Source organism: Wyeomyia smithii, chromosome 3, assembly GCF_029784165.1.
Source record: "Wyeomyia smithii strain HCP4-BCI-WySm-NY-G18 chromosome 3, ASM2978416v1, whole genome shotgun sequence".
Classification (NCBI taxonomy): domain Eukaryota; kingdom Metazoa; phylum Arthropoda; class Insecta; order Diptera; family Culicidae; genus Wyeomyia; species Wyeomyia smithii.
The window spans coordinates 205,380,664-205,524,021 of record NC_073696.1 but is presented as its reverse complement, the minus strand read 5'-3'; the positions used below and the strand labels follow the sequence as shown (position 1 = coordinate 205,524,021).

General features: G+C 38.2%; 10 protein-coding genes across 19 annotated transcripts in view; 3 read left to right on the top strand and 7 right to left on the bottom strand.

Annotated features, from left to right (window-relative positions):
- The window catches only part of LOC129732679 (cytochrome P450 4d1-like), a 3,801-nt gene extending 2,787 nt beyond the window's left edge, over positions 1 to 1,014 (bottom strand). For both annotated transcript variants that reach the window (XM_055693765.1, XM_055693766.1), the window contains exons 1-2: positions 578 to 1,014; positions 406 to 512 (exon numbers count right to left, since the gene is read on the bottom strand). In XM_055693765.1, coding sequence (XP_055549740.1) covers positions 406 to 512; positions 578 to 740 — 270 coding nt within the window. In that variant the 5' untranslated portion in view covers positions 741 to 1,014. The remainder of the gene's footprint in view (positions 1 to 405; positions 513 to 577) is intronic.
- Positions 1,015 to 10,339: 9,325 nt separating this feature from the next.
- On the bottom strand, positions 10,340 to 12,781 carry LOC129732680 (cytochrome P450 4d1-like). 3 transcript variants are annotated; one of them, XM_055693769.1, is made up of 7 exons: positions 12,440 to 12,781; positions 12,268 to 12,374; positions 11,772 to 12,051; positions 11,643 to 11,712; positions 11,043 to 11,590; positions 10,645 to 10,982; positions 10,340 to 10,588 (listed from the first exon to the last, which is right to left on the bottom strand). In XM_055693769.1, exons 1-7 carry the CDS (start codon positions 12,600 to 12,602, stop codon positions 10,583 to 10,585), a joined length of 1,512 nt encoding a protein of 503 aa, XP_055549744.1. In that variant the 5' UTR covers positions 12,603 to 12,781; the 3' UTR covers positions 10,340 to 10,582. The 3 variants fall into 3 exon arrangements, with proteins under 3 accessions (XP_055549744.1, XP_055549745.1, XP_055549743.1); XM_055693770.1 differs by having other exon boundaries at positions 10,548 to 10,565; XM_055693768.1 differs by lacking the exon at positions 10,340 to 10,588 and having other exon boundaries at positions 10,595 to 10,982.
- An 11,321-nt stretch (positions 12,782 to 24,102) lies between these two features.
- Positions 24,103 to 32,941, top strand: LOC129732676 (cytochrome P450 4d1-like). Of its 3 annotated transcripts, XM_055693760.1 has the most exons (7): positions 24,103 to 24,431; positions 26,102 to 26,208; positions 26,590 to 26,869; positions 26,927 to 26,996; positions 27,082 to 27,256; positions 27,329 to 27,638; positions 27,700 to 32,941. In XM_055693760.1, exons 1-7 carry the CDS (start codon positions 24,272 to 24,274, stop codon positions 28,047 to 28,049), a joined length of 1,452 nt encoding a protein of 483 aa, XP_055549735.1. In that variant the 5' UTR covers positions 24,103 to 24,271; the 3' UTR covers positions 28,050 to 32,941. The 3 variants fall into 3 exon arrangements, with proteins under 3 accessions (XP_055549735.1, XP_055549734.1, XP_055549736.1); XM_055693759.1 differs by having other exon boundaries at positions 27,082 to 27,638; XM_055693761.1 differs by lacking the exons at positions 24,103 to 24,431; positions 26,102 to 26,208 and adding an exon at positions 26,232 to 26,507 and having other exon boundaries at positions 27,082 to 27,638.
- A 7,669-nt stretch (positions 32,942 to 40,610) lies between these two features.
- LOC129732677 (cytochrome P450 4d1-like) lies at positions 40,611 to 49,727 on the bottom strand. Of its 3 annotated transcripts, none has more exons than XM_055693763.1 (6): positions 49,251 to 49,727; positions 44,286 to 44,392; positions 43,949 to 44,228; positions 43,090 to 43,893; positions 42,456 to 42,638; positions 40,611 to 42,340 (listed from the first exon to the last, which is right to left on the bottom strand). In XM_055693763.1, exons 1-5 carry the CDS (start codon positions 49,405 to 49,407, stop codon positions 42,466 to 42,468), a joined length of 1,521 nt encoding a protein of 506 aa, XP_055549738.1. In that variant the 5' UTR covers positions 49,408 to 49,727; the 3' UTR covers positions 40,611 to 42,340; positions 42,456 to 42,465. The 3 variants fall into 3 exon arrangements, with proteins under 3 accessions (XP_055549738.1, XP_055549739.1, XP_055549737.1); XM_055693764.1 differs by lacking the exon at positions 40,611 to 42,340 and adding an exon at positions 42,379 to 42,396; XM_055693762.1 differs by lacking the exon at positions 40,611 to 42,340 and having other exon boundaries at positions 42,405 to 42,638.
- Positions 49,728 to 50,507: 780 nt separating this feature from the next.
- On the top strand, positions 50,508 to 65,808 carry LOC129732683 (cytochrome P450 4d2-like). 2 transcript variants are annotated; one of them, XM_055693780.1, is made up of 5 exons: positions 50,508 to 50,687; positions 64,180 to 64,563; positions 64,623 to 65,240; positions 65,299 to 65,481; positions 65,546 to 65,808. In XM_055693780.1, the coding sequence occupies exons 1-5, from the start codon at positions 50,534 to 50,536 to the stop codon at positions 65,698 to 65,700; spliced, it is 1,494 nt and encodes a 497-aa protein (XP_055549755.1). In that variant the 5' UTR covers positions 50,508 to 50,533; the 3' UTR covers positions 65,701 to 65,808. The 2 variants fall into 2 exon arrangements, with proteins under 2 accessions (XP_055549755.1, XP_055549754.1); XM_055693779.1 differs by lacking the exon at positions 50,508 to 50,687 and adding an exon at positions 62,327 to 62,649.
- LOC129732685 (putative Dol-P-Glc:Glc(2)Man(9)GlcNAc(2)-PP-Dol alpha-1,2-glucosyltransferase) lies at positions 65,761 to 69,106 on the bottom strand. Its single transcript, XM_055693782.1, has 4 exons — positions 68,783 to 69,106; positions 68,271 to 68,720; positions 68,029 to 68,217; positions 65,761 to 67,968 (listed from the first exon to the last, which is right to left on the bottom strand). Exons 1-4 carry the CDS (start codon positions 68,936 to 68,938, stop codon positions 67,408 to 67,410), a joined length of 1,356 nt encoding a protein of 451 aa, XP_055549757.1. The 5' UTR covers positions 68,939 to 69,106; the 3' UTR covers positions 65,761 to 67,407.
- A 13,765-nt stretch (positions 69,107 to 82,871) lies between these two features.
- On the bottom strand, positions 82,872 to 95,937 carry LOC129731150 (inactive ubiquitin carboxyl-terminal hydrolase MINDY-4B). Of its 2 annotated transcripts, XM_055690933.1 has the most exons (5): positions 95,294 to 95,936; positions 84,309 to 84,398; positions 83,889 to 84,248; positions 83,608 to 83,829; positions 82,872 to 83,548 (listed from the first exon to the last, which is right to left on the bottom strand). In XM_055690933.1, the coding sequence occupies exons 1-5, from the start codon at positions 95,345 to 95,347 to the stop codon at positions 83,123 to 83,125; spliced, it is 1,152 nt and encodes a 383-aa protein (XP_055546908.1). In that variant the 5' UTR covers positions 95,348 to 95,936; the 3' UTR covers positions 82,872 to 83,122. The 2 variants fall into 2 exon arrangements, with proteins under 2 accessions (XP_055546908.1, XP_055546907.1); XM_055690932.1 differs by having other exon boundaries at positions 83,889 to 84,398; positions 95,294 to 95,937.
- A 2,482-nt stretch (positions 95,938 to 98,419) lies between these two features.
- LOC129731149 (probable cytochrome P450 4d14) lies at positions 98,420 to 100,237 on the top strand. Its single transcript, XM_055690930.1, has one exon. The coding sequence runs from the start codon at positions 98,457 to 98,459 to the stop codon at positions 99,975 to 99,977; it is 1,521 nt and encodes a 506-aa protein (XP_055546905.1). The 5' UTR covers positions 98,420 to 98,456; the 3' UTR covers positions 99,978 to 100,237.
- Positions 100,238 to 116,718: 16,481 nt separating this feature from the next.
- Positions 116,719 to 117,640, bottom strand: LOC129729016 (kinesin light chain-like). The gene is made up of 2 exons (XM_055687494.1): positions 117,605 to 117,640; positions 116,719 to 117,525 (listed from the first exon to the last, which is right to left on the bottom strand). The coding sequence occupies exons 1-2, from the start codon at positions 117,638 to 117,640 to the stop codon at positions 116,719 to 116,721; spliced, it is 843 nt and encodes a 280-aa protein (XP_055543469.1).
- A 6,955-nt stretch (positions 117,641 to 124,595) lies between these two features.
- On the bottom strand, positions 124,596 to 126,637 carry LOC129727926 (proclotting enzyme-like). The gene is made up of 4 exons (XM_055686210.1): positions 126,086 to 126,637; positions 125,861 to 126,030; positions 125,662 to 125,798; positions 124,596 to 125,605 (listed from the first exon to the last, which is right to left on the bottom strand). The coding sequence occupies exons 1-4, from the start codon at positions 126,186 to 126,188 to the stop codon at positions 124,699 to 124,701; spliced, it is 1,317 nt and encodes a 438-aa protein (XP_055542185.1). The 5' UTR covers positions 126,189 to 126,637; the 3' UTR covers positions 124,596 to 124,698.
- Between the last annotated feature and the right edge of the window lie 16,721 nt (positions 126,638 to 143,358).

Below are 143,358 nucleotides of genomic sequence, written 5' to 3'. Positions count from 1 at the left end.
CAAGTTGATAGCGGAGGGATCACTCTAACCTTCTGAACGAAAAACACGCTTGGGAGAGTTACTAAAGCTGAACCACTACCAAAATGAAATGACGCTTCGGAAAAACGATGAAAGCAGATAGGACCTTTTGAAATGTTTACCTAGAAATATCATGTATCGATATATTTTTAGGACCCAACTGGGAATTTTCTAGAGAATAAGTTTTGAAAAAGTGAATTTTCCCATATAAAATCGTATGGGAACTTTAAAAATCGGGCGCAAATCGGGCGTTTCACCGATCGATCTGAAAAGTTACACAGTTGTTATAGGATCCATAAGGAACACGAGAAGTGTATGGGAGCGAAAAAATAACACCATCGCTTTTCTCCCATATAACCGTGTCCCAGTCTAATGCTCATTACCAACCTCTACTTTTTTAGCATCCGTTAAAACGATCAGCAAATCGGTACCAATCCACAGACGAAAACATTTTCCAAACTCGGCTATAATTCTTTGTAACTCGAGCAAAAATTCTGCAAAAGTTAAGAGAGAACGGAAGTAGCAACATACAAGATGAATGATTGTGTCTTCATTCCACCTGTTGGAGTTTTTCCGCTAAATCTAGCTGCATTTCCGATTAATGGGTATGCTTTGGGGCCATTCAATTTCGCAGCGTGATGAATTGCACTGGCAAATCCCAGGTAGAAATAGGCTGCATATGCAAACGAGAGCACTAACACTAATATCACTAGAAGCAACATGTTATTGCGCGTGTGGCCGTAAAATCTTATCAACGGCTATGATAAGAGTCAAAAAATTCCGCTAGCAGATTGATCACACCGTCAGTACGAGTTAAATATATTTCCTCAACCAAGTCTCAAAAAATACTAAACCACTGTGGCTCGTGAGCCTGCACATATATGGCTGTGATAGTGAACTGGTAACTTCTTATCGCAATCTGCACAACCTCAGCGGGATTATATTTCCAAAACCCTATCCCGAATTAATTCACGACCATCTCAAACTTTATTTTGAGTGCACTCTTTACTACTGTACGTGTGAGACTAACGTAGAACGATCACTTTAAGATTTCAGAACATTAAACCAAAACCTTTTAAATCAATGACATAAAAACAGTGGTAAAGTAATGGGTTGTAATTTGGTTATAGGTATTGTTTTCGGGTGCTTTAGAACTTAAGAATAGTGAATATTGAACCATTGTAGAAATTATTCATTCTGTTAGAAAACTTGCATTTACAGAAAACTGTTAAAAAATGTTTTTACTCATAACATAAAATAGAAAGACAAACTAACAACACCTACTGTTAAAGCATCGGAATATGCGCGAGTTGAGATTAGCTGAATAACACTTTGTGCTTACGCTGGATGACTTGTTGATTCGTTTGGCTCTTAATGAAGATACAATGTTGTTTTGTTTTGTTGCTTTTTATACATTGCCTTGTTTTGGATTTGCAATGCTGCTAGTAGACACCTGTGAAACGTTATCATATGTTATCAATTTTGTCTGAATTGGCATTACCGCCTAAACTACAAAGCGTTGATAGTGGTATTGGAATGATTGATGAACTGATAGTTGGCTAAGCCCCAGGTAGGTAAGCGCTTCACGACAATTATTGTTTTTATTGATTTGTAAAAAATTTAATTAATTATTTCACAAAATAAGTGTATTTTTTCACTATGTTAAATTTCAATGCCGCCTGCTCTATAGAGACATACAGGTCCCTTTAAAGGCTTACACTGCTGAGCAATTCTCGCTGAGACCCTCCCACTGGTGACACGAGGTCTTTCAAAAATGAATTCTAACGGTAATACTGATGTAACCACATGATGGATCACAATAGTCAATATGTCGTTGGATTGATAAAATGATGGAAAATTTTTCGATATTCGAGTTATTATTTTCGCTTTATTGCTAAACAGTGAAAATTAAATACAAAAAATACATGTGCGGCAAAAACATTGAAAGCCTGATATCTTTTGAACAAAAATAAACAACTCGAAATTGTCAGGACAGTTTCGAAATTCGGTCAAAAATACTTTTGACTTTTTCAGATTTTTTAATGCCCCAGAACATACTTTCTCAACATATTGTTTCAAATAACTACTAGTTACTATTGAAAAACATTTTTTTTTCACCAAAAAAATATTTTCATAAAATACAACTTAGGATGCATCTGCTGTGAAAATTTAATCAAATTCGATGCAATATTATCATTTAATAATATCTATTTAAAAAGAATATTGACCTAAATTTCAAATGACAATAACAACTTGAACACTTACTCAAATTCAATAGAAATTGGAAAATCAACTTCCCGAGTACAACTCTTAAAGTTTTCAATATTTATTTGAAAAAATTAGACATCGCGATTTTCAGTGATCTGTCCATGAATTCTAACCCAATAGAAACCCAAAATGCTCCTTACGGATCTTTGAACAGGTAGTTTAACGAGCTGTACTGATGATTATATTTTTCTAGCTAAATGAATGTTTTATACATGCTTACCCTAAAGAGCAATGATAGAGGCAGCTATCAGTCGAAGTAGAGAGAATTTACCGCCATCTTGGATCTCGCTGTGTGTAGGATTTAATCACTAAAATGTGTTTTTGAGTAAGTACGCAACAACCGATTTTAAATTTTACACTCCACTATTGAAAAGTTGAGAAAAAACGCTTCGAGATACATTCATAAAATCAGGTGAGCAACGACGGTTGTTAGACAGAGCCGGAGCTACTCAGTTTTGCAGATCTAATTGCATTACTTTTTTCATGCTTATTTCTGAATCTCCTGTAAAAAAAGACAAACTGTTGAGTGATAGCTATACTGCCCCTGTTTACATAGTTGACGTAAGAGCCAAAATGACCAAATTGCACTTTTTCGTTGATTCAGCTTCTTTTCCCTAAGATACATACACTACAAACAAAAAGAAAACCATTTTGTTCTGAAACTTTTGAGAAATATTGGAAAAAGGTTTTGGCTTAACTGCCAATTGGTTGCAAAAACCGACGTCACTCCATACAAGGTGCAATTGTTTATGTTAAGTCGTTTTATTCGACTGTCTAACTACTGTCTGTTTGTCTAAGTTAAGTCGTTCAATTTGACAAATATTCCATGGAAAGGGGTAAGGGACCATAATTAAATGACGTAGCATTTATGGGGGGAGGGGGGATATCACCATTTTGTGACAAGCTGTGACAAGGGGGGAGGGGGGGTTTTTAGTAAAATCGACGTAGCATTTTTTTTTACAGACTGCTTTTTCTGGAGGGAAAATGTATTCTGAAAATACACTAAAACATTGCACAAAGTATTGCAGCGAGATCTGTCGAAATGTTTTTAACTGTGGCATTCTCAATCAATCACTCGGATTTCCAAACACACAATCTGTTTTGAATACAAAAATCGTTTCTTTTTTGTGGCTTTTAATAGTGAAAATTACAAGATACTTGTTTCATTTCCGGAATAGTTTCTGTGTTTTCTGCAGGCATGGATCATACAAAGTTGTTTAAACACCTTTACTCCTTGTACCAAAACACAATGCCCTTCGAAGCAGAAGATGCAGTCACGAGTCTATAAGTTGTAAATAAATTGAGTTAGATACGGTTTTTTTTCAAGTATTTTTTGTATGTATGTTACTACAGTCAGGTTTTTATTACGTACCTCGTAGAAAAACCGCGTTAATTCGAAAATCCACGTAAGAAAACGCGCCAATTCAAAAATCCGCGTTATTCAAAAATCCGCGTAAAGTGAACCAGCAAGAAGGGCTTAGAAACAACCCGAGACGCTCTAGAACCAGTATTTAAAATTGTCCTCTTTGACGGCCATTCCGGATCTTACGGAGGGCGGTGGGTATTTTAACACTTCAACGTTTCTAGTTCCAAACCCACGTTAATTCGAAAATTCGCGAAAAAGTTTTTGAAATAGCGCGGTATCGCGTAAAAAACCGCGTTAATTCAAAAATCCGCGTAAAAAACATCGTTAATTAAAAAATCCGCGTAAAAAAAACCTCGTAAAAAATTCCGCGTTAAAACCTGACTGCACGTATTTCTGTACGTTTTTTCAGAAGCGGAGAGGGGGGGAGGTCCGAATGCTACGTTTTTTTCAGGGGGGGTTTAGGTTTTGTGACCAAATTCTACGAGGGGGGAGGGGGGGCTTAAAAATCATGGAAAAAATGCTACGTCATTTAAGTATGTTCCCTAAAAGAAAAAGTGGGATTGAATAATTTTTTTCATTTGATAATAATTCATTTATTTGGAACAGGGAAAAGCCTTTGGGAGTAAAGTTCATTTAAACCTCTTCTCCCAAAGGCATAAAAAACCTACTCTTCTTTTTCATATATAACACAATTCAAATACACCTCCAGTGAGACATTGTCTTTTCGAAGGAGGCGCATTGTATCTAATCTAATTACAAATACTTATTATCGACTTCAACAAATTGCACTATTTGTGAATCGATTCAGCGGTATCACATTGAGCTGTACGGATGTCACTATGAAGTTTGCATCTGTCCGGGGTGGCTTAACATATGCCGTATGGTAAATGACGCAGCATTGACTGAAACAGTAGCAGCTTGGTAGTCTCCAATGATGAAACTTGGAATGAGCGATAGAATAGAGAAAAGAACCCATTATGAGCGTAGAATCGCTGGCTTTGGCCAGACATATACCAGTCAATTTACCTCACTAAATATCTGGTGCGGCTCCTGGCCGAGCATTTCAACCCGTAGTGGTAGTGACCTCAACGGCGACACATAGGACAAGGTTTGGATGTACATTGAGTTGGTATTCCAGGAAGGTGGCGATGATTCTGTCAGTGGCGCGATCGACCGATGAACAGTGAACAGCTGAACACAGGAAGACTGGTCCAGCTTCTGACCAAGAGTTCGTAACTTCAACTGCGAGATCATCAGACAAGGTGCTGAGCCGGGCTGCTATTCCGTAGCTTTCTGCTACAATATGACTTAGATAAGATATTGACGTAACTTGCCTCTAATATACAGTTGTGCCGCTTTTATGAACTTGGGTATATTGCGTTTTAATTTCAAAGCTTCTGGTAATGCATTGTATCGGCCGTTGCCATAATACGTGAAAGTCTTTTTTCCAGTCTCCGTATTCTGTCGTAATACTAAGAGGTTAGCTCGATTTCTTGTTACATGAGTAAGGTCGGCTCGTCTTAGAACGTAATTATGGTGGATCCGTGAATTATGGAGAAGATTTTGCATGGTCACCACAGTTTGTAATTCGCGTAAAGCTGCTATAGGAATAATCGAGTTGGGTGCATTAGAATATAGCTCCAGAGTTTCGTACAGCCGTGGTTTGCCATATACGATTTTGAGATATCGATTCTGTGTTGTTTGAAGCGGCCTCAATACAGTTTTCGACGCAGCTCCCCAAATAGCGACCAGATACTGCAGCTTAGATTGTACAAATGCTTGGTACATAGTAAAAAGCTGTTTTCGAGGTAGCAGATTTGATATTCTCCAGAACAAACCACAATATGAGCTAACACTGTTTCTTAAAATATCAACATAAGTGTGCCAGCTAAGTGCAGTATCGAATGTCAAGCCGAGATATTTGAAACTGTCTACTTTTCCTATTGTTGTTTTACCAACTTTCAGCTCAGTCTGGTTTGCCACTTGCCGGCCCGTAGACGAAATATCATATACTTTGTCTTTTCAAGGTTTAGAGACAACAGATTTTCACCGAAAAACATCTGGAGATTTTGCATATCTTCAGACATTTGATGAACTAAACAAGCGGGGTTTGTAACTGCGTATGCCATAGATGTATCATCCGCAATAATCTAGGTTTTCCATACAAATGAAGTCTGGCAAGATCATTAATATAGAGAAAAAACAGTAGAGGCCCTAAGTTGCTCCCTTGTGGAACTCCAACCGTAATTGCTTTTCTGGAGCTTTCGGTACCGTTAAATGAGACATACTGAGATCTTCCCGACAGATAGCTCTTGAACAGAGCATTAGCTATGCCCCGGATACCATAGTATTCCAATTTTCTCAGTAATAGGTCATGATCAATGGTATCAAAAGCCTTCTTTAAATCTAAGAAGATTACGCCTGCAATTTTTTGTGTATCCATTGCCTGATAGATATCGTCAACGAGTTCACTAGCAGCTGTCCATGTATTTGAACCGGAACGAAACCCGAATTGGTGTTGGTAAATGATATTTTGATCCTCCAGGTATTTGATAACTCTCTCAGTGAGAAGTTTCTCGAACAGCTTACTCAGAACTGATAGGACGGATATCGGGCGGTAGTTGTTCAGTTCCATTTTACTCCCTGATTTATGAATTGGGACTACAGGTGCAACTTTTAGATAATCTGGATAATTGTATTGTATATTAATATTTTAACAAAACACTCAGCCTCAGGAAGGTGTAAAGTCACCGTGTCCTTTCCCCCTACTAGTGGATATTTTGCATCAGATGAAATATTTAAAACGTGTGTGTATAATACGGTGGGTAAACTTAATCGATTTGTCAGAACGTTTTTAAGGTTCTATTTGGGGCCCCAAACAATCCTGACACTACCGGAAGTGAATTGATCGATAGCTTTCTAGAAAGAAACATACGCAAAAGTTTTCCTATACTAATTTTCATACAAATTTATGTACATGCATATGTAATGTACCAATCAAAGGCACAAGTAATCCCTATCCGGCAGGTTTAGCATTGTCTGGGGGCCTAAATTGAACCAAAGAAAAACTTTGTCCTGGCTCTGTGCTGTCAAGTTTGCATTTTTCCATGTAACGATTACCCACCTTAGCGTAAATGTAAGTCTTTATGCATGTGTTTGTGTGTGTGTTTGTATGTGTGTTTGTGCGTGTTTGTCTAATTAAAACTGCCGATGGACAATAGCTGACGTTTGACCAAAACACGATTGATAAAACTGAATCAACTGCGAGGCAGAGTAGAAAGTAGTCAAGTTTTTACGCCAAGCTATGCGAACAATCTGCGAGAAGAATAAATGTTTATTCACAAAAACTGCGTAGCGGTTTTTCTGGATCAATTACCACGGGCCGTCTCGTATAATCCATGGGGCCTCTTTTCAAACATCAATCTTCATAAAATTGACAGACTATTTTGTTGAAATTGTATCTCAATATAATGATTTGGGTTAAAATAACAAAAACGCGCTTTTCTCGCAATGATGGTGTTGGTTGTTACGTCAACTCTGTAAACAGGGGCAGTATAGAGAAGTGCTGTATTTTCGAATGTGTGTATCGTTAAAAGAAAATGGCGTATAAACTTTATATACTACCCAATGTTACGCCAACGCACTCGGTCCATGGCACCTTGTATCCAGTTTGTTTCTTGAGCGCCCTAAATTTCCGAGATCTTGCTCCACTTGGTCCAACCACCTAACTCGTTACGCGCCTCTACGTCTTGTACCGACCAGATTCGAGACGAATACCATTTTTGCATTCTTATAACATGTGCCGTCCAATGCACCCTTCCAGCTTTAGCGACTTTCTGGATACTGGGCTTACTGCAGAGTTGTGCCAGCTCGTGGTTCATTCTTCGCCTCCATACGACATTCTCACATAGTTCGCCAAAGATAATCTTAAGGACACGTCGTTCGAAAACAGCTAGTGCTTGCAATTCCTCCTTGAGAATTGTCCATATCTCGTGCCCGTAGAGGACTACCTTATGAGCGTCTTGTACATGGTGCACTTGGTACGGAGGCGATGTTTGCCAGACCTAAACGTCTTGTGGAGTTCGTAGTAGGCACGTCTTCCAGCTACAATACGTCTAACTCATCTTCGTCGATCACTACGCTACTGCCTATGCGAACCCTATCGCGCTCGGTTTCCCCTGCTAGCAGACACTTTGTCCTTGACGTATTCCACTTCAATCCAACCTTTTCTTTTCACCTTTAAGCTAGGTGTACTGTTCAGCAACCGCCTGGAACATCCTTCGGACAAGTTCCACGGCGCCAGCAAAGCAGATGAACATGTTGGATTTGTTGAAGATTGTGTCCCGCATGTTAAAGGTCGTACGTTTCATAAAAACCTTCAAGTGCCATGTTGAACAGGAGGCAGCAAAGACCGTCGCCTTGTCGAAGTCCCTTGCGTTTTTCAAACGGGCTTTGGCAATTTGGATTGAAACCATGATTTACGGGTCATGAAATTTGACTCATTTGACTCATGAAATCGGGCGTTCAATTTTTGAAATCTTCTTTGACTCATGGAACCATGATTGTGATTTATGAAATCATGAAATGCGAGTCATAAAATATAGCATTTGGCTCCGGGAATCGAGTGTTTGATTTATGAATTTTTGCTTTGGCTTATTCTAACCCATGAAATTATTAGCTGAACTCGTGAAATCATGAGTCACGAGTCATGCAATTTAGCATTTGACTCCAGGAATCGGGTGTTCGATTAATGAATTCTTGCTTTGGCTACAGTCGTAATTTAAAAAAATATATAATAAAACAAATGACATCTTTAGCTCATAGTAACTGTGCCAAGTTTCAACCAGATCGAAAATGACCGATTTGAATGGTTGCCTTATTTTGTAAAATTGCTCGATTTATCTACTTTTGAATGTTATCTACAACATGATTGCTAAATGATACGTAATTGGAAGTTTTGTCTGTTGTTTAAACGAGCTGCATCCGAAGGGAATGCCTGTTTTAGACCGCTTCACATAAAAAAAGAGCAACACATACAAGAGGCAACCCTATCCATTTTTCCATAGACGGAACCGTTCTTCTCTGTAGAATAATAATAGGGGAACTGTTCCATTATTCTGCGGCTACGTTCATTCATGATTGCGGCTACGTTCATTCATGACATTCATGATCAATTCATGTTCATCCATTCATGATTAACAGTGTGATGAATATGGGGCGTGAGATGAATAATTGAACAGTAATTTGATTTTGAGATAGATATGGAAGCGTTGTGAGAAATGATTTGTTTTACAAAATTCAGGATAAACTAAGTTGACTAAATTTCCAATGCTATAAAAGCTATAAAGCTATAATAAAGCTATATGCTATAAAAGCACGCAAGCGTATTTTGTTAATTTGTTCAATGATTCCGTGAAAATTTGGTGTTTAATCCGTGCATTTCACCGTGAATATCGGTTCCATGAGATGAATAATGGAACAAATACCCTACCTTTGATAATGACGGATGACTTTCTCCATTACATGTTAAAAAATAACTGTATCCCGCAGTTTTGGTTTTTGCAATCTCATACATTCAACGCATTTTGTGGCATGACTTTTTTGAATCTATATTAGGGTGGGGAAAAATGATCGATTTTTCAGAACCAAGTTTTTTTGGTTCCTTTTGGGGCCTCACACAACCCTAAACTTACCGGAAGTCGATTGGTTTTGTCTCCGCTTGGCGCATTGCATTTCAAATTTGTATGAGAATTTATATGGGAAAACCCACTTTTTTGCATTTACCTTTCTAGAGAGTTCAATAATGCTCTAATAATGCACTACATTATGTTAAAGTATAGTATTTTGGATGCCTAACAACTTTGCAGAAAACACTGAAGAGCTAGGATGTCCCTAAAAAGAGCTATAGCTGTTCAAAGTTGAGTATGTCGATTTAAATGCAGAAAATCTTGTTTTCTGCCAACATTACCAATGTACCGGTTTCAGTAGGATTCCCATCAGAAGCAACCTGTCGTAACGAGTTTATACACTCAGCTGAATCAAGCAAACAAATTTAGGTCAATATTCTAGACGTAGGTAGAATCTGCAACGTATTTCAGAGGTTACTTCTGATGGAAATCTGATTGACGCCGGTACACTGGCAGTGTTGGCTGAAAAATGATCTGCAACATAAATTTCGACATAATCAACTTTGAACAGCTCTAGTATTTTTTTGGGACACCCTAGCTCTTTGGTGTCTTCGGCCAAGTTGTTAGGCATCGAAAAACCTACCATTTGAAGTCATAAAACCTATGGTTTGAGCCATTTTGAGCTCTTAAGAATGTAAAATGCAAAAAAGTTGGGTTTTCCATACAAATCTCCATATAAATTTGTAATGCAATGCGCCAAGCGAAGACAAAACCAATCGACTTCCGTTAAATTTAGGATTGTTTGAGGCCCCAAATATAACAAAAGGAACTTGGTTCTGGCTTTCTGCTATCAAGTTTTGCTTTTTCCATATAACGATTCCCCACCCTAATCTATATCCAATTAACTTGGCGGACTATGTGTGATGCTCGATAGAGAAAGAACAATACTTCAAATACGTTATTGTGCGAAGTTGAGGACGACGTTGAGATTACTTAATAACTATACAATCAATGTCTGAAATATGTATCAATTTACTGTTCGACGTAGTACATATATTTAATAAAGAGTGAGAAGCCCACTATGACAGTCCTTAAAAAACAAATATGGAATAAACCATTTATAGCGTATAGCGTTTAAATGTACTAGTGCCATAACGTAAATAGGATATCAATTTCGTTCGCAGTCACGATTTTAACAGAAAGTGTGTCAAAACGTGCTTGCAATTGTGAATATGTTTCACTTTGAATAGGGAGACAGTGATTATTTTTCTGCTGGTATGGTTTCACTATTATAATCGTTGATTTAAATCTGGAATTAATTATTTTGCGATCTTTTATTACAAAAACTGATCAACTTCAAATTACCCTTCGCTGAATCCGTAGCGGGATTCCGCCTTCAGGTCGTAGAATCAGCTCGGAAATAAACCTCTCGGGTGGATTTCTACTAGCAGGCAACAGTTGGTAGTGTCTCAGCACTTTGCTAATTAAACTCTTGATCTCTGCTATCGCAAACTTTTGTCCAATGCAATTTCGTGGCCCAGCACTGAAAGGTACGTAACGATAGGGATTTGCCTTCTCTGCCGACGTTTCCTCAGAAAACCGTTCGGGTCGAAACTCCATCGGATCATCGAAGTATTCCGGATCGCGACCCATGAAGAAGGGCATGACCAAAACGTTTGCCCCTGCAGGAAATACTTGTCCATCTGTGATATAAAACTTATCAGTTCTGTATGTGCACTGCTATAAAAAAAAACGATAGTTACCGATTTCGTGGTCTTCCATCATCTTTCGGCCATACATTGGAACCGAAGGGTAAAGGCGTAGTGTTTCCTTGATTACCAAGTCCAAATAGTTCAATTCATTTAGCATAGATAGTGTTACCTGCTGCGTTAAATTGTCACCGAATACAGAGCGAATTTCATCGTACACTTTTTGCTGGATATCGGGACGTTTAGCCAGTGTCCCCATAACAAAGCTGATGGCCGATGTGGTGGTGTCATGACCTTCAAACATAAAAGTGTCTACTTCTTCTCTGATCTCCAAATCGGAAAGCGGTTGACCGTCTGCGGTAACAGTCTGCAAAAGCATATCTAAGAAAGCGGTTTTCTTTCGGATTCCAATGTCATCCTCATTGTTATTCCTTTGATTTACGCTCCCCAATTCTGCACGCCGAGTGCGAATTACACTGTCCGTGTAGCCATGTAGGACTTTCAAAGCTTCTTCCTGCATTTTGGCATACTTGGTGAATTGGAAAGTGAAGCTGTACCGAGACCAAATGTTATATGTACGCTGCATTGCAATGGTCGACATACTGCAAATAATATTTTCAAATTTTGAAAAAATCGAAAAGAAATGTATCTTACTCTTTCACTGCTTTCACGTATACGGAGTCAGAATTGACCTGAGCATTGACCTTAGTTCCCATAGCAGATTCTGTTAATGATTTTATTACCAGTGACGATATTTTTTAACAGAGTAAAGGCAACACTCACCACATATCACATCTAGCGCACATAGTGTTACTTTGGGAAACACGTCGAAATCTTCACCACTAGTGGCCATTGGTTTGAGTTGATCGACAAATACGTTGCTTTGTTGATCGAATATCTCCACGAATTGTTCCAAAATTTTGAAATGAAACGTCGGCGTGATTATCTTGCGTCGAGAGTGCCATTTTTTACCGGTACTGGTTAGAAGCCCATCCCCGAGCCAGGGACGAACGAAATCATACTGGCTTGCTTTATCCAAGTACTTCTGACTGCTAAGGACAGCCTGCAGGAGGATTAAACATGCATTTTCTACGTTTCTAAAGGTTTTTATTTAAACGAAACGGGGCTAGAAAATCCTCAGTTCAATTTAAATATAATCATCAGTCGATTATCAAATAGATCAACCGGCCGATTAGGAAGAAAAGATTCATAAATACGTCCAATATTATAGCAAACCCGATAGACTGAATGTGCAATGGCAGTATGCCTCAATACCAACCTCTACTTTTTTAGCATCCGTCAAAACGATCAGCAAATCGGTACCAATCCACAGACGAAAACATTTTCCAAACTCGGCTATAGTTCTTTGTAACTCCAACAAAAAATCTGCAAAAGTTGAGAGAGAACGGAAGTAGCAACATACAAGATGAATGTTTGTGTCTTCATTCCACCTGTTGGAGTTTTTCCGCTAAATCTAGCTGCATTTCCGATTAACGGGTATGCCTTAGGGCCACCCAATTTCGCAGCGTGATGAATTGCACTGGCAAATCCCAGGTAGAAATAGGCTGCATATGCAAACGAGAGCACTAACACTAATATCACTAGAAGCAACATGTTATTGCGCGCATGGCCGTAAAATCTTATCAACGGCTATGATAAGATCCAGAAAATTTTGCTGGCAAATTCACACCACACCGTAAATATATTTCTGCAACCAAGTCTCAAAATATACTAAACCACTGTGGCTCGTGAGCCTGCAAATATATGGCTGTGATACTGAACCGGTGACTTCTTATCGCAATCTGCACAACCTCAGCGGGATTATATTTCCAAAACCCTATCCCGAATTAATTCACGACCATCTCAAACTTTATTTTGAGTGCACTCTTTACTACTGTACGTGTGAGACCAACGTAGAACGATCACTTTAAGATTTCAGAACATTAAACCAAAACCTTTTAAATCAATGACATAAAAACAGTGATAAAGTAATGGGTTGTAAATTGGTTATAGGTATTGTTTTCGGGTGCTTTAGAACTTAAGAATAGTGAATATTGAACCATTGTAGAAATTATTCATTCTGTTAGAAAACTTGCATTTACGGAAAACTGTTAAAAAATGTTTCTATCCATAAACATAAAATAGAAAGACAAACTAACAACACCTACTGTAAAAGCTTCGGATTATGCGCGAGTTGAGACTAGCTGAATAACACTTTGTGCTTACGCTAGTTGACTTGTTGATTTGTTTGGCTCTTAATGAAGATACAACGTTGTTTTGATTTGTTGCTTTTTATACATTACCTTGTTTTGGATTTGCAATGTTGCATGTAGACACCTGTGAGACGTTATCGTATGTTATCAATTTTGTCTGAATTAGCATTACCGCCAAAACTACAAAGCGTTGATAGTGGTATTGGAATGATTGATGAACTGATAGTTGGCTAAGCGCCGAAAGGTAAGCGCTCCACGACAACTATTGTTTTTATTGACTTGTAAAAAATGTTATCATTAATTAATTCACAAAATAAGTTTATTTTTTCACTATGTTAAATTTCAATGCCGCCAGCTATATAGAGACATACAGGTCACTTTAAAGGCTTACACTGCTGAGCAATTCTCGCTGAGACCCTCCCACTGGTGACACGAAGTCTTTTAAAAATGAATTCTAACGGTAATACTGATGTAACCACATGATGGATCACAATAGACAATTTTTCGATATTCGAGTTATCATTATCGCTTTATTGCTAAACAGTGAAAATGAAATTAAAAGAATACACGTGCGGCAAAAACATTGAAGGCCGATATCTTTTGAACAAAAAAAAACACCAACTCGAAATTTTCAGGACAGTTTCGAAATTCGATCAAAAATATTTACTTCAGATTTTTCAATGCCCCAGAACATACTTTTTCAACATATTGTTTAAATAACTACTAATTACTATCAAAAAAAAATATTTTTCTCACCAAAAAAATATTTTCATAAAATACAACTTAGGATGCATCGCTGTGAAAATTTCATCAAATTCGATGCAATATTTTCAAAGGTATGTTGACCTGAATTTCAAATGACAATAACAACTTGAACACATACTCAAATTCAATAGAAATTGGAAAATCAACTTCCCGAGTACAACTCTTGAAGTTTTCAATATTTATTTGAAAAAAATTAGTCATCACGATTTTTAGTGATCCGTTCCATGAATTCTAACCCAATAGAAACCCAAAATGCTTCTTACTTATCTTTGAACAGGTAGTTTAACGAGCTGTACTGATGATTATATTTTTCTAGCTAAATGAATGTCTTATACATGCTCACCCTAAAGAGCAATGATAGAGGCTATAAGCTATCAGTCGAAGTAGAAAGAATTGACCGCCATCTTGGATTTCGCTGCGTGTAGGATTTTATCACAAAAACGTGTTTTTGAGTAAGTTCGCAACAACCGATTTTAAATTTTACACTCCACTATTAAAAAGTTGAGAAAAAATGCTTCGAGATACATTCATAAAACCAGGTGAGCAACGACGGTAGTCAGACAGAGCCGGAGCTACTCCGTTTTGCAGATATAATTGCATTACTTTTTTCATGCTTATTTTTGGATCTCCTGTTAAAAAAAGACAAACTGTTGAATGATAGCTATAGAGAAGTGCTGAATTTTCGAATGTGTGTATCGTTAAAAGAAAATGGCGTATAAACTCTATATACTACCCAATGTTACGCCAACGCACTCGGTCCATGGCACCTTGTATCCAATTTGTTTCTTGAGCGCCCTACATTTCCGAGATCTTGCTCCACTTGGTCCAACCACCTAGCTCGTTAAGCGCCTCCACCGACCAGATTCGAGACGAATACCATTTTTGCATTCTTATAACATGTGCCGTCCAATGCACCCTTCCAGCTTTAGCGACTTTCTGGATACTGGGCTTACTGCAGAGTTGTGACAGCTCGTGGTTCATTCTTCGCCTCCATACGACATTCTCACATAGTTCGCAAAAGATTATCTTAAGGACACGTCGTTCGAAAACAGCTAGTGCTTGCAATTCCTCCTTGAGAATTGTCCATATCTCGTGCCCATAGAGGACTACCTTATAAGCGTCTTGTACATGGTGCACTTGGTACGGAGGCGATGTTTGCCAGACCTCAACGTCTTGTGGAGTTCGTAGTAGGCACGTCTTCCAGCTACAATACGTCTAACTCATCTTCGTCAATCACTACGCTACTGCCGATGCGAACCCTGTCGCGCTCGGTTTCCCCTGCTAGCAGACACTTTGTCCTAGACGTATTCCACTTCAATCCAACCTTTTCTGCTTCACGTTTAAGCTTGGTGTACTGTTCAGTAACCGCCTGGAACATCCTTCGGACAAGTTCCACGGCGCCAGCAAAGCAGATGAACTTGTTGGATTTGTTGAAGATTGTGTCCCGCATGTTAAAGGCCGGACATTTCATAACACCTTCAAGCGCAATGTTGAACAGGAGGCAGCAAACACCATCGCCTTGTTGAAGTCCCTTGCGTTTCTCAAACGGGCTTGATAAAGCAAAGCCTTGGTGCTACATTCCGTATCGGAATTCGACCTTCTGTTTACTATACACAGACTTCGCAGCCAACCGTTAAGTGTACAGGGCAATTGCGGGGCTAGCGCTACGATCCTACTGACACTAACAGTCTCTCCCGAGTCAATACTCGAACCTACGACGACTGGCTTGTTAGGCCAGCATCGTACCTCGAAACCAGCTGGGGAGACTTAACGGGCTTGATACCCCACCTAAAATCATCATACAGCACTGTACACCATTCATCGTGGCCTTAACAAGTCTTGTCTAGTTTCGCGAGGAAGCCAATTTTGTCCATAACTTTCCATAGCTCTACACAGTCGATAGTGTCGTAAGCGGCCCTAAAAGCGATGAATAGGTGATGTGTGGGGACTTGGTATTCGCGACACTTTCGGAGGATCTTCCCACAAACCTTCGTACTAGCGGCGAGAGATAACGAAAGATGATCTGGAAGTGCACTGCGTTGAGAATCGTGATCGCTCAGTAGTTCTCACATTCCAACTTATTTATGTTTATTTTTATTGTCTTGTCGCCCTTTTTGTATATTGGGCATATCACTCCCTCCTTCCACTCCTTTGGTAGCTTTTCTGTATCCCAGATCCTGACTATCAGCTGATGCAGACAGAAAGCCAACCTATCCGGGCACAGTTTGATAAGCTCATTGTAGCGGAATGACATCCTTTCCAGCCGATTTGTTGTTCTTGAGCTCCTTGATAGCATCCTTAAAATCACTCATCGTTGGGGTGATATGTCATCAGCTGTGCTAATGGAGTCTTTACTCCTACCGGCTTGGCTCTCAGCCTCTGCACAGCCCGACACATTTCAGCTCACGGCACAAAGTCTAATCAGGATGCGTTTAGTTTTTTTTGAAGAATCTACGTGTTTCTCGAGAACGATGCTCCATTTCCTCACACACCAGGTGGCGCTTTTTGTCCCGAAAAAGATGGGTCTGCTGTCTTCGTTTCTGGTTGTATCGATTCACTTTATGACGGGTCCTTTGTTGCAGCGCCAATGTCCGCGCTGCATTCTTCTCGTCTAGAACCTTTTGACACTCCTCGTCGAACTAGCCGTTACGTCGATTCCTCTCGTCGTATCCGGCAGCACCTTCCGCTGCGTTGTTAATGGCGAGGGCCGCTTTCACAGTACTCCTGCAGTCCTCCAGAAGGGCGTCGGTAAGCTCTCTGTACCATCTTTGTACGTATGTACCAATACTCGTTTCCAGCATATCTCCTGCAGCGCTACAACGTCTAACTTGCGGACCCTCAATAAGTCTAAAAGAATGCGGGTACTTCCTAAATAATTAAGAGTTCTTTAGACCCATTATCCGAGTTTCTATGCCGTTTGTTCTGGTCTGTATAAACGTTTTGTGCTTACTGTAGTAATTGTTTTTACGGTTAGTATGTAAGTCCTGCACCAACCCCCAGTCTCGTCGGGGGCCATTGTGACAGCATTGTTTAGAGTCCCACGCTGGCACCAGGACGTTGATCAGCTGCACCATCTTGGTGAACAGACGCTTGGAATGGTGAAGCATTTCCTCTATCACCGAGATATGGGTAAAGCGCCAATGACCGCGTCGCACCTTCTCTTCTAGCTATTGTCTGATGACAACATTGCTGGGGATATACCAACTAGTCGTGTCCATGTTTCAGCTGCCAGTCGTTTGTGACCGCATGACTCGTGAGGTAGGAACTTTTGAGAACCGGAGCTAAGTTTGACTCCTTCCAGGTTACCAACTCACAATGTGAATTCCAAATTTTAGAATATGTACTATATTATTTATAGTTTTTGGATCCCAATCGAAGTATTTAATGTATGGAAATATTTATTTAAACAGAGGACCAACAATTTGCTGTCTATTTGTAAACCAGTACATATGTTTCGTAAATCCTTATAAAATCCATGTTTTCCCGTTTACATCCACGCTTGTGTCTGTCGTTGGATTGTAACAAAGTGACTACGAAACGATCAACCGATAACTGAGCCGTTGCGGAACAGAGCGGTCTATGTGCCATCGAGCAAATTGTTCAACAGAAGCAATTTTCGAAAAATCTCTGAATAAAATTCTGTTCAACGGATTTTTTCAAACAAAATGTTCCAATATAAAGGTTATAAAGTGGTTTAACATTGGGATACATAAAATTAACAGTTTCTTTGCGAAATCGGTGATTTTATCTCACCAATGTACGTAGACCACTCTGACATCATATATATTTTACTGGAATCCTCGTATTGTTTCGGAACAGAGTGGTCTATGTACATAAACATAAATAAAAATGACGTTAACTCGTATAAAATGGCTAGTGTCACATGTAACATGTGACATGTTACATTTTTCGTGTTACATTACGTGCAACATGTTACAAATCACGTGTAACATGTTACAGGACAAATGACAAGTTACATATCACATGTAACATGTTACATGTCACATATTACATGACGTTATAACCTCGATTTGTGTATATAGATTACTCTGTTCCCAAACAGAATGGCCATTCTGTTTCGGACGAAATTTCAACATGGTATAAATCAGCTTTAAAGTCCGATTTTTTGAATTTTTTCTAGTCTCCTAAATTCAGCTTCTTGAATAGATGCGGTTTATGTAAAAAACTCATTTTTGAAAATAATGGTCTTTAGACCACTCTGTTCCGCAACGGCTCAGCTGTAAAACTCTTACTTGTTCATTGGCTCCTGCTTTGAGTGCCCTTTTCTTAGATATCCGCTGAAAATTTTATAACAATTTTATTTATTATTATTATTCTGCCTATAATCGCATACCAGTCCCATTTGGGTTTTCCTGAGTATGGCCATATTTTTTTTATTCAATCCACATAACAAATATTTGGTGCTGTTTTTGAAATTTTTTACTGTTGAAAAAATAATAAATAAATAATTAATAAATGCCAGGTCGTTTCGAATAAATTCCACACAAACGTTAGTTTAAAGTAACTGCAACTTTTTCTGAAAGTACGTTCCCGAAAGGTTATTGGTTTCGTCAATCAGAGGGATAATAGATTTGAGCAATGCTGCCTTCTGTAAGGGGTTAATTTCCTGTGGATGATCACTTCAAATGATCATTCAAGTTGAAATTGTCAGAACTCAGAAGAAATCTTTTTTAGTTACTTAGCTAAAAACAGCTTGTACCTCTTTTTATGGCCATCGTCTTCCGTCAAGTCACAGTTGTGATGAAATTGGAAACTTCCTTTTGTCAAAACTACTTTTTCAATACGCTAAATGCATATGCGGAATAATTTTATTCAGCACGTATTGCGAAACACTGAAGACATAAGAAAGAAAATTGTTCAGTAGCACAGCGGTTTTTTTGTCCGCGTACCCCTTGGCAATATTCTTCATATCGAATGTACTCCCTGGCTCGAAATGTTCTCGCAGAGTGAGAGAGAGTAGAGGTAGATCATGTTGTGGTAGTCTAGTTCAGGTTTAAAATTCAACTATCGTCGTTTGCAGGATTGCTACAGTCAGGTTCTAAGAGCAAGATTGAACAACAAATAGAGTATTATAAAAAATTGCTTTATCCGCCATTACTGATTTTTCTTTCGCGTACCCCCTGAAGGCTTACGAGAACCCCCAGGGGAACGCGTACCCCAGGTTGAGAACCGCTGCAGTAGCATATCCAAGACTTCAATTTATAAAGATAAGTAATGGGTGGACGTTTCCGCCATTCTCAATGCAGCATAGAAGCTGACTGCGGCCATAAACATCTTTCGTTCTTTTAATGAAAAAGTTATGATTAGGGTCTATTTTATTACATTATGCTGAAAAAATAAGAATAACCCACCCCAACCAACTGAAATACCCAAAACAAGAAAAATATCTTCAATCGCTGTTTTCTCAACTCGATGATTTTCCAGATGGGACTGATATGCGATTATAGGCAGTATAGATACAGTGCAGTCGCAGACAGACGTCCAAGCTAAGTTCCAAACTTGTGTAAAGATTTTTGTAGTAGCAATTCGTAACCAGATAGCGCTACTAGTGACGCCAGCCTCATACACCAGCGAAAAAAAATGTATTGTAGCGATACGGTCACCAGGCGGCGCTAGTATACAAGTGATTTATAACGCAATTCTCTTTGAAAATTTACACGGATTTTTTGATCAATTTTATTCTTGCTTGGACGTCTGTCTGTGGTACAGTTGTGCGAAAATGTCTGATTTTGTGCCATTTGCGGGGATTTTTCTCATTCCATTCAAAGAAACCGGGTTAAAATGAAGGTTCACGGAAATGCTGTCCTAAGTGAAACAACGTGCCGTGATTGGTTTCGTTGCTTTTAAAGACGATAATTTCGATGTTGACAAAAAACACGAGCATAGGCACGAAAAAGTGATTCTAAAGCTGTGTCCATTTGGAATCCGGAATAATAAAATCACCTGTATCCCGATAACGGATTGACGTTCAAATAAGGTTAATACATCAAAGCAAAGTAGATTCACTGTACTTCAGGGAAAAAATATCAATAAAAATCATTTCTCTTCGTTTGTAATGAAAATTCACACTTTTTTTTAATTCCTTCCTATCTATCTTCCGTCCCAAGCCGTTTTCCACTTTTCGTAAGCTTCTACTTCATTATTGCCCAAAATCTTTCGATGGGCCGGAACAGCGTGCTGTTGGGTGGATTTATGTTTCTATTGATGAAATCTACGTTATTATTGCGGTACCACTGGATGACTTCCCGGTTGTGAAGGCAACTCGCCAAATCCGACCAAAACTTCACGGGACCCTCATGAGCTTTAATGAAAGGTAGTACGCGATTTTCGAGGCATTCTTCCTTGTATAGCTTCGAGTCCATCGTCTTATTCGTCACGAACATTTTGGTCTTGACTCCGCAGTTGCAAATCCCGTTTGCAAATTTGTCCATAAAATCCAACTTAAACTTCGCAGGAACATCTCCTCGTGCCATGTAGGATTTTTGGAGCGGTCAATTTACGTGCCGCTGCAACACAATGAGTAATTCCAGAGTTCTAATTGGACAGAACTTTAACGCATGGCAACGCTCGGCCTCATACTGCCTAAGTAGTTACAACTTACATAGAAACGCTCAAAAGTCCTACCTTACCCACCATTTTCCCCAGATATTGCGCTGTCCGATTATTACTTGTTCCGTTCGAAGGAACACAGTCTGGCTGATGAGCAGTTCAGCTCATTTGAAGACATTGAAAATTAATTTAAAATAATTGTTTCGTGGACAGCCTCAAATGTTAACAACTTTTTCATCGTGACGGGATTCGATCTCTGCCAGAGAGATGGAACAAAGTTGGAGCTAGTGATGTGCAATACAAATTTCTCTAACTATTGTAATTCCCATTGGTTTGTGCGTCTCAGATTGTATGGTTTGCGAAATCTTTTGTTGATATGATATTCAATTGGTCGGCGTGCGACCAGACCGAACCAGGCGCCCAAAACATTTTTTCGAGTAATCGGCGATCAAAGTTTAACCATCCCGTATGCTTCCTGCAAGCTGCTGCAGAGAAATTTTGTTATAATACCATTAAAAATTATATATTATATTGTTTATACTATATATTATCAGTTTTAACATCCACTAGTGTTAAAAACTCAATTTTCAAACAAATGGCGCTTGGTTCGGTCTGGTCGCACGCCGACCAATTGTGCTACATCGTCCCCTTATTGCTAGAACTAGATAACTTGAAATTTGTCGATTTTGAGTTAAGTATGCCATGATACTTATCGCGTTGAGCTCTATATCATATCCAAAACTCGTTGAAACACGATAAAATAGAGAAACGTTATTCATCAATTACAAAACTAGATATCTCATCGTATAACAAGTGTGTTTTGTGCTACAACTAGATAACTCGGCTCTAGATTGACATTTTCGTTGCTATAACTCAACAAATAGCTCGGAGAGCACGATGACAGGATGACAAACCTTACCTAGCTTACGTTTGTGTTGTTTTTTTTTTTTTAATTTTCGGAAAAACTTTAAATTTAAATTCAGGTTCGTTATGCACATATTTTAAGCACGCCGTATAAGTTTAACCCTATTTTTACTATTTTCATAGCGATATTTCGATTTGAACAGCAAAGGCATTTCTACTCATAACTCTAAGTTTTTGTGAACTTTGAAACGGGATTTTGCGGAATGAAACTTAACCCTTAAATGCGCAATGTTGTTTTAAAACAACACTACTAAAAACGTTTTAAAATATACGTATTTTAGTATTTTTTTAGAAATATAATTCATTAGAACAGTTCTCTAGACTCTAACGAAGAGAACTTATCAGCTGGAAGTACTGTATTTGAATGTTTTGTTTCTATTTTTGCTGTCAAAATCTCGGAAACGAAAAAAAAACATGGCGAGATTCCCGACTGGTGCTGACTGTATTTGAAAACAAATTTTAAAATAAGGTTAGTGGTTAGTGAAAATGTCTGAATTATCAGTAATTATACTAACAAAAGGTCAATTTTAAAGTTACTGTTAACAAAAGTAATTTTTTCGACTTTATTTTGCGATAGAGTCACAGTGTTGTTTAAAAACAATATCGTAATATTTGCACACTTCCAATTTTTTTATGCATATTGGTTAGTTTTAGAGCAGTAAACCTGATAAACAAAGATTTTATGTTTTTAGATGATTTTTTAACGTCGTGCGCATTTAAGGGTTAACAATATTTAGCATCGTTTGCCTTCAGAAAGAAAAATGCAAAATGTCGAGTTGGTCCAGTGTGGCATGGAACCGATGATTTGTCAAACAAAATATGACTACACGAAAAAGGGACACCTGCAGAAATGACATGTTGTAGCCTGAATGATATGGATGCATTCCATGAAATCTGAGTCATTCAAAATGACATATATAACATCGAAGAAATCTGTTACGTGATTTCAAAAAGCGGAGCAGAAGAATACAGTCAATACCGATCTTAACAGAAAAATATAATGATATCAAGTCTCTCTTTGATTTAAAACCACCGGCTCTTAAAGATTTTTCTAAGTCATTTCATTTCAATTAACCACATAATGATAAAGCCATCGACACAGATATCATCTGTGAAGAGGATGAAGATTTTTAGAACAAAAACCGAATATACAGTATAGTTTTTATTGTTAAAACGTGATATTTTATACAAAAATAGGAGGAATAGATAAATAAAACGTTAAAAAATGCTTTAATTTTGAATGACTAAGCTTTTTTCTTGCTGATGCTAGAACTAGATAACTCGAAAATTCCTAGTAATAAAACATATGGTCGACGAGTGCTCGGAGTTTTGAGCGTAAAGTTCTGCGATCGATACTTGGCGGTAAACTAGAAACTGGAGTGTGGCGCAGACGCATGAATCACGAGTTGTACCAGGTATACAAACATGCTGATGTAGTGAAGGTAATACAGCGGGACAGGCTTCAGTGGGCTGGACATGTAGCCAGAATGCCTGATGAGAGAGCTGCTAAAACTAGCTTCAGTAGAGAACCAGAAAAAGGCCGTCGACTCCGTGGTAGGCCTCGCACGCGGTAGATGCCCCGCGGTGGAAGAAGATGCACTATCTGCTGGTGTACCAGGAGACTGGAGAACGGCTTCCCAAGACAGAAGAAGCTGGACATCTCTAATTCGTTCGGCCCTAGTCCGGTGAACGGTCCGTTAGCCAACAAAGTAAAGTAAGTAAAACATATGGTTTTGCGTGCTATAACTAGATAACTCGAGATTTTTTTCAATTTTTTCAATTTTCTGTCCCGTGAACCACCCACTGACCTAAACATAAATATATGGTCAGAAATTAAAATGATTCAAGACATTGATGAAATTTTATTACTTTTGCGGATTTTAGGATCGTCATTACTAAAATTGGTCAAATTTTCAAACCGGTTTTTCTCAAAACGTCAATTTTCGAGTTATCAAGTTCTAGCATTAAGGGGATGATATGGGATAACAGCATTTTCATTCGAGTCTACATATGATCGCTAAAATCAACTAAAGGGCTTGAAAAAAGCTTAATTCCAGTTATATTGTACGGCAATTGTTATGCCTTTTTAAGGGAAGTTTGAGAAGTCTCAAATTTCTTTCGAGATTTTATCAGACAGGTTCGTCGTTTGAGGGTAGTTGACATCGTTTATCTATCTAGTATTTGTGATATTAAAAATTAAACCTAGAGTCGATTTGAAAACCGAAATAATATGACTATATTTAAATCAATTAAATATATTTCAATTAAACGTTTGTGCTCAGTAACAGCATTAACCAACAGCATCTAACATCAAAGTGGTCATTTTTTAAAGCATCCATAATACTTCAGTTGTTGTTACCACACACTATCGATGTAATCAAGTTCATGCGATAAATTATTCGTATCAAGTTCAATGGCAGAAGTGTCACCTATTGCTAGGGCCAGTTCACTAATTCTCAAGCATCTCAAACTATAGCAAGATCAACCAGCTCGAGCTTTACGTATGTATTAAACTCTACACGTGACGATTGCATCTAGAACCAATCAGCCTGAAAACGCGTATGCAACGTTGGATCAAGGTTTTCTAATACGTATTTAGCACGTAGTCAGTCACTATTTCAGTGTCAGGCGGTTTATAAAACAGTGCAACAGCAAACGATCATCCTGCTAATCAGTCGTATTAGTCGGGGCAATGCGTTCAGTCGCGTTTACACAATTGCACGTTGATCACGTTTTAGCGCGCGAATTCAAAGCGAATTTCTATGTACCACTGAGTGAAGTCTGGCAAAATTTAGGGTCAGTGACATCGGAATGATTTTGGGTGTGTGCGTAGCTCTTGGGGCCATTGCCCTCACTGTTTACCTGTATCGGAAATTCTTCGGGGCACTTTACTACGCTGCCAAAATCGGCGGTCCCCCAGGCTATCCGCTGCTCGGTAATGCGCTTCTATTCATCAACAAACCGCCACCCGGTAAGAATGGGTTATGCCAACACTTTTACGAAGAGGACACCTGGTTAGATGTCTTATATGTTCAAGGGTTAATTTCCAGTCTGTTAAATTACAATATGCATCATGTGCTCAGAACAAACAATTTTTTTATGTCAAGTACGGCACGTAATAGAGTCAGTAATAGTATTGCTGGAAATCTGGTTCTTATAGAATATACGAGAACTTCACTGCCAAGGTTTTCCATTGAAACTCTCCGTGCGCCTAGCAGCTGTATGTTTCACCTACAGGTTTTAAGTACGTGTTTGAGTAAAACTTGTGATTTAAAAATTTGAGATTTCAATACATTTTAAAAGTGTAATTCCTATTAAAATATGGATTATTAACACCGCTGCGCAATAATGTTGATATATTGCTGTTGCTGCTGTATACGGATTCAAATTTTTCAAATTTTTCAAATCAAATAACAATGAGAATAGTGAATATATAAAACAACAGAGCGGGTTTATTTACATTGTCGTTAACCATATTCAGATTGGTTTTTGTTTGTTTGTTTGATGACACTCGAACGACCATGTGAGACATACTTCTCGTTTATAAACCAGCAAAGTCTTTTGCGAAACATATTTCTATCTTGTACGTAATAGTAAAAAATACTCAACTTATTTATTGATTTACCATAATAATTTGTCGGATGTCATCATCAATCTGCATTTTTGTGATTTAGACAACCATTACAAATTACGAATCCTGGCAGATTAAATACGGCTTGAACCGATTTGGTTGAAACGATACATGAATAAAAAGAGACACACATGAGCACTTTTTTATTGAGAATATTATGAAGAAAATTAAAAGGTAATTTAACTATAATGATTTTCAAAAACACCGAGTTTAAGTTTAAAAGTCAAACATTCCTTTGCTTATATCGGATAATTTTGGGTCGCAGCAACAACGGATCGAACCGAATAAGGTACAAGTTTTACAAAGGTCGTTTTATATGTTAAATGAGCAAATATTTAATTTTGCTGAATGAGGACAGCAAGCTGCTATATGCAAAATAAACCCAGAACAAAGAAAAGTCGCGGTAAGTTTGTATGCTAACGTAGCAAATTGTGTGGTGTGAATTTTCGTATAAATAATCTTCATATAAACCGTGGCTTTAGAAAAACGTGCTACTTTTGAAAGGTGCAATACAGCGGTATAGCTTCGTTATTTGTGGAAAAAATGCCATTAAGAGTCAAATGATTATAAAGTTTCTCTAAATCATTGTGAAGCATAATAATATGCCGAAATAATATTATCAGGCTATGTGGCCTTTGAGGTGCTAGTAGATTACACTGGTTAACACAGGTTTTTCCCTAGAGCTCAAAATTAATAAGAAATGAAAGATTATAGCACTTTACCCATTCCTGTGAATTTCGGTGCCGCTAGCAAAGATAACTTTAATTAATTTAAGACTATATTGAGTTTTTCCGTAATCCAATGCAGTAGCGACGAACCCGGCGAGCAATTACTGTGCGGCATTTTGCGCACTTCTGCATACACTAGAATTTACCGTTTCTTCTAAATTTTTCAAAATATAACTTATCCGTTATTTGTGTAGAAAATTAAAATAATTTCAATGCATTTGTTTTTAAATGTTTAGTCTACTTTTAGGTAGTATATGTTGTTGTTTACATATCTACTTGCAGAATTCTTTCTCACGCTCCAGAACACAATTCAAGAGTCGGGAAAATGTTTTCGTCTCTGGCTGGGACCGGAACTGTTGATCGTCGTCACCGATGCCAAGGTCGCTGAGGTAATCATTATCCACATGAATGCTTACAACCGAATGTTCATCAACCGTAGATCCCTAGACGTGTTTCACGATCGTGTTGTGATTTACCATGTGCTCAGACCTGTGTCACACCTAACCGAATGTACTGCAAACTTGTTAGTGTATTGTAATAATTCTTACCCGTTGGTTAGGTTAGGATTAAACAAGTAGCGAAAGCGAGAGGGGTTTATTTTGATACATTGTTTACTGGAGGCTGTGTCAGACATGTAGTAGTCTAACCGTAAAACGGGGTAGAGTTAATCATTTAGCTGCGTTATATGGTAATTTTTGTGTGTGTTCAGGCCCAAATCAAGTAGAAGAAAGGAAAAACAAATAATTTACACATAATGCTATTATTTATAGGCAATTCTGAGCAGTCCAAAATATATCGAAAAATCGGGCGAATATGACTTTCTTCGCCCCTGGTTGGGCGATGGCCTACTGACCAGCAGCAATCGGAAATGGTTTGCCAATCGGAAAATCATTACACCGACTTTTCACTTCAAAATTTTGGAACAGTTTGTGGAAATTTTCGACCAGCAGAGTAACATTTTTGTCGATCAGCTGCTACCGAAGGCAGAAACTGGCGAGTGCTTTGACGTTTTCCCGCTGGTCACTTTGTGCGCGTTGGATGTCATCTGTGGTAAGCTGGGAACAAGTTATTTGAAATTATTCAAGATTTATTTTTATGAAATTTTAGAATCAGCTATGGGAACTACGGTGAACGCTCAGATACTGTCTGATTCGGAATACGTCAGGGCAGTTAAGGAGTAAGTTCGTCTTGAACAATTCATTCCATTGATTATAGTGAATTTTCCAAACGGTTTGTTTTCAAGCTGTGTCGTGTTTTCACAGAATAACCTACATCATACATCTACGAACGTACGATGTGATGAACCGTTACAACGTGCTGTTCAGCTTATCCTCTTATCGGCGTAGACAGGATAAAGCACTGAAGATCCTGCACGGATACACCAACAGTGTGATCCAGTCACGACGACAAGCTCTTGCCCAACGGAACTCCGGTAAAGCAATGTTGGAGCGTCAAGAAAGTGATATTGGACTGCGTAAAAAGGTAGCATTTCTCGATATGCTTCTGCAGGCTACCGTCGATGGACGACCACTGACGGACGAGGAAATCCGTGAGGAAGTCGATACTTTCATGTTCGAAGGTCACGATACGACTACGTCTGCTATCAGTTTCCTACTGTATCGATTGGCAAAACATCCCGATATTCAACGCAAGGTGTATGATGAAATTATATCCGTGGTTGGAGAAGATCGTACACTTCCAGTGAATCTGTCACAATTGAACGAATTCCACTATCTGGATTTAGTGATTAAAGAAACACTTCGCATGTATCCTTCCGTACCTTTCTTTGGAAGGAAGATTACAGAAAACAGTGAAATAGGTGTGTTTGTATTAAAAAGTCTCAAAACATCAAACTTCAATGAAGTTTCTCTAATTTTTAGCGAACATAACTTTCCCAGCTGGAGCAAATATAATCATTATGCCTTTCTTCATGGGTCGTGACCCGGATTATTTCGATGATCCACTGCACTTTCGACCGGAACGGTTTGCCTCGGAAATGTCAGCGGAGAAAAGTAATCCGTATCGGTATGTCCCGTTCAGCGCCGGACCACGGAATTGTATTGGACAAAAGTTCGCTCTGGCAGAGATAAAAAGCTTAACAAGCAAAATCTTGAGACACTATGAAATTCTACCACCGCAGCAGGACCAACATCAGGAGGAATCATTTATTGCAGAAGTGATACTGCGGCCTACGCACGGTATTCCGATTCGATTGCAGAAGCGACAGTGACATTAGTCTTACGTTACTTATGTTTGGTTATGTTTAAAAATGTGAAAATCATAAAACATCAATATCTCAGAAACTACACAACCGATTTGAACAAAATTGGTCTCAAAAAACGGGCTACCTAGAAAACCCTTAAGTTTTGAATTTCATAAAAATTGAACATGTGGTTCAAAAGTTATGAAAAGAAACGTGTTCTGAAGACTGTTTAATCTCACTCATGTTTCTCAGAGATGGCTGTACCGATTTTCATAAAATCAGTGTTAAACGGAAGGTCTAATTGCCCCATAAGAACCTATTGATTTGTTTTGCAATCGGACTATTACTTTGCCTGTTATGTTTAAAAATGTGAAATCCAGCTATGCAAAGGAACATATTCCGAAGACTACTTGGACTCACTCACTTTTCTCAGAGATGGCTGACCCGATTTTTACAAAAGTAGTGTCAAATGAATGGTCTAGCTGCCTCAGAAGACCCTATTGAATTTTACTGTAATCGAACTGTAACTTCATTTATAATGTGCCGACTTGTGCAAATCACGAAACTTCATTATCTCAGAAACTACACAACCGAATTGAACAATATTGATATCAGATGAACGGGCTAGTTAAGGGTTAACTGATGAATTATGATTGAACACGTGGTTTCAAAGTTTGGCTACCCTACACGTTCCCATTTCATTTGATTATAATCGAACTTAAGCAACCGTTATGTATTAAATTGTTAATAAAACAACGAAAGTCTATTATCTCAAAGATTACATGACTTATTTGAACATAACTAGTGTCATACGAACGAGTCATCTCTCAAACTTACAAATAACAAACTTCATAACAATTTGATATGTGGCTCAAAAGTTATGGAAAGAGGAGAAACTCAAAGACTATTTAAAACTATACCTGCTTTGATCGATTTACACTACCCGTCATAAGTTTGGAATCGCTTTACTGAGTATTGCAACACCCAGTTTGAATATTGCAACACCTCCTGAAAATATTAGCATCACCTGGAATAGGCTGATATCTCGTGTTTTTGACAACCTAGAAAATTGCGGTTTTCAGCAAACTTGTTCAGAAGGTCAAAGGCTACTGTATGGTGGCCAATTCAGTTTGAAATTTTACCGCTATGTGGTGCTAGTGGGCACACAATTTGTCGTATTTTGAACTTAACTAATCTCACGATTCCGACCTGCTAGAAAGTTGCGGTGTTCAGCAAACTTGTTCAGGATGCTAAAGGCTTCTACATGGTAGACAATTCAGTACTAAATTACCGAACTATGCGGCGCTAGGGTACGTGTGGTTCTTCGTATTCAAACTTCAACTTATCGCACGAATTTCACTACCCAGAAAGTTGCGATCTTCGGCTAGTGCCATTAATTGTGGTCAAGCACGTCGATACACAGTATAACGCCGCATGTGTGTTCCGAACTGAGGCTATTTTCATTAAAATTCAGTGTCAACGCAAACCAAAAACCCCAGTGTCCTAATTGAAATACGACTTCGACAACTTCGACATTGCGTGTTCGGTCTTCAGCTTGCAGTGAAAAAGAATACGAAATGCCCTCCATGGTGTTCAAATCCTTCAACATCGGATTAGAGGCAAATCTACTGTAACTGTTTGCAGCCGAAGTAATCAATTTAGTCGCGATATCGTCAATTTTCCCCATTGTAAAACAGGTTGTGCATGTTGCTGATCAAACAGTCAACATACCAACACAGTCGCATGCTATACGTTATAATCTCCTCAAATGAAAGCACTTCTTTAGAATAAACACACATGAGCACGTATTGTATGTGTTGATTAAATTGTCAACATTCAAATTGGTTTCACTTCGTCATGTGTATACAATCAGTGTAAATGATGAGATTGTTGAGCTAAACTAAGCTCGAAACGCTCAAAACTACATGCACACTAGCGCTGCGTTGTGGCTGAATTTCAAACCATACTCTCCTCCAATCACAAGCCCTTGACCTCCTGAGCAACTTTGCTGAAGACCACAACTCTCTAGGTTTCCAGAATCAAGAGATAGAGTTACATTAATCTGCCCATATCAAGTGATGCTAAACTTTTCGAGGTATTGCAATATTCAAACTGGGTGTTGCAATACTCAGTAAAGCGATTCCAAACTTATGACGGGCAGTGTATGTGGCTCCAACATAATTTAAATGTGGTGTCGTACTATTTGAACGTTCCAAGTTCATTGATTCCTTGCGGTTTGTTTGAAGTCTGCAAATGCACGACGAATCGGCCATAGGATATGATCAAAGTCAAATAACAAATCGTTTGAAATGATTGGTTTTATCGAAATGACGACATCCTCGTCTTTTGGCTTCTGTACATCGCCTTAATTCTGAATATATTCATATTGGGTGGTATTCTGTCATTATCAGCAGACTTTCTGGCATCAATCTGACACCGGAAATACCCATATTGGGAGATATTTTTGGTTGCTTTCCAGAATTTAAAATTGGTCGTCTTCAAATTCAAAATAGTGTCCAGGGTCAATATTTGGTTTCTATGCACCATCACGTTTACGGAAATATCCATATTGAGTATTATTCGGTCATTTCCGGCTGTTACCTATAAGTTGCTATTTAGCAATTCAAAATGGTGCCTGAGGTCAATTGTTAGCTCCTTGCATCATTCTGGTTCCAGAGATACTCATATTGGATAGTATTTGTTCATTTTAGGCTGTTTTTCACAAACCGGTAGTCGCCATCTTGGATTTCAATATGGTATTTAGGATACTGGTTAAAGAAAAACTCATATTGGGTGATATTTGGTCACTTTGGACTGTTTTTCAGAAGCCGAAAGTCGTCATTTTGGACTTTAAAAATGCCTGTGAAATCAATTTCTGTCATCTGGGCGTAATTCTGGTTCCAAAAACATTCATATTGAATGGTATTTGGTCATTTCCGGCTGTTTGCCAGACACCGGAAGTCACCATCTTAAAATTCAAGATTGTGTATGTGATCAATTTTTAGCTTCTGTGCATCTTTCTGGTTCCAGAAATATTAATATTTAATGGGAATCGTCCATTTCAGGCTGTTTTCCAGAAACCGGAAGTGGCCATCTTACAATTCAAAATGTTGTCTGAAGTCGATTTGTGGCTCCAGTGCATAATTACGGTTCCGGAAATACCCATATTGGGTGGTATTTGTTCATTTGCCGCTATTTTTCCGACACCGGAAGTCGCCATTTTGGATTCCATAATGGCATTTGAAGACTATTTCTGGATTTTGAACGGCAAACTGGTTAAAGAAAAACTCATATTAGGAGGTATTTGGTCATTTTCGGCTGTTTTCCAGACACCGGAAGTCGCCATCTTACAATTCAAAATGTTGTCTGAGGTCGATTTGTGGCTCCAGTGCATCATAACAATTCCGGAAATACCCATATTGGGTGGTATTTGGTCATTGGCCGCTGTTTTTCAGACACCGGAAGTCGCCATCTTAGATTTCGAGATGGTATTTTGAGATATGCTAGAAGAAGGAAGGGTGTCGAAACATTATGGACATGTTTCACATTCACTTGTCAAATTTGGTTATATTTGTTTGATTGGTTCTCGAGCTGTGCAAAATTTGAGTTTCATTTGTATGGGACCCCTCCCTCATAGATGAGGGAGGGGTGTCAAACCATTATGGATATATTTGTTACCCCTAAAAACATTCACCTGCCAAATTTGGTTCCATTTAGTTGGTTAGTTCTCGAGATAGGCAGAAATTTGTGTTTCATTTATATGGAACCCTTCCCTCACAGAAGAGGGAGGGGAGTCAAACCATTATGGACATATTTGTTACCTCCTAAAAACATCCACATACCAAATTTGGTTATATTTGGTTGATTGGTTCTCGAGCTGGGCGAAATTCGTGTTTCATTTGTATAGGACCCCTCCCTTGTAGAAGAGGGAGGGGTGTCAAATCATTATGGATATATTTGTTACCCCTAAAAACATCCACCTACCAAATTTGGTTCTATTTGCTTGGTTAGTTCTCGAGATGTGGAGGAAATTGTGTTTCATTTGTGTGGAACCCCTCCCTTCCAGAAGAGGGAGGGGTATCGAACCAATATGGACATATTTGTTACTTCTAAAAGAATCCACCTGCCAAATTTGGTTCCATTTGCTTGGTTAGTTTTTGAGATGTGCAGAAATTTGTATTTCGTTTGTATGGGACCCCTCCCTTCCGGAAGAGGGAGGGGTCTCAAACCATCATAGGAATCTTTCTTGGATCCTAAAACCCCTACATACAAATTTTCACGTCGATCGGTTAGGTAGTTTCCGAGCCTATATGGATCAGACAGACAGACAGACAGACAGACAGACCGACAGACAGACTGGACTGCATTTTTATAGATATAGTTTACAACATCAATATTTTAGAACCTAAAGAGTGAATATACATTTATTGGATTGAAGCGTTCATGTAAATCTATTTTTACATTTTAATTTAAGGAGTAAATGTAGTAATGAAGATAGAATATTAAACTAACTGAAAATACGATTGTAGAAACTACGAAAAATATAGTTCAGCAGGTGGGACTCGAACCCACAACTTCCAATATCCGGTCAGATGTGTTCCCGTTACACCACCGTCGTGGTGGGTTCGAGTCCCACCTGCTGAACTATATTTTTCGTAGTTTCTACAATCATATTTTCAGTTAGTTTAATATTCTATCTTCATTACTACATTTACTCCTTAAATTAAAATTAAAAGTAGCATGACTTTGCTTAGAGTCGAAAAAAGAAAAGTAAAAATCTATTTTTACAAATAAAAAATTGAATGAGACGGACCGCTAGGTGGATTAACTTAGGTTTTGGTAATTATATTTGGAAGTACAGAAAACATTACAAACTAAATTAAGCTTCTTTGGTAATTCTGATTCATTACATGTTTTTTTTTAAATTTTCGCTGCGTTATCGAGGTATCACGATGTCATGTCTTTACCGAAGTTTTTCAAAGGTAAGGTCTTAGATTTGTAAAAAATCATGATTTGCGTTCATACAATTGGTAAGATATCGAGATGTCATAAACTTTGGAAAAGGCGCTAGTTTGTTTGAAACTATGAAGGTATATAAGTTTTTAGTTATAATTTTGTGTAGCTTGGAAGACTGTTGGAAACTTAGATACTTAACTTTGGTTTGAATTGCATGTGACTATCTGTTATTTCACACATTTTCATATTAACGTCCTCGCAATTCTAGTTAGGTGCTTCTTTGAATATCTCAACTGCTCCTCTTCTTCCATCTACGTTCCCGGATTTCTGTTTCTATCTCTCTCGATCTGTTCTCGAATAATGGTTTTTAGTTTGTACAGTGATCTGGTCTGGACGTCAAATATTTCGTAAACATGCAAGGGCTTTCTGATTCGTGTGGCTTTATTCATCTTTGACCCACTACTGTAAAGTTGGGGGGATTGTCAGTGTTTATTACCAATGACTGCCTCTTCACAGTATTCACCAGGCTGCTCTGAAGCAATCGGTGAGGTCATCAAGTTTGCTCTGCATGTCTGTTCGACGTTGCGCCAACTTAATTGAAGGATTTCACAGTATTCCTTGGTTTGATCTGCTGTCAATACCTCCAACAAAGATTTCATCCATAAAAATGAGAAACAACAAGAGAGGCGAATGATCCTATGGGTTAAAACCACTATAAAAAAGAGACAACAGCGGAGATAATATGCAGTTTTGCGGCAGAACTTCTGCCTCACATTATTAGTAACCTTCATAGCTCCTTCAAGCCCCTATTGTGCAACACTTCGCACAAGAACTTCTCATGCTGAACTTCGATCAGATGAACTAGCTTATGAATAAGTTTTCGTCGCTCGCTCAAGGCTGGCTTTTGCCACGATTATCTTCCAGGTTTTATCTGAGATCCATTCTCTCCGTTCGCTGCGCGCTTTACCGAGGGTTTCATGACAAGACGGTGGCTCCTTCTTTATTTATGGCTGATGTATATGTGGAGAATTAGATTCTCTGTTCGGCCATCGCGAGAAACCCACGTTCGCGTTGTTTGATCCTATCTTCGCTAGTTGAATCAACTTGCCCGCGTGGCAAGAGTCAGTATATTCCATGTTACGTTTCGTGTTCATATATGTTCATAATATAAGGTACAGTAGGTCGTTGGCCTAAGAAGGTAACGGAGGAAGCCGCGTTTCGATTTCCGCCCCTCTTTCTGAGTCAGAAGCTGTTCTGAGCCGCGCCTAACAAGGAAAACAGACGCCATGTTCGGCAGTTACCTAGCGTTATCTAAGGTACATCAGGTGCGTAAAAAAATACTTACAACTTTTGAAATGCAAACCATTTTACAAACGAAGAATATACACTCTATGTATAATTAGGCACAAAAAACGTACACTTAACTTTTTTTTGTTGTTGCTATACAGAGAATTTCGAGTCTTAATCAGCCGATTTGTCTTCTCATTGTGGTATACGACCTTCTGAAAAACTATTGTGCGTAACCCTAAGTAACGCTCGATAGATATGAACAATAAAACGACGATAGAGCCGTCATTGTTAATTAGACCATTGACACGAACAGGTCATTTTACTTTTCATATACATAAAAAGAAATGCCTTGCCAGTCCTTCTGTGATCTTAGACTATGGATAGAAATCCTTTGTGATATCGGTGTTTAGTTCGTCATTGGGTGTAATTCATATACTAATATAAAGCACATTAGATATTATAATAAATAATTATATTGAAGCATCTATTGGTTTAGTTAATCAATTGTAAATAGGAAAAGAAAACTTGTGAAACTATCCTAGTTTCACACTTGCTATGAATAGCAAGTTAAAGTAGGTACTCCATTACTGCGCTGGCCAAAATATAAGTTGAATTAATAAAAGAAGTGATGTCATTTCTGTAGATGTGTTAGATGTATTCAGGATTATCGAGGGTCTTATGAACGTTATTGTTTACTGTGTGATAACAAAAGGGATCAAAATATTTGCGCAGTGCATAAAGTGTTCCATTTTTATCGTAAAATATATTCGAACCTAAAATCTGATTACATAATTACGGGTGACAACTAGAATTTTGGAATTTTCTTACTGCTGTCAAAAAAAGTTAATCAAATGATAAGGTGAAAAGAAAAACTCATGTAGGGAAACTGCGCCATTATTCATCTCAGCCCATATATTCATCTCATAAAACATGAAAACACAATTGAAAGTAGTAAAAGCACACATTTTCTTTTTAAACCAATCTGCTAATCCACGGAATGGATTCTTCTTAGATCACTTCAGATTGCTCATAAAGTATAATCCTCAAAAACTCACTTAAAAGCACTAAATTTGATATTATAGTCGGGCATCTGCACTCGAAAACTCATTTAATTCAATCACCTACCTCAGAAAACAAAATCCGCGCAGTGTTCTATACGGCTACAACGGGACTCGTTCAGCAGCCAACCAAAGTTTTATCCATCACTAGCGGACCACTTTTTATTTTAATCACTAAACAAAACCACTCACTACACTAAGCATACTTTAATCTCTAAAATGTTCACCTCAAATTTCCTAAAACAAGCTTGAATTAGCGGAAATATATGAGATGAATTTCTACAATTCCATAATTTCAACTGTATGTATTCTCATCTGTGTTTCCTAGGATATCAATTTTGCACGTAAACAACTGCAGCGGATATCTAGGTAACCTACTACGACGGGCTGCGGCTACGTTCATTCATGATAATGTGATTCGTTCATGATTAACAGTGTGATGAATATGGGGGCGTCGTGAGAGGAATAATTAAGCAGTGATTCGAGTTTTGAGATGGATATGGAAGCGTTGTGAAAAATGGTTTGTTTTACAAAATTCAGGATAAATCTAGCTAATTTTACTAAATATACGCTGAACGCTAAATATATGCTAAACGATTCCATAAGAGCCAACAGCTTTTCTTCCTCATGTGATGGAAGGCGTGATCCCAGAGATTTTTCGCCTCAGAAAATCTCCCGGTGTCGGCTAGAATAAGTGGATCACACCACCCCACAACCATCGACACCTATGTCGGCGTTGGGACTCGAACCCAGGTGTCGAGCGTGGTTGGCGGAGACGTTACCAACTACGCCTGGCCCCCGCCTGTTGTATTGTGTTTTGGAAGAAATGGAACTGAAATTTTGTTCAAACATTCGTTCTGGTATACATCTTGATTGATATATCCAAACCACTAGGCTTGAACCATGATTTAGATAAAAAGGAGAAAGTCTTTTCCTATCCACTACTCTGGCCACTCTTCTACTACCTTCCTGGCGGATTATTGTTGAGGTTTACAGAAAATTATACACAGTCAAAACCGGAAATTTTTGCCAAAATTACTGTGCAATTCAAAGCGAACTGTACAATGCGCTCACGGAGTGCTCTTTGTTTCGACACCCTTTTTAAACAGAACTGGGTATGCATAAACAAAACAAAACTGTTATAAAGAGGAGAGAGAGAGCTTAGTATTTTCGAGTATTTGACTCTTATTTCTCTCTGAGCCTGTTTCCGCGGAGCAAAGAAGCCTCAAAAAAATTCCAAATTATTAGTTGTCATCTGTTTGGTATATCTTTCTGATTTATACCGTGATCTCTTTGTGTAGGAGTAGGAAATAGTAATATTAGATTTGGCAATTCAATAAACATCAAAAACTGGTTTTACGTGTCATGAATTCTTATAAATAAAATATACCGCGCGTTTTGCTGCAAAAAAGTTCCCTTTCGTTCTGGCAACCGAAATATGCTGTGATGAAAAGAATATTCATCCCGTAGGTCTGATTAATTGTGTGTGTTTTGAGTGCATGAGTTATTTGTTACCTCTACTGCGACGGAACTGAGGTTATTCTAAGGTGAACAACTAATGGTAACCAAATATTTCTAGCGTCCAAGATGTGCTCCGTCAATGTTTTCTTCTGTACTGCCGAAGAAATATGAATATTTATGAGTTGAGATGCTTTGTGGTTGAAAAACAATAAACATGTTGAGTTGATTCATTCATGCGAAGATTACACTTTAAGGTTGAAGCTAACACCACAAAAGATCGAAATAAAGGTCGCAGTGGTCTAAATCTTACAAAAAAAAAAGGTTGAAGCTAAGATAACATACATTGAGTTCCTTAGTGGAATAAAGGCAGTAGAGCTAGGCAAACTGAACCCGGCCCCCTAAACATACCACCTGAGGAAACATCACACATTTGTTAGCCAGGTTACAAACTTAATCAAAAACTGAGCTAATTTCGCACAATATTGATGTGGTTTAGCACCATGCAACTTTGGTGTGTAAGGGTCTTTGTTTTTACCTACGAATCAGGCATACATAAGATCCCATTTTTTTACTGCCAAAGAGTGAGTTGTGTAGTATTTATAACAAATATCTATGAATCTTTAGTTATTGCTGAAAAATCACAAATAACTTGAAAAATGGCGTATTGTCGATAATAATTACAATCTTTTAAACTATAATTTGAATTTTTGAGCTTCTTGATTCGAAATTACCATAAAAATTATCCAACATGATTGGAATACGACAGGAAAAAATGTTCCATGGAATGCCATATCAAGCGTCAAATAGAACCCAACGATGGCTGATGGCAAACACGAACTTTTTACCGAAAGATATGTGACTCTCTAGCACTCCGGACTTTAATCCGTTGGATGAAGCATAAGCCTGCAATACACCTTACCCTTGATTGAAGACTTTGTAGTTTGCCCATGTAGGGTAACGGGGGTATTTTGGCCAGCTTTGTGAAGTGTTCGCACAGTTCATAAAAAAACAAACACATTTCTTCAACATAAATACCTACTATATTATTCCATTGTTAAAAGCTAAGTTTCTATTTTAATATACTCCGTTCAACAATGCAATATATTGAAAAATATCCTAGAAATATCAAAATTTCTACGAAGTACTAAAAACATATTTTGGTCCACCAAATTTTTACTTTGGCCCACCTTTATATTTTCAGACGTGTATGGAAATAGTTCGGACTCATTATATTTAAGATCATCATCGGTATTTTTAGAGCAAAAATAGTGGGTTTGAGGAGAACATCCTTCCGCTGTAAATTTTTGTAAATTTTAGGCATCTGAAAATGAAATGATTTGGCTTATAGCGGTTCGACAGGCATTCTCAGATAATTTCATATAGTAAAATGTGATAAATTAAGAAGTAATTACCTGTAAATTGTCACAAGCTGCTTCTTTGTTCACGTGCAACGGCCGAACGGTAATCAAAGAGATGTCAAAACTTGGCAAAGCCAAAATATGTTTGCTTCAGTAAGAGGCAAACATATTTCGGCCATGCGTTTAACCACTTTTTCAACTTTTTCCATCATGTTAGAGTATACAAACTGTTTCTATGACAATTTATTGATTTCACTACAACAACGTATTGTTACAATAGCTTCCGGACGTTGACTTTTACCACTTCCTCTTGACTTTGGGTTGACTCAGCCATGACTTTGAATATGTATAAACTTATCCAAAATAACACTACCTAGAGCCAATCTTTCGCCGAAAATTATAGTGTAGTATGATTCTTAGGTGTGTTATTCAATGTTGCATGCATAGTTTTCTAATATTCATTGAATTTATCAGATAAAATGCGTAAAATGTTACCGGGTGGGCCAAATAGGCATGTGGGTCAAAATACCCCCGTTACCCTAGTTGTCGATACCAAAGGACTACGTTTGAAAAGCATGTTCTAGCTTTCTCTGTTGTCTTGGGGATGTCATTGATAAAAATGGAGAACACATCGGGTAAATTTGTATGAAAGAACTTAATAAAGATAACTAAACTCGAAAGTTTTGATATTAAGGCTTAAAGTATTTAAACTGGGGTTTTAAGAGATACTATAAATTTTCGCATCTTTTTCCTGCCGCATGTATTTGAAAATATTGCTGGAATTTAAATATTTCTGTTCTCGGTGTACATTTGTCATGAAGCATTAATAATTCCCTACACACTTAATTAATCTCGGCAAACTTCCCAACAGCTAATCGAACTGAATTCGTGAAGCAATAAATTTCAGAATTCAGTAAACTAAAATACGGGTCATTCCATACGAAGTGACCACGGAAAAAAATAAACTTGGACACGACCATCACGGATTTGGCTCAAAGCTGGGGGAATCATTCATCTAGGTTTACTATGAAAAAATCCCAATTTTGGTGTCGATTGGAATACCCCCCGCTCTGTGGGACCCCTCTCTTTGTGACAAAGTCAGGCAATTTTTGTTCAAAATTCCGTTTTTCTTTTTCTTACAATTCATAGATGCAGGACTTCCGCAAAATACTGATAGATGATTTTTAAAGAAAATAAACCAAGAAATCCGAAAAAAATATAATTTTTGACTGGAAGTGTTGCCAGATAGATTATTTTTGTATTTGAAAACTAAATTTACATTTTTCGGCAAAAGCAGCCATTTTTATTTTAAATTTGATAATTTCATCGTGTTCCTTGGAAAATTTCACGTAAGAAACAACTATCATTCTGAGGTAATATGAGCCAATCTCGAGATATAACATTTTTACGAAAATAGTTGTGAATTTCGTAATTAATTTATTTTATAGTTTATAGCCGTAAGACACCCGAAAAATAGTGATGAGTGAATTTTTAAGAAAATAAACCAAGGAATCTAGGAAAAATATTATTTTTGACCGGAAGTGTTGCCAGATAGATAATTTTTCTATTTTAAAACTAAATTTGCATTTTTCGGCAAATGTAGCTGAGTTTATTTTAAATTTGAAGGTTTCATCGTGTTTCTCGGAAAATTTTAAGTAAGAAACACTTATCACCCCGTGGTAATATGAGCCAATCTCGAGATATAGCATTTTTACGAAAAACTAATTACGAAATTTAAAACCATTCTTGTAAAAATGCTATATCTCGAGATTGGCTCATATTACCACGAGGTGATGAGTGTTTAACTCGTAAAATTTTCCGAGAAACACGATGAATCCTTCAAATTTAAAATAAACTTAGCTACATTTGCCAAACGATGCAAATTTAGTTTTAAAATAGAAAAATTATCTATCTGGCAACACTTCCGGTCAAAAATAATATTTTTTCTGGATTCCTTGGTTTATTTTCTTCAAAATTCACTCATCACTATTTTTCGGGTGTGTTACGGCTATAAACTATAAAATAAATAATTACGAAATTTACAACTGTTTTCGTAAAAATGTTATATCTCGAGATTGGCTCATATTACCTCGGGATGATAGTTATTTCGTACGTGAAATTCTCCAAGGAACACGATGAAATTATTAAATTTAAAATAAAAATTGCTGCATTTGCCGAAAAATGTAAATTTAGTTTTCAAATACAAAAACAATCTATCTGGCAACACTTCCAGTCAAAAATTATATTTATTCCGGATTCCTTGGTTCATTTTCTTTAAAAATCATCTATCAGTATTTTGCGGACGTCCTACATCTATGAATTGTAAGAAAAAGAAAAACGGAATTTTGAACAAAAATTGCCTGACTTTGTCATTAAGAGGGGGGTCCCACAGAGCGGGGGGTATTCCAATCGACACCAAAATTGGGATTTTTTCATAGTGAATCTAGATAAATAATTCCCCCAGCTTTGAGCCAAATCCGTGATGGTCGTGTCCAAGGGGCATGTACACTTCGTATGGAATGACCCATACCGAATGTCGGAACCCTGACATCATTTAACCGAGATCTTGTCGATCCAAAGAAGCTCTTACCGAGATTGCGAAAAATAGAACTGCCAAAATAACGAGAGCTGCACTACCAGTTCTGTTCGTGTTTTGATTTTGATGTAAGAGCAGCAGGTCATGCGTTTGATTATCATTACAGAGAAATCTGTAATATTCAAATTTAACTAAAATATTGAGTGAGTATACATTATTTTTTCTCACATCTGGTTTGTGTTATTAATGCAAATAATATTAAAAGAAAAATGATAATTTTTTTACTCAATTTTGGATGTTGCTTTACTTCCAGGAAGCAACACAACTTTCCCGTTTCACTAATGCTGTAATTAGTTGAATCATTTGACTTAATATTTATTAAAATCGTACGCATACCTAATCGTTTTGTTCATTTACTGGATTTATCTGAAAAAATCGCAAAATACGTACTTCAGTAAATTTTACCGAAGTTTTCGTAATAATTTACCAGTTAAAATTTCCGAGTGTTCAGCATATTATTAAACCGAGTTTCGGAATTATTTCATGAGTATCTCGGTAAAATAATACCGAAAATCTTGTTAAAGTTTGGCAATTTGTCAATTGTTGGTTTTACAGAACCTTGGTATTTTTATGTATTACCGAGATTTTTAACGAGATCTAAGCTGTTAAAATCTTGGTAATATAATTTACCGTACTTGGTGACAATATCTAAGTGTGTACAACTCTTTCTCAGTCAGTTTTATTGTACCTACAACCGAAGGTTTCTGAGCTACACGAGCTTGAGTAATGTATGCTGAAATACAAACACCTTTCAAGAAAATTTCTCTTGAGTTTAAATATATTTTCCTTCCGTAGAAAATACTCAGTTTGCAAAGTCAAATTTGTGTGCAGCTTCAGCCATCACGAAAATGTTCGTTATATTTTTTTTATTCCTAGGTCATTTTGACTGAAAACGCTCCGAGACAGGGCTACTACATCCTCATTTGTCAGTTTTTACTCTTCTAAGCTGAGTGAATGAGTGGAAAATGTGGTCTTAACTATACTAAAATTGATAAACGTGATCAACATTCCCATGAAGAAAGCATTCATTTGCCGTTAGATAGATTAGGATTCTGTAACATTCTTATCATAGCACTCATACAAACTAATTCATCTTAGTTAAATAAACACATTATTATGTTGCATTATCGGCTAACTGCAAATCACCCGTAGCATGGAGTTACTGGGTTAAGGTTTCTTGCTCACTTATCACCGTAAGCATCAACTACCCTGTGTAGCTACTGCAAAATTGACTGGCTAATCTCGCCTCGCCTTCTTGCGTACAACTTTCTCACTTGCGCCCGATAAGGATGTAATCACGAATGTCGTAGCAAGCACCACTTAGGTACCGTTAGTTTGTGATATTTTATTCTGTTCGTTGATTGATTTCACTAAAATCAAACTAGATGATATCGGATGGAATGAAGTCACCTGCAGTAATGTTTCAAAATCGGTGGTATGATCAAGTTCAATTACGAGGCACGCCGTTGAGCTTTGCAAGCTCTGAGAGGCGTGAGTTGTTGATGAAACCGGCTTTGAGATTGGTTGAGCTGTAATCAGCTGGTTTAGTGAATTGGGCACCACGTAAAAACGTTATCTTCAATTGGCACTAAACAGAATCTATCACACGTATTTTACAAGAGAATTGGCGGTTAGGTTCATACAATGAATATTAACTACAACAATGTTTTGTAGAATATAAAGCGAGACTTGTTTTGAGTGTGAGTATACTGACCCGAGTAAGCTTAGTTATGCTTGAGCGTTCTGCGTCGGATCTGCAGCGGGACACCGCGGTCGGGCTTTAGAATCAGTTCAGACGCCAGCACAGGTTCGTCGCTGTTTACCGGCAGGATGAATTCGTAGTGGCGCAAAAGTTTCGATAGCACGCTCTTCATCTCGTTGAGTGCGAATTTCTGACCTGTGGATAGAGCGAGTGAAACAGTGATTAGCGATGCCGCCTAAGGTAATAAAAATTGTTAATGGCCGATGCTATTAGAATGATTACTACTGGATGATTACTGTTTGCTTTGTTTTGTGTTCATAAGTAAATCGTCGTTGTAATTACGCGGACTCCTCAACTTATTCTTGCTCTTGTGGTGAAAACGTTAAAAGATAAAGATTCATACTTTTAATGATTATGTGTTATATACAATATCGTTGGATTTACTCTTAAAAGGACAACAAATAGTACTGATTTGACATTCATTAATGTAGCTTAATCAGTTCGAGAATGAGTCGCAAGTAGTTAGTTTTTTAAGAGAGACCAATTTACGAACACTTTGCTGAATATTATTATTATTTTCAATAACCGTGAAATGAAAATCGTGCTAATTGGTTAACATTCGTGCTACAATAAAGTATTTACTTACCAATACAATTTCGAGGACCAGCACTGAACGGAATATACTTGTAAGGGTTAAATTTTTCAACTGACTTTTCGCCTTCGAACCGTTCGGGGATAAACTCTAACGGTCGTTCGAAATAGTTAGGGTCTCGTCCCATGTAAAATATTCCAATAATGATGTTTGCCCCTGCCGGAATCGTTTTCCCCTCGATCGTCACTTCCTTCACGCACCGTCGACCAATCAACGGGACGGATGGATACAGTCGGAGGGTTTCCTTGATCACCATCTCCAGGTATGGCAGGTCTTGCAGATGGGACATTTCTATTGCCTGTTCGGTATTTTCTCCCATTACGGATACTACCTCTTCGTAAGCTTTCTGCTGTACAGCAGGATATTTGGCCAAATTATAGAGGGTGAAAGATACCGCTGATGTGGTAGTATCATGTCCTTCGAACATGAAAGTGTCCACCTCCTCACGGATTTCTAGATTAGTTAACTGTTTACCGTCAATGCTAGTTTGTAGTAGTAGGTCCAAAAAAGCTTCACGTTTTTTGAGTCCCATTTCATTGCCTGTATCATTAGGCATATTCTTGCTTCCTTGGTTCTTCAGTTGCTGACGACGGGAAACAATCACGTTGTCGGTATATCCATGCAGAATTTTGAGCATTTTACGTAGTCGTATGTAGCTGGGTGTTAAATAGAATAAAGGTGTTCTCCGGATTATATCGAGCATGCGTCTAATGGAAATGGTAGCTGCTTGCTTCACTGCCTGCACATATTCGGAGTCAGCGTTTCGAAGGGCTTTCACAGACGTACCCATAGCCGTTTCTGTATAGTATTACTGATAGTGAAAATCGTAATGAATATAATGAGTATCAAGTACCACATATAACATCCAACGTATAGAGAAGCACGTACGGAAAAATGTCGACTATTGCGCCACTGTCAGCATACGAACCCAACACATCGACTAGCTCCGAAGCATTCCGGTCGAACACTTCTACGAATTGGTCCAAAATTTTAAAATGAAACGCTGGAGTTATCGCTTTCCGGCGCGTGTGCCATTTTTGTCGACTGCTCAATAGCAGACCGTCGCCGAGCCAATCGGAAAGGAAGTTGTACTCACTAGATTTATCGGTCAGATGACGATTGGTGAGGATGCTCTGTAAGACCCAAAATGTTGTGATCAAAACGCGTTTAAACACTGTTGAACATTATACCTCAATATGTGCTGGATTTCCTGTGTATATCAAAAGTTGTGGTCCTTGCCAGAATCGAAAATGATTTCCATATATTGCAACTAACTCGCCAATAATCTGAATGAACTCTGGAAGTGTAGAAAAAAGTGCAGAAAATTTAGTTATACAAAGCTCATATACAGTATCTAATTCATGATTTCAAAATTATGCAATCCATTTTTCCTGATTGGTTCTAATACCGGCCGAATGACAGAAATGAATATTCTCTGACTAATTAAGGTGAAACTGTGTTGAAGCCAAAAATGGCCAACATTGAGCCACCACTTCGAATTTTCAAAAGCACAAGATTCGGAAAAAGCTTTTGCGTTCCCTGTGAAAACGCTATTTCACGTTTGCTTCACCAAATATAAAATAGCGTTCTAACAGGTGACAAAACAATATCGCACTCTAGCCTGGAGGGCTAATAGCGGTCTCGATCCACTAGATTAGTTGAGAGAATTCGTTATCGATATTGTTTTTGGCACATTTTGCATGTTGTAGGATAAGAACAACGATACACCGTGCTCCAGTGCTGGGTCGAAAAAAAAAAACCAAAACGAGAAAAAAAAGATCCTTAAACTGATCGGAAATCAAACCCGACATCATTACCGTGTGTGGGAGAGCTAGCCGACCGACAGCGCCTCGAAGTCGGCCATTTGTGGTTTCATTACAGTTTCACCTTAATTAGTCAGAGAATATTTCATTCGGCCAGTAGCAGGTGCAATTAGTGGCTTCAACATAGCTTTACCTTAAACTAAATTTTGATAGCAAGTGTTTTTGGTTTAAAAAAAGCAATAGTGCATCTGAGTGGGAAATTGTTTCTGACTGAATTCTGGAAGTTAGGGTAGATCTACTTAACCACTTCCTTTAGTGGACCACCTAAACTTCTTAAACCAAATGACACATTATAAATATACTTATTTTGATTTGTGCTTTGACAACATCAATAATGTTCTTCATTAGAAATGTTGCAACAGACGTTTGCTATAGTATTCTTCATTAATGCTGCAAATAATGTCTTTTAATAACAGCTACCTAGTTTGCCATGGTTTGTTATTGTTTTCATAGAAAAATACTTTGCCAAAAACTGTACTGGCATCATACTTCCCGAGCGAAACTAATCAAATTTTCGATGAACGGGTAGGATAATAGTGTCTTTAAAAGATTAGCAATTAATTTTACTAGAAAAACACTTAAAATATTGAAAAAAATAGTGGCCCAAATAAGGGTGGAAATAATATTGTTTTCCTTATTCCGACATGCTTCATTTCGAACAAGAGCTATCATCGAAATAACGCCGCGAATCATAGTTACCATAGTAACCATAAATTTGTTATGATCGTGTTATTGTACAAAATTGCTGCTAAAATGGGAAAAACGCCGAAAATTGGTAAAAAATATACTGAAGCAGCTGTTACTGAGTGTCTTCAAGCTATAAAAAGTGGTGTTTCGACTAGAAAAGCTTGCAGGCGCCACAATTTTCCACGATCCACCATAATGTTCCGTGCGAGTAGCAAGTGGTCAGGAAAGCCACGAAGAGGTAAACCAACTGCATTGACTGCCGCGGAAGAGGATTCAATTGTTCGCTGAATAACTCGGATGGCACGTAAAGGATTCCCTATTACGACAGAAAACCCTCGTCATTCGGACTGCAACCGAACCGCCATCCAGAACTCTCAGTGCATAAGCCAGAGTTAGTTTCATCAGCGGCAGCTACGGTTGAAGAGATATATTATCCAGACCTGGCCCAAATTAGGAAACTGTTGTGGTCCAAATAAGGAAACGGTGGCCTATTAAAGGAAACTGAAGGCATGATTTATTTCTTTTATTATAAAAAATAAAGGTATTATCTTCTTGTTTTTCATGCAGAAAAGATGATAAACATGTTATTTCATGTTTATACATAATGAAATACTTAATTCAGTTTAGATATTTACACTTTTTCTTGCAAAATTTGCAGCTGCGCTACTAAGTGGTCCATCAAAGGCAGTTATACCCTATTTTACGTTTTTGCTAGTGTCAGCAAACTTTTTTTTCAAATTTAACTACTGATTCACCGCGGGGTTAAATTTTTTTAAACCCTCAATAAACCTCCAAAATATTTATAGATAGGGTAGGGTAAAGTCATAGATTTTCCAGAACCTAGTTTTTGGTACTTTTTGGGGCCCCAAATTATCCTAAACTTATTAGAAGTCGGTTGGTTTTGTCTCCGCTTGGCGTATTGCATTTTAAATTCGTATGGAAAAACCGGGAAAACCTACTTTTTTGCATTTCTCTTTCTAGAGAGCTTCATGTATGCACTAAGTTATGTTAAATTATAGTATTTTAGATGCTTAACAACTTTACTGAAGACACTGGAGACCTAGGATGTCCCTGAAAAATACTATAGCTATTCAAAGTTCAGAGTATGTCAAATTAAATGCTAAAAATCATTTTTACTGCCAACACTACCAGTGTACCGGCGTCAGTAGGTTTCTACATAAAGTAACCTGTTGTGTCGTGTTTATACACTTAGCTGGACTAAACAAACATATTGCAGAGGTTAATTTTGATAGAAAATTTACTCTCAGAAGTTATAAAACGTATGTTTTAGGCCATTTCGAGCTCTCTAGAATGAAAAATGCAAAAAGCAGGTTTTCCCATACAAATCTTTATACAAATTTGAAACTCAATGCGCCAAGCGGAGACAAAACCAATCGACGTCCGAAAAATTTAAGATTCTTTGGAGTCCCAAATAGAACAAAAAAATACTTGGTTTTGGCTTTGTGCTATCAAGTTTCATTTATTCCGTATAACGACGCCCCGCTCTATTGATTAGTGATACCTTTCCATTTTTGGCCTTCTATGAGTTTCGATGATTTACAAAAGCACAACTTTTCAGATACTTTTATTTGAATTTTTGGAGCTCAGCTTGCTTTTATTGTGCTGTAACGCACTAAAGTTTATTTTTAATAGTGTCGAGTTTTTTTTTATCAATTTTTATCGATGTTTGCCTTTTAATGCCTATCGTTTCGTTTCTAGAACTGCTTTATTCTTTCTCAGTCGGTTAATCAAACTATAGCGTAAAGTTTTTGTTTGTCACTTTTGTTGTTCACTTCTCAGCACTTTGATATTTTTCGCAACCGCCTCTGTGTATTTCTCAGCACTCTGACATTTTTAACTTCTAAGTATGAGCGCTCAAGTATATTGAATATTCGATTTTGTTTTGTTGTGAGCGCTCTCTCAATATCAGTGTCATTTTACTACGTCGTTTTTTAACTTTTTTATTTTTTTCGCGTGCTCATTGTTTTTTTTTCACATATCCACGGCACAAATATTGCTCACTGTTGTATGACATGTAAAAACTCAAAATTATCACAACAACCATTTACTCAAAACAGATACAGGGGATAGTCAAAATAAGTAGGACAGGAAAAATTTTGATGAAATTTGAAATGCTGTAGCTTTGCCAAATGTTATTCGATTTTAATAATTTGAACACCATTGAACTGGAAAACTTTTGAAGTTTCATTTTCTGACCTCAGATCTGGCCTAGGTCACCGGATGTAGGAAATATTCCTGAGTTCCGGTAGGCATGTCAAACCTGCTAATTTTTGGAAGGATTTGGTAATGGGTTACCTGATAAAAATGCTTATTTGCATCATTGGCAAAGATGACAAAATCATTTCTGAAGCGAATGGTTCATCAAGATCCGGAATCGGCCAAGAACTCATCGAGAAATGGCTATTTTCCACCCGGAAGTCCTCAGAGGAACCTTTAGTAGGGGACATTTACGTTTTTGCACTAAATATAGCGTGTGACACCTCTATCTTCTGGATTTTTCATCACGAATCTTTCAAAAGACATTTTTCTGAACATAGGCTGTATTGGCCACTTCCGGGATCACCTGGATGCCCCGAAGAAACCCGTGGGAGAAATTTACTTTTCTGCATCAAAATATAGCGTGCGACACCTCTATCTTCAGGATTTCTCATCAGGAATCATCCAAAAGACATATTTTTAAATACAGACTTCGTTGGCTACAAACGTAACAATCCTGATGCCTCGGATGAACCCGTAGTGGGAGAATTTACATTTTGTGTCGCATACTATATTTTGATGCAGAAATGTAAATTCCCTCACAACGAGTTCCTTCGGGGCATCCAGGTCGTTCCGGAAGTGGCCAACAAAGCCTATATTCAAAAATATGTCTCTTGAAAGATTCCTGATGAAAAATCCTGAAGATAGAGGTGTCACACGCTATATTTGGTGCAAAAACGTAAATGTCCCCTACAAAAGGTTTCTCTGAGGACTTCCGGGTGAAAAATAGCCATTTCTCGATGAGTTCTTGGCCGATTCCGGATCTTGATGAACCATTCGCTTCAGAAATGATTTTGTCATCTTTGCCAATGATGCAAATAAGCATTTTTATCAGGTAACCCATTACCAAATCCTTCCAAAAATTAGCAGGTTTGACATGCCTACCGGAACTCAGGAATATTTCCTACATCCGGTGACCTAGGCCAGATCTGAGGTCAGAAAATGAAACTTCAAAAGTTTTCCAGTTCAATGGTGTTCGAATTATTTAAATCGAATAATATTTGGCGTAGCTACAGCATTTCAAATTTCATCAAAATTTTGCCTATCCTACTTATTTTGACTATCCCCTGTATGGTTCTTTTTGTTCACTTTAACTTTTTCAACCACAAACTTAGTTTTCATTTTATTTTTCAACTGAAAGATCAAACTTATCTTCAATTTTAGGTTCGGAAGTTTTTGTACTATGGCGCTCCAGAAATTGGTTATGGTTTTGAAATAAAATCACGTTTTTCCAATGCTAAGTCCGTGCACAAGCCCATTATTTAAGACTATTAATCGCACTAAATATTATTAGTTACACATCAACGATTACGTGCAACATTGTATTAACACAAAAACAATTCGTTCTACACAATCTTTCGAACTTACCCACGGGCGACTTATTTAGGAACCACAAACCATTGCCTATAATCGGCAAAGCTGGTGGTCCACTGTACTGCTTAGCTGCCTCGAATGTTTTGGCGTAGTTTCGATATAAAATCCACACACCAGTCGCCGCTATCAAAGGCACCAATATAATCCACATGGTATTCTGAAGCTCACAACGAGTTATAAGCTCTAGATCTCTGCAAGTTTCGCACCACCAACGCGATTGGGATTAGTTTAGAACTGTCGATCCGGTGACCACTTATTTGCTACTGAATATTCCGAACCCGCTGAAGCTAGTTTTCTTTCTGGCTGCACTAACCACCGCCAGTAACTAATTGCTTGCTTGCTTGCATTGCGAGTAGTTGTACACTATGTTTATCAGTATCAAGTTCACGGCCCAACAGTTAGCACCATCCAGCAAATAAACTAACTTTTGCGCGTGGGATCTAAGCCGCGCGTAAGCGTGCGCGCGGATCCAAATGCTTCGAACGATTAAAGTGCTACTTGTCAAACTGTAGGCAGATTTAATTACCGTACCAATCTGCATCTTTATTATTGCTTTTTGTTCTATTTTATCTCCAGTGTTTCACTATCAGTTTTGAGTCAGTTTGTTACATTAAGCGTGAGCATTGTATTGTGATATCGGATCAGCGTGACCGTTTGCAGGCTGTCGGAAGCGTTACGGTTGATCACATCGCTGCTAGATTAAATCAATGCTTCGCGTGACTTACGCTTGAAATGTTTCAACAGCGATATTTTCCATGAAATGTAAAACGGAAAAAGCATTGTTTGTACTTTAAATATCCTTAAGAAGCAGCTTTCTGAGCTTCTTGTTATCATCACCTGTTATTTATAATAACTGGATATTTAATTGTAATGCTATTATATTGTTTACAAGAAGTAGTTTACTATATGCGTTTTCAGGTTGATGTGTATTACCTTCTATCGACCGAAAAATCTAAAGACATATGCAACAATTTTCAATCAACAATTTTTTGAGAAGAAAGCGTTACCTAGACCTTATTATCCGGCGAAATAACCCAAAAACATGTTTTTTTTGTATATTCGTCACAGGTTACTGAACCGGGCTTTCAAACGACTCTGCTAATCTTATCGAGCAGCTATTCTAAGCACGTTATCATACTGGAGCGGCAATTGTTGGTCGGCTTGATACAGAATCTGCCTGTCCTCGTACAACTGGGGGGTCAAATGCGGTAATAATATATCAGTTTTGAACTTTCGTTTGTTTTAAGCAGTTTGCCCCAATTTGTGCTAGTGCGAAAATGGTGTGGGGTTTTGTTATTGTAATACTTCTGGTATTACTAATTAACTACGGTATCAAAGATCTCATTTCAAAACACTCCGTTAAAATACCAGGGCCGAGAAAACTTCCGTTTATCGGAAGTATGCAAGTTTTTAACAATCGTAAACCAGAAGGTGAGTATTCTATGCTTGCTGAATGTAATCTATTTGGCGAATTTCTAGTCGTGACAATGTAAGTTACTTATGGACCATTCGAAGCGTTTTGTTTGCAACAAGGCTTTTTTACAATACTTCATAATATCTCTGATATTGTCTTTTCGGTCTTTTTGGAAAAAGATGTTTGTCTACAGTAGACAAACTTCTGTTTTAATACCAAAAATCCAACATTATAGCAATCGAAATAGATTTCAAACTGCATAATATCGCAGACACCTACATCTTAGAACTCAAAACAATGTTGTTTCACTTGTTACCAGTCACAATGACAAGTACAAATATTGTTTAAGTAACAGATTCATCAGTTTATCACAAGAACTAAACCAGCGTCAATGTTATCTTCATCGGAGCTAGGAGCAATCCAAAGGTGAAATATTTTTTGCAAACACTGGCTGTTACGAGTTTTTGCTTGAAAAAATAGATTAGATTTTGAAAGCATTGATGCTATATGATAATGCGTTTTAATTTTCTAGCTGCAAATGCATTGTACACAATTTGTTTCTTCAATTTTCTTATAACTAGTATTGAATTCTAACCACCGCATGGTCATTTTTAGCAATAAAAATTGATGTTATCTGATTGCATATATGGAGGAGCGATTTCAATGGAGTTAAATAAAAAACGACTTCTGCATGTTTTCCGTCTTTTTTTGTATAATTTTGAGAAATATTTTGCATTGCTGTTAATTACAACAAGGCTAACAAGAACTTCACTAGAGAAGAATATTTCCGAGGCTACTAGGGGCACCAAAACTCACAGTAATGGCTAAAAAGCTATAATATTTTATTTTTTCTAGTTTGAACTGTAGGACAAAGTTCTATTCGTTTTTGCGACCAGTGGTAAAATGTGAGATTCTAGTGGTTGTCCTAAATGCTGATGTTAACAACGATAAAATTAAATTTGTGTATGTATCCGTTTATTTTATAGTAGTTGACCCAGCGAACTTTATCCCGTCCATTTTTTTCTTTATTTAAATAATTTTTAACATTCCAAATTCGAATCGAATATTGGATACGATCAAAGTCAAAAGGTAAATCGTTTGGAATGATTGGTTTTATCGGTATGATAACAATTTCGTTCTTTGTACATTACCTCGATTCTGGAAATATCTATATTGAGTAGATCGGCAACTGTGGGGGACAAAAAGTTGCACATTGCTGTTCCGAAGACTTGCCGAAAGTGTTTTTCACGGTATGAAAAATAATTACATTACGATTCCGGAAGTTCCCATGTTGGGTGGAATTTGGTCACTTTCGACTTCCTCCCCTCCCCCTCCCTTCCAGAGTACGGACAAGTGTCAAACCACCATGAAGATTTGTATAAGAGCCTTCGTTTTCAGAATAAGAGGGGTGTCAAATCATCACAAAAATATTTTTTGCTCTCAAAAACCTTCACATGCCAAATTTGGTTCCGCATACTTGATTAGCTCTTGAGTTGTGAAGAAATTTGTGTTTCACTCGTATGGGAGCCCCCTCTTCCAGAAGAGGGGGAATGTCGAACCACCATGAATTTTTTTCTTACTCTTAAAAACCTTAACATATCGAATTTGGTTGTATTTGATGGATTGGTTCTCGAATTGTGCGAAATTTGTGTTTCATTTAAATAAAAGCTTCCCTTCCAGAAGAGGGAAGGTGTCGAACCACCATGAACATATTTATTACCCCTAAGATATTCACATGCCAAATTTGGTTGTATTTGCTTGATTGGTTCTCTAGTTGTACGAAATTTGCATTCCATTTGTATGGGACCACTCCTTTCCAGAAGAGGGAGGGGTATCGAACCATCATTGATTTTTTTTTGCCTTTAAAAACTTTTACAACTGAAATTATTTCGGAATATTTTCGAGGCTCTACGAGATAACATAACATAAGAGATCAATAACAAATACGCTCAGCACATAATGACAGTATGTATATGTAAGCTCTCTCTCTCTCTCTCTCTCTCTCTCTCTCTCTCTCTCTCTCTCTCTCTCTCTCTCTCTCTCCTTTCATTATGCCAATAATTTTTGTTTTGTTTATGCATATTCAGTCCTATTCGAAATGGGGCCGAAACAAGGAGACTGGTGCAAGCGCATTGTACAGTTTCGACTGGGCTGTAGAAAAAAATTTCGGTTTCGACTGTCTTCCGGTTTCGACTGTGTATAATTTCCTGCAAACCTCAACAACAATTCGCCAGGAAGGTGGTGAAAGACAGGCCACAGTAATGGACTACAAAGAACTTTGTTCTTTTTGTCTAAATCAGTGGTTCACAACCTTTCTGGCTCCGCGGTTTCTTTCGCTGAACACAAAGAGCTTCGCGGCCTCCTTTGCGAAGCACAGAGAACTTCGCGCCCCCCCCCCCCAAAAGAATTAAGGATATTATATTTGCAATACGCTGCTACGGTTTTTAGTTTCATATCGTCCTGCAAGTCGAATTTGTTTCAAGTTTTGGTCCTAGTTGTTGGAGAACATCCGCTTTCACAGTGGTATCTAGAAAAAAATTTTAATTACCTGTCATATTAGCCAACAGCTTCGTGCCCCTCCCCTGGATGAGCCTCGCGGCTCCCTTGCTGGTCACGAACCCCCGGTTGGGATCCACTGGTATAAATCATGGTTCAAGCCTTGTAGCCCAGAATGAATGTTTGAAGAAAATTTTGATTCTATTTATTGACATGTACCAGGTTTTCAACCCGAACCCGATGTGTACGGGTCGGGTTTGGGTTTCGAGCTTAAAATTCTGAAACCCGACAATATTTAGGCTGTATAATGCTTTAGTCTCGGCATCATGGGAATGCTTCGTCGGGAAGGCGCCCACGGGCCTTTCTCAAATGTTCATTAATTTTTTTGTTGATAATGAATGTAGGTATACGGAACGACGGGACTCGTTTAGCAGCCAACTAAAGTTTTTTTCATCACTAGCGGACCACTTTTTATTTTGATCACTTGACAAAATTTCTCACTAACCTAAGAATGCTTTAATCTTCGAAATGTTCATTTCAAATTTCCTAAAACAAGCTTGAGTTAGCAGAAATATATGAGATGAATTTCTAAAATTCCTAAATTTCAACTGTATGTATTTTCATCTGTTTTCACTGCGTTGAAGAAAATCAAAAGTTGCCAAATCAGTTTCTGTTAATACGAAAAAATCATACTGAAAATGTTGAATTATTCCGACATAATTGACATGAATCTACAGCACTGTAGTGGTTTCCTAGGTTACCTAGGATGTTTCCTAGGATTTTGCACGTCAACAACTACAGCGGAAATCTAGGCAACCTACTACGACGGGCTGCGGCTACGTTCATTCATGATAATGTGATTCGTTCATGATTAACTTACCTTACCAATCAGACGAGAGCCGTGGTGGCTCGTGCTGTATCAAGAATTTGTCGCCATGGTGCTCGGTTTTGGGCTGTGTTTCGCCAGTTCCCCAGGCGTCTCATCACCCGCAAGTCTCCTTCGATCTGGTCGAGCCATCGTGCACGCTGCGCCCCTCTATTTCTGGTGCCGGCAGGGTTGCTGAAGAGAAGTGATTTCACAGGGTTGCCGTCCGGCATCCTTACGACATGACCGGCCCATCGCAACCTATTAAATTTCGCCAGGTGCCGTCGCCATTCTCCGTCGTCCGTCTGTACTCCACCGTAGATAGTCCGTAGCACCTTCCGTTCAGAAACTCCAAGAGCGTTAAGGTCCTCCGCGAGAAGCGTTGTTGTCTCGATCCCGTAGAGGACTACCGGTCTTATCAGGGTTTTGTACAGCCTCAACTTCGTGCGTCGTCGCACTCGATTCGATCAAAGTGTCTTCCGATGTGAAAAGTAGGCACGATTTCCTGCCTGGATGCGTCTCTGGATCTCTTTGCTGGTGTTATTGTCGGCGGTCACCAGTGACCCCAAATACACAAACTCATCGACCACCTCAAGCTCATCACCGTCTACAGAGACTTGAGTTGGGAGGCTGATGTTGTTCTCCTTGGAGCCTCTCGCTCGCATGTATTTTGTTTTCGACGCATTTATCCGCAGTCCGATCCGTCCAGCTTCGACTTTCAGTCGGGCGTAAGTTTCCTCCGCCGTCGCAAAGTTACGTGATATGATGTCGAAGTCATCCGCGAAGCCCAGAAGCTGAACAGACCTTGTGAAAATTGTGCCCCTCGTGTCGATGCCCGCCCTCCGGATCACACCCTCAAGGGCGATGTTAAACAGCAAACAGGAAAGTCCATCACCTTGTCTCAACCCTCTGCGCGATTCAAAGGGACTCGAGAGTATCCCCGAAACACGCACGAAGCACATCACTTGCGCCATGGTAGCTCTGATCAATCGAGTCAGTTTATCCGGAAATCCGTTGTCGTGCATGATCTGCCATAGCTGTTCTCGATCGACTGTATCATAGGCCGCCGTGAAGTCAATGAAGATGTGATGTGTGGGCACGTTGTACTCGCGACATTTCTGTAAGATCTGTCGGATTGAGAAGATCTGGTCCGTGGTGGCACGGGCTCGCATGAAACCCGCTTGATACTGACCCACGAACCTCCTGGTTAAAGGTGATTGACGACGGAACAGGATCTGTGAGAGTATTTTGTAGGCGGCATTGATAAGCGAGATACCGCGGTAGTTGCGACACTCCAGCTTGTCGCCCTTCTTGTAGATGGGACAGATGACTCCCTCCATCCACTCGTCTGGTAGTTTCTCCTCCTCCCAAATCCTGGAAATGACCCAGTGCAGCGCTCTAGCCAGCGCCTCTCTTCCATGTTTCAAGAGCTCGCTCGGCAATCCGTCTTTGCCTGCGGCTTAATTGTTTTTCAGCTTCCCGATCTCACAAAGAACTTCGTGAATATCGGAGGCTGGTACTCGGTCATCCGCTGCTGGTGCTTCTAGGTCAGTTCCTGCTCCGCTTCTGTTCACTGTTTTGCCATTCAGGTGTCCATCGAAGCACTCCTTCCACCTGTCGACCACCTCGCTGGCATCCGTGAGAAGGTTCCCATCCGCGTCGTTGCACATGTCGGCTTGCGGCATATAGCCTCTGCGGGACTGGTTTACCATCTCATAGAATTCCCGCGTTTCACTGGCACGGTATAGCTGCTCCAGCTCCTCATGCTCACGATCCTCTTGCTGGCGCTTCTTTCGTCTGAGAATCGTGGTCATGTCGTTCCGTGCCCGTTTGTAATTGGCCTTGTTCTCTCTCGTTGACCTGCCCAGGTATATCGCCCAGGTCCGGTTCTTCTCATTCACCGCTGCCTTGCACTCCCCGTCATACCAGTCGTTTCTGCCACTAGGTGCTTCCACTCCTAGTGTCGCCGTTGCGGTCTTCACGATAGCTGTGCGAATGCTGCACCAGCCGTCTTCGAGAGGCAATGCGCCCAGCCCCTCCGCCGTAAGTAGCACCCCTTCAAGCTGTTGCGCGTATTCCTCCGTAGCCTGGGAGTTCCGGAGCTGCTTAATGTTGAGCCGCGGGGTTCGGCGATGTCGCGCGTGGTATACGGTCGACAGTTTTGAGCGCAATGATACCGCAACTAGGTAGTGGTCCGAGCCAATATCCGCACCGCGATAGGTACGTACGCTTGTAATGTCTGAGAAGAACCGGCCGTCGATGAGGACATGGTCAATTTGATTTGCTATACGTTGGTCAGGTGATCTCCAGGTGGTTTTATGGATGTCCTTACGGGGAAAGAAGGTACTTCGGACTGCCAGTCCTCGGGAAGCTGCGAAGTTGACGCATCACTGGTCGTTGTCGTTCGTCACGGTGTGCAGGCTATGTGGGCCGATCACCGGCTTGTACATTTCTTCCTTACCGATCTGCGCGTTCATGTCCCCGATGACGATCTTGATGTCTCTACGCGTGCAGCTATCGTAGAATTTCTCCAGCTGTGCGTAGAACTCTTCTTTCTCTACATTGGGTCTTCCTTCGTGAGGGCAGTGCACATTGAGGATAGTGTAGTTGTAGAACCAGCCTTTTATTCTCAACAAACACCAATGTCGAAGTGGCGGGGTTCTAGCTGATCCAGCAGAATCCGGTCGCCCCCCGGGGCGTTCAGCGATCTACAGTTCCATGTACCGAGCTTCCAATCGTCGTCCCTATTTCGTCGCCTAGGTCGTTGCCAATTGTTCCGGTCCGTATTCAATTCTTGATTGTTCGTAGTATTTTAATGTTTCGGCATGCTGCCTTACTAGAGCTGCGGATGCCTAGTCTCGCGACGGAGCTGCCGTCTTGGGTGTAGCTAGCGAGACGCCGCATTTCATAGTTCAGCCGTCCGCTCCGGATCAGACGCTGTTTGAGCCGCCCCTAACATGGGGAACAGACGCTCGGACAAGCTGCCCTCCTAGGAGAGCAGCTCCCCCTTCCCTGTCAGCATACGACCAAGTTCCCACCGGTTCACCGATCTTCCCTTGGTTGCTCGTATCCCAGTCGGTTCCACGTGGAGGTAGGGATAGGAGTTGCTGGGCATTATGCTTTGGACCACACTGGGGTCTATTTTATGCCAACTAGTAGGGGTGTACTGCTGGTACGCACTGCCCAGCCGTTTACCATTCATGATTAACAGTGTGATGAATATGGGGGCGTCGTGAGATGAATAATTGAGCAGTGATTCAAGTTTTGAGATGGATATGGAAGCGTTGTGAAAAATGGTTTGTTTCACAAAATTTAGGATATAACTAGTTAAGTTTACTAAATATACAATGCTAAACGATTCCATAAGAGCACTAAGCGTAATTCGTTAATTTGTTCAATGACTTTGTGAAAATTTGGTGTTTAATGCGTGCATTATTCGTGAATATCTGCTTAATGAGATGAATAATGGAACAGTTCCCTCTTCATGAGAAATGGATCGGTTTTTCTTCAGGTACGTCTACCTTTTTTATCAGCAGTAGAAAAAAACCAAAATTTTAGTCGTCATATTTGCGGATTTTTTTCAAGAAATTATTCCTAGAAGTGTTTCGTGATTTCCAGTCCAAACCAGCAGTTCAAACATGTAGCCAAAAAACTGATTTCTCTTCTATTTTGGATTTTTAATAAGTCACTGAAATCCGGACGCATCCTCAAGTGAAATTGAAAAAAATCTTTGAAACATAACTGTCAATTTAAAATCCGTCTTACATTTCTTCATCCAGATCTTGCTGACGAAAGTTAGGGAATAATATCAAGTTTCCATGAACAATTAATTTGATAGGAAAATTCAAGTGTTTAGTGTTTACTTTCTAGTTTTCTTAAATAATATTTGAAATTTGAACTAAATAAATCATTAGTTTACAAATAAAGTGAAAAATGTCTAGGGGTACTGGGGGTAAGCAGGGCCCCCTAAGGAAAAAGATGATTCTTTAGTAACACTTGATGGCGAATATTGTTACATTTCTTTCGCAGAATCATTGCCCAGATTGTTTTCTACAATATATGAAGGTTTTCAGTACTTTCAAACTGTTATTTTACAAGAAATAGTGAAGTTTTGAAACTAAGATAAAAACGACGTTGAACAATCAGTGCGGGTGAAACCGGCACCCCTTGGGGGTAACACCGGCACCTAAGTTTGTTCATGAATTAACTCGAATTAACTGAACCAATTTGAATTCAGAAACCGCCGAATGAGAAATCTTACATTTCTGTATGTTACTGTTGAATTTGGTTGTTGTCGGTTAGCTGGTTCTGGGCAGATTGCCGGAACGAATTCCGGTGAACATTATATATAAACAATGAAAGAACTTGATACTCGGCAAGCCTATCATGCCGCACTTTAAATCATATTATTAACTAGTTTCATTGAAGCCAGGATCACATTGACCACACCGGAGCATATTTCAAATACCACCGGGAAAGCCGTAAGTTTTGTGACTTGATTCAGTACATTTGACACCTCTAATAACCCTTGGAATCATTCATAAATCACAGGAGAGCTTGAGTGCATGGTTCTAAGTCGAATAATTAATTTATTTATCAGCGAGACATCGGTAATAGATGAGAAATATGTGTCAGTAACATCCAACTAGCCTCAGACCATGTCGGGCTTACCCCACTCACTGGGTGACGGTGTTACCCCGACAGCACACATTTTTTTAAAAGAGTTTTTACAAATTTATCGTTTCAATTTACCTCAGATCGAATTCCTGTGATTGCTAACAATACAGGCAATAGATTGTAGAGCAACGAAAAATTATTTTAGTCTTTTCAAATCCACTCACGAAAAACTACATCCGTTTACGCATCAGCTGCAGTAGCGTATGTTTTGTCTAATATTTTGACGTTTGACGTTTTTCGGTGGCTTCGATGTGTCTTAAAATGTCTTGAATATTAAATACCAACACTTCACATATTCCAAAACACAGTTAATTAGCGTTTTCTAGTAAAATCCTAGGGGTGACGGTCTTACCCTCAGTGCCGGGCTTACCCCCAGTACCCCTAAATTTAACTTTTTTTTGAAAACCCAACATTCCTTTATAACTTATTTTCATTTCTCCATCCAGGACTTTTTATCAGAAGTTGCGTTATAATTTCAAGTTTCTTTGAATGCAAATTTAAAAAAAAACAACCCTTATTTTTGGCTTAAAAATAGGTTAATAGGTATGTTTTTTCGTAAAGCACTATTAGTTTCCTAGAATTCGTTTCCAAACAGTTTTATGTACAACTAATGGTTTCCGATTTACAATGCTTTAAACAAAACCAATGCCAAAATACATACGCCTATTTAGGAAATTACCCTTACTAACACGTAGAGAATCCATCCCCAGGATACCTATAACTCGGTGACGGAATCATGAAAGGAATCGCAAACACGATCCGGAGAATTCACGATTTTTATTTCAAAAATCCTAGAGCCATATACAGGGCATTCCTGAGGATTCCTTTTCAGGAACCCTTTTCAAATTTTAATAATTCCTTCACTCACGGAAAATACCCAGTTTGCTAAGCCAAACACGTGGGTCGATCAAATTTTTGCGAGTTTCCAGATCATTTGGCATGATAACGCTCTCCATCCTTTCAGCTAAACATCGTAAGACGCGACGAATGAGTTTGATAGTTTTTAGCAAAAAAAGAAATACACCCAATATTATTGTTTTTGCCTTTCTCCTAGAAAGGTATAGCAATCACTGGAAAAACCAAAGGTATAAAAGTGCTCCAATGGGTCCAATCTCGTATATCAATCGACTTAGTTTGACGAGCTGAGCATTTTCTGTATGTGTGTGTGTATGTGTATGTGTGTGTGTGTATGTAACGCTCTCCCAATCTCACTCGATTTTCTCAGAGATGGCTGGACCGATATTCATGAAATTAATTGCAAATGAGAGGTCTAGTTGCCCCATAAGACCCTATTTAATTTCATTGCAATCGGATTTTTAGTTTAGAGGTTATGTTTAAAAATGTGAAAATCACGAAACATCATTATCTCAGAAACTACTCAACCGATTTTAACAAAATTGGTTTTAAATGAACGAGCTACTTAAAAAACCCTTACCTTTGAGTTTCATGAAGATTGAACGTTTGGTTCAGAAGTTGTTTAAAGAAACGTGTTCTGGAGAGTGTTTAATCTCACTCATGTTTCTCAGAGATGGCTGGACCGATTTCCACAAAATCAGTGTCTTTTGGAAGGTCTAGTTACCCCATAAGACCCTATTGATTTTTTTTTTGCGATCGGACTATTACTTTGCTTGTTATGTTTAAAAATGTGAAATCCAGCTTTGAAAAGAAACATATTCCGAAGACTACTTAAACTCACTCACTTTTCTCAGAGATGGCTGAACCACTTTCCACGAAATTAGTGTCAAATGAAAGGTCTAGCTGCCTCATAACACCCTATTGAATTTCAATGTAATCGGTCTCTTACTTTGTCTGTAATGTATCAAAATATGAAAATCACGAAACTTCATTATCTCAGAAAGTACACAACCGATTTGAACAATATTGGTATCAAATGAACAGGCTAGTTAAAGGTTAATTGATGAAATTTATAGTGATTAAACACGTGGTTAAAAAATTGTGAAAATAAAAAAATGATAATGAAAATAAACATGTTCCGGTGACTTTTCAAATTCACTCGTTTTCCCAGAAATGGCTGGACTAAATTCAACAATCTTAGTGTCAAATGAAAAGTTTGGCTTTCCTATAGGGGGGTTGTCTCTCAAACTCACAAGTAAGAAATTTTATAGCAATTTGATATGTGGTTCAAAAGTTATGAAAAGAAACGAAATTCAAAGACTATTTATAACTGTAACTGCTTGGATCAAAACATATGGCCTCAACAAAATTTAAATGTGGTATTGTGCTATTCGTACGTCCCCGGTATTGCTCGTGATTGAAGTGTACGAAATTCAAGGTCATTTCTTTTATTTCGCTATTTCTTCAGCACGAATATTTTACTCCAAATTAATATTTTTTTTAACGTTTTGCCTTTCTCCTAGAAAGGTATAGCAATCACTTGCAAAACCGAAGATATGAAAGTGCTCCAAAGGGCCGAATGGCATATATCACTGGACTCAGTTCGACGAGCTGAGCATTTTCAGTATGTATGTGTGTGTGTGTGTGTGTGTGTGTATGTGCAGATTTTTATTTTCACACACTTTTCTCAGAAATGGCTTGACCGATTTTAATGAAATTAAATGCAAATGAAAGTTCTAGTTGCCCCATAAGACCCTATTAAATTTCATTGAAATCGGATTTTTAGTTTAGAGGTTATGTATCAAAATGTAAAAATCACGAAACATCAATATCTCAGAAACCACACAACCGATTTCAATAAAATTGGTATCAAATGAACGGGCTATCTTAAAAACCGTTCACTTTTGAATTTTATATAGATTGAACATGTGGTTAAAAAGTTATGAAAAGAAACGTCTTCTGAAGACTGTTTAATTAAGACTGTTACTGATTTCACTTTGACAAAAACTCGATTGAAACAACGCTTCTACGTTTAGTTATTTTAGACAGAGCTTGCCCTAGATGCATTTAGAACATACAATTCACAATTTTTGGTTCCTTTTTTAAAGTGAAAAATCCTTTTTCATTAATTCAGTTTTCGAAAGAATGACTGGGGGGTTTAACAAGCAACCATGATTACCCTCCAATGATTAAGTTTTTGTTTCTAACCCTCCGATTGCTACTCTTCGGGTATCAAGGAAACTTTGTAGATTCAAGCGTAAAGAAAAGCTGCATTCCTGTTATGTTAAGTAAGTTACTTGATTTCGAATGGTTTTATGCTACTAAGATTCGAAACCTTGTCAAAAGGGAACTTGGTAACCGTGCGGTAGTTTTTACTTACGGGGTTCGTTTATAGAGGGTGAATCACGAAATACAGTTGATTAATTAATTCTTAGTAGATAAAGTAATTGATCTTATTGTTATAAAAAGGTGCGATTACTATATTCACTACTACTTATCGCCCTGCCGTTACTACTTAATGCGTATGAAACATATACCGTGAAAATGTGAAAAAAAAAATCACTTACAATACGGAATTCTTCTTGCTTTTGAGATTAAAACTGATGAATGATACCAATACCAGTTCTACAACATTATAGTGTAGCGTCTCTCAACACATACGTTGATAACAGTGTTTGTTCTGGTGCATATCATCCCAGTTCCGATCAATCAACACACTTGAAAATAATATTCAGACGCTTTTAAAGCGTAACAACAATCTGCTTTCTCTCAGTTGAGAGTTGGCCTGTGGCAAGGCCATACTTTTTTACTGCCGGAGAATCTAGTTTTGTTCGAATTTTTCATAGTAAAGCGGGTTCGTCAGCCGGTTTCATCTGTTCAGTAGTACTAGCATTCATTTACACGCGTTGATTCCGCATGCAGTAGAATGACCCTTCTCGAGTGGTTTATTGCGGTGCTTTTCGGAGTGCTCGGGGTTAATTACTTGCTGGTGCGTAGGAATTTGAAATACGGCAAGCAGTGGCCTGGACCGGCAGCATTTCCGCTAGTCGGATGCTATTATCTGTATCTGAATTTGAGTCCTGAAGGTAGGATTTTGACAAACAAAGAACCATTTATTTATTGCTGTTGTGAAGTTAGTGCTTAAAAAAATTCATCAAATATTAGTATTGTCTGAATGAGATAACGACAAGTGCTTGATTTCTCAAGTGCTTCCTGCTATATTCCCGACGTCTGCGTGACTTGGAGCATGCAGCTACGTAAAATATATATTAGCAATAAATTTTCTAAAATATTATTACGCGAATGTGTGTTGCATAATTGCTGAACAAGGTACTTTTAGAATGTGTTCATTTTGGACTGTTTACTATGAGTTCGAATCGGTTTTTTTTTCAGAAACGCTCCCGCAAATAAATTATACATATAATCCACTGCCAATCGTTATTTGCAGTGATAATAAAATGGGAACAGATTCATTTATTGCGTAGTTCGCCATGGACTGACGCTTCAAATGGATAATTATTATGTCGATTCACTTTCGAATGGTTTTACGTTTCTAATTTGAAAGATCCTATAATTGCAAGAGTGCGCTATTCAATTTGAAAATCTTACTATACCAATCAGTTGCAGAAATCTGCTAATTCGACTGGATTGATTTCTAAGCTATATATTACAGTTTAATACAGTTAATACTGAAAGCAATGTGTTGGTTGTGTTTGAAGAAAAAAGTGTATGTTTTTGGTCTCGATATTTGTGTGGTTGAAAAAACAAGTTACAATTGATTTGAGCAGAATATGGTTTATCGTTTATTTTGTATTTCCTCAATTTATATTTGTCACTGCACATTTAAATTCAATTTATTTAAATAATGGAACGGAGAACTTGCGTAAAATATTTATGATTGACAACAATAAACATTTTTGAATGGGGCCATCCACATACCACGCGTGGATAGCTTGGGGAGGGGGGGGGATTGGTTGGGAGGTTGTGTAATGTCCACGGTCCATACAAAATTTTTAGAATTTATATGGGCAATTGAGTTGTTTAGCTCACGGATTTCCGATTTTTATATATCATCTGAAAGAGTGTAATTTTCTGAGCAAAACGTGATTTATTAAAACTTTATATCATTATCCTTCGATTTTTAAATGAAGAATAAAAATTCGCTCTAGATCGCTACAATGACAGTTGGTATAAGGGCGAACTGTCATTGTAGCTATTCGAGCAGATTTCGAGCAGTTTAAAATCGTGAATTTAAAAAGCGAAGGACAACGATAGAATTTTTTCTTAAATCATGATTTAATTAGAAAATTCAGATCTCTCAGATGATATAAAAAGCTGATATAGCTAAACAACCCAATTGTCCACGGAATGGGGGGAGGGGGGCTAAAATCGTTAAAAATCAGTCCACGTGGTATGTGGATGGCCCCAATAAATAATTTTACTCGAGACGCACTTATTTTTGGCTCCGATCATGATTTGAATTTTATAACCACGTAGGTACATATTTTTGTTCCACTAATATCGTTAGAGAAACTCGGTAGCATAAATTAAACATCGTGTTTTTTAAAATCTTCAAAGAATGTTTGTAACTGATCATTTTTGTATTTTTTCCTTAGATGTCCTGAACTTCGTTTATTCATTAAATCTCCGCTACGGCAAACTATTCTGCGTTTGGATCGGAACTCGGTTGTCGCTGTTTTGTACCAACACCCGTGACTCGGAAACCGTCCTTAGCAGCCAGAAGTTGATTCGCAAATCCGAACTGTACAAATTTCTCGTACCATGGCTTGGAAATGGGTTGCTATTGAGTACGGATCAGAAGTGGTTCAACAAGCGCAAGATCCTCACGCCGGCTTTTCATTTCAAGATACTAGAACAGTTCATTGAAGTGTTTGACCGACAGAGCGGCATCCTTGCGCGAAAGCTAGCACCGGAAGCGACCGGAAAGTTGGTCAATATTTATCCGTATGTTACACTGGCAGCTTTGGATATTATCTGTGGTATAATGCGGTTCAATTCTTAGATAACTCATGAATCATTAGTATGCATAATTTTTTAGAGACGGCGATGGGAACCGCCATCAACGCACAGACGGATTCTGAGTCAAAGTATGTAAAAGCGGTCACTGAGTTGAGCTACTTATTGGCTGGTCGTTTTGTCAAGGTTTGGCAAAGATCAGACTTTCTTTTCAATCTATCACCCGATCGAAGGCGTCAGGACAAGGTAATCAAAGTGCTGCATGACTTCACAACAAGAATTATTCAATCGCGAAGACAAGAATTGTTGGAAAGTGGTGCCCAGGGCTTAGCTGGTGATGAAAGCATTGGTAGTAAGAAAAAAATGGCGTTTTTGGATGTCCTGCTGCAGGCTACCATTGAGGGACGTCCTTTGACAGACAAAGAAATCCAGGAGGAAGTGGACACCTTCATGTTTGAAGGGCATGATACGACCACCATTGCGATTGCTTTTACTCTGCTGCTGCTGGCTCGGAATCCAGACATTCAGGAGAAGGTTTATAAGGAAATCACGGAAATTATTGGTACAGACTTGAACACCCCGGTTACTTATCGAAACTTGCAGGACATGAAATACTTAGAGATGGTAATCAAGGAATCACTTCGTTTATATCCACCAGTACCTATAATTGCGCGCAAATTCACGGAGAAAACCACAATCGGTGAGCACTATACTGGGGCAAAAAATGAATTTTAACTTAATATATTTTTAAACTACAGATGGAAAAACGGTTCCGGAAGATACCAACTTCAATCTGGGCATCATTTTGATGCATCGTGATCCAACATTATTTGAGGACCCAGAACGCTTCGATCCCGAACGCTTCAACCCGGAAAGAACCATGGAACAGTCATCCCCCTACGCATACATTCCATTCAGCGCTGGACCTAGAAATTGTATAGGTATTTGATCATATTTTCCCACTCTTCAGATATCTATTTGTTAAGAAAAAATTTCCACTTGCAGGTCAAAAATTCGCCATGTTGGAACTCAAGAGTACTCTGTCAAAAGTGATTCGCCATTATCGGCTCACGGAAGCAGGACCGGAGCCAAAGCTGATTATGCAATTAACTTTGAAACCAAAGGATGGGTTGGAGATAGCTTTTGTGCCACGGACTTGAAGATTACAAACGATCGGTGCACACTTACAGACTGGAAATGTGATATCAATAAAGGATGTGTTTTATTACTATATATAATTTTTATAAACCATAGTTGTTGAAACACTACACACTTTTTGGTTTTATTTTTTTTTTCATATATATTTCCCACTTATTATTCAAGACTCTGTTGTGACTATACATTCGGTTTCGTATTCATTGTTATAATAACAGCTAACCATACTGTCTTTCGCTCTCTTGCTCGATGTTCGCACTAGTAAATAAATAACAATTTTTCAACAGGACCATCATAAGTCCGTCCGCCGCCTTAAGGTTTGTCTCACTATTTAGCCTAACTTCACAGACTGAGCAAGATCGCGCCAAATGACCTATGGTCGAATATCGACCATTTTTGATTTGAATGAAACTTTGCACACGTGTTTGGCTTAGCAAACTGAGCATTTTTCACAGGTGGAGAGATTTTTTACACCCATGAGTTACATTCTAAAAGGGGGTATGCCTTTTGGCATAGGTTTTATTCGAAGCATTGTAGCCCAGAAACCGTTGGTTGTATAGGAAAACTGTCTGAGAATGAGTTGTAGGGAAATAAAAATGCACCATAAAAAAATATACACTGTACAAAAAAATTTTTTTTTGACCAAAAAAAAATTAAAAATTAACATTTAATTTCAATTTAAAAATAAGAGTTGAATTTTTTATAAAGAAACTTGACGTTATTACGCAACTTTTAAAAGAAAATCCAGGATTATTATCCAGGTTATTATTAGTAAACAAGTAGGTAGTGTTGCACGACAAACATATTTTTTTATAAAACATTCGGCAAGGGGGAACGTGTAGGTAGGCTAAGGTTTAGCGCTTTAGTTATTTATCCAATCGTTTTGTTGTCAAAGAATGAGATGTATATTTTGATCAAGCATTCCAATGAACGTATCGTTTTTGCTGGAGAACTATGGACAAATTAAGAAAAACGTGTATTTTCCGAAATATTTATAACTTTTCGAGCTTAAATTAAAAATAACACGAAAACCGAACCGAAAACCGCCTTTAGAATGTTTACTACCAAGAGCTTTTTGATTCAAAATGACTCTCTGCATTTTTTGAAATCATCAGAATACAAATATTTTGAAACATCTTTGAATTAGAATTTTCATAAAAAAATCAATCTACCATAAAAAAATTATTTTTCATTTCTCCATCCTGGACTTTTTTTTTATAAGTTGCGTAATAACGTCAAGTTTCTTAAAAATAAAATAAAAAAAATGAACTCTTTTTTTTTTAAATTAAAATTGAATATTTATTTTTAATTTTTTTTTATCAAAAAAATTTTTTTTTGTACAGTGTATATTTTTTTATGGTGCATTTTTAATTCCCTACAACTCATTCTCAGACAGTTTTTCTATACAACCAACGGTTTTTGGGCTACAATGCTTCGAATAAAACCTATGCCAAAAAGCATACGCCCTTTTAGAATGTAACCCATGGGTATAAAAAATCTCTCCACCTGTGAAAAATGCTCAGTTTGCTAAGCAAAATACGTGTGCAAAGTTTCATTCAAATCAAAAATGGTCGATTAAATTTTCGCGTATTTCCAGGCGATTTGAAATGATTCTACCCAGACTAGTTCAACAGCATTTCAGGCAAGCTTTGACTGCGAATCAAGTGTCATTTTAGTAACACAAAAGCTCCAACGTTTTGGTCGACTTTTGGTTACCAAATAATTCGTTGAGCTTCCTGGTAGTTAGACCAGTAAAATTCTTTTGTACAAAACACATAGAAGGTAGCGGCATTGATTACAACATTGATTGCCATTTCGATGGTTATGAGCTTTCTTGATGATCGAACGTTAGTCTGTAATAGTCGTAGAACCAGGAACGGTAAAATGAAATACCGCACCTCAATCAGCTTTTGAAGAGCTAGTGAAGCGAGGGTGGCAACTATCCATAGCACACTATACCCTACGGTTGGTTGTCGTGCCCCAAACAGATTGAATCCTAATAGCACAATAACGCCGTAGTAAACTGGCACAGGAAGGTAGCGAGCGAACCACCAGCGACCATAGAAACGATTCCAAACATAGAATGTATAATGGCGATTATCAGCCAGCAGATAAGGATGTACAATTGTGTTTTGCTTGATGATGTATGCAAAAAGAACTGCACAACCGATGGAAAGGTGCCAGCGTTTACAAATAAAACGAAGTACTTGCCTAGAGGCTGTAAGAACTTGTGAACAACTGAACATTGCATAAAATAGGCAGAAATAGAACATCTGCAAAGAAAAAAAAAGAAAGTACATATATTCAACGTTAAGTAAAATATGTTGATGTACCTGCGGCAAATGAACTGCAGCTGTATGGGCCGTTTTGTCCCCTACGACGATAGATTCGTTCCAGAACAGAAAAACGATAAAAGCAAGAATGATTAGTATGTAGCCGTAGAACAACGCACATGCCCGTTGTAGAACCTCTCCCACCAGGCGAGGAGAGCGAAGCAGCACGATAACCGCACTGAATAAGCCCTAGACAAAACCAGTTAGTAAAGATTCGGTTGAACATATCAAACAGTATTTACCGACAAGCGTTGCCGATACCGAGTATGCAATGTCAAACTCAAGCCTAAGTCAATCACCTGTGAGCCTAACACAAAACCAACCCAAACGATGTTGGTTTGGCGCATCAACACCGCTAAGCTGCCCATTAATGCTCCCCAATTGTTCTTTTCCTGTATGGAAAAATAGATCATAGCCAGTACCATCGTAACCGATAAAACATCTGTGTAGTAAAGATGTGAAAAGAAGTACAGCGGAGGTAGTAACGCTAAAGATATAGTCTCGCGCAGGACATACGGATCAGTACGATTGGTGGTAAATTTTTTACGGATAGCAAATATAAGGCAAGCGTTGGCAATTGAAGCAAACACTGACGTCAAGCGTAGTGCGTAAGTTGTGCATAGTTCAAATGGACTAAGAAATAAGGCAGATATTAGGTATAGTCCAGGAAAAGTGGTGATCTTTGGATCCCACTAAAATATATAAAAAAATTATAGTAATTATTGACGAAACATTAGTAATAAAACAAACTTACAATATGAAATTCCCAGTTACAGTAGTGTTTTCCTTGTCGCAGGTGAAATTCCTCATCAACAACCAGCTTTGATGTATGGTACAGCAAGTGAAACAATCGTAACGTTACAATAGAATAAGTGGCAAGGAATATGTAGAAGAAAGTTCGGTTTTTCATTTCGCATACGGACTAGACTAGAAAATATTCAATCGAAATTGCAACTCTTGTTTTGTAATGTAATTGATCCAATGAAACGATGTTTTTGCGGTTTTTGCCGGCAAACTGATGTAAACAACGGTAGCCAGTTTACGACTGAGAGTTTACGAGTACGAAATCTTGGTGACATCAACGTAAACAACGTTGCAGACAGAGATGCCAGATGTTTTTGAAAAATGTGTGCAACTGCTCGAAAAACCGGAGAAAACTGCTTGAAGTCTAACAAACATTATCCGTATTTGAAAAAAATTCGCTCGCGCAGCTAAAAGCCTGCGAAAGTCTGCACACATTTTGATAAAATCTGCGCAATTATATGGAGACTCTGACAAAAATCTGCAGAAACTATGAAAAATCTGCAAATCAATAAATATCTGCACGCGGACTCTAAAAATCTGCACATCTGGTATCCCTGGTTGTAGACTAGTGGAATAAATGACCGACAAGGCTCATTTTAATGATAGTAGCGCCACAGATTCATGCGATGGGTGTCAGAAACTAGCAGTGAAGTGGAAAAATACTTATTTTAGGAACGAACAAATAAATAGATCGTATATTTTAAAAGATACTGCTGGTTTTATGGTTACAATATGATTAGCAATGATATGTAAAGCTAATATGTATTAATCGACTTAATCCTCGAGAAATAAATATGTTCTACACTAAATGCGGGTTGTTTGCCTCATAAATAACTCTTGCTTAATTCTACCGGGGTTAAGAAAATCAAAATTTGTAGATTTTTTTGAGTTGCTCGGCACTGGAAATAAAATACTCATTTTGTAAGGTTCTATCCATAGACCAATCACACGACCCACGCAGGAATAAATTAACTTTCAAGTCAGCGGGAGAAAATAGAAATTTCGCAGTCAATGCTAGAATTTTGACAGCACTTTGTTGGCCTCATTTTCCAATGGGCAAATATTTGACCTTTCCGACATAATGTTCAAATTTATTTGACATCATGGTTGTTGTTTGCCCGTGTTTGCCCCATGTAAAAATTAGAGAGTGACAAACGATTATCTTTGACCACAGATAACAGACATCCAAGCTAGAACAAAAAACTCCAGAAATCATGTGTAAGATTTCAAATTCTTACTCGTTTGGAATACTAACGACATCTTCTTGCAACTTGCGACTTTAACCACTTTAGTGATGGCAGCGCTGGTTTACGGTCGAAGCTGCCAGACACATGAAAATTCTTACAGATTATACAGTCGCTGTTTATGCAACGATATAACATAGATTTATGAGGTTTATGTGTTTATTTTTTCAAGCCAACACTAAAACAAACAAATTTATCGCAAATATACAGAGGGATTGAATAAATAAGTCGATAATGTACACATTACGACTGCTCAAAATTTTTACATTTAAAAACGGCAACCATTCTCATTGCGATAATATCGATAAAAGCTGGAAAACTATCGATTTTATCGAATCATTGACCACTAAGTGTTCTTAGCGCCACCATACTGCGTATTGCGACATGCCAAAAACCGTTGCGTCTTTTTACACATGAAGCAAAATTAGCTTGGATATCTGTTATCTGTGCTTTGACCAAATTTTTATCTGTCAAAAATAGGGATACCATCTGGCCAACACGCTCCCTAGAATAAATTCAAAAATGATTAGAAAACAATTCATTTCCATAAAAAGTGGAACAACCCGAAAATTGAGTAACTCTTTTGTTATTCAAAATTGTGTAACCATAGTATGAGCGAATACTGTGTATTTATTATTCAGAATGATGTATACAGTTGAACTCATTTTTTATGTTTAATAAAACTCATTTAGTTCTTAAAAAATATCAGTTTATGTGTACAAAATTATCCATTTATTGAATTTAAAACTACTCAATTTTAAAATTAAAACCTACACAGATTTAGATTTTGAAACTATCAAGTTTTTGAATAGAAAAATATTAATTTTTGAATTTAAAACTAACCATTTTCAGAATTCAAAAGAGCTCAGTTCAAGAATTGAAAACCACTCAGTTTAAAATGCGATATTAGCGTAGAGAGGGAGGTTTGTGCCGGTAACAGTCAAAGCAAAACAAAACTTAGGTTACATTCTATCTGAACGGTGTCTAGTTATATTTTTTTTAAGTATATTTTGCTCTTTATTTGTGATGCATAATCACTTGATATTTTACTCTCCCAAAATTTTCCTGATGACACGAACAACCTGAATACTTTTGGTTTTTTAGAATGAATAATGAAAAATGTTTATATGTGTACCTTAAAGCTTTTTAAAATGTCCGTGACCACCTTCCAGGCGATTTTCTCTTGATTAATTCATTCGCCGTGTTACTTTTCACGAGCGTGAAGTATAGATGACAGTTCTAAAAGGTATGCTATTCACGTCGATGCATTAGTATTAGTGATCGTTATGAACTTTTTCCAATTTTGTATGAAATTTGAAATGATTTTGCATTTAAAACTAAACTTATAAAACATACTTTTCTGAAAAGCTATAGAAATGATGTTGAAACATGTTTTATTTGTGGGGAATACATAAACAGGCTGCGGTTTAGGTAAAATATGCTGTTTTTCATCAATTTGCTGGTAACCTTTTTGCACTTTTCGTTTTTTTCTTGGACTCTAATAGCGCTTCTAAATAGAGTCGCTTATGTTTCATACAGTAACAAAAGTCATGAGCTATGACAATGACTAAGATTATGCTCCAACTATTAGAAATATAGCATTTTTATATATTTTATTACGACATATTTCGAATTCCATACAAAACGCGAAATTTTTCATAACGAGATTTGTTTGTGCACGTGGATAGACAAAAATGTAGCATACCTTGTAGACCTTGTTGTACCCTGTAGACCTAGACCTTGTAGTACCTTGTAGAAAAATGTAGCATACCTTGTAGAACTGTCTATACTTGGATCATCTGGTCCGAGCTAAAAATCAGGACAACTTTAATTTTGGCATAAATTCGATCCAACATAAACAAGTAAACCGGCACTACAAGGCAGGGTTCATGGGTGTCCGCGCCACCACGGATCAGATATTCGCGGTTCGGAAAGACATGCAGAAATGCCGCGAATACAACGTGCCCACATATCATTTGTTTATCGATTTTAAATCGGCGTACGACACGATCGAGACCAGTTATGGCAAATTATGCACGACACGGGATTTCCGGACAAACAAACGCTGTTGTTCAAAACGACGATGAATCGAGTGATGTGTGCAGTTATAGTATCGAGGACACTCTCGAGTCTCTTTGAAACCCGAAGAGGTTCAAGACAAGTTGATGGTCTCTTGTGCCAACTGTTTAACATTGCCTTGGAAGGTGTCATTAGAAGAGCGGGGATTAACACGAGCGGCACGATATTTAAAAAGTCGGTTCAACTGTTTGGTTTCACCGACGATATCGACATTGTGGCTTGAACCTTTGTGAAGATGGCGGATACGTACATCGGACTAAAGGCCAAAGTCAAACGGATTGGACTGGTCATCAATGCATCGAAGACGAAGTACATGATAGGAAGGGGTTCACGAGAAGACAGTGCTAACCTCCCACCTCGAGTTCAAGTTGTTAGCGATGAAATCGAGGCGGCTGATGAGTTCGTGTATCTGGGTTCACTGGTAACTGCCGACAACGATACTAGCAGAGAAATTCAACGGCGCATTGATATGTGAAAAAAATGTAGGAGGGTGGTATCCAAGACACGACCGCATAGTTGACGTAGGACTGCAATAGTTTTATATTTTTCTTTGAGGCTCTGTTTGATTTGAGCTCGTTTTACTTTTGGCACGGTTAGATTTTGGCCTAAAACGAGCGATTATGTGTAATCACATTTCATAGTTTTCTTGATTATTTCAACCAATTTAGGCTCAACATCTTCCAAAAGAAGAGTATTTTGGTTTTTATGTTGCCGAAGCAGATGACCGGAATCGCTAAAACGGTTCCTGGAATATGGAGCCTCTTATTACTAGGGTAGTAAAATCAAGTATCTAGGTCGTCAGCCTTAATTTATAAAGCGACACCTAAAACGACTTGGAACTAAAACTAGTTCATTGGTGGAAATATCTATGAAAAAAAGTCATGAAAAGAGAACCGTTCATTTTTGGCATGGTTCAATCTTGGCAACAGAAAAATTCTGCCGTGTCGTGTTTGGCAAAATCAAACGGGGTATGTGTTTTGATTATTTATTTACAGTACTCTATTTTTGAAGAAAAAATATTCTCTTTAACATTGATGAATGCCATTCATTCTAATACAGTCAATTTTCTTCAATACGCGAAAAGTCAAGCTTCTATACAGACCTGAATTGAGTACGATACAGTAGAAATTAAACAATATTGATATGTCTTGTGAACGATGGCTCACTTTCCGAGCACCAAGCGGCAAAGATGTCACATAATAAAATCTTCCTGCAGTTACAAGTTCATGGAAAAAATTACGATAAAGAATTACAGTTTTCAAATAAAAATGTATATTCATAGAAAATTTAAAATGAACATGAGAAAAACACCGTGTAGAGTTCAAAAATAAACAACGCATTTTATCTGTACAATGAACCTAATTTATATACCCTGCTACCTGCCTCTACCGACATGTACAGAATTTTGTTGTCCCCGGTGGCGCAGCGTATTTTGCGGCACCCGAATGATCATATTGAATTCTGATATTTGCTACTATACGAAACAAAAAATCAATTCCAACAAACAAATCAAATTCGATTCGATCAATTCGATCGTGTTCCAGTTCGCAAAACGATACCTACGCGTTAACCCAACACGCCTTACTGTGCGTCGACGGCGGCAATGTAGTCTTCACTTGGCTTGGCTGCACACAAATGAATTTCGAGCTCTACTGCACTGATAGACGACGAGTGACCAGCGCTCTATTCATACATTACTCGGTGCAGTACTATTGCCTGTGCCAGCATGTTTTACTCCAAGAACGTAGGCTCATGGAAGCGAACATTAGTTGACCTATTGGGACGGGGAGATTCTACAAATTTTTGTTTTGCCACTGCTATACAGGATATCATAGCAGGCAGTTGGTGTCTGAGCATGAGCATGATTGACCGCCCGCGGCTGCTACTCCGTTATTGCCAGATCAGCTGTAATTACACAGAGAACCAATGGATGATGCTTGGGATTAACATTCATCCTCAATGTGTAAAAACTGGTGACCTTAATCTTTATATTAGGCAATACCAGCGCCGGCCGCATCCGAATGCAGGTCAAAGAAGGAGTGTGTATAGGAATATGTTGACATGATACTCGCTTTATTGGAAGCCGAGAACACCTCTGCACTGCCACGAGAAATCACTGGATTGTTGGAGAGAAGGGTAAGGTTTACAGCAGGTTTCGTTTTGGTAAACGATGCGCTGATTTCTAGTACCGGGTTCATAATAACAAATATCGCGCGTACGAGTTCATTATATCTTTTACGGAAATCATAACGCGATCCGAACTCATTCCGGTTGATGATGTAACACCGCAAAAATAAAGCGCACGCGAGGATACCGGACCTATGACTCAATCAAGACAGATTCAAATATTCGAACATCTGTTTATGAAGTCATTATGCAACTACCGAAACGTATCTCTCATTGATTTATCTCAGCTGACTACACAATGCTACGAAAGCTACGAGAGTTGAGCCTACGTTAACGGCTCGCTACTCCTATCACTTCTTCGTGAAGTGACCCTCTTTATACCGAAAATTATAACACGGTTATAACCAATCTGTAGAAAATACGACCTCATGAAATGTATCGACGCGAAGTCTCTAGATATTCGGTGACCCGGACATCTGGCTTTGAGCTTAACAGGTCGACTAACGACGTTTCTTGTAAATTGTTCGTCTATTCTTGAAAAGCGATTTCCTGATTTGAAACCGATTCAAAGCAGAAATAAACGATAGAGTGTTATTAGAGCCACGCACAGGTGCGTGTGGTATATTACACTACATTTCGAAAACATTTATATGAGCAGAACTCTCCCGGGCCGGAGACGTGTTTACACCGAAGCATTATGCACGACCGCTCAATCCACGCCTACCGACGGAGACGCTCGGGAGTACGATATTTCACGCCGATTCTCTATTAGCTGTTGATGCGAGTGTTGCCTATCAAATAGAAAAATTGGCAAAGTTTCATGCATCCAAAGCCCCAATAGTTTAATAAATGCAGATATGCAAATTAACCAAAATATATATCTTAAGTTTGTCGACAAAATGCCAAGCTAGTCATAATTAGGACATAGTATACAAAAACCTCTGCTCAAAAGCTAGAAAAATCGAAAAAATTGAATCATAAGATTTCAGACAAAACTGGCGAATCTTCGTGCATACAAAGCCGTAAAATTTCAAAAAAAAACATATATTTTCACCAAATTGCCTCAAATTTATGCACAGAATGCCAGACTAGCCACAATCAGGATATAATTGTCGTGAGCTCGTGTCACCCTGAAATAAGAATTGGTCATAATCAATAATCGATCAAAAGCTAGACAAATCGAAAAAAATAGAAACCGGTTAGTAGAAAACCTTATGTATCTACTGGAAATTTTTTCTTATTACGCCAATACTCTATGGATGAGATTGCGAACAGCCTTTGTAATTATACTACATGTAAAGCCATATCGCGTTCTACGCATTCAAAATCATAAGAACATGAAAATGCAGAAATACAAACTAACCAAAAGTCTAAGGCCTCTGCCAGGCCAAACGCGAGAAGCAGCGCTTTACTTACGGCTATACACTAACCCACGGCCCGGCGAACCGGCCCGCGCCGCCCCCCGCACCCAGCCTGGCAGAGGCCTAGCACGTATTGACAAAGTATCAAACCAATCATGGTGCCACTGTTGCAAAATTATATCACGTTATCCGAACACCTATCAAAACGCCAATCACGATGACGAACAGTCTGCACATATACACATCACCAGCAGAAAAACAGTATATAGATCTTAACCCTTCCCACCAGTCCCTAGAAAAACCTGCCAATCTCCAGTTCTATTTTTCTACATAACCAAAATAAAAATAAAATTTCCAAAAGAATCCCAGCGATGCGAACTGCATAAACACGCTCAATGTCAACGAGCTGCGTGCCGAAGGCACAGAAACACACATTCAATATTCCTTTCTTCATTCACCACCACTCCACTGGCAGACAGCCCCATCAGCGTCAACACACATACCACCGCCGAGCAATCGAACGACAAAACGGCAACAGTTCGCACTACACACGCAAACAAATTAATCTTGTCTCACTCAACCGGTACACAACTAATGCACACAAACGCATTAAAAACTGCGTTCTTTCTAGTCAGCCTATACACCAGAGAGACGCCGAGACACACAACGCCGTTATCCGTTTCGATGAGACAGTCGCCACAACGGCGAGCGCCCCGACGCCCCTCCGGTGCACAGACTGACCAGCTCTTTCCTATTCAATACAATGATGATATCAATTATTTATTTGTTTAACCTGGTACTTATCTGAATGACCGTATAAAATCCAAGTAATCCTGATGGTTGTCCCTGATCGCAGTATTGTAACACTGAGATGCTGGTGTATTCACATCTACTCCTTTACTCTTTTGCACACCTGCTCCTACCACTTCAATTAAACAAATACACCTACAGAGGATAAAAAAAACAAAAAAACTGGCAAATTTTCATGCATTCATAGCTCGAAAATTTATAAATATGGCAATATGCATATCGAACATGCCAAGGTTTTAAGTTGGTCTACAGAATGCCAAAACAATCGCAATCAAAATAATTTAAAATTTTCTATGTGTTTCAAAATTTGTTCAAAAGCCAGAAAAGTCATAAGACAATGGCATAAAACTGAGCAGAAGCTAATTAACAACGGAGGCAGGATGTATAAAGTACCTCTATCGACGGCAGTTCACTGCGCACACCGCACACAACTTGATGCAACGTAGAAAAATTAAACATTTAACACAACTAATAAACGAGATCATCCTCCTGCCCGTGCCCATAACACACACTGCAAGCGATCACGCACGTGAGAGAACTACAGAATCGACATGTTCGAAGCTGCAGAAAGAATAAAACTATCTCTTGCTAGGCTGCTGCCGTCCGAATCGAATGGAAAAAGATTGTGTGCGTTAACATACGATTGCAAAGAGAAAGAGAAACGAAAACAGAAGAAATCACAAACTCGCGACAATCCTACAGTCTGAGCCCCTCAAGTCTCAGCACGCACACTTTCCATTCTGCCATTCAAATTGAATGAGAGAAAACAAAACAACAATCGCACACAAATCTAAATTGATTAAGTAGATACTGAGTTTGAAAACGAATCTCTCATGGATAGCTCCGCCGCCTTTCCGCGTTTGGTGCGTGCGATCACAAAACAAATAAAATACCTCGAAAAAGAAAAACCAAAGGTTACTTATCTTGCTCAGAAGGTTTTCAGTCATCCTCTAGTACATTTTCGAACAACTGAATCATCTTGATGTTCATGTAATCACTATTTCTCTGCCTTTACACCCACACTACAGCAACCATAATAGCATTGCTGCTTGCTTGTATATTCTTCGCGGTTTTCATTTTTTACACTTTAACTTCTTCACCAACTTGACCAAAAAAGCATATCTGCTCGATTTATGTTGCACCAACGCACGATGTCCCTTCACAGAACCACTTTCATCATTGCACAAATACTACTGAAGCTACTGAATAATACTTCCATTGTATGCTGGGGCTGGGGCTGCGCGTAATGGCTACCACTTCCAATTATATTGCAATTTTCAATCAACTTTTCACTTTATTTCTTCAACTATTTTCACTACACCTTAATTTTAAATACTACCGTACATTGTGAAGTAGCACTTGCAGCCCTTTTAGCACCCAATCTCATCAATTGACACAATTAAAACACTGATTAAACAACCGCGATTGGAAAGACCGACTTTACTTGGCCGTGTTGCCATAAGACTCCATCATAGCAGGCAGTTGGTGTCTACTCATGAAGTCTGTGCCAGGCGTGCTCGCATGTGATTGGCACATTGTTCGTGAGAATACTTTGGTCTCCGGAGGACGCTCCAATCGAGTATAATTCGTCGCCGCACCAAGTTAGCCATCTACAAGACGCTGATCACACCGGTATTCCTCTACGGGTGTGAGACAAGGACTATGCTTGTGGAGGACCAACGCGCCTTTGCGGTTTTCGAGCGGAAAGTGTTGCGTACCATCTTCGGTGGACTGCAGATGGAAAACGGAGTGCGAAGAAGGCGAATGAACCACGAACTGCAGGAGCCGCTTGGGGAGCCATCTATCGTCCACACCACTAAAATTGGCAGGTTGCGGTGGGCTGGGCATGTTGTAGGGATGTCGGCAACAGCCCGGTCGGACAAAGATGGTCCTTGAAACCAATCCGTCAGAGCCTAGACGGAGAGGTGCACAGCGGGCAAGGTGGATCGATCAGGTGGAAGACGACCTGCGGACTCTACACAGACTACAGAGCTGGCGAACTGCAGCCATGGATCGAGTGGAATGGAGACGACTCTTACGTACAGCAAAGACCACACCACGGCTTGGGACTGTTTAGTAAGGTAAACTAGCAAACCAAGAAAAAATCGTTTCAATATAATTTCGCACTATTGCTTCTTATGAGATGGTACAATAAATTTGGATGCTTTCACAAAGTTTTCCAATGAAAAGATGTCAAATTCATCTATTATTACAAAACTATACATTGTTAGTTACCATTTTTGTTTTCGTACAAATGCAAATAGATTCAACCGTGCACAATAATCGATCTCAGTGAACTTGTATCCCGGAATCGGAAAAAGATCAATTTCCGAAAAAAATCTGCGTATTGTCAAGCTACAACATTGAATATTTTAGGAAAATCAGGACAAATGCTAGAATATGAAAAATAAATCATGACGCCCAAATAGGATTTCCAAATCAGGACATGTCCTGCTAAATCAGGACGGATGGTATCCCTAGTCAACAAGTGACAAATATTTGACGCTTGGTCAAGTGTATTAGAGCCAGCTAGCTGGCATCTCTATCTTATTTGCAGGGCCGAATTTAGACGGTGGGGGGCCCGGGGCAAATTTGTTTGTGAGGCCCTCTTTTCTTAAAACATTTAGAGGAAACGTTCTGAAAGGTGACGAGCAAAAAAAAAGGTCGCCCAGGATTAGGGGGGCCCCTTGAATCGGGAGGCCCGGGGTATTTGCCCTCTAAGCCCCCCCCCCCCCCAAATTCGGGCCCGCTTATTTGCTTTGCTTCATCGCAGCGGATCCGCGATTTGCGGGCCCCAATGACAGATGCTACACACCAAATTTTCATTTATGGAAACCAGCAAAATTTTGCAGATTTTTGGTGCGCTGTGTTTCCAGCAATCTGTTCAGCAAAATGAAATTTGCTGCATGTTCGTTTGCTGCATGTTCAGTAAAACAAAATACAACTTGCTGGTTGTCAGCAATGACAATTTGCTGTACATTTAGCAAAGCATAAATCAATTTGCTGGTTAACCAGTTAGTTCAAGAAAACTATGTTTCCCTCAGGCACCAGCTTCCATCCGCCCATCGGATCATAGCCAAATTACTGTTGAACTAGAGGTGTATGATTATCATTTCAACTTTTAGGTTCATCTAGCCCAACAGTGACTTAGCTATGGTCCCATATCCGCTATCAGGAGCTTAGCGATGATCCCGTACCAGCTGCACAGCGATTTGGCGCTTTTTACTAATGACAGCTTGACGTAAAATTTTGACGTAGAATACGTCTTACGGCAACATATACAGGGACCCAACTTCAATACAGGGATCCAATTTCAAAACCGGAAACATCGAGAGCGTTACGAAAATTGTCCTATTTCAAACATTTTAAACTCAGTCAGTTTCCAACCGATTTCTGTCATTTTTGCAACAATCGATTGGAAAATCATTCAAGCACCCGTCCAAATGCAGAAAATTGTAATCTGATTGTTCGAACTATTGTACTATTGAAAATTGTTGAACATTATCAAAACGCAAACATCGCCTTTTGATTGGTCGCTTGCTGCCTTTCCCTAAATAGGACGACAGAATGGAGTATCTAGTTAGCCGGGAATACACTCTTTGGGCTATATAAGAGACTGTTTCTCCTCAAGTAAATCAGTTTAGTAGCAGCAGGCAGCAGCAGCGGACATCAACACCGATGGCAGTAGGCGAGGGCAGTGTGGATCAGCAGCGGGCAACAGCGGCGGTGGTAGTAGTTAGCTGCAGTTCCTAGCTTTTTTTAGTTCGGCTCCCCTTCGATCTGAGCTGGACCCTACTAGCGGTAATCCAATTCAGATATCGTTGGGTTAATACAACTCGAAACTGAAAGAGACTCGGATCGCCAGGTGGTTTGAGAAGCCACCATAATCCAGCGTATGTATATATAGGATGTGTGCACATAACGTGTGTGAATATCTATGGATAGCGTGCGTGGCTGGCTATATAACGTGCGTGGCTTACTATATATCGTGTGTGGCTTACTATATATCGTGTGAGGTTTGCTACATAGCGTGTGTGGCTTGCGTGCATGGCTTGCTATATAGCTTGTAGCTAGCGTGCGTGGCTTGCTATATAGCGTGCGGGGCTTGTTATATAGCGTGTGTAGCTAGCTGTTTATCGTGTGTGTATTTTTATAGCGTGTATGCATGTCTGTAACGCATGTGTGCATGTTTATAGCGTGTGTGGCTAGCTATATAGCGTGAGTGGTTTGCGATATAGCATGTACATGTTTAGCGTGTCTGTGCATGTCTATAGCGTGTGTGGCTAGCAGTATACTTACTTACTTACTTTACTTTTTTGGCTAACGGACCGTTCACCGGTCTAGGGCCGAACGAATTAGAGATGTCCAGCTTCTTCTGTCTTGGGCAGCCGTTCTCCAGTCTCCCCGTACACCAGCAGATCGTGCATCTTCTTCCACCGCGCACATCCACCGCGTGCGAGGCCTACCACGGAGTCGACGGCCTCTTCCTGGTTCTCTACTGAAGATAGTTTTGGCGGCTCTCTCGTCAGGCATCCTGGCTACGTGTCCAGCCCACTGAAGCCTGCCCCGCTGTATTACCTTCACTATATCAGCATGTTTGTATACCTGGTACAACTCGTGATTCATGCGTCTGCGCCACACTCCACCTTCCAATTTACCGCCAAGTATCGATCGCAGAACTCTACGCTCAAAAGCTCCGAGCACTCGTCGATCAGCTTCCTTCAGCGTCCATGCTTCATGTCCGTAAAGGGCCACCGGGAGTATCAGCGTCCTATACAGCACTACTTTTGGGCGAGTTTGCAAACTACGGGACCTTAGCTGGTTACGCAGTCCGTAGAAAGCCCTGTTCGCAGCAGCAACTCGTCGTTTCACTTCACGGCTCGTATCATTGCCACATGTCACAAGCGTACCAAGATAACCGAAATCGTCAACCACTTCAAATCGTTCCCCATCTATCTCCACCTCAGCACCAACACCACGAGGACTCCCACGCTCTCCCGGCTAGCAGTATAGCGATTGAAATTTTCATATATAGTTGCAAATAAATCACTTCATGCAGGATTTTATTGCACTGTAAATCATTCAGAACTAAATAAAAGATTTGCCATATTGAAAACAATTAACCTTTTTTGACTTCAGCTAAGCCTTGAAGTTCATCTGAAGAATTTCTGCTGTTGTTCAATGTCGTTACCGGTGCCGGCTATAGAGGTAAGCGTCATCGGGAGCAGAGAGACCAATAAATTAATTAACCCTAATTGAGTGTATTCCCAAACCTATCCCAAGAAATACATTGACATACGACGGGCTGTCGTATTCTACGTTAACTCTGCGGTCGTGTCTTATAAACAACCTCTTCAACTTTTTTTTGACATATCAATTCTTGCGCTGGATTCCAGCAAACATTCAGTTACTGTTTTCTGTTCAGCAAATAGTTTTGCTGTATTTTCGCGAATCACTGAATCGATTACTGGTTTTCAGTAAATTTATCAATGAAATACTGGTTTAAAGCAAAAATAAAATTACTGAGCGAAATTCAGTAAATTTTAGAACTGAATTACAGTAAACTTTTGAAAAAATACTGTGATTCAGTAAACATGTGGTTTGCTGATACACTTTCAGCAATGTACTTAGCTGAAGAGAAATTTTTGTGTGTACGTGACACTTGCGAGTTTTTTGGTACACTTTCCCCCACCAATTGTCAGAAATCTCGGCATTGTTTTTAATTACGGTTTTCAGTTTTTCATCACTGAATTTTCAGTAAATTGATGTTAAACCATGATAGCTCGGTAAAATAAATTACTGAGCTCGAGAATCTTTTTCAAGTATGTACACACCTAAAATTTTCGGCCGGGTCTCGGTAATTTATGACAGAGAACGCACCACTGAGTGCTCGGTTAAAAAAAATAATGACAGCTGTCATATTTTTTTTTGTAAATCTCGGTTCACCTAACTGAAACTTCAGAACAAAATATTCGAAATTTCGGTAGTGATAGCTCGGTAATGTTTTGTGCTGAAATATAAATTAGGTTAAACCGAGATTTACGAAAAAATAAGACAGCTGCCATTATTTTTTTTTAATCGAGCACTCAGTGATGCGTTCTCGGCAATAAATTACCGAGACCCGGCAAAAAAATTTAATGAAAGTGTCGATATGTCGATCGTATTCTATAAATGCACTCACAAATACGCATGGTGTTGGTTGGTGAATAATGTTTTAACGCTGTAACGTTTAACTGGAACTCAACATTCATGAAACATCAAAACATCATTCAAAATCCTTGCAATCATCAATTGTTTTAAATAATAGTCAATTTAATACTCATTGACAAAACAAAACCAGAAAAATAGGGGGTAACAGATTACTTTTGTAAAACCTAATGCTTGAAAACTTTTGTGGTAAAAATAAAACTAAATTCGATTAGAGTGTAAAACCTGTGTATTGTGTATTTGTACTACGTTTTGGGAATATCTTCAAATGGGTCAATTTGATTCTATGGTATCTGTAATTACAAAGCTGCTAGTTATACGAAGAGTTCAACAGCCTTCATTGAACCAATTCAAGGCTAGTAGCTAAATTCGAAAAAGCCGTCAACAAGACAGCGCACATATTTTTTTTTAATTCTAGAGAACAATAAATTGCTAACCGTGAATGTGCATTACAACGAGCCATTAGAAGTTCAAAGATGCTGGTAATGCCCCATGATATGTAATCTTGGCTTCCATCCATTTGGTGTGGATCAGTCGCTCCAGTGGAGTCGAGACCATGTCGTTTTGCTTTCGTTCGCCATCCTCTTCACCATCATCTCCTCCCTCATCTTGCTGTCGGTTGTCGACCGTCATCGAGAGGTAACACCCGGCACATGTATAGTAATGTAGTTCGAACCGTTTTTCAGCGTGGTAATTTCTCAAAAGCTCGCGGTTTGAGTTGAAGAGAACTCCGTAGTGACCGCAACAGCAGCTTACCCAAACTGGCGTCGCCGGAGTCTTGAGTCGCGATCCGGGTTGACGGGAAGCCGATCGCATTGCTTCATTTTCTCCTTCCCATATTAGTAGTCCGATCGAACCGCGACCGAGAATACCAAATTGCGGTAGAGCCTGAAATCGATTGAGATTTTTAAGTCTTTGGACCTAACTGAGTGTGATAATTGTCTTACGTAATGGTCTTCGTCGCCCACGTAGACAACACCATTGTGCAAGTAAGGTGTTGCACGGCCGGTCAGTAAGAGTGTTACAACATTCAACGATCCTTCTTCATGAGGTCCCATTAAATGGGCTCCTTTCGGTGCGTCTAAATCAGTTCGAAGATTTTCCATTCCACGAGTTAGAACAGCACTGTACAACAGCAACAGAGCACCTGGGCCTGGATTTTCTGTAAACTAAATCAGCTCGGATCAGTGATTGATGTTCTACTTTCAGAAAATTACTGCATACTAACATAAGGTAAATAACGTTTCATAAAAATCTGCATTTCATCCAGCTTTGTGAACTCGAAAAAGAATAATTTCTCAGTCACGTTGTCCTGGAAGTATACATGGCTGTGCGGAATGTGCGATGTTTCCCCGGGAAGTACAATCAGTGCCTTAGTCTTCTCACCAATGTTCCACAGAATGTCCGAAATCGCCAGATACAAAGCCTGTGCTTGTTCTGCCTCGTTTGGTTTCAGCAGATCTTCCAGTGGAACAGACTTCTCTCTAGGCTTATTGTCGAATATAAAATGTTTAATGATGAAGGCCTGCAGGACTGATTGCATTCCACGGGTGGCATTACGTGGTGTTCGGAGTCCGTAGGGATATTCCTGGTGGGTCAAAATAGTAAGAGAAACTGTAAGAAGGTTAATGTGGGGGTTTGAACTTACTCCATTTACGGCACCGAAGCTGATTCCTGTGCGGGTCCACTCCCCTCGTGGTGGACTAGCCGCGGAACCAAATACAGTTTGGCGGAGTTCCTAGAGAGGAAATATGAACATTTTTGAAATTTAATTGTGTTTGACAGTTTGTTTTTTTTTTTTAAGCTAACACATCGAAAACATAGCGCAACTGAAATTTACTTTTTCTTCTGCCTTGGCTTCTTAATATGATTTTTCATGTATTTTGACGCAAAAACCAAATTTTTCCGAGTTTGATCACATTTTACCTTAAGGGGCAGCAGTGGCGCCATTTTGAATTTTTGAGAAACCGGAAAATTATGATATTTTTTTTCGACGCCATTTTGTTTCGAAGCTAAATATAAAAATTCTATGAGTTTGTCCACAGATTAGCATTTTCTTACCTATTTTAAAAAATGACAGATCTTAAATCGGACAAAAACTGAGCTCAAAACGATGATTCTACGAAAACGGTTTTGGCGTAAAGACATTGTGTCTTTGAGTATCGCCTACATAATTGATATTACATTAAACAAATTTCAAATAAGTTAATCCAGCGTCGAGATAAACCTATTTTAGTATTGTAGGGTAATCGGGGCAAAATTGACATATTGCTAACATATTACGTGGATCAGACACCTACCAATCGATTCCGATGCTCATAAATACTCGATTTTATTTCGCATTGTGAAATATTCTAAAACCATGCCAAAATCTATTTCGTAGAATCACTGTTTTGAGCTCAGTTTTTGTCCGATTTAAGATCTTTTTTTTTTAAGATGGATAAGAAAATGCTAATATGTGGACAAACTCTTAGAATTTTGATGTTTGGCTATGAAACAAAATGGCGTCGAAAAAACATCGAAAATTTCCGATTTCTCCGAAATTCAAAATGGTGCACTGTTGCCCCTTAAGGCGCAAACTCGGGGACATTTGTTTTTGCGCCATAATGCATGAAAAAAAAAAATCATACGAAGAAGCCAAGGCAAAAAAAATGTTGCACTGTGTAAGCAAACTCCAAAAAATTTTATGAGTTTAGAGTTATTCCGAGTTCGTCTAGAACAAAAAATATCTAATGGAATTCTTTAGCACCAAAAACTCCAAGTTTCTTAGCGCTGAAAAATTGCATAAGATATTATTTGGCAAGTGATCATTCAAGGACTACAAAAAACGTTGCTGCAGTTTTTTGGCAATATTTTTTCAAGGAGTTGTACTTTTTGACAGCGCAATAAATTTAGTGTCAATTTCATGATGAACGATAAATTGTTCAAAATTGTTAGTTTGCAATCATGCGACTTTCAGATGAAAAAAATACTTTTTAATACAGTGATCACCCGATTATATCACCCCCTTGATTATGTTTGGGGTGATAAATAGGGAAAGTGATAAAATTTAATTTAATTTTATGATTTAATACGTAAAATCAGCGATTTCAATTATTTCAAGATCTGTCTGTCTGTCTCTCTAATTCTTATAGACGCGGAAACTACTGTATCGTAATCGGCGTGAAAATTTGTGTGTAGGGGTTTTTGTGGTCGGAAAAGGTCTTCTTGAAGGGAGGGCTCCCATACAAATATAACACAATCTTCTGCGTAACTTGTTTTAGGAGTAAGAAATATTTCAATAGTAACTTGACACCCCTACCTCCTCTGAAAGGGAGGGCTCTCATATAAGTGAAACATAAACTTCACTACTAGTTCGTAGGTTAGGTACTAGTGTTTGCATAAAGCTATGAAGTTGTGCTGTTAGTGTCATACATATCTCAGGCAGCTTAAAAAATTAATTTCTCGTGATTTTCAGATATATTCTAAGTTAACAGAAGAGGGATCAGAAATGACCCTCAATATGTATACGTGGTTTACTGATAGCCCTTTCACAAAATATCTCTTCAATACATTTCAAAACACATGAAATTTTTCTACTTTTTCTTCGTTCACCTGCAAGCAGGAAACAGAAGAAAACAAATTGAAGACATCGTTGAAACAACACCGATAAATTTAAATACAAAAATTAATCGAAGATGCTGCCTACAGACTCTAAAAGACAAAAGTTTGTATCTTAATTGACAGGGGAACTGCCACTTGTGAATAATTGCGAGATTTGGAGATGGTGGACGTGCAATTACCGCTGAAAATATTATTATATAGCAAATAGCTTGTTTATTTTAATAGATGAAACATATTTTTTTTGCAAAAACATGCTTTTATGGAAGGCTGATAACTTCGTTGAAGATTTAAAAATTCGGAAAAATGTGGGAAAAAGTTAGAACGGAAATTGGGATCGTTAGTACCTTTTGAAAGAGAACTTCATATGGTTCGTAATAAGTAAGAGATTTGCTGAAGACACTATGCGTCTATCTCAATCAAATGAAGAAGGAAATTTTCTCTCTAACTTTTAGGTGAATTGGTCACCCATTTTTCTATATTAAAAGATGGGTTGTTTAATAGCTTAAAAAATATATGAATATATATTATGGCTTGAATCACTATTCAAATAATCGAATTAACAAAACAATGAAAACAACATCCAGAATGATGTTATTCACACAGATCTGTGCAAAAGTACTAAAATATTGAATCTGAATAGATCAGTTTATACTGACATTTTGAAGTAAAATATTTCTCTCAGGATGTTCGGCTACATAGGGATGTGAAATGAAAATCTAAAACCGAAAAAAGTGAAAAATATGTCCAATTGCAAATGCTAATAAATCGGTTAGTATTCGATGGATTTCCTTCGTTCTTGCAGCAATAGATTGAAAAGTCTTCTGAGACTTTTCCCAAATGAAGATAATTGTTATTCTATTATTCAAACTATGGTACTATTGAAAATAGTCTAGCCTTGTCAAAACGAAAAATTCGACCTCTGATTGGTTGTTATATGATTGCTTCCCAAGCACGGTCGACAGAAACATATACCTTGCAACTTAAAATATGCTTTTTGGCCTATCCGCCTATACAAGAGCCTCTAGACAGCGACAACAGTAGTCCTCCCTTAGCAGCAGCAGTAGCGATGCAGTGGATTCCAGCGATAGCGGATAGCAGCCACAGCTTTGGCATGGCAACTGATAGCGCACTAGTTGTGGCGGATCTCAGCATCGTTAGCAGCTGGGCCAGCTGATGCAGGGACAGCGTATACCAATTGCAGCGTATAGCAGCCACAACTGTGGCATGGCTACGGGTAGCGTATCAGTTGCAGTGGGTGTCAGCATCGATAGCAGCTGATGCAGTGAGGCACTTTAGTAAAATGCAGTCTCTGTGCGATAGCGGGCACTAGTAAATGCATTCAATGAAAAGTTGACTCATTTTGACAACGCATGAGCCGTCTAGTTTTGAGTGTTGAATCAGCTTTTCATCGTTTATTTTATCACGAGGAATACTTTATTCGCACTGTCAGTGATAACGCCAAGATGTGATCGGTATCTTATTCGATGTTGAATTAAACAACAAAGTGTCCTTTTCATGAAATAAAAACCTGATGATTGAAGAGTTAATATTTTCTCTTGAGTTAATTCACGTTTTTAAATTTGTAAAAGTTATAAATTTTACTTTATCTCCGTGTCTCAGAACGTACTGAATTATCTTTTCCTTCAGTCACGAGCACGACATCCGATTAATTTTCATTATCTACATACAATTTAATTTTTCGCATAACCAAAATTAAAAAATTGTCAAGCCCCAATCAAGCAACTTACTATATTATTGAAAATGGTCAATCCTTGTTGAAGCCTAAAATTGGATTGATCTGATTAGTCAACGTTTATTTACTAGAAAAAATGACTGACACGCAAGCAGCCGGGTTATCTTTCTTGTAAAAGTATTCTACTTCAACCTTGCCGTCGTGGCTTTACACACAACCCTCCTGTGATTTTTTTTCTGATAAAATGTTATATGATGATATAATCGGGTGAAAAAAGGGATAAAATCGGGGGTCGATAAAATTGGGGGCAGATAAAATCGGGTACTGATATAATCGGGTGATTACTGTATTTCTTTTAGGCGATGATTATTCAACGTTCTACGAAACAAATTTTATTAAAAATATTTAGCGACCGTTTTCGATCGACATAATATTGCACAGTGGTCCACAAACCAAGTTTAGGGGGAAATTTGGGTCTAGAGCTGGGGTGGGGTATCGAACGTCTTCGTCAGTGGTTTTCTTCGGCCCCCTTTTGCATAAGATTGCTGCAGAAAAACTGCCGAAGAACACCACTCACGAAGACGTTCGATACCCTAAATTAAAATCAGGGTGACCCAAATTTTTTATGAAATCAAGTATCTATTTTTTATCTTTGTAGATAAAAGAAAAAGTTGTACAATGTCGTAGCTCCATGAATGTTAAGTAACATTTTAAAACAATTTTTGTTCTATCTTTGGAAACAACCGATTTATATTGAACACATGAAAAAACACAACTGTCTTTGAACGACTTTTAGGGCTTTTTAAGAGAAACAATTTGCAATGCTGACATGATAAATATCTCAATTCTACTCAAGGTTATTAATGTTTTTCATCAAAACATAGAGGTAAACAGGGTAAGACCGCCCACTGTAGTTTTACTGCCAAGTTACATAATGATAGAAAAATTTCCTTAATAGACACGTTACACTATGATTACATAACATTAACATTACCGTTTCTGCGCGAACGGTAACAAAAATATTCAAAAACAACCTTTAAGCTGGCAATTGCTCAATACACTATTGTTTTGCGGCTACGGGACTTAAGGTTTTCTTAAAATCTATTGTTTTGGTTGTGAATATACGTTTAATCGGTTGCCTGAATCAGTCTCCTTTCGGAAATATCGAAAGCCGTGAGTAATCTTGTAATTTTGACTACTTTTTGGGTGGAATATGAAAATGTTCCACTGGGGGTAAAGCCGCCCGCTGTACATGGGGTGAAACCGCCACGTATACAATTGTTTGTTGTTTTACTTCAAGACCCAAATGCCTCGACAATGCAAATGAAATATTGACAGGATCAGTAAATGAATTTCAAGCCATATAAGACAATGATGTTAATCGACCATTTTCGATTTGGTTGAAGCTTTACTAGTAATATTTTTTTAACAAGACTAATGTTAAAAAAAGTTAACTTTTGTAAAAATGGTATTAATGAACATAAATAATTTTAGAGCCATGACGGTTTGTTTGATCGGTATGACGTTGAGTTAGGAGTTTTGTTCTTCCGAAAAAACTATACACTGTAAAACCCCGCAGGAAAAAGATCTGCAAATTTTCAATGCATTTTTAAAATTGAAAACAAAAAATTAGGAGGGTGGTATCCAAGACACGACCGCATAGTTGACGTAGGACTACATGAGTTTTATATATCCTTTTGAGGCTCTGTTTGATTTGAGCTCGTTTTACTTTTTGCACGGTTCGATTTTGGCACACATGTCCAAAAAACGAGCATATTTTTTTTAGTTTTCTTGATTTTTTTAACCAATTTAAGCCTGTATTACAGAATTACAGAATATTGTCAAAAATACAGATTTTACAGATTTTTTGTTGTTGTACCGACCAACTGAAATCAATTACAAAGGTAGAATTCGATTATTCGATTTTCAAAGTTTTGTAAAAAAACAACATCAGAACTATGTAGGTATCGATGAAGAAGAAATGGAATGTGACTTGAACGAAGCGCGAAAATGAACGTTTCTAAATATTTGTCAGGATTTCAATTGGGTTGTTTAGCTATTCACGGATTGCTGATTTTTGTATATCAGTTAAAAGAGTGTAATTTTCTGAGCAAAACGTAATTCAAAAAAAAATTTATCATTGTCCTTCGATTTTAAAATGAAGATTGAAAAATCACGCTAAATCGCTACAATGACAGTTTGTCCATATACCAACTGTCATTGTAGCGATTTCGAGCAGTTTTAATTCGTGATTTGAAAATCGAAGAACGGTAGAAAATTCTTAAAATCACGTTTTGCTTAGAAAATGCAGCTCTTTCAAATGATATAAAAAGCTGATATAGCTTAACAACCCAATTCAAAGTTCGTAGAACAAATTGCAATGAGGTGCGATTTCACCGATCCTGTTGTAAAAATGGCAGCTTTAAGTAATCTTAAATCGTTCGTGAAATTGGAATATTTGAACGATTTAATGCTACAATTCCCCAAATTCGTAAGCTAATAATCTCAATTTTAAAAGCTGAAAGCTACGTTGCAGACCAAGGAGGAGATACAAATATTAAATTAACGAAAACTTTAAAAAATAAATTTAACAAAAACCTGTATAAACATCACAAAGAGAAGAATGAATTCGTTTAAATATGTTCTGCAAGTAAAAATTTTTCCATCCAACATTTTGAGTCTGCTCGATACAGATTTTTAATACAGGTTTTTTTGCCCGAGATACAGATATACAGATATTTTCAAAGAAAAATACAGATATAACTGTGGCAACCCTGATTGGGGCGGGGACAGGATATCACAGCAGGCAGTTGGTGTCTACTCATTAAGTCTGTGCCAGGTGTGCTCGCATGTGATTGGTACATTGTTCGTGAAAATTCGACCTAAAATTTTCACTGTTAAACAATGAAGTGATAATGATAACTGAAGAATCACAAAATTGTCCATCATTTCATCAATCCAGCGACATATTAATTATTGTGATCCATCATGTGGTCACATCAGTATTACCGTTTGAAATCTTTCATTCCAACATCACACCTTGGTTTTAGTTTCCCGCAGAATGTATCTCGATATAGTGCGGTTAGACGTCGAAGACGTCAAAAAACTGGAAAATAAACGAAAATATTTCAGTTCTTATTTTTTTGATGCAGATGCAGGTATTGAATAGAAGAGCATCTTTCCAAAGAAAAAATGAAATTGCAACCGCAACTGTTTTTTTTTCTATAAACAGAATTGCTTAAAGGGGCGGTCTTACTCCGCTTACCCCTATGCGTTTTTAATTTGTTTGTCATTCTTTTTGGAGAAAACATAAAAAATATCACTTGGTCTAAATTTGAAGGGCAGCTATTTGACTCTATATATGGAGAAATTTTTGAAAATATGTTATAGTTCATATTTGGGTAAATTCATTTTAAAAACATGGCAAAATTTTCAATAATCTACTCAATTCAAATACTCAATTCAAATGAAATTCTAGCTCGAAGTATTTTGCACTGCTAGCTATGTGTGAATATAATATTATCAGGCTTTTTAGTTAGTTAAACAACGAGGATTTTCTGCTGATAAAATATATCTAAATGGTGAAGTCAAATTATAAAAAAAATCGTGTGAATTTAACTTTTTTGCGAATTGGCCAAAATAGGAGCCCCGAGTGGCCAATTAAGAAATGTTATGGCCAAAATAAGAGCCTAAAGAAGTTTTTTGGTTGGAAAATATATAAACAAAATAACATAATTTTACTATTTAAACTCAATGTTAGTGAAAAACATAGGCGAGTTCATCCGATTTCCCCGTTGAACTGATTAAATTTCATCTTTTTCGAAGGAAGCAGGCTAAATACCTCTCATCAATAACATACTTTGGCCAAAACCGGTGCTTTTACCTAATTACGTTTAATTTGATCCAAAAAGATCGAAAATCGCTCAACTGGTTCAAAAAGTTATGAAATTTTGAAAATAAAATATATCGAGTAAAGCCGTTATTATGGTTTTTTTCCACATTGTTTTTGAGCTCTACGCCATCAGTGTTAACAAACAAAAGCCCTTTAAACCTGAGATGCCGTACCCCATTGGGTTGGCGCTACGATTCCTTATGCAAAAGTTGGATGGTGCGAAACCAGTACAACAAAAGTGTGTTGTTCATAACGCATTTGATGCGCTAGCGCAGGGGTTTCCAAATCGTGCTCCGCGAAGCGTTTGCAAACACTCCGCGGCATTTTTGACAAAAATAAAAACCAGCCGCAAAGAATACATTTTGTCAGTCTTTCCCTCGTCGGAAGACTTTTTAAAATCAAAATATTTGGCAGAGCACCTTTATTTCGAATCAATCAGAGAAACTGAAATTCTCTGTTTGCGATATGCAAAAGCTGCGTTCATGAACCTTCCGAGTGTACTCAACAACAACTCCATCAGCTGACAACCGCTGAATGTTCAATCGTATCTTCCTCTAAGAACTCAACTCGTATCCGTTCACCAGCCGGGCGAGTCTGAGTCATCGATTGGGCCTCGGAAGGACCGCACATCGAGTCGATCTGAGAGCAGGCATCGTCATTAGAGTATTGCCATGTGTGTTTCCGGATATCTCTTCCTGCTAAATATGTGCTTTTCATTTTCTTTCGCTACGCGAAATGCACTAACCTCAGGTCATTTTCATCACTGGTAGCATGAAGCTGTGTATACCAATAATTGGTCGGAAACACTTTTCATGTCCAACCTATGCGTTTGAGTCCCCGGTGAAGATCTTTATATCATGTTTTGGGTAATCTCCTTATGTTTAACTGAGAAGCTTTTCGAACATCTCTTTCACCTCATCGGGTTTGTCGTTTGTCGGTGCAAGTACATTAAGGTGAATTGGGACGTGGTCGGGATCAACTCGCATTTTGCAATCTATTTTTTTCTTGATTTATGAAGACTACGTACATGAAACTTTGATCAATTGTTTTCACAACTGTTGCATGCCTGAAGTAGCAATTTGAGTGCTGTTTATTAAGTGAAAGCTGAATTTTTTACGCTCAAACTACAAAAGTAAAAAGAACTCTAACCTCAAAATTGTATAGAAAAAGACCACTATCCCGTTTCACCTTAATCAGGCTTTGAATCAAAAATCTGCCCTTACCTCCTCAACACACAAAACGGTCACTATTCGGCCTCCACCTAATGATTCACTTGATCCGTTTTCATCGTATGACAACACTTCGTTCACCTCTTACTAATTACAATTACTGGGACTAAACCCTAACGAAGACGGAGGATGGGAGGATGGGACGTAGCGTTATTTTCTTCAAATTATCAGCCGTATTGCCAGCAAAATGATCGGAAGTGTTATCTTGGTGAAAGAGCACATTTTTATTCGCCATATGAAGCCGATACGCCTTAATTTGAACGTCCAACCGGGCTCAACTAGCTCAATTTAATTTCGCGGTCATTGGGCATGATTTCACGAACATTTCTTTCGATATTTTCTGTCATGAATGACTTTCTGAGGGCCGGTTATAGAGGTACTATCGTGACTAAATTGTGCGAAATAGTTTGCGGTTTAATAAGCTGGAGTAGATGTTTCCGTAACACCTATGCCTATCCTATCCACCAGAAAGCAATGCTAAGAGCAAGTTGGTACAATCAGGCAAGCCCAAAGATTTTGGATTGGCAACGTCATCTCTATGTCAGTCCAATAACTTAGCATTTCATTTTCATTTTTGCAAGAAAACTAATTTTTCAACATTGACTTTACAGTCATGAATTTTTTGAAATCTTATTTTTTAGTATTTTCCTAATGTTTTTAATTTTTTACAAAAAATAAAAATTATGACACGCGTATAAACACAATTTCATTTAGAAACAAAAAAAAAATTAAATCTTAACTCCCCCCTTTGAAAAAAAATTGCGATACAATAATTAGAAAAAATTATCTGAAGAAAAACCTCACTCGGTGGGTACAGATTGATGTAAAACAAAACGGCCTATCCACAATTTTATTATTTTATAATGAATGAATTAAACAAAACATGACGGGATTGGTTTTTATGATATTTGTATTGATAGAGTCTTAGAAAAGTTTTATGTAATTTTATTTGTTAGAATTTCACGGCTTGTATAGAAACAGTTTTTGAAGCTTGAAAATCATTGGAAGTTAAGCTACATATTTTTTAAAATTATGTTCCTCCATTTTTCTTTTTTGTCTCTATGAAAAGTCATGCTATTTTTTATTTTAATCTTAAGGAGTAAATGTAGCGATGTAAACAGAAAATTGAATTCACTGAAAAATATGATACAGGTCGGACTCGATTATCCGAAACATAAAAAAAAAAAATCATTCCGGATAATCGAGTTTTCCGGATAATCGAATCATAGAAAAATTATTAAAATTTTCGATTAGCGAACACAAAATAAATATTCCTTTTTTTGTTTTACTTTTATGATGCAGTGGCGTAGCCAGAAATTATTTCTGAGGCGAAAAGAGGTGATTTCTTGTGAAGCATAAAAAAATAAATTGGACATTGATTATTTCCACTTATTTCGAACAGGTAAAGGTAACAAATATGCCAGAAGAGATGGTAAAGGTAAAATTTCGGATAAAAAATTGAAAACGAACACCAAAAAAATTGAATTCCGGATAATGGAGTCTAAAATTCCGGATAATCGAGTCCGACCTGTAGTAGAAACTACGAAAAATGTAGTTCAGCGGGTGGGACATCCATCACTCCATTTACTCCTTGAAACCAAAATTATGTACCTATCAGTTTTCGTAAAACTGAATAGACTTGTCAGGCCAGCTGAGAAGTTTTCTTTTTTCGCTGTCACCTTTATTCGTCTTTACTTAGAATATACATCAATTTTCCTTCACAGAATTTCGTGCAGATGAATAATAAATTAGAAAATTGGAATTCTGGCTTATTCCTTTGATACGTTTGTTAGAATTAAGCACTTAGATTTTGGTCAACTCTATGCTGTTGGATTCGTTTGTTGTTTCGTGTTTCAATGCAAAATTCTCATATGTTGTTCCAATACAACATATAAGAATTTTGCATTAAAACACGAAACAACGATTTTAACTTGTTTTTCAATTTGCAATCTTAGTGCAAGCCGAGAGACTTTTTAAGCATAGCACAAGCAGTCACATTGTTTTGTATCCAACATTACCGATGCATGGAACAAGCATTTTTAATTACCAAGCACAAAGTTCAATAGCATTGGATAGCTCCCTTTTGCCCGAAACGAGCAAAAATAAATCAAAAAAACAAAAAATAAAAAGACGTTCAACTGTCAACACCCCTGTCAGCAGAAAGGACTCGTCCCCAGAAGCCTTCCGATTTGGTAGCTAGTGGGTGGTTCACTTACAATGGCCTCATCCATGGTGATTGACCTTCCCCCGACGAGTTTGAGTTTCGACATTATTTATGCTGCTTCCCGTGCGGAACCGGATTGAACCAAATAGAAACGATTGAATTCAGTTATGGCATACCGCGTGTGAAACTACACCGAGTCTCGGTACTAATATCGATCTTTAAAAACGGGAACTATTTAAAAAAATCCTTCTCTCGTTGGTTTCAATGTGGTACAGTGATTTTCACTTATACAAAAGCGCAGCAATATTTGGTACTATAAGCTGGTCAAACTCTGTTCACCACTAGAATTGTTCGTTTTAAAAATAAGCACCAATATTCTTCAGAACAATATCATTTTTCTCAGTTAAGTGTGGTATTTCAAACAGTAAAATCTGAAACTTTCACTTCTGTTGAAACAATCATATCATTGGCACGATCTCACACACGCAACTCCACAAAAAATGACTAACTTTGGGCACGTTTCAGTTTGAAACTAAAGGCGTGAACGTAAAACTTCCCCCTCACGCGAGAGGAGGGGGCGATTTAAGTACAATACTAGCTTCAAACGAGAACTGTTCACTGTACTAGAATTGTGCTTTCCCAGGAGCGACCTGTGATTGAGCCAAGCTTTTCCGACCGAATGGCGTGAAAATGGGTGTGAATCAAACATTTTATAAGTGTTTGACGAGTGGAAACGGCTCCGTTAAAGGCGGCCCCACGACCGAAGCAGCAGAAGGATCACGGTGTGCAAATACCATAACGGAACTATACATTTGCATTAGGATAGCACACTTGAAAACCATGAAATGGCAAACGAGTTGAGCAACGGTTGGTGTAGTTTATTGTGATTCTAATTAAATAAACTGTGAACGTTTATAATACAGTTTGATTGATAGATACGAAGTGACAGTTCAATTTCAATGTAATGTAGGATCAAATATAAACTTTATACAAATTAAATTCTCCAACGTATTGTGCTATTACAGCTAGTTATTGTCTTTCTGCTATTAGTGTATACACTGTGAAGCCGAGTCCGGAAAGTCCTATCCAAAGTTCGATCAGATTAAAGTTTTCAAAGTCCGATTTTATTTCGCACCAGCTCACAGTGGTCTAAACTCGGAAAATCGTGATCGTTTCAGATTTGACTGTGAACTATTGATTTTATGTACCCAGTGTCTTCAGCAAGTTTATTCCATATAATAAGGCCTTTCTTTTGGCGTTTTCGGCTTCGAAGAAATATGGACTCGAAATATGGCTATTTTCAGCAAAAAACTAGCAATATCTTTAGAACAAATTTATTTATTTATTTATTTCGTCAATCATGGTAGGCTACATACAGTTTACTTACATATATGATAAAATTGTTCATTTTGTCTTCTGTTCAAAGTTTTTCTTATTGCTGCCCTGGACATAGTTACGTCAATGTGTACACAATAGTGATTATATGTGTTCATCATTTGGTTCATAGGTCTATTAGTTGCATACATTGTTCGTTGAGGAGCCACTTTAAACAAACTTCTGGTTCTAAGTATGCGTGAGGGTATATAAAAGTTTAAGTTTTCTAGAAGGTTTTCTGATTTGACACGATGAGAGATTATATCGTTGATAAAAGAGACCTTAGCGATTTCTCTTCGTTTTACAAGCGTTTTAATGTTAATCAGCATGCACCGTGATTCATATGATGGGAGGATCAGAGAGCTCCAACCTAGCTTCCTCAGTGCATACAACAAAAACTGTTTTTGAACTGATTCTATACTTGCTACATGTGTGGGTAGATATGGGCTCCAAACTATACTACAATATTCGAGAACAGATCTTACATACGAAACATAAAGTGTTTTAATGGTATAGGGGTCTTAAAAATTGTAGCTGAACCTTTTGATGAATCCTAACATACTGAAATCTTTATTGATCATTGTATTATAGTGTTCCACAAATGTTAGTTTTGAGTCTAGTATTACGCCTAGGTCTCTAAACTTGTAACTCCTTTGAAACAACTGGTTTCCTAAAGTGAAACTGAAATCATGATTGGTGTGTTTTTTCGAGTAGGATATAATGTTGCTATTTTTAATATTAAGATCCAGTAGGCTTTTGGTACACCAATTGAAGAAAACGTTGATTTCATCCTGAAAATGTTGCAGATCTACGCTGTTACGTATCTCCATGTACAATTTCATGTCGTCTGCATAGATGAGTACTTTGGCGCATTTCAATACAAGATTGACATCGTCGACAAACATAATAAATAATAAAGGACCCAAGTGGGAACCCTGTGGAACACCAGAAGTGACTTTAATTGCTGTCGAAGTTTTACCTTTAAAACGAACAAACTGCGTTCTATTCGTCAGGCACGAAATGAAAATATCAAACCAATATATTCTACAAAAATGCGAGGTTTAGCAGAATGAACGAAATCTTAGAACATTTTGAACTGTTTCAACGATTACAGAAAAAGTTATGGACAAAAAACTAACTTTGAGGACTGTTCCTCGTAAAACTCTATTTCGTCATATAAGACGTACAGATAGAAAATTACAGTGTTCAGCAATTCTTTTTCTTATAGATTTTCCTACAACTTTGCTGAAGGAAGCAGTCGAGTATTTTGAAAATTAAAAACAATGATTTTTCTATCTAACTACTAGGGGGATTGATCAAAAAACCGAAAACGCCAAAAGAAAGGCCTTGTTACATAGAATAAACTTGCTGAAGGCACTGGGTACATAAAATCAATATTTCACAGTCAAATCTAAAACGATCACGATTTTTTCGAGTTTAGACCACTGTGCAGCTGAGAGGATGTTTGATATACAGATTTAAAAAATGTGGAGATTTTCAGGCTGCAATTTTCGTGCTAATCTATTTCAGCCAAACAAATTACTCACTCCATGCGGGTGATGCCGTACGGTAAAATTAATAATAATTGTGCAAGAAATTTCGAAACATCTACTCGTTTCGTATTGTAATGTCGTATGTAATGCGAATCGCAAAATACCGAAATAAAAATAACCCAAACAAGCGATTAAATGATAACGGTACAAAATATTACTTCTTATCAGCCCGATTTTATAATACGGCGCATTCATGCACTGATAAATAAATATCACAACAGTCGGCTAGTGAACCGATTTGCGATTAAGCGTTCTCTTAGTCAGTATGTAAAGATCAGTTGAACGATCATGTTCTACATAGTGATATTTGTCGCTTTGGTCACAATAATCATCTCTCGGTTTCTGCACCAGCGCCGGAAGCTCTTACGATTTACCAGCCATTTTAAAGGACCGATTCCGAATGTACTGCTAGGGAATTTGAAGGAGTTTGAAACCGATGTACCAGGGATTTTCAAGCGAATGGTGGAGCTGCACGTCGAAAATGGACCGGACATCGTTACTTGGGGCGTTGGAAATGACATAATGCTCAATGTTACCAGTGCGAGCAGTGTTGAGAAGGTTCTGATGGCCAAAAGTACTGAAAAATCCACTATTTATGACCTCATCGAACCGTGGCTCGGCAAAGGTCTACTGATTTCCTCTGGCGAAAAGTGGTTCAATCGAAGAAAGATTATCACTCCGACGTTTCATTTTAAAATATTGGAAGGTTTCACTGAAGTATTCAATCGGGAGGCGGATGTTTTGATGCAAAAACTAAGGAAGCACGATTCAGCGGAGGAGTTCAATGTGTATAATTACATTTCGCTATATGCACTTGACAGCATTTGCGAAACCTCAATGGGAGTGAGGATCAATGCTCAGGAAGATCCCAACAATCAGTATGTGTGTGATGTGAAGCGAATGAGTGAATTGGTTCTGCTACGAATATTCAGCCCTATCAGTTTCTTCCCTACGGTTTACTGGTATGTAGTTCCAAAAGCGTGGGAGCAACGCAAACTTATTCGCCGTTTGCATCAGTTCACTGATTCAGTGATCCATCAACGCCGGGAGCAACTTCAAAAAGAACGACAGCTCGGAGAGATTGCGTTTGATCTTAACGAGACTGATATGTATTCAAAGCGTAAGCAAACTTTTCTGGATCTGTTGTTGAACGTAACGGTAGATGGAAAACCATTGTCTGATCTGGACATAAGAGAAGAAGTTGACACTTTCATGTTCGAAGGACATGATACAACCACATCTGGTATAGCATTTACAATTATGCAACTTGCAAAGCATCAGGACATTCAGCAGAAGGTGTACGACGAAGTGGTTTCCATTTTAGGTAAAAGCAACTGCAAGAATGCTCAACTCACGTACAATAGTCTGCAAAATTTTTCTTATCTGGACTTGGTGATAAAGGAATCGCTGCGACTTCTTCCACCTGTATCGTTCATTGGCCGGCGTTTGGTCGAGGATACGGAGATAAATGGTGTTATCGTACCGGCGGGTGTAGATGTGACAGTGCCCATCTACGTTATTCATCGCAATCCGGAGGTCTATCCGGACCCGGAACGATTTGATCCGGAACGTTTTGCCGATAGTACCGTCCATCGACGTGGTCCTTACGATTACATTCCGTTCAGCATTGGTTCGCGAAATTGCATCGGACAGCGGTACGCATTGATGGAACTGAAGATTACCATTATACGGCTGGTGGCGAATTTCCAAATTCTGCCCGGAGCGACAATGAAAGATATTCGGTTTAAAACGGATCTGGTGCTGAGGCCCGATGGTGGTATTCCTATTAGAGTAGTTGAGAGATGGTGAATTAATTACAAGGTGTATTGAAAATAGAATTGTATTAGACTTTTTAGTAGGTTGATTATAGTAGAAATGTGTACAAATATAGGCAACAACCCGAAGGCACCCCAATGAGCAAATGTAGAAATCGTGCTGCATAACGATGCTGAATAAAAGTAACACTGAAATAAGTGTCGAAAGGGTCATTTCGGTGCTATTATGCTAATAACTGTCTTGATAGGAATTTTTACAAAATATTTCTTGGAAATAAAAAGTAAAAAAATGTACTCCATAATTATTTTCATGACTTCTTATACAGCTGAATGCAGAGAGAAAGCTCTTTTTAGTTATAAAAGCTAAGATGAAGTATCGCCGTTTGAGCTACAAGCTGCCGTTTTTCCCGTTTTTTTTTAAATGTAATTATTATATTTAGGTTCATTCGACTCTCATACAGTAGATACATCAATGAAGGTTAAATTAGTCTCAAACTGGTAAGCTTGCATGCAATTATAGCTATAAAATGTAAATATTCTTTCGCTATAACAAACATCGTTTAATTTTTACTATTTCTAATGCGAAATTATTATACTACGGTTTTCCATCACATACCAATATATATTTTTCGGTTTTTCGAATCGCCAGTTATTTTCATTGTTTAAGAACCAATTGATTGGGAGCTAAATACAATAAAAAATTGTGAAGTCATTTTAAGCTTGTATGTGTATAAATTAACTGTTCTTGGTTGTAATTTTGTACTCTTGTATGTAAAAAAAATTAAAAGTTATGTTATTACTTCATATATTCTTGAAGATAGTTTCAAATAGAAAAAAATTTCTAATCAACCGGCGATAGCGATAATTATTACCACAGCGATGGCGAAGCACTTTTACGAGTATATTCTACATATAAGCCAAACTATCGACAGAGCATAGTGCAGTTAACCGAATAGTATTCCCCCAAAATCGCCTCACACTTGTATCCCTAAGGTAGCGTGACCTGTCACTGTCAACATTTCACTAGAAACCGAGCCACACTGTTACAGCACCTATCAACTGCTAGTCTGAAATATGTCGGGCATGCTTCACGTGTTACATTATATTTCACTGCTGGGTTTTCCGCATGCAGTCGTGTATAGCTCGAACAAGTCGAATCAACTGGATTTATTTGCCATCGCCTAGAATGGAAAACTCACATTCGCCTTTAACTCTTACACTATGTTTTGTTATGAAATTGGGTTCAAACATATCTCATTGCAAAATTCAAAATAGGCTTTCAACACAGGCTATACGAAACGGCATAATCTCTGGAATCCAATGTTCCATGAATCTATTCTTACGACGAGGTTTTTCTTTCAAAACTAATTGGATTTTTAATTCCATCACTTATTGTAGTTTGTTATCATAAACTAAAAAAAAAGCATCATTTCTTCAAAAAAGTGCACTTGATAGAATAAAAGATGCGAAAAATTAGAAATACACTGATGCAGTCGTTTAGACGCACCTCAAGTCAACGTATTAGAATAAAGAATTTACAGAGATTTGTTGCCAGCATTAACGTATGCATGATTTAGTGTCGTTTACTGTGTTGAACTGACGTCCATTGGCGTAAACTCTTGCAGCCAATATACTCCAGACTCCAGAGGTTCCCAACCAGGGCACAGTGGTTTAAACGTGAAAAACGTGATCGTCAGCCTTTTGAGTATAAAAATGCCATTTAAATGCTACAGTGTATTCGACAAAGTTTTTGTGAATCTTAAGAGGCATCTTTTAATACAAATAAATTTTTGATTAATTCACCCAAAAGTGAGATAAAAATTTTATTTTTTTTATTTATTTATCAAAACAAAACGAGGTCTTCAGCAAAGTTGTAGACAATCTTATGTAGAAAAACTATGCTGAACACACTTTGGTTCTATCTATTGAAAATCGACCACATACAGGTAGTTTTATACACAGACATCCTTAAAGCTCCTAAAAATTGAAAAATACCAAATAACTTTTTCTGAAGTGATTTTAGAGGCCTACTATGTTCTAGACATTTTTTTATATTTAAAAAATACATCATTCTGCCGAACATACCTTGGGCAAATTTCCAGTTTTTTCATAGGGTTTAGGACGTTTTAGATAAAAAAAAGCACTTTTCCAAAATAAAATTTCTCGAAAAGCTGCAAAAACAACAGAGTTTACTCGAAAGATGGGGATTAGTACTAGCTTCCCCAGGTGGTTTCACTAGTTTCTTGCAGTTTCTTAAAGACTTGGGCGTGGGTAAAAAAATTGGTTATTTTTTTGTTCATCAGCGTTTTTTCATGTTCTTTTCTTAAAAGATGTACAGAATCGAAACGATTTTTGATTTTTCATCAAAAGGTACGAAAAGCGTTTATATTTACAGCTTTGTGCATTATTTGAAAGACATAAAAATAGAAAAAAAATATATTTTCCGAAAATAATTGTTATGTCACTAGTGTATGCAAATGCCAAGGTTAATTTTAACAAAACTAGCAACATTCTTTGACGTTTTTCCAATGCTTGAATTCTGAAAAGAGCTCAGAGTTAGATACCCTTATTTATTTTTTTAATTTTGTACATACGGAGGTATTTCGGTATGCACTAGGTACTTCCGTATGGACAAAATTAAAACAAAAATAAGGGTATCTATCTCTGAGCTCTCATTTTCTTTTCAGAATTCAAGCATTGGAAAAACGTCAAAGAATGTTTCTAAGTTTGTTAAAAATAACCTTGGCATTTGCATACACTAGTGACATAACAATTATTTGCGGAAAAAATCATTTTTTTCTATTTTTATGTTTTCCAAATAATGCACAGTGCCGTAAATATAAATGCTTTTCGTACTTTTTAATGAAAAATCAAAAATCGTTTCGATTCTGTACATCTTTTAAGAAAAAAACATGAAAAAAGGCCGAAAAACAAAAAAAAAACTATTTTTTCCACCCACGCCCAAGTCTTTAAGAGACTGCAAGAAACTAGTGAAACCACCTGGGGAAGCTAGTACTAATCCCCATCTTCCGAGTGAAGACTGTTTTTTTTGCAGCTTTTTGCAGCTTTTCGAGAAATTTTATTTTGAAATAGTGCATTTTTTTATCTAAAATGTCCTAAACCCTATGAAAAAACTGAAAATTTGCCCAAGGTATGTTCGGCAGAATGATGTATTTTTTAAATATGAAAAAATGTCTAGAACATAGTAGGCCTCTAAAATCACTTCAGAAAAAGTTATTTGGTATTTTTCTATTTTTAGGAGCTTTAAGGATGTCTGTGTATAAAACTACCTGTATGTGGTCGGTTTTGTAGAGATCGAACCAAAGTGTGTTCAGCAAAGTTTTTTTTACATAAGATTGTCTACAACTTTGCTGAAGACTTCGTTTTGATTTGATAAGTAAATAAAAAAATAAAATTTTTATCTCACTTTTAGGTGAATTAATCAAAAATTTATTTGCATCAAAAGATGCCCCTTAAGATTCACAAAAACTTTGTCGAATACACTGTAGCATTTAAATGACATTTTTATACTCAAAAGGTTGACGATCACCTTTTTCGCGTTTTAAACCACTGTGCAGGGGTCCGCAGCCGGTAAGGGGGACGCGAGGCTCATCCTGGGGGGCCGCGAAGCTTTTGGTAAATTTGACGGGTAACTACAATTTATTTACAGATATCTTTGTAAAATCAGATTTTTAATTCTTCTGCGTACCAAGACGTGAAACAAATTAGACTTGGAGGACGATATGAAACTGAAAAACGCAGCCTCGTATTGCAAAACCTGTACATGAAACTCTTCTGAGAGCCGCGAAGCTTAGTAAAGGGGGCTGCGGAGCTCTCTGTGTTTAGCAAAAGGGTCCGCGGAGCCAAAAAGGTTGGAAACCACTGATTTACATCTCAATCGAACTGAAGCAAATGTCAGAATTTTTTATATGTATCTGAGAGTTTCTAATACCCTATGTATGCATTCACAAATACTCATGGTGTTGGTTGTCTGCCAGTTGTGTTTTGCTTTCGAAGCATGATGAAGAAATTTCGGGAAGGCATAGTAGAGCGATTTTTCACCGATGAACGCCCATGCACAATATCCTGACGTCTATAATCGTGTGGGGCTAAGCAAGCTTTCATTTGTAAAACCATTATAAGTTACAAGAAGACATCCTCTTTGGAAGACAGTAGAACATCCGGTCGGACACGATCTGCAAGGACACCGCGTGTCGTTGAAGTTGTGAGGGAGCATAAACAGAGAAAAAGTCAACGTTCAGTTCGAAAACTTGCCACCAATCGGAATGTGTTTATTAGATCTGGCCGAAATATTTTGGCAACTGACCTTCGAGTCCTCTCAGAAACAGAAGCTTGATAGAGTGAAAATGATACTTTCACTGTACGCGGGTCACGCATTCATTTTTTCTGATGAGAAACTATTTGTTTTGAGGCTGCTCCACACTATGCACAAAATGATCGATTGTGAACAGTAACAAGAGAAAATATTTTGAAGTCCCAAAGGAGTGTTTCTTCGGTGATGGCAAACTTGGTTCAAGGCCGGTGCAGGGATAATTTGACCGATTTTCTGCATTAAAATTAATAGCCGCCAAGCTCCTCTAATCTGAATCCAATGGACTTTTTTGTCTAGTCCTACATGATGTCGAAGCTTGCTAATTTCAAGATCATCAACTTGGAAAAGTTTCATGCAGTTATCCCGGAAATACCTACAAAACCGTGCATGCCGCTTCCGACAGCTTCGAAAACCATTAAAGGAGGAGTTATTCCAAAACATCTACTATATAGATGTTCACTATGAAAAGGACTTTCAATGAAAAGTATTCAGAAATTATATGTGGGGCCATCCACATACCACGTGGACAGCTGGGGGGGGGGGGTTTGGTCAATGTCCACGGTCCATACAATTTTTTTATAATTTATATGGGCAGTTGTCCACGGAGGGGGGGGGGGAGGGGGTCAAAATCGTTAAAAATCTGTCCACGTGGTATGTGGATGGCCCCTGCGTTATACTGACATATCATTATGGAATTTTTAAACTGTATCCGAATCGTTTGAAAATGGGGTAAAGTTCGAATCATCTGGATGAATTGGGTCCTAAATACCATAAATGAGCGAACACCATTTAACATTTTTTTAAAAATAACGGCTTTTTTTTCAAATGATATTTGGGTCATATCATACGAAGTGACCACGAAAAAGGACAAACTTGGACACGACCATCACGGATCTCAATTCTCAACTTAGGTGTCGTTTGGAATATCTTAAGCATTCTCGTGAGCGGCAAATTATGGATCGGTAGAATCAGGATCGTAAGCTGCATATTAAGTTGTTGAGAACAATAAGGAAAAACCTAGGGTTGTGTGAACATGATATCATCAAGAAATTTAACCCTTTCCCGCTCATGGTGACTCTAAAGCACCAAGAATTATAATCATCACATCTTGACATAAAATAGTTTGTTGCGCTTACGATTGTTCCAAAAACTTTTATATGCTGCCTCAGAGAATCACTGGGCATTTTCTTCAAAATACTACAGTTGACAGTAAAATTTTAGTTAGTCTACAAAGTGTTCAGCTTGAATTTTCTCGCGAAGCTATAAATTTTAATGATTTTAATGAACCTTGTGAGCGGGAGAGGGTTAATAACAACCAAAGCTTCGTCAGAAGGATTCGATCTTTTCGGGCAAGTAAGCCAAACAGGAGGCTCGGATAGTGTAAGGGTTCGTCAATTGAACGGCCCCTCGTCATTATATATGTATATTAGACTGGGACACGGTTATATGGGAAAAAAGCGATGGTGTTATTTTTTCGCTCCCATGCACTTTTCGTGTTCCTTATGGGTTCTATAACAACTGTGTAACTTTTCAGATCGATCGGTGAAACACCCGATTTGCGCCCGATTTTTAAAACTTCCATACGATTTTATATGGGAAAAATCACTTTTTCAAAACTTTTTCTATAGAAATGTCCAGTTGGCTCCTAAAAATATATCAATACATGATATTTATAGGAAATTTTCCTGGGAAAAACTCTCCTGAAGACCGCAAGGCGCTACCTTGCTTGTGAAAAAAGATATTCACCCCAGACAGATTGAATATCTGACGAACGGCTCACCATTGAATTTTACTAGCAATACTACTGCAGCATGCTGCTGTTGCAAATCAAACCATGTGATAAGAATTTTTTTCTTCATAGTGCGATGAGAAATTATATCGCTTAAATTTATCTTGGAGGCTTCTCCGAAGATACTATGAGCAAAAATCACACTTTGAAAATTAATTCCACGCGAAATTATTCCTCATACTTAAGGGGTTATATACCTTTTTGGTTTTCAAAAAACCGAAAAATTTTTATGGCATTGTCTCCAAATACAACATCTTGAGAACATTTTCACAAATTTTCATAAAGGTCTGAGCAATAGGAAGAAAGTTAGAGCGATTTGCAGCGCGCCTCGCCACGGCCGCATAAGCTATACTTGAAACTTTACACGCGATTTTCTCGGAATAGTGATTTCCGAAAAATGACTTTGCCGTGATCCTGATTGCGGGAAAACTACTGAACCGATTTCCTGCATCTTTTTTTTTAAATTTTCGTTATTAAATTCACCGGTCCTTGAACGATCGCTTTTTGAAACATACAGTTACATTTTGCCGCAAAAAATTTTTTAATGCAATTTTTAGCGCTCAAAAGGTGCATTTTTTTGGAAAAATGTTCCCGTTTGCACTGAAAACAAAATACTCATAAAAGCGATCGTTCAAGGACCCGGCACACTTCTACACTGATGAAATAATATGAGTTTTTTTCAATTTCGGTTGACTCGCTGAGTCTCTATCAGGATTACCGCAAGCCTCTGCAGAAAAATAGTGTTTCGGGGAAACGGCCATTACTCCAGTAATAATTGGTATATCTCAAAATCAAACGTATTTTTTGTTGCTGATAAACTGTACTTTCAGAGAAATACCACTTTGATACAATGAAAATGGTGCTATGCACTTACAAATAAATTTAAACTTCCCTCATTTTTCTCGACCAAGAAGGTATATAACCCCTTAAGTAAGTTTGCAATAGCAGCATGCTGTAGCAGTGTTGCTGGAAAATTTCAATGGTGAGCCGCCCGTCAGATATTCAATCAGTTTGGGGTGAATTGCTGTTTCTACAAGCATCGTAGTGCCTTACGGTCTTCAGAAGAGTTTTTCCCAGGAAAATTTCCTACAAATATCATGTATTGATATTTTTTAAGAGCCAAGTTGACATCTATAGAGAATAAGTATTGAAAAGTGTATTTTCTCAAATAAAATCGTATGGAAACTTTAAAAACCGGGCGCAAATCGGGTGTTTCACCGATCGATCTGAAAAGTTACACAGTTGTTATGGGACCCATAAGGAACACGAAAAGTGCATGGGAGCTAACATTTATTTTTTGTCCCACCCTTATGTATATATGTGCCTTAGATGTAAGCTGTTTTGTAATCGCCGGCTCACAAAGCGAGGGTACCCCTACTCTGGATTGCGAAACATTTTCCGGTGAATTCACCGGACCTAAAACCTATCGGCTTCTCCACCGGAGAAATGTTTGTCTGCTCTAAAAAACATGAAAATGGAAGTTCTGAAGCGACATCTGGCGGCAACCTGTTATAAATAACCACGTTCGCGGGCCTCGTGCGGTGCGTTCCTCCCTCGTTTGCAGCGAGTGGTCAAACTCAAGGGCGAACAAGTTGAACTTGACCAGTGAAGTTTCAAAAATAAAATTGAATAAATTTGAAATTAAAGTGTTTTTTTTAAATAAATTTATCTGTTTGTTTCAATATAGCACTTCAACTGCTCAAGGACGACGACACGTACGCGAAGATGAATTATGGACAGCTTCCCAGACAAAAATTCTTTGAAGTCACTGATGTTTTCGAAATATTGAGTAGTTGTCAAACAAAAGTTGAAGAAGAGTGGTAAAGTTGACTCACTATGCGATAGAGATGAAGAGATGGGAGAACAAAATGGCCGCTCTTAACAGAGTGTCCATGATGAAGGGTAAAGTTATGATGGTCTATGATGAAAGGCATTTGAAAAAAAGTTCCAGGTTTCATCAAAATCAAGTACCTAGGAATATTTTTTTCACTAAGTTCGCTTTAATATACAGTAACTGACCTTCGTTTTGGGTGCTCAACATTTTTATTTCATTTAAATTGTTCAGACCCGTGTTTAGTATCTAGATACTAAATAACTCAAGCTTTACTGTTTTGATGTTTTTTTTTGTAAACATCCAAAGTAACTTTGATACCATCGAACGGGGTGAAATTGATCAATTTTTATAATGGTTTCCAATTAACTAGCTTCATGCACATTTTTCCAAAAATAGTATAATTTTAAAACAAGTACTGGTATGTGCTCCAGTAAACCTCTATGGCTATTGGTGAAATTTTACAGCTAGTTTGGAAACTAAAATAACGATATTTCAGGTTAAAATTTGTTTATTTTGGTTTACGAGCTGCTTGTTGCTAAGTTTGCTCTTATTTGATCGTCGTTAGACTGATTTCAATTCGGTTTGTTGCAAAAGCACAAAAACTAGCTCTGAAATTAAAATCTTTGTGGTTTCTTGCGAATTCATCAGTATTTCTTTAATGGTTTCATTGTTGGATCATTGTTGAAAACTACATTTTTTGAGCTTTTATCAAACTTTACTCGCTTCTCCAAATTTAGCGTAATTAACCCTCAACTAGGATTGCTTTAAGTAAATTCAATACTTTTTTTGTTATTCGGAAATTTGTTCGATCGAATTTGATTGAGTTTTGACTGAGTTAGAAGTTTTTTTTCGAAAATATGAAAAATTGCACCGGGCATGCAAGGGTTAACTTTGACAGGTATGTGAATCATGCAAAAGTTGGGTTTAAGGACACGTTAACAGTGCCTATTGTTGTAAGAGTAATATCTGTTGATTAGTATTTTTTATCACGAATTTTCAGGTGATTAATTTCATCCCACTGAATAATTTCACCGCATTCCACGGTAGCTGTCTGAGCATAATCGCTAATTCTTACTTACCTAACCAATCAGACAAAGCCATAGTGGCTCGCAGAGTTGCCAATAAAAATTTCATTTAAACTGGAAGAATGCTAAAGAAAAAACTGGAAGAAACTGGATTTCAAAACAATTTAATGAATAGCATAAAAAATGCAATAAAGCTTCTCTGTGATGGTTACTGAATCCAATGTTAATTTTAAATATTGCAAAAAATATTTTTTTTCAATCGGAACTGTTCTGTTTCGGGTTTCCTTTTCTTTTAATTTTATTGTTATCATATCAAATTTGAAACGGCCTAATGAATTTATCTCAAAATTATGAAAATGAACTTCACTTTAACTTTTAACAATAGTACTGATTTTAACGTTACATCAGTGGAGTTTAAATTCCAATTATCTATAAGTTCGCTTTCTCTTGGTATCTAATTATCCGTCCGAATATATTTTGAACTGCTACGCAATAGAAACTATTTTGTAAATGCCGCCTATATATGACATTTTTGAGGTCGATTGTTTTTATTTTTAAATAACATATTAGGCTATCATTGGAATTGATTTTTTTTCACGATTTGGTAAAGTCTATTTGTCAGTTTCTGAATTGAGCTTATCTTACTTTCCTTTTTCATCTCATCATTGCTATGTAGTTTATATGTTGGCCGTGTTTCGTGCGAGAAAATAGAATAGGCTGGAAATGTAGATAAGAATTGTTACAATGATTTAACACTCTACAACATTTACGTTCTAAAAATATTTTCGAAAACCAATCGGAGCTAGAGTACATAAAAAATCTGGAGAAACCTGGGAAATAAACAAAAAACTAGAAGATTCTGGGATTAAACTGTTTGACTGGATCACTCAAAAAAAAAAAAAAAAAAAACTGGAAGAATCCAGTTTAAACTGGAACATTGGCAACTCTGGTGGCTCGTGCTGTATCAAGAAGTTGTCGCCATGTTGCTCGGTTTTGGCTGTGTTTCGCCAGTTTCCCAGGTGTCTCAATAACTGCAAGTCTCCTCCGATCTGGTCGAGCCATCGTGCACGCTGCGTCCCTCTATATCTGGTGCCGGCAGAATTGCTGATGAGAATTGATTTCACAGGATTATCGTTTGGCATCCTTACGACGTGACCGGCCCACCGCAACCCATTGATTTCCGCCTTGTTCTCTCCAAGTAGCGCGTGCAACTCGTGGTTCATGCGCCGTCGCCATTCTCCGCCGTCCGTCTGTACTCCACCGAAGATAGTTCGCAGCACCTTCCGTTCGAAAACTCCAAGAGCGTTGAGATCCTCCGCGAGAAGCGTTGTTGTCTCGATTCCGTAGAGGACTAGCGGTCATGTTAGGGTTTTTGTGCGCCGTCACACTCGACTCGATCGAAGTGTCTTCCGGAGTGAAAAGTAGGCACAATTTCCAGCCCGGATGCGTTGTCGGCGGTCACTAGTGACCCCGAATACACGAGCTCAACGACCATCTCAAGCTCATCTCCGTCTACAGAGACTTGAGTTGTGAGGCTGATGTTGTTCTCCTTGGAGCCTCTCGCTTACATGTATTTCGTTTTCGACACATTTATTCGCAGTCCGATTCGTCCGGCTTCGGTTTTCAGTTGGGCGTAAGTTTCCTCCGTCGTCCTAAAGTTACGTGTTATGACGTCAAAGTCATCCGCGAAGCCTAGAAGTTGAACAGATCTTGTGAAAATTGTGTCGATTCCGATGGGTTTTTCCTCCTCCCAAATCCTACAAATGACCCATTGCAGCGCTCTAGCCAGTGCCTCTCTCTCATGTTTGAAGAGCTCGCTCGGTAGTCCATCTTTGCCTGCGGCTTTGTTGTTCTTCAGCTTTCCGATCCCATAAAAAACTTTATAAGCATCGTGGGCTGGTACTCGGTCATCTACTGCTGGTGCTCTTAGACAGTTCCTGCTCCGGTCCCGTTTACTGTATCGCCATTCAGGTGTCCTATGAAGTGCTCCTTCCACCTGTCGACCACCTCGCTGGCATTCCCATTCGCGTCGTTTTACATGTCGGCTTGCGGCAAATAGCCTCTGTGAGAGTGGTTTACCATCTCGTAGAACTTTCGCGTATCATCGGCATGTGGTCCAGAAATGAAAAAAGGTGGTCAAAAGTCATTTTCTCATAAACGTTACATTTGAGAGCAATACTGTCTTCGTGAAAGTTTTAGAGTAAAAAAGATTCTTCTTTGGACATCAACAGATCCGTGATTAATCCCCCTACAAGTGAGATAAAAAAAAATATTTTCTCTAAAAATCAATATTTTTTATCGCCGTCTTTGGCAAAGTTTTCCAAAATAACATAACAAAAAACTTTGCTGAAGACACTAGGTAGCTATTTCTCAATCTTACTGAGCTATCTGATTATGTTCAATGATGGTTAAAACAAAAGGTTTTTGCCGTTAAAATTCATATTTTGTACCACTATACCTCAGATATTCTTACTGAACTTTTAAAACAACATCAGACTTTTATTTTTTATATGTTACAGCCAGAGCCGGATTTACGATTGTGTGGGCCCGGGGCCCAGTTCCAAGTGGGGGCCCTAAAATATTTATTTTTCATACGAGTACGAGATTTACACCAGAGGTGCCAGATGTTTTTGAAAAGAAGTCTGCAACTTCTCGAAAACCGGAATTTTTTTCTTGATATAAAAAAAAACCTACCGTAATTTGAAAAAATTACGATCCACAGGCAAAAATTTGTTCTCATAAAACTGTGCAAATATTAGGCGACCGAGACAGTAATCTACAGAAACTAGGGAAAAAGCCTACACACATCTGCAGGTCAATAAAATCTGCACACGAGCTCTGAAAATCTGCATTTTGCAAAGCACATCTGGTATCTCTGATTCGAACAAGTTAGCAATAGCAATGCATAAAAAACTTGTGGGTTATTTTTTTTCTCGGCTTTACATACCTAGCTACAAAAACGTGATGGAAATTGAGTTGATCAAAAAAAAAAACAATGGTTTTAGAGCCGTAGTGGCTTCGGCAATGTTGATCCATTAATTATTTTCCATTTTATAGAAGTTGCAGTTTCGTGATTAATCCACCAAACAGTGAGAAACAAATTTTACTTTTTTCATTTTTACATATAAAAATTCACTTTGTTTGGCAAAGTTATAGCACGTTCTATGAAAAACAGCTTTGTTATAAACACCGTGCTTCTATCTGCCAGTTTTAATGGACTTTTGTGGAGTTTTCTACAGATTGCCACTAAAAATCAATTTTTTCGATATAACATTTAGTGGTGATTTTCTACAATTTTTCAATGTTCTACAATGTTGTCTGCTACATCTGAACAAATGATTTCATCAAACAAAGTTTATTTTTATCTCTCATATTTCTTTCATTATTGACGATTTTTTTAAAATAATGCACTAATATACTAAGAAATATCATCAAAATCTGCAAATATCCGCAGACTAAACAATTTTCATATTAAAGTATAAGTAAAACATCATTCAACTCACATATAGGCATTTGTCTCTCGCTGCCTCCAGTGTAGATATATGTTAGTAAATGAGAGCTCTATTACATAAAAATTTTCAGTAGCTGATTAAATAAAAGAGATAAAAATAAACTTTTTTAGGTGACCTTATGTGTTTTATTATAGTTAACAACATTGAAGAACATTGAAAAATTTTAGAAAATCACTAAAAAAAGTTATATTAAAAATTAATTCTAAAGAGCATTCCAAAGAAAACATCACAATAGTTGATTTAAATTGGTAGATAGAAGTATGGTGTCTTCGACAAAGTTGTTTTTTATAAACTGTGATACAACTTCACTCAGCAAAGTGGATTTTTATATCCAAAAATGACAAAAATAAAATTCGTGTCTCACTTTTAGGTAGATTAATCACAAAATTTTAGTTTCCATAATATGGGGAATAATTACTGAAACAACTTTACTGAAGACACTGTGGCTCTAAAATCAATGTTTTGGGTCAAAATAATTTCGATCACGTTTTTGCAACATAGGCAACAGTGTGCACTGGTTCGAATCAAACGGTGTGTTAATGAGTATCATTCCATTCGCGAAAAAATAACTTTAAAGAAAAGACTGAAAGTTATATCGACACGGTCTGTTCATATATTCTTGCTGTAAATCGAACTTTTGATTAAATCTCATTTTTGATAGAGAGAAAAATTGTTCTCGATTTGTGGGGGCCCCAAAAATATGGGGGCCCGGGCCCCCCCTTAAATTCGGCTCTGGTTACAGCAGATTTTATTTGATGATAATTAGGTTTCTTTCAATTTTTCCTGCCAAAAAATTCACTTTTGACAAGTAATTTTCGATTTTCTGCCGTTTCCCAACACATCCCACGGCAAGATTACCACCAATTGAATTGTACATGTGCTCTGCACACACGGCAGTTAAAATTTCTTGCAGAAATTTGCAGAAACTTATAAAATCATGAAAACAAAACACCTTTAACATGAGTTCATTTAAGTCATGTTGATCAATAGCGGATCTTTGTTGCTAAACACAAAGCAAGCTTTGCATTTTTACCTTTGATGCATCTTTTGAAGTATACTCGATGCATGTAAACACGTGGTTTTTGAAAATTCAAATTTCAGCTCAAATATTCCCGAATAGGTGTACCGCTCATATAATTCATCTTTAGTAGGCAACAATAACAATTGGGTATTGTTTACATGCATTGATAATACTTCAAAAAATGCATCAAAAGGTAAAAATGCAAAGCTTGCTATGTTTTTCGCAACAAAGATCCGATATTGATCAACATGACTTAAATTAACTAACGTTGAAGTTGTTTTGTTCCATGATTTTATAAGTTTCTGCAAATTTCTGCAAGAAATTTTAACTGCCGTGCGTGCAGAGCACATGGACAATTCAATTGGTGGTAATCTTGCCGTGGGATGTGTTGGGAAACGGCAGAAAATCGGAAATTACTTCTCAAAAGTGAATTTTTTGGCAGGTAAAATTGAAAGAAACCTGATTATCATCAAATAAAATCTGCTGTAGCATATAAAAAATAAAGGTCTGATGTTGTTTTAAAAGTTCAGTAAGAATATCAGAGTTATAGTGGTATAAAATATGAATTTTAACGGCAAAAACCTTTTTTTTTTAAACATCATTAAACATAATCAGATAGCTCAGTAAGATTGAGAAATAGCTACCTAGTGTCTTCAGCAAAGTTTTTTGTTATGTTATTTCGGAAAACTTTGCCAAAGACAGTGATAAAAAATATTGATTTTTAGAGAAAATATTTTTTTTATCTCACTTGTAGGGGGATTAATCACAGATCTGTTGATGTCCAAAAAAGGGTCTTTTTTTACTCTAAAACTTTCCCGAAGACAGTATCGCTCTAAAATGTAACGTTTATGAGAAAATGACTTTTGACCACCTTTTTTCATTTCTGGACCACAGTGGCACGGTACGGCTGCTCCAGCTCCTCCAGTTCATGATCCGTTTTTAATTGGCCTTGTCCTCTCTCGTTGACCGGTCCAGATATATCGCTCAGGTCCAGCTCCTCTCATTCATCGCTGCCTCGCACTCCCCGTCGAGGCAGAGTCATTTCTGTCACTCGGTGCTTCCACTCCTAGGGTCGCCGTTGCGGTTTCCCCGATAACTATGTGAATGCTGTACCAGCCGTCTTCGAGAGGCGATGTGCCAAACTCCTCCGCCGTGGGGTCCTAGAGCTGTTTGATGTCAAGCCGCGGGGTACGGCGATGTCGCGCCTGGTATATGGTCGACAGTTTTGTTATCGCGACTAGGTAGTGGTCCGAGCCAATATCCGCACCGCGATTTGTGCATACGTTTGTGGTATCTGAAAAGAGCCTGCCGTCGATGAGAACATGGTCAATTTGGTTTGCTGTACGTTGAACGCTTCTTTCTCTCCATCGGGTCTTTCTTCGTGAGAGTGTACATTGAGGATAGTGTAGTTGTAGAACCGGTCTTTTATTTTCAACAAACATAACCTGTCGCTGATTGCCTGCCACTTGATCACACGACTCTGCATCCTCCCCAGCACTATGAAGCCGGTACCCAGTGCATTGGTTGTGCCGCCGCTCTGGTAGTACTGTGCCCTGCGGCCACAAATCCTCCGGTTGCCACCCGGGGTGTTCTGCGATCTACAGTTCCATGTACCGAGCTTCCAATCGTCGTCTTTATTTCGTCGCCTAGGTCGTTGCCGATTGTTCTGGTCCGTATTTAATTCTTGATTGTTCGTAGTATTTTAATTACAACATGCTGCCTTACCAGGGCTGCGGATACCTAGGCTCGCGACAGGGCTGCCGTCTTGGGTGTAGCTGGCGAGACACCGCATTTCGTAATTCAGCCATCCGCTCCCGATCAGACGCTGCTTGAGCCGCCCCAAACATGGAGAACAGACACTCAGGCAAGCTGCTCTCCGAGAAGAAGAGCTACCCCTTCTCTGTCGGCCTAAGACCAAGTTCCCACCGGTTCATCGTTTTTTTCTTGGTTGCTCGTATCCCAGTTGGTTCCACGCCGCAATTTGACGCATGATTATTCTTTTACGCAATAAAATATGATCAAAATATGATTTTCTTTTCAGGGTGAAGGCGGACCACATGTTTCACAATTTTTAAGCACGAATCGCCACGAATATTTTTCTGTTTTATGGGAATGATTTCTTCACAATACCAGATATTATTTTATTCTTTTATCGTTTATTTTTAACTCTTTCATGGGAATACAGGATAATTTGGTTTCGCTCTTATTTGTTTGGCAAAATTACATACTTCGTATAGTATCTTGCTCAAAGTCAGAACTTCTGACAAACAAAAATTGTCATTATCAAGCCAAAAATTTCAGGTTGAGTTTAAGGTTTTACCTCTTTTCAAAAAAAAATTCGCAAATAAAAAATAAGAGAGTTGTAATATCTAACATACAAAATTTCAATTCTCATTAAACAGGGATGCATCGATTCACTCATATGAATTAAAACAGCGATGGCGAACAATCGTCGAGCGTAATAACACTGAATTTTTTTTCACAAGTGCCAGCAAAATGCAAGGTGAGTTTTGGTTTCAAAATCGATTTTCATTCTACATTTTTTCGATTGCTCAGTTTGCCCAACACCTTTTCCATGATGTGTGTCATAGATTGTTGTTTATCAGATAGGGGATCAATTTGTGCCTTCCGTGTGCGCACATGTGCATGTCGAAATTTAGCACATTATTCGACCGGGTCATAGAGGCTTCAATATTGGTATGGTTTGCCCTTCACTTAGAAATCAAGCTGTAAAACTTTAACCCAATTGAAAACGTAAGCTATGGATACCACTATAGGTTGGAAATGAAATCGTGTTTCACTGGGGAATGGAAAAGCAATTGGTGTGCTTTCGTTCGAAATTTGTACACGCTATCATCGAAATAAATAAAGCTCAACTGCGTAAGTCATTTTTACTTCACACATTTATTTTTACGTTATCCTTATTTAAGGTGAGAAATTAAAGATGAACAATAATTTAATTATATATATTTCTGTTAATTGATTGTATCCTTAATTTGTAGTTTAAAATCTGACAAGTATCGAAAAATTGAATATAGTCCTATATAATTAAAACATAATTAGAAAGTGTATTATTATTTATTTATTATGCACTCTGTTGCAAATAATAGCAATAATACCAATGATAATTACTTACATATAAAGTTAGCAGTGAATATTGCTGGTTGAAGTTTCAAATCAAATCGGTAAATAATGTTTTCAGCGATCTTATTTTTCATTTTTCTGCTTAAGCAGCCACACTTGCTAAGAATATGAGCTACTTTAGACGATTTCAGATTCATCGAAGTTTCCGCTTCTCATCAAATTACATTTTTCCAAATTTTGCTCAATTTCAGCTACATCGATGTCACCCGAATCAAGCTGTAACTCATGTTTTCTCGATGCTCGCTGGTAGTATAGTTCTGCCTCTTCATATTTTCCCAGGTTTAAGCAAATCAACGCCATGCGGTTGAGCTGTTTGGCAACGACTGCATGAGTTTTTCCAAATACTGTTTCCTGAACTTCTAGCATTGACTTGGACAACGATTCGGCGTTTTCATATATAGCAAGATGTTCGTGCAATGATGCGAGGATTTTAAGTGTGGCTCTCACGCCAATATGGCCCTCGCCCAATATTTTCTTTTGAATCATCAAAACTTGGTTCAGTAAATCGACGGCTGCTTTACATCTATTCTGTTTGATGTATTCTATCGTCAACCCATTCAACATGGCTTCCACCGACGGATGTGGACAGGAACTGTCTTTTTCGAGATCCTTTAAAACCTGAAAACAGAGAGACAACGCCTCTGTTTCCCAGCCCTGGGAAGCATATCGTATGATGAAATCGGTTAATGTTTGTAGGCGCTCGCACGGGTTGCAAAATATAGTAAATTGTTTTGAATTTGTGGAACAATTATGCTGATTTTTCATGTTATTCTCCGCAATAAATTCCTCCCGAGGAGGAGGTTCTTCAGAGCCCTTTACTCCGTCTTGATATTCGCCGTCTTTTATCTGCGAAGGCAATATTCCAGCAGCTTGAGTGAACCCGTTTGGTGTCCCTCCTAGTTCGATGTTTTCAAAACTTTCCGTCTGGAAAAGGAAAATAAAAACGATAAATGTGATTGACGTTTTTCGAGAAAGGAAAACATTTATTTCAAGCGAGCATTACCTGTACATCTTTTGGGTCGTGCTCAGTTTTTTCCATATTTGTACAACACGATACACAGCACATGAAGATACTGGTTAACTTCCCGAAAATACTGGATAACATCGATAATAATGTTTTATTTTCAAATCGTCAATAGTTTGCAGCAAAAGCTAGATTTGGTCTGAACACATCATTAAATAGTCATGTGATCTCGTTGAAAATCAATGACTTGCTTAATACAATAGGTAAACTAGAAGGGCAACGTAGAAATCACATGCAGGTTATAATAAGTAATTATACGGGTTAAGACACCGCAGTCTTTTAAGTTTACCCATTCTTATAGGTAAACTTTAGGCTAGGCTGGCATTTCATCAATACAGAATACTTTCAGAACAACCTATGTTTACCGAGAAAAGTTCATCATTGTTCGGGTTTTACCGTATTTAAGTTATGAAAAATTAAAATTAGCTAAAAGTTCATAAAAATGATTTCATTTTAGATACCTACGTTTTCTTAACCTATATGAGATGATTTCAAAATTGAGTTGACGAGAATTTTTTTTCACCGGAATCTTATAAGAGTGATAAAGAAAGGATACCGTAAATCGGGGTGACTTTGGTCGCGTCACTTTGTTTTTTTTTTAATTTATGAAAAAGAGCGCTCGTATTTGCTTTGTCGTATTCTCCACTGATTAAAATATAAATTGCAAAGATTTACATTGGTTTACTCGCAAATAATTCTACGCCCTTGCGGCAATTAACCGGAACATTCGCCTTGAAGCTCATTTCCTTCGTGAGTTCGCTGCAATCCATGGTGAGATAGGGCTCATTATCGATCGCCACCACTACCTCTCGATTCGTTGGGAAAATCGACCATTTTATTCAGCCGCTGGTACTGCGTCATTGTCTGCAGCTCAGGTATCAGTGGGCGGAATTGCCCCTTCCTGACATGTATATCCATGTTCGCAACGTACTTTTTTACTGTTTAGCCGGTTGCACGACCTCCCGGCCGAGCGCACGCATCGATGTAGCCATTTTTGCCAAGGTCTTTCTTTTCAGCATCCTTAAATTCTTCTTGTAGCTCAAGGTCGTCAGCCGTCCGAAACCGGGATTTTTCGATGCTCTGTTTTTTGTCCAATGGTGCACAGTGTTCTAGATGCCGGAACGGTCGTATCCGGCGTACACAAAGTGCCACGCGCTGTCCGTTTCCGACGCGGCGGGGTACCGTTCTTTGAACGCGCACACTTCTGAATGGAGTAGCTTCATTGTTTTCGCCATGACGGTTATAGGGTAACGGGGGTATTTTGGCCAGCTTTGGGAAGTGTTCGCACAGTTCATTAAAAACAAACACAATTTTTCAACATAAATACCTACTCTATTATACCATTGTTAAAAGCTAAGTGTTTATTTTACTATACACCGTTCAACAATGCAAAAATTGAAAAATATCCTAGGAATATCAAAATTTCTACGAAGTACTAAAAACATATTTTGATCCACTAAATTTTTACTTTGGCCCACCTTTATATCTACAGACGTGCATGGTAATAGTTCGGACTAATTATATTTAAGATCATCATCGGCATTTTTAGAGCAAAAATAGTGGGTTTGAGGAGAACATCCTTCTGCTGTGAATTTTTGTAAATTTTAGGCATCTGAAAATGAAATGATTTGGCTTTAAGCGGCTTGACAGGCATTCTCATCCAATTTCATATCGTTGAAGGTAATAAATTAAGAAGTAATTACCTGTAAATTGTCACAAGCTGCTTCTTCGTTCACGTGCAACGGCCGAACGGTAATCAGAGATGTCAAAACTTGGCATGGCCAAAATGTGTTTGCTTCAGAAAGTGGCAAACATATTTCGGCCATGCGTTTAACCACTTATTCAACTTTTTCCAACATGTTAGAGTATACAAACTGTTTATATGACAATTTATTGATGTTACTACAACAACGAATTGTTTCAAAAGCATACATAATTGTTAAAATAGCTTTCGGACGTTGACTTGTATATTGCCACTTCCTCTTGACTTTTTGTTGACTCAGCCATGACTTTGAATATGTATGAACTAATTCCAAAATAACACTACCTAGAGCCAGTTTTTCGTCGAAAATCATAGTGTAGTATGATTCTTAGGTGTGTTATTCAATGTTGCATTGCATGCATAGGTTTCTAATAATCATTGAATTTATTAGATAAAATGCGTAAAATGTTACCGGGTGGGCCAAAATACGCATGTGGGCCAAAATACCCCCGTCACTCTAGTTCCACTGATAGAGCTGTTAATTTGTTCCTGCTGACTCACGGGTTACTATTTTTATTGATGCTGCGTGGGCAGTTTCGTCAGTGCGTCTAAAGGTAAAATAACCATGAAAACCGGTATTTTTTGTCCATTTCAATGGAGACGTTAAAGTAGATTTTAATTGATTATGATTACAGTCATATGAAACGTTACTTATTGGTATATGGGCAGAGGGCATCTGAAATCTAGATTTTTAGTGTTACGTAATTTGTGTACGTGACGCTAAAAAACTAGTTGTTAACACGTTTTAGACCGTTTAATCATTCGAAGCTATAAAGTTTCATTAGAAATTAATTTAAATTGAATCAATGAAGTGATCAAAGTAACCCCCAATTTTAATTTTCAGATTGTGAAATTGATTTGGCAAATTTAAGTATAGGTATGAAGTTCCCATTCGAGGGAGACAATTTCAATGCTCCCGCCCGAGGAGTATTGTACCCCTTTTCCACACTGACCGAGAAAGAAGACCCCTGATTAATCCGTCATATAATTAAAAAGACTAAGTTGGAAAAAATACTTGTAAAGAGAAAGCCAATCTGTAAATATGGTAGGGTCTAAAATAAGTATAAGTCCCAGATTTGATTGGTATCCCGGACGAACACATACGATTCGCATAGATTCTCTAGGATTCCTCACATTGGATTCCTCAGCGTTCTTGAAAAGGATTCCTGAAAATGAATCCTCAGGAATGCCCTGTATATGGCTCTAGGATTTTTGCAATAAGAATTGTGAGTGGGAATCCTCCGGATCGTGTTTGCGATTCCTTTAACGATTCCGTCACCGAGTTATAGGTATCCTGGGGATGGATTCTCTGCGTGTTAGTAAGGGATGTTTGTATGGAAACTACAATAATAATTACTAATTATGATGAAGTCTAATGTCGCACTAGATCTCTCTATTATGGCGACCATGAAGCAAACAATACGAAAAGTTGACCTGAGGGCAAGATATCAAATATTTTAATTATGATCGGACTATATTACTAAATAATATTTGATCGTTAACACCTTATAATTTTTGTAGTTTATGGACCTTGTTACAGAAGACGAGGCGAGCAACTCACCTCGTCCGCAGCCACTGACGAGGCTAGCAAAATGTTGTATTAGGGAACGCGAGTGAAACATGGCTGGTGACAGCTGAATGACAAATGAGCTACTCGTCCAAAATCCACCCGACTCGCCATCTGTAATACCAAAATAGGTCAGACAAGTAACTTGCCACTCGCCTCGTCTTCTGTAACAGGGCCCATATTCTCTGTACATTAAACTATCGAGTGTCAATAGCATTTACAGAAAAATTATCTCACGCAAAATTTATAAATTTATTCTGATATATTGGCTATATTTCACTCATAGCTAGGATTCATTATTTTCGTCTTTTGCTTCCATCATTTTTCCAGACAATTCAACAAATTCATTGACAATCTGCGTTGGTGGCTTGAAATCATGTGGCGCTCCGATGAGGAAGAACCATCGAGAGTCCAGAGCGAACTGAAAGAGAATCCACTGATGAGAGATATGCGAACGCTGTGATCGGACTCTTGTACAGGAATGTCAGGTCATTTTTCACATGTCTCCCACCCGAGATGCCAGGTGAAAACCACCCGAAGGCTGAAAAGTTACCAAAAGATGTTGAGATAAAAAATGGTCTACATATATTTTTTAATGTCTTCGCAAACCACGATGTCTCCACAGCTGGGCGAATGTCTTCAAATTGAAGACATGTCCTTCAATTTGGCATAGCTGCTCTTGGGTTGAAAGCAGGGGTCTGCATTTTCGAAGCATAAAAATGAAACTGGATGTTTCACACAGACATTTCGAATCATTTTCATTTCATTTTCTTTTAGTTACTTTCGGCTCACGATGAATAATTTCATTGTCAAAAAGGTTTGATTACGGGTTTTTTCCCGTCTGATGTTCATCGAGTCTTTTGTAATGAGCACCGAATCATGAGCATGGTCCAAGTACTGTACAAGATGCGCCAACGCGTGGTGGGGTGGCAGCCGATCAACGCAAGGATGTGCAAGTTGAGGATAAAGGGCCGGTTTTTCAACTACAGTATCATCAACGATGATGAGAAGGAAGCATTCTACGCACAGCTGGAGCAGGTCTACGACAGCTGCCCGCGATGGAACGTGAATGTCGTGATTGGGGGATGAATGCTAAGGTAGGACGGAAGGCAATGTACAGAGCGGTAATTGGATCCGATAACCTGCACGCCGTGTCTAATGATAACGGCCATCGGTGAGTAAACTTTGCGGCCTCCCGTGGTATGGTAGTCCGAAGTACCTTCTTCCCCCGCAAAGATGTGTGTAGTTCGAGTATCGGGGGCACTCTCGAGCTTTTTCGAAACCCGAAGAGGTGTAAGGCAAAGTGATGTTCTCTCGTGCCTACTGTTTAACATTGCTCTGGGAGGTGTCATTAGAAGAGCGGGGTTAATACGAGTGGCACGACATTGTGGCTCGGATCTTTGTAAAGATGGCGGATACGTATATCGGACTAAAGGCTGAATCGCAGCGGATTGGATTGGTCATCAATGCATCGAAGACGAAGTACATGAAAGGAAGGAGTTCACAAGCAGACAGTGCTACACTCCCCCCTCGCGTTCAAATAGGTGGTGATAAAAACGAGGTGGTCGATGAGTTCGTGTACAAGCATAGAAATTCATCGGCGCATTATGACAGGAAATCGTGCCTACTTTGGTCTTCTGAGAACGCTCCGATCGAGTAGAATTCGTCGCCGCACCAAGTTCACCATCTAGAAGACGCTGATCAGATCGGTAGTCCTCTACGAGCATGAGTCATGAGACATGCTTGAGAAGGACCAACGTGTCCTTGCGGTCTTCGAGCGGAAGGTGTTGCGTACCTTCTTCGGTGGACTGCAGATGCAGAACGGAACGTGGTGAAGACGAATGAACCACGAACTGCAGGAGCTGCTTGGGAGGCCGTCTATCGTCCACACCGCTAAGTCTAAAATGTTGCGGTGGGCTAGGCATGTCGTAAGGATGTCGGACGACAGCTCGGTAAAGATGGTTCTTGATACCAATCCGTCAGGGACGAGATGGAGAGATGCACAGCGGGCAAGGTGGATCGATCAGGTGGAGGACGACCTACGGAACGAACCCTACGCAGACCGTAGAGCTGGCAAACTTCAGCCATGGACCAAGCGGAATGGACTCTAACGTACAGCAAAAGCCGTGCCACGGTTTGGGACTGTTTGATAAGGGAAGGTAAGTTCTCCGGAGTCCAAAATAGGCACGATTTTCTGCCATAAGGTGTCGATGAATTTCTTTGCCGGTGTCGTTGTCAGCAGTCACCAGTGAGCGTAGGTATTCAAACTTGTTTACCACCTCGATTTCATCACCGTTAATATGAATTCGTGATGGGAAGTTGATACTGCCTTCTATGGATCCTATTCCAATCCATCTCGATGCATTTCTGTCTGATGTACGTCTCCGTCACCTTCTCAAGATTCGTGCTACAATATCAATGTCATCGGCGAAGCCAGAAAACTGAACAGACCTCCTAAATATCGTGCCACTCGTGTCGAACAGTCCCAAAGCAATGTTGAACAGCAAGCACGATAATCCATCACCTTGCCGTAACCCTCTTCGAGATTGGAGAGACTGAAGAGTGTCCTCGAAACTCGAACTACGAACATCATCGATCCATCGTCGACTAAACCAACCGTGTCAGTTTATCCGGGAAACCTTAAAACTTGCATGCACATCATCTGTGTATATACTTCAAGATGGCGTACGATTCAGTGATAGGCAACGAGCTGCAGCAGATTATGCTAGAACATGGTTTCCTAGCAAAATTGATTAAACTGTTACGGGTGATTTTTGACTGTGCTTTACGGACATGAATCGTGGACGTGGAATGAGGCCGATCGATGAGCGTTAGGAGGCGTAGAATCTTGCGATTAATACTTTGTCACAAATTAGAAAATAAGCTGTGGCGCAGACACCTGAATCACGAGCTGTACGAAGTACACAAACTCGCTGATATTATCAAGCTGATGAACCACAGCTGGCCATCGTTTGTTGGGCAGAATAGAGGCCAGTGCTGATAAAAGTCATTTTCCCCAGCAAAATTCTTCGAAAATTACAGCCAATCATTTTCAATTTTCACTTCCAATGATCGCAGCACTCTTTCAGATACACTAGATTTTCGTCCTAGTAACGTGCTGTTATACTCAGATGAAATAGATCGCGGGCATCGTTCACGGTTACGGAATAAAATTTGACGACAAATCCAACCAAATGATCTTCACTTCAAAGCGAAAAAGCAAAACAAACAGTTCACCTAACCAAAATGAACCTCACCGAAACACTTTTTCACTGACACTGACCGATGCCTTGACAATCTTCGTTAACTGATAAACTGATTTTGTTGTCTTGCTTTCATCGCATGAAATATAACAAGGTGTTTTGACAGTTCACTTCCATGCAAAAAGCGGGAAGGGAGAACCCTGAAAGGATTGTAAAAAAACAACGTTTATGGATGCTTTTTTTCACTTTCACTCAAGAGTGTCAACAAATATCAACCCTGATAGAGGCTAACGACAACGAGGTATGCTCGGGCAGCAGGTGTAAGGGGTGACTGGAGTGGCGCAGCCCAGGATCGAGTTTGATGGAGGCGTATTCGGAATAGGATCTTTATAGGATCTCTATGATCTGTAGAACCGTAGTATTGAAAAGAGAACATCATTCTTAGACATAGAACTTTTATTTTCAGCCTTTAAATATGTTTATCAATGTATTATAATAAGTATTGCCTAATACTAAATATTGAGAGAATTATGACAGTGACTCAAAAAACCGCATTTTCTATAACCCAACGCACATAAGATCCAACGCGTGTGTAAATCCCTGGATGATTTGCCTCTCCGCAGCGGATGCCCCAGGATACGATTCCAACGGAAACCCATCGTTTGTTGGGCAATTGCACCATCAGTGGTCCTCCGCTGTCTCCCTGGCATGAATCCTTTCCACCTTCGTAATTGCCTGCGCAAAGGCTCGTTTCGAAAATTCGATTTATGTACACTTCCTGACACTCTTTGTTGGACCAAATAGGCAAGTCTACCTCCATTAGTACCTTCGAATGGGGTCCACCGAAGAACTGAGTTCCCCAACCGACCACTATAGCCCGATATCCTGCCCAAGAGTCATCCAACGGTGGCATGCAAATTGGCCAAATGTACGAGTTAAATAACGATGGTCTAAATAGCTTCAAAATGGCGATATCGTTCTCGTAGGTGACCGGATCAAAATCGACGTGACTACGGATTTCTGTCACTCGAAAGTCTCTGGATCGTGTTTCGTTATACTGCGTAAAATCGTATTCGCCTAATCGAACCAAAAACTGATTGATTTTTAAATTGAGCACACAGTGAGCAGCTGTCATGACATGCCGATCGGTGACCAGAACTCCTCCACAGAATGACTGTTGGCCGAGATTAGCTATCAGCGCAGCCATCCAAGGCCATTCTTGTGGATCTGCAGGTCGCCCACCAGCAATTTTTGGTATCTGTTTGGTTGAAATTCCACATCCTCGCTCCTCTGGTCGTTCCAGAGCATCTCGTGATTCGATCTTGTCAGTTCCTTCAAGACCTTCTACCGAATCGTAACCGTTTTCGTCAGCAAACGCCGGTAAGCGTGCCGAGAATTCCGGCCCTGAACCTTCTGTTAAATTTTCGGGGCAACATACGCCTATTAAGCTAAAATAAAATTAGGCTACATATTTCAATTTGACTTAAAACTAAAGGAAAGTTACATATTTTCAAGAACGCACAATTGTCCAAGAATCTTCCATATATTGTCTTTTGGATCCGGAAACTTACAATGTTCGTATCGCTTGCAGTGTCCTGGCGTTCCGCTCGGCGTTGTGCAGTTTTGAAGGGATTTCTTAGACTATTGGTTTGGTTGGTGGTGAAAGAACTGATGTCGAACGTAATTGAGTATTCTCAACTTACCGGCTTTAACAGGTTTCCGATAAAGCGCTTTTTGCGTAGTAAATTGAGATCGAGATGTTTGCTTTCGCGCTCGGCTTTTATTACTCGGAACGGTTTCCTATGCGATGCTTTTGTTGTGATCGTTGATTCCTGCTTCAAATCATCATGGTCGTTGTCACCATTTTGAATAGCTGTAAAAGTGTTTATTTAATAATAGTCTGTTTATATTTTTTCAGCAGAACGTACTATCGCTGTCTCGCAGATGATCATCATCTAAAACTAGGCAAAATCCGATTTGTATCACACACGTAGTAACGACTAAACGCCACCAAAATTTTCCTTTAAACATGGTTGCAACAACTTAAATTAATCATGTAATAAGAACTGAACGGCGCTTCAAGATTCCGCGATCTTCTTCTCTCCAGGCGCGAACAGCAACTGCCTGCAGTGCGAATGGAGTCGCCTTATCGCTTGTAGCCCGGTTCCAGCGGTTTCGCATATCAGAGCGACCTTCTCTTCGCCAGAGAGGATTCAGAAATGGGGACAAACTTGCCGAATTACTAATTGTTACGATTTCAGCGCTGGGCTTACACGAGATGGAGCAGGCCAAGAGCTGCTAACAGTTTACAGTTATTTGAATGAATAATCTGCCCGTTGTTTGGGTGTAAGTAGTGCGATGTCTCAAGGTCACTCGCCCATATCGCTTATGCAGCCGAGCGTCGATGAGTTTTCTGCTTTGGGTTCAATTAGTAGATGTGTTCTGCTTCCAGTAACTTTTAACCTTCTAATCAAATGGGTTGTTGTGAATTGTTGATCAAACTAATTGCACTCGGTTGTATTATCAGCGTATTGTTGTTTCGTATGAATATCTTCAATAATAATTATTATCATAGTTGTGCAAACTTCTTCCTAAAAAAACCTGAGGACCTTTATGTAATTTGCAAACAATTCTAAGGATAATTACTATAAGAAGAGTTATTATAATGACATGATTGCTCCAATCCCTTCCCTTCCGAATAGGGAAATATTTTTTTGAAATTTTGAAGGCCATAATTGTGCAAACCGTTTGAATTGTTAGTGGCGAGCCGTCGTGTGAGATTATATTTTTTTATGTTTTCCCTCGTGTCCAGACTTACCTTTAAACAAATGCAAAGGATTATTTCTCTGCGTAATTTTAATCAATGAGAAACCAATACAAATCCAAACAAAATAATCAATTAGTAGAATGAACAATAATTCAACAACAGTCACGGGTGGAAACGGCTCCCAGGTTACCGATAAACATTTAACTGCTTCCGGAATAAAGTTTCTTTTCTGAAATCATCAGTCTTGACCACGCACCTAAGCCTGTCGACATAGTTGAAACCTGAGTAAATTTCCGGAAATTGTAAACAAACAACCACAACTTCTATATGCATATTTTCAACATAGGCCAATCAACGATCTCATGTGCTATATCTTGCTGGTAATTTCTTTCCCAACCACCATGAGCAATTCCGGCTCCAAGGTTAAGGTGGCACCTTAACAAAACAGTTTATCGTTTCAATCAACTGGCGAAACTTTTTATTTTACTTCGCCACAGAGGGGGCCACCGGTTCAGAAACAAAACACTTAAAATGTGCATTTTCTTTCCAACACCAGGTCCACTTCCTTCCTCTCAGTATTCTTTGTGCCGTCGTTCGACACCATCACGAACACCGACACTTGCAAGTACCCACTTCCAAGCTTCATGCTCGGGGCAAATAAAATTCCTTTATTTTATTGACACCCGCCACCCCACGAAGCAGCAAATGGCTCCAGGGAAACAGTGAGCTCGGGCTAAAATTGAAGGGTCTGAAGAAGCGAGGAAATTTACACCTATGCAAAGAAGATTGCCTTTTTCCGATTTATTCGAAGCCGGTAACTGTGTATTGGGGTTATCGATATCCTTCGTTTGCATCAAACTACCCACCATTGCATGTTGGACTGCTTCAGGAAGCAGTGTTTATTTAGACTGTACTTCCACCGCCAGTTTAGTGGAAAATGCCATCTTTCGAAGCGGTTGGCAATGTGAGCATTGATATCTCTATATCCGTTAGCTGGTGAGCAATGGCACCATTTCCTCGATACACGGTTGATTGTCTATTGGATGAGCGATTAACTGGTAAGATTTACGAGGTGCACGTCAGGAAAATCGACCTTGGCACGCAAAGGACAAGTGTTAGAAGTTTACTAACCGAAATGCACTGCGTTAGGGCGTCTTTCTGCGGTGAGTTACTGGTAAGCCTTGATCGTTAATTGCAGAGGTTTTACATTCTGGGAAAACGTTAGGTACATATGCAAATCGACTCACATTGTCATTAACAATATGCTGACCCATAGAGGTACTTACTTTTTACTTTTAAATTAATAAATTAATAAATAATAAATAATTAATGAATCATTATCTAGAGTAATAATCTTGTGTGTTGCTCAGCTAACAAGCACATAAAATTTCAGCTTTGTTATGCCTTTATGCAACCTTTCAGAAATCTAGTACTAGGTGAATTTTGATTCACTACCCTACTTGCATGGAACCAAAAACTTGCACGCATGCCACTATATTGTGTGCAATGTTGCACGCAGATGTCCAGTTAGTTTCGTGAAATGATTGTACGCAAGTCTTCTCTTCCCAGATAGCAGACGGGCAAAATCTTCAGAACCACGTGACATTGTACATTGTGGTTCAAATGATTGTTGACAATTTGAATTAAAATTCATTAGTTTCAATCAATCTGTTTGAAAATAACCGTTCTTCGCTTTTTTATCATTTCGTATTAGACGGTAACTTTAATTCACCTTAAAATATTTAACAATATTGTGGTTAGATACATTTGAGTAAATATAATATTAAACTTTACAATATTTTTGGGTTAGTTTTTTATACTTTTTGGTTCCCGCTATTTATTTCACTTCACGATACATCCTTAAGGTGGTCATGCATTAAAGACCAAAAACGTTTGAGTCAAAAAATAATGTTATATAAACTATACAAAAACTTCTATAATAAAATTACAATAGGTATTCTGTCCCAGCTTGTCAAAGATAACACGAATTAAGACTTCTGGCGATCTGAAGCTAAAGACAGCATTGCAATCGACGTTCGGCATTTGCGTTTCGCTTGACTTAATTCTTCAAACCATGCGAAAGAGTCTTTTAATTTAGAAAACTGATCCTTATTAAACTTTTGTTTTCTTGAGGCTTTTGACTATTGAAAAAAAACTGAAAAATACATATTTCACTCGATCGTGCAAAACCCAAATTCAGTGCTCTTCACCCTCTCAGGTCAGTATTGGATTTCGGTCTGCGAGGTAAATATAGTTAAGAAAATAGGTGAGTGAGATTCAACTCCGCCTGCAATGGACTCTTTAGTGCTCGTACGAAAGGACTTGAACTATTGAGAACCGTAGCAGAGGGTCCGAAGCTCTGGTAGAGGTGGGTGGTTGTAATAGTTACTATCAATGGCTATTACGTAAAAAGAATGAATAAAGGGCTATTCCCACTGCTTCCGTTCCGGGACCGGGCCGTGGCTGTTCCGCGTGTCGTCCGGGCTCGTTTGAGATTGATTGCATGCTGCCGCAGTGCGAGAGAAAAACTATCGTTGCCGACGATACTTTGTGTTGGCCGGAGAGTGCAGGGAAGGCACTCGGGTGGATGCGTGTATGTTGTAGTGACATATTTCGCGCGGAGTGAGCTGCGGTATGAAAAAAAGAGAAAGACGTTCTTTCACATACACACATCAACATTTCTCAGCCACAGCGCAGCGCAGGCATGGTTCGTACACGGCGCAGTGTGAATGCATTAAAGTCCCGGACGGGACACGGACACGGCCCGGATCCGGCCCGGCCCCGGAACGGAAGCAGTGGGAATAGCCCTTAAACCTCTTATCTCAGGTGTCACGTGACCCGTGCTGAGGGATAAATGGCAGGGCGGGTGAGGTTAACAAATGATGCTCTTGCAGCAAACCACCCCTATGGCATCACGCCATGTTTCAAGGGCTAACAACTCAACATATGTGTAAACAAGATAGCATATCACCGCCTGTTGTCATACATCTTTTTCTTAGGAAACATCCGGCGGAGAGTCTCCGCTACTCATGCCTAAGTTCAGGAGTTGCCATTTCAAACACGGCTACCTTTATTTGGCCTGCGCCGACAGCAAAACGGTTATGTGGCAGGAGCGGACCATCCCAGACCTAGCTCCCTGGAACTAGCACAACTGCGTGTTCTCAACATAGATACCCTTCGAAAGCGATCCTGTTTGCAGGTTATTTTTCGAACAGCTTGGACACCTCAAACAAGAAGAAACTGCGATTCAACCAGAAGCAGAATGACGGTAGCAGGGGAAACCATCGAGCTTTTTCTAGAGCAATTCACCGATTGAATCACTGAGTAGCGCTTATTGCTGTACTACATGTTTGGTAAAGCTGGTTTGGTAATGCAGAACGAGCAGTTCAGTTATTACCACATACTCAACGCAATCTCAACAGGAAGGTACAGACGGAATGTCCAGCTTTGTTTCTGCAATTGAAGTTAAAGGTTAGCAGACGGCTAGTAATAGCTTGATGCCTCAACCACTCCCCATTTGCACACCCGCGAGTGAAAAGAAGGTTTCGTAGAAAACTCCAACCTTCGGTCTCAGGAACCACCTTCCGGTGCTGGCCATATGTCACAATGGTTCTTGGCCTCGCGGGTAGGTTATTCTACTCCTACACTCAGCCTAAAGCTAGAAATCCAATCCTGTTGAGCAGAGTAATCAAATGCACTCCAATTACAGAATTCATTCGACGTGACGCCGCACAGTGCGTTGAATGTATGGGAACACGGGACTAAATTTAAAACTGCCATTCTAGTTTTTTTTTTTCAATTGGTGTGACATGAAAAATATTTTGTACCGATAAGAGCTACTATTTTCATAATTGGCGAATGTCAAATACGTAATCGCAAATATGTCTCAAACGCCAGTTTTTGTACAGATGCATAAAATGATAATTTTCTCAGAATATTATCCATTTCGAGATAGCAAGCTTAAGAAGCATATTCAAATAATTCCTAGGCGATGAAAAAGTGACCTAAACGCCATCACAATTAGTTTTGAATCAGAATACTTCTCTCAGGAAGGAAGTCCGGCTACATAGGCATGTGACATGAAAATCTAAAACCGAAAATAGTGAAAAATATGTCCAATTTCAAATGCTAATAAATCTGTTAGTATTCGATGGATTTCCTTCGTTCTTGTAGCAATAGATTGGAAAATCTTCTAAGATTCTTCCCAGAAGAAGATAATTGTAATTTTATTATTCACACTATTGTACTATTGAAAATAGTCAAGCCTTGTCAAAACGAAAAATTCGACCTCTGATTGGTCGTTATATGATTGCTTCCTAAGCACGGTCGACAGAATCATATACCTTGCAATTGAAAACATGCTATTTGGCCTATACAAGAGCCTGTTTCAGCCGAAGCCGCTCATAATAGTTCTAGACAGCGACAACAGCAATCGTCTATCCTTAGCAGCCGCACTAGCCCTGTGGCTGGTCACCACGTCTCAGGAGCAGCGCGGTTCTTCTCAGCGTGTGTCGCCAGACTGCCATTATTCCCCCCGTGTTGGAGCAGCATGAAGATTGCTGTCAGGAAATCCAGCTTTGATCATCAAAATGCCTTTTTCAAGGCAAATAAACAAGTCATTGAAAGTTAATAATTTTTGACATCGCAAGCAAGCATTCTGTGTTGGATCCTAGCAATTTAAATCTGTCGCACCCGTCTAATTTACTGCATGTGAAATAGCTTCCACAGTGCATGTTGTCCGTGTATCTTAATTCCCCCACAGTTAGTGCAGCTCAAAGGTTGCGATCAGCAACCGATTTCGAACCGCAAAATGCCTTTTTCAAGGCAAATAAACGAATAATTGAAGATAAATAATTTTCTGGCATCAACACAAGCAGACATTCTGTTTGGGATGTAATCAAATTCTGTTGTAGTTTTCTAATTTTTACTTTATTAGGTAAACCCCCCACTGTAGGGGCAGCGCAAAGGCTGCGATCAGCATAACCGACTTTGAATAACAAACTGCCCTGTTAGAACGCATTCACAAAGACAGTTAGCTCGACTATGCAGTGCTAATATGAAGTCGATTCAATCAATCAGCATGAACATAATTTCGTCGTCTCCCAGCTGCCAAGTTGCAACATGATGCAACACGCAACAGCGAGCAAACGAAATCGCTTGATGTTACAAGCTGCAATACGGTTAGGGGTAAAATCGCTGCATGTTTGAGAGCACCATCGGTGTTTATTCGCTGGATACAAAAATCAAATGCGAATTGTGGAATGATTCGTCTGAAGAACATTAGAAAATGGTAAAACTGAACAGAAAGGCGTGGCCTATTTCATTACACCCTTCGGCTATAAAAGAGTGTTTCATTCATTAGTCGAAGGGTGAGCTGGATGGACCGTCCACAACGTTGACAGCAGTAGCAGCAGATATCAGCACTCAGCAGTAACAGACAATAGCAGCGGGTTGCGCCTGTGGTTGCCTTCAAATTAAACAAATCACTTTCCCTGTGGTTGGTCACCATGTCTCAGGCCTCTGCCAGGCTGAACGCCAACGCGAGCGATCGGGCGAGATTTTTGCCGTACATCAGCCGGCACTTCCTCCTCCTCCAGAAGAATATTACTGTCGGTAATATTACAGAGATGCGATTGCATTATATCCGATATGGAATTGAACAATTGTTCTTTTGACAAATAAAACACTTAATTTAAAGAGTTAATAGCTTTGGGTACCAGTAGCAGTATGGTAACAGTCTCAGCGATAGGTGTAGCCGGTACTTCCCTGAGGCCGATGTTATAAGGAAGTAAATGGAAGCGGCACGGCGAAACAGTTCGGGTGTGCTTAGACGCGCGTCATTTTTCGTTGTTGATTTTATTCCCCACATGAAACGACGCGCTTTCGTACGATAGCGGCGGTATTAGCGGTAGATGCATTTGCCAACACTTACTCCAGTAAAGCCGTGTCTAATTTTCAATGTGAAAACACCTTTCTATTGTGTTGGCCGTGTCGCATTAGGTCTTGCGGTCGTGGCTTTGCCCACAACCCTCCTGTGTTTATTATTAGTTTTATTTAACTCCTTTTTAATTGTGTTTATATACGATTTACTGTTGCGAAACATTTAGACATTATTAAGCCAGGAATCTTTTACATGTTTTACACAAAAAATACGTGTTATACATAATAATAAGGGACAGATGTATGATAAATTGCTCACTCTTCGTTCCAGAGGTATCATTCGAAAACGCGAATTCCAGGTGAAAGAGCAAACTTGAGCAATGACAATCAAGTTTGAAGGATTTTTGTGCCGTGTCAAATAAATGTTATATATGTGAAGTTTGAAGGATACTCCAAATAAGGGAAAAACAGTGTAATTCAGAGAGGTGTTTTGGGGTACTTTTTTTACGATCGATTTTTGTTTTTTCTCTAAACATAAAGGAGCATGTCCAAGAAGCCTTCAACTTCCAAATGCGCTACGTTATGTCTCAACAGTAACATTTGAAATGTAGTAGTTACATGCCTCTATCGTTGCCATTTTGGTATTAACTTAAAAAGATATAGAGTATATCAAAAAAATAAATTTGAACTAAGATTTTTTTTAAAAATAACGTGACACTTGAATCGTTGGTACCACTTCACAGTAGATGCGTTTCAATTTACGTGATTAATATTATCATTACAGTATGTCTCGAACATGTACATCAGCATATAGAATTGGTTCAATAAGAAATCCACTTTTTTGTTTTTTGTCTATGGAACGTTGCACTGACAAAATTGAAAAATCAACTTTTATATTTCCCTATATGAAGTAGGCAGTGCTTATCATTCATGTTTGAAATATACTGCATGTGCATAAGTAGCCTCATGGAATCACTAATACACCCATAACAAGCTTATACTGCCAAATAGTTTTAACGGAACATGTGCGCAATGATTTTTCAGAAAAAAATATTCGGTTACCCTTGTGTTTCCTAGGTTCGTGGGTATTTTAATTGTGCTGACCGAACTGGGAACTGAAACAGTGAGTAAATGAAAGACGTTTAAGGGTATAGCTTTGAGATTTATTGTCCTACGTACGAATACAAAAGTTTGATCAAAAGGCGTATTTTGTGTTTAAGAAAAAGGCGTTCAAAGTTCAATCGGACATTGGAAAAATATATATCAAAATACCTCTCTGTTTTTCTCGCCACTCATCGCATTAGTAGTTTAAACTGTCTAAACTTGCTTATTTAACCGTTATTGACGTTTTTCTAGATGATGTTTTGACAGTTGAAAATGCACTAAGTCGTGAACAAAGGCATTCAACAGACTGTGATGTGTGACCATGTCTCTATCAGAAGATACATCTGAGTATATACATGTATTTTCTGTTAATAAAATAAATATACATAACGGAGAAAAAATTTTCAATTTTTTTAATTTTCGTTTTTGTTGCATTTGAGTCACTTAAGCAATTATGTAAAATTGAATACTATGCATAAACCGCAGTTTTCATTACTATGGGCAACTTTTACAGAATAATAAATGGTTTTTGGTATTAGATTAGAAAATTGGCTTTTGGGACACTTTTGCGATTCAGCGAATCTTATAAGACGTTTATGCAAATAGTAGCTCTAAAGTTGATGAACAACTTTCCATAAATGTGATTAGTCAACAAAATCATGTAGTTTTGATTTTTGTCCCGTCATACCATACATTCAACGCACTGTGCGGTTCAGCAAGGCTAAAAGCAGGGCTTTGAACCTTTGAAGTCTCCAGAACCAGATGGCATTCTACCCATTTTTATACAAAAAGAGGCACTTTTGACAGTACATCCCATGTTCCGATCAATACAGCTCTCCTGAACAGGAGAGGCATTAGCCTGAGTTGGTGCACTCAAGAGACGCTTAACATAAAAGTCGGTAAAAAAGCTCAACGTATTTTCCGTAGTCAGAGGATATTTTTATACACCATAAACATTTTTTTTCGCTGCGAAAAATTCTGAATGGACACTAAATTTAAATTCACAAAAAAAAAAAAACAAAACGATAATCTTAATATCTTAATATTTTTTTAACCAGCTTTTGAAAATAGGTAATCTTATAAAAAATATATATCATAAATTTGAAGCAAATAATATCAAAAAGATATATAGTTACTTGTTTTGAAAAGTTTAATATAAGCAAATAAAATTAACATCAGAACTTTCGCTTTCCGATAACACCAAGCACGATTAATTTCATCGAGTAAAATTACAGGTGTGGCCCTTTAGCTCAAACTTGAAAACAATAAAAGATTATAGGTATTAAGCCATTCCTGGGAATATTGGTGCCGTTGGCCAAAAACATTTTTTAAATGAGTTGAGCAATTTTGTTTGTAAGGCCCTCTTTTTTTAAAACAATGACCTGGTAATGACTAGATTAGATCAGATTAGATTAGATTAGATTAGATTAGATTAGATTAGATTAGATTAGATTAGATTAGATTAGATTAGATTAGATTAGATTAGATTAGATTAGATTAGATTAGATTAGATTAGATTAGATTAGATTAGATTAGATTAGATTAGATTAGATTAGATTAGATTAGATTAGATTAGATTAGATTAGATTAGATTAGATTAGATTAGATTAGATTAGATTAGATTAGATTAGATTAGATTAGATTAGATTAGATTAGATTAGATTAGATTAGATTAGATTAGATTAGATTAGATTAGATTGGATTAGATTAGATTAGATTAGATTAGATTAGATTAGATTAGATTAGATTAGATTAGATTAGATTAGATTAGATTAGATTATATTAGATTAGATTAGATTAAATTAGATTAGATTAGATTAGATTAGATTAGATTAGATTAGATTAGATTAGATTAGATTAGATTAGATTAGATTAGATTAGATTAGATTAGATTAGATTAGATTAGATTAGATTAGATTAGATTAGATTAGATTAGATTAGATTAGATTAGATTAGATTAGATTAGATTAGATTAGATTAGATTAGATTAGATTAGATTAGATTAGATTTGTTAGGATTAGTTCCGGATAGAATGTATATGACACTTTAAAACAATAATAATTGCAAAAAATGTTAAACTTGAAGAGTGCCACAAGTTTACATTCCAGCATATCTGAATCCGGATTCTGCTGACCGAGCGAAGTGCTAAACCCACTAGGTACCAGGTTATTATCGTTATCGCCATAATCTTAATCGATTGGATCGTCGCCGGTGTCAGGCCAGGTTGAAGTGAGGATCTCCAAGCAATGCAAAAAAGAGTACCCCAGAGGCATGAGTTGCACAAAACCTGCATTACGCGCGTCTGCAGCATGGCTCTGTCCGGTTGCTATGCGCTCCACATGCGGATCGAGATCGAAGATGACATTGACAGATTGAGAGTCGCGTAGCACATGGTTGAGCATCGCAGAAGGTGAAAATTTTGTCCCGGCGCATCGAGCCGGAACACTGACAGGAAGCAGCTCGGGTGAACGGTTCTCGAAGGAGGTTTTCATGTCGATCGACGATGCCCGAGCCACTCCATGTTTGATCCAGCTTTGACGGTTTACTTTCTGCCTGACGTGTGGAGTATGCATCTGGCAGACGCAGAGTGGCAAGAACGCGTATATTACCAGGCAAACGACGACAGCTCGACTATTCATGCGCAGGTTGTAATTGAGACCAGATTGGAGCAAGACGGGAAAAATAATGCATTCTTGTTATTTATCATGAATTAACATTTCTATGTTTCTTTGTACGGAAAGGTGAGAGAATCATCAACATTTACCTCCTTTTGCTAGAATAATTTCAGCTGTTTTTATGAAACTGTGAGGCAAACTTGGCCTTTTTTTGGTTACTGGATGCAACTGAACTGGCAGTTATTTGGCACCACGCAAGTTGTGCGATGTCAGATCCACTGTTTGTAGAACTTTTAATAACCTTTTCCTGTGATGACCGACAAATCTGATCTGATGTCCATATCTGGTCAGTCTTGAGGAGCAGTCAAACAGCTCATCGAAGAATATTCCATGGTATTAAAATTTTAATCTGCTGTAATAAAAGCATCGTAAACGCAGATGCCATAGACTTTCAGACATCGTTTACAGAGAAAGAAAAGTATATTTCTTTGTAATTTAAAAATAGTTGTACGAATCGTTCGTTGCAAAACAGACCAAGCGAATGGGGTACATTGGCGTTATCAATAAAATTATACATACACAATGGCGTTATCAATAAAATTATACATATTTAATCTATTGGATTATCCTTCGGAACGAAACTGTCATTTGCGCTCGAATTGAAACTCAATTATAAACCGAACCGGTCTCTGCTCCGTCCCGCACTAACCGGCTTGATCATAAATGATGAAATAAGTGTCGAGATTAATGTAGTTTATGAAACCTTTTAAAGAATATTTTTCGATTTTAATACAAGAGGCTACACTCATTCTGCCACCGTCCGACGACCGACGAACTCCACGTATTTGGAAGCCACCTTGTCTTCTCTTTGTAGTGCCGAGATGCAATCGGTTTTTGGAATCGCCAAATGTCAGCACTTTCCGGTTGCAAAACTTTTGCGAAGATAACGACCACGGTCACACCGGGCGCTATCAGACAGCGCGTTTCGAGCCGTTACTCGGCAATGTTCCATTGAAGAGCCGTAATTTTTGAATTAAATGTGTTTTCAAACGGAGTATTTTGGTGCAGTTCTTTTCTGGAAATTAACAAAATATAAATTAGTGCAATTAAATTAGTGTGCCGCTTAAGTATTCATGCTCTTAGCAAAAAAATAGATTCAGGATTATTAAATATTCACTGTTAAAGACCTAACGAAAAGTAACCTTTTACTTATTCCATGTATCGCGAGATTTTTTTCAAAACGATTGGCAATAAAAATCTTCGCAAATATCATCGTTACCAGTTCAAGATCATCTCATTCGATTCCGGAGTTATGGTATTCATCTGTGTTCGCACTCGCATCGCATCTGGGCCAGGGAGTCTGGGACGGTATCTGATCTGAATTAATCTTCGTTCCCCGAAGCCAGGAACATCGCAGCTCAGAATCATCAACCCGAGACTGGCGGCAGTGCAGCATGAGGAACGATCGATAATTGAGATTTTGTAATTCAAAATTGGTTACCGATTTGAAAACACCGGCGAACGAGCTGCGCTGACATCGAATGAGCCGGCCTTCGGGCGGGATAATAAATTTAAACCAAGATTCGAAGTTTAATTAATTGCCGGAAGAGTTGTTCGGGTTTTCTAGTGATGGAAAAAAAGCTTTTAACTTGAACATGGATTATTTTTATTGTCGCACGAAGAAGTCCAAATCATCTACATCAAAAATTTATCATTCAACTTCGCATCGTAAATACTTGCAAATGGTCGTGAATTTATAACAAATACTCTGAAAATCTATCGTCAAAACTCCTCATGTTTTGGTTGAAAGTCCAACAACAGTCCTTTTCTAAATCGCGTCATTATAATTGGGTATTTCTGTATCGCTTCTCCCTCCTTATAGATCTTAGCGTATTTTTTTAAATATATTTATTCTATCACTCCTTCTGCGACCGTGCAGGTACTTTTTTTGCAAACAGGACTTTTTTTTCAAACATGTTCGAAAAACCAGCTCGTGATCATTTGGTCGTGAAGATGATAATTTTTGTGACAAATCGTATAAGTCAACATTATAGTTAATAGAAAAAAAAAACACAGAAATACTTTACAATTTATAACACAGTGTAACAAAAAATGACTTTTTTTCGCCTTGGTTTTTATACATAAATTTATGTGTATTTTGATGCAAAACCAACATTTGAACATATTTCAACCTAAGGGGGAACAATGGCGCCATTTTGAATTTTTGAAAAATTGGAAATTTTCGATGTTTTTTCGACGCCATTTTGTTTTAAGACCAAATATCAAAATGCTAAGAGTTTACCCACATATTAGCATCTTCTTATCCATCTTTAAAAAAAAATAGATCTTAAATCGGTGATTCTACGAAACCGGTTTTGGCATGGTTTTAGTTTATTTCACAAAGCAAAATAAAATCGAGCATGTATGAGTATCAATGGTAATGCGCTAATATCTAAAAGTGGTAGTCAAATTATGTCTTATATCGAGTGAAAAAGTCTCAAGAATCGATTGTCGATCGGTGTCTGATCGACGTAAAATGTCAGCAACATATCAATTTTGCCCCAATTCCACTACAATACTAGAATCGCTTCTCTTGACGTTAGATTAACTTATTTGAAATCTGTTCAATGTAATATCAAGAGTGTAAGCGATACTCAAAGCTACAATAACAATTTGTTTTTACATGATCCTCCCCCTTTTGAGGGGAAGGTTCCGGTTTCTCAAAAATTCAAAATGGCGCCATTGCTGCCCCTTAAGTTGAAATATGTTCAAACTCGGGGAAATTAATTTTCGCGTCAACCTTCAACAAAAAATCATGCATAGAAGCCAAGGCAAAAAAATTTTGCACTGTGTAATCAATCAAAAACTAACAATCACCAAATTTCAGTAAGCAAAACTACTGTTTGCCACACATTTGTTCTTAATTAAATTCACCTAGAAAGAAGAAAGCCTAAAAAAATCTAGAAAGAAGACATCCAGGAAGATAACGGAAAATGCTGTATTTACAAACAATTGTAATGCATGTCATTGACGACGCTATTAAAATGGTAAGCATTATCATTCAAACTATACTCTATGTTACTTCACTAGTAAACAACACTGCCTTATTCGACAGTACGTTGTTTTTGCAAACAAGCAGCAGAAAGGTAAACACATTCGCAGGTCCAGTTAAATTGCAGTCAAATAACATCCGATTTATGAAATGATAGAATGTAATATATTTACATAAAAATATAATGTAAAAGTGGCACAGTTTACTTTCAATAATATTATTATGTTTAAAATTACGTTGAAACAGATTTTTGCCTTTGTCCTAGAAAGGTTTAATGATCCAAAGGGCCGAATGTCGAAGGTCACAAAATTAGTGCCATTTGGAAGTTCTCATTGCCCCATATTTATTAAATAGAAATTTATTTGATTATTGAAATTTGTTACAATCTATCATTTTATAGTTGTTTCAAAAGCTATGGAAAGAAAAGTAACACAAAGAGTGTTTAGTACCAACTGCTTTGAACAATTTGTTCCTTGAGTATTTGTACATTGTTCATCTTATTAAGCCAATGTTCGCGAAGAATGCACGGATTAAAAATTAAATTTTTATGAAATCTTTGAAAAAGTAAACAAAATACGCTTATTTGCTCTTATAGAATCGTCCACTAGTGGTCCACTAGTGGATCACGCCACCCCACAACCATCGACACCTATGTCGGCGGTGGGATTCGAACCCAGGCGTCGAGCGTGGTTGGCGGAGACGTTACCAACCACACTAGGCCCCCGCTTAATATGCTAGTTATCACTGTAATTTCATTGCTAAGCGGTAAAATTGATAAAAGTTTCAATGACAAATTTACGCAAATAATGAACAAATTACATGCGAGCATTCCTAGCACAGACGACGTGAATGGACACCATCCGTTCCCTGTGATATTCTCTGTATCAATACCGAAATAAAAATTGACAGAGTCTCCCCGTCCCAAAAGGTCAATTTGTTTTTGCTTCCATGAGCTTAGCCCAAGTAACAAAACTGGTTTTATCAAAGTTTTATAGCGTTGTTTTGGCTGTATTAAGCGCTATAAAACTTTGATAAAACCATTATTGTTACTAGGGAAACTTATATGATGTCTCGAAGGTAAAAGTTTTCCAAAAAGATTGAAACAATCCCCATTCTTGAACAATTTCTAAACTTGCTTTCAGAACCTAATAAAAACTGATGTCTGGAAAGGAAACATGCTGGTAAAAGCAACAGTACCAGTGGAGTAAAGAACCGCAGGTCTCTCGTCGTCTATGATTGCAGCGGTACTCTTCTATTCGTACATTTCAGTGGTACACTTCTATTCGTACTGCAGCGGTACTATTCGTATTGCAGTGGTACACTTTTGTTCGTACATTTCAATACGTGTGCAATCGAGGAAAAACTGCAATGCTGCTGTTGATGGTGATTGAAAGTTTATCTCATAAATATGATTACCATAAATTACTCAACAAGAATTGTAAATTTTTGCAACGGATATTTATTTAATTTTAGCTTCGATATTCACTAAATAATCGTGACCGGATAGAATCGAAAGAGTAAATTCCTAAATATATACGTTTATAGAAGAGTAAGAGCCTGCGACTGCTGGTGAATTTTTTGTTCATTTACTAAGATTCATTCAAAATCTCTTTTTACATTTCAAAATTGTTTGATGATATATTATTATACTAAGCTTTACCATAATAAATGTATAGTAGCTGTCTTCGTAATACAGCAAATGTAGCTGTAGGCAAATGAAAAAAATTGTCAAGCAAAAAACAAAAATGTAATTGTTGATTGCTACGATTTTTTGCTGGAACTTGTTAATAGTTTTGTTTAAAATATCTTCTTATGTTTGCCAATTAATGAACCTTTGTAAGGGCTTCCATATTATTTTGAAAGTAAGATCTACAGTCGAATCCCTCTATTACGACATTTTATATAGCGACAAATCTCTCTATAGCGACATTATCAATGATCCCTTTTGCTCTATATTCATAAAAATTATTCGTTTTACTGCGACATTTCTCTATAACGACGGTCCCTTGCGATGTCGCTATAAAGCGATTCAAATGTATATCATAGATTTGATTTAATCAGAGTTAAATAAGACAAAACCATTCATTATGATAACGTAAGTATTATTGGATTTGGTTTTTGAGGATATAGAGTTAATTTTGACTTTGACGCATTACGTTTAGTCCTACGTCACCATTTTATACAACCCTAGGGCTGTATGCCTTGTAGTTTTTAATATAGTTATAGCAAACAATAATGTAGAACATTGAAAAATTGTGGAAAATAAGTATAAAAAGTTGAAGTGGAAACAATGGATTTTTTGGGATGATCTATAGAAAACTCCGAAAAAGTTCATTAAAGAGGTAATATCCACCAAAAAAATTTTTTCTTGTCGTTTTTTTATTGGCTGAAATTACGCTGGAACTATCCTAGAATCAAAATGTACATCGCCCAAGTATCTAAACTCAAAATTCGTTTAAATCAATTTTTACCGAACATCTTTTATGCTCCAAAATAACATTTTTCATTTATTTTGGCGATGCTAGTTTTTTTTCTAACGTAGGACTTTGTCTAACCGCACTCTATTGAGATACATTCTGCGGAAATTAAAACCAAGGTGTAACGTTGGAATGATAGATTTCAAACGGTAATACTGATGTAACCACACGATGGAACACAATAACCAATATGTCGTAGGATTGATAAAATGATGGACAATTTTGAGATTCTTCAGTTATCGTTATCACTTCATTGTTAAACAGTGGAAATTTTATAAAAGTTTGAAGGTCGAATTTTCACGAACAATTAACCAATCACATGCAAGCACGCCTGGCACAGACTTTTTGAGTAGACCCCAACTGCCTGCTGTGATATCCTGAATAGCAGTGGCAAAAAAAAAAATTGACAGAATCTTCCCGTCCCAATAGGTCAACTAACGTTTGCTTCTATGAGCCTAGACTATTTTGATGTCTTGAAGGTGGAGCTTTTTCGGAAAGTTCGTAACCACCTCCACTATCAAACAGTTTTACGTTCTGCTGTTAGAATGTTATTAAATGTCTTGAAGGAAAACATGCTGGCACAGGCAACAGTGCTGCACCATGAATAGAGCGCTGGTCACTCGTCATCTGTCAGTGCAGATGAACTCGATATTCATTTGTGTGCGGCCAAGCCAAAAGACTACATTGTTGCTGTCGACGTACAGTATGGCGTGTTGGGTTGTCGTTGTGTTGGCGTAGGTGTCATTTCGCGATCTGGAACACAATCAAATTGCCGTTTGAATTGTCTTCTTCTTTTTCTTGTTTCGTATAGTAGCAAATATCAGTATTCAACATTATTCGGGTGCCGAAAAGTATGCTGCGCCACAAAATTCTGTACGTGTCGGTAGAGGTGATCGAAAGGTGGCGAAAAAAATCAAGAAAACTAGAAAAATGTGATTAAACATAATCGCTCGTTTTTGGCATATGTGTGCCAAAATTGAACCGTGCCAAAAGTAAAACGAGCTCGAATCAAACAGAGCCTCAAAATGAAATATAAAACTATTGTAGTCCTACGTCAACTATGCGTTCGTGTCTTGGATACCACCTTCCTACTTTTTTCGATAACTTCTCAAGAATGTATAGTTTAAAAAGGGGCAAGTGGAATCATGACGTCAATACATTTTTTTCACGTAGGACTACGTCTAACCGCACTATATCGAGATACATTCTGCGAAAACTAAAACCAAGATGTAACGTCGAAATGAAAGATTTCAAACGGTTATACTGTTGTAACCACATGATGAATCACAATAATCAATATGTCGTT

Excerpts from the sequence above, each read along its gene's own strand:
- LOC129732680 (XM_055693768.1), bottom strand. The coding sequence starts at position 12,602 with ATGTTGCTTCTAGTGATATTAGTGTTAGTGCTCTCGTTTGCATATGCA. Across the intron at positions 12,375-12,439 it reads TAGCGGAAAAACTCCAACAG|ATTTTTTGTTGGAGTTACAA; the intron begins GTGGAATGAAGA and ends CAACTTTTGCAG. Across the intron at positions 11,591-11,642 it reads TACGTGAAAGCAGTGAAAGA|TATGTCGACCATTGCAATGC; the intron begins GTAAGATACATT and ends TATTATTTGCAG.
- LOC129732676 (XM_055693759.1), top strand. The coding sequence starts at position 24,272 with ATGATTTTGGGTGTGTGCGTAGCTCTTGGGGCCATTGCCCTCACTGTT. Across the intron at positions 24,432-26,101 it reads CATCAACAAACCGCCACCCG|AATTCTTTCTCACGCTCCAG; the intron begins GTAAGAATGGGT and ends ATCTACTTGCAG. Across the intron at positions 27,639-27,699 it reads TACAGAAAACAGTGAAATAG|CGAACATAACTTTCCCAGCT; the intron begins GTGTGTTTGTAT and ends TCTAATTTTTAG.
- LOC129732677 (XM_055693763.1), bottom strand. The coding sequence starts at position 49,407 with ATGTGGATTATATTGGTGCCTTTGATAGCGGCGACTGGTGTGTGGATT. Across the intron at positions 43,894-43,948 it reads TACGTTGGATGTTATATGTG|AAACGGCTATGGGTACGTCT; the intron begins GTACTTGATACT and ends AATACTATACAG. Across the intron at positions 42,639-43,089 it reads TGGTCCTCGAAATTGTATTG|GTCAGAAATTCGCACTCAAC; the intron begins GTAAGTAAATAC and ends CTCTATCCACAG.
- LOC129732683 (XM_055693779.1), top strand. The coding sequence starts at position 62,490 with ATGACCCTTCTCGAGTGGTTTATTGCGGTGCTTTTCGGAGTGCTCGGG. Across the intron at positions 62,650-64,179 it reads TCTGAATTTGAGTCCTGAAG|ATGTCCTGAACTTCGTTTAT; the intron begins GTAGGATTTTGA and ends TTTTTTCCTTAG. Across the intron at positions 64,564-64,622 it reads AGCTTTGGATATTATCTGTG|AGACGGCGATGGGAACCGCC; the intron begins GTATAATGCGGT and ends ATAATTTTTTAG.
- LOC129732685 (XM_055693782.1), bottom strand. The coding sequence starts at position 68,938 with ATGAAAAACCGAACTTTCTTCTACATATTCCTTGCCACTTATTCTATT. Across the intron at positions 68,218-68,270 it reads GGTATCGGCAACGCTTGTCG|GGCTTATTCAGTGCGGTTAT; the intron begins GTAAATACTGTT and ends GGTTTTGTCTAG. Across the intron at positions 67,969-68,028 it reads CTGCAGTTCATTTGCCGCAG|ATGTTCTATTTCTGCCTATT; the intron begins GTACATCAACAT and ends TTTTCTTTGCAG.
- LOC129731150 (XM_055690932.1), bottom strand. The coding sequence starts at position 95,347 with ATGTCGAAACTCAAACTCGTCGGGGGAAGGTCAATCACCATGGATGAG. Across the intron at positions 84,399-95,293 it reads TCACCATGGATGAGGCCATT|GAACTCCGCCAAACTGTATT; the intron begins GTAAGTGAACCA and ends TTTCCTCTCTAG. Across the intron at positions 83,830-83,888 it reads TGAAACGTTATTTACCTTAT|TTTACAGAAAATCCAGGCCC; the intron begins GTTAGTATGCAG and ends GAGCTGATTTAG.
- LOC129731149 (XM_055690930.1), top strand. The coding sequence starts at position 98,457 with ATGTTCTACATAGTGATATTTGTCGCTTTGGTCACAATAATCATCTCT.
- LOC129729016 (XM_055687494.1), bottom strand. The coding sequence starts at position 117,640 with ATGGAAAAAACTGAGCACGACCCAAAAGATGTACAG. Across the intron at positions 117,526-117,604 it reads ACGACCCAAAAGATGTACAG|ACGGAAAGTTTTGAAAACAT; the intron begins GTAATGCTCGCT and ends TTCCTTTTCCAG.
- LOC129727926 (XM_055686210.1), bottom strand. The coding sequence starts at position 126,188 with ATGTTTAAAGGAAAATTTTGGTGGCGTTTAGTCGTTACTACGTGTGTG. Across the intron at positions 126,031-126,085 it reads TCATCTGCGAGACAGCGATA|CTATTCAAAATGGTGACAAC; the intron begins GTACGTTCTGCT and ends ACACTTTTACAG. Across the intron at positions 125,799-125,860 it reads TCGGAAACCTGTTAAAGCCG|TCTAAGAAATCCCTTCAAAA; the intron begins GTAAGTTGAGAA and ends CCAAACCAATAG.